The sequence below is a fragment of the Malania oleifera genome, chromosome 8 (assembly GCF_029873635.1).
Source record: "Malania oleifera isolate guangnan ecotype guangnan chromosome 8, ASM2987363v1, whole genome shotgun sequence".
Classification (NCBI taxonomy): Eukaryota; Viridiplantae; Streptophyta; class Magnoliopsida; order Santalales; family Ximeniaceae; genus Malania; species Malania oleifera.
Window position 1 is genome coordinate 52,515,627 of NC_080424.1, and position 144,179 is coordinate 52,659,805.

Below are 144,179 nucleotides of genomic sequence, written 5' to 3' on the forward strand. Positions count from 1 at the left end.
AAAAATGGGACATTTATAAATCAATCAAAATATATAAGAGATATGCTTAAAAAGTTTGACATGAAAGGAATTAAACCCATATGAACCCCCATGAGTACCTCTATAAGCCTTGACAAGGATGAAAAAGGGAAATTGGTAGACATTAAATACTATAGAGGAATGACAGCAAGTTTATTGTATTTAACAGTAGGCCGGACATATTGTTTAGTGTATGCATGTGTGTACGGCTTCAGTTAACCCATAAAGAATCTCATCTAATAGCTATTAAAAGAATTCTAAGATATTAAATAGGAATAATTGATTTAGGACTTTGGTATCCTAAGGACACCAAATTTGAAATGATTAGTTATTCAAATTCCGATTACGCAGGTTGTAAAATTGATAGAAAAAGTACAAGTGGTACATGTCATTTTCTAGGGCGATCTATAGTATCTTGTTTTCCGAAGAAACAAAACATTCTAACTTTATCCACAGCTGAAGCTGACTACGTAACCATAGGAAGTTGTTGTGCACAGACCTTGTATATGAAGGAACAACTAAAAGACTTTAACTTACAATATTCAATCATTCCAATTAAATGTGACAACACAAGTGTTATAAATATTTCTAAAAATCCAATATCACATTCAAGAACAAAACTCATTGACATAAGACATCATTTTCTAAGAGTTCATGTACAAAAAATAATAATAATAAGATATAATACTTCAATTCATAAATACAAATGACCAATGGGCTGACATCTTCACAAAACCCCTTCCAGAAGAAAGATTTATTTTAGTTAGAAGAGAACTCGGTCTATTACACAATAGGGAAATAGTTTAGAAAGAAAACAATAAAAGAAAAGGAGAAAAATTAAAAATTTTAGGGAGTCAGGTGACTGAGTCAGAATTCCTAGTCGACTAAAAACCCTGTATTGTTAATTTTCATTCTTCCTGTTAGTCAGGCGAATGACTTCAAGTGACCCAGTCGACTGGATCATCAGGTTTTATAAATTTTCGTGCAAACCCTAATTTTTGTCTTTCCTGTCAACTGGACTCCTCATCTTTGTTCACCCGAAACCTCTTTCTTCCATTCCCCTTGCTTCTAAACCTAAAAATCTTCCATCAAACCACCAAAAATCATCTTCCCACACTCTTTCCTTCAAATTTCTAGGGTTTCTTCTGAAGCTTCATTCATCAAACATGCCATAAACCAAAAGAGCTGCAAATTGAGGTTCAACCTTCAGCTAACAAGAGGACGATAACCTTGATCAATGGCTAGTTACTCTTGAAGCAAAACAACGATATCATCTTCATCTTCATGCTGCCGATCCTATACTTGGTAAGGTTATTGACACAACCTTCTTTGAGGACAATTTTCCAAATATTCTACCCTTGTCCAGAACAATTGGATGGAAAAATTTTGTAGTCTTTCAAGAAAAGGGTCTATACCCTAATCTTGTCAAGATATTCAACGCTAATATGACCCAAAATCAATTGGTTCTTTCCACCGAAGTCAGAGGTCATAAAATTGTCTTAACTCCTCAAACCTTATCCCTATTCTTCATATTGATTGCGGTGAATTTGAGTGTCCTACATTTTCATGCACTTGGATCATGGATCAAGGATTCACCCCCGAAGAATTTTTACCTTTAATTATGGAAGAAGCTCCAGAAGAATTTAGGACTCCTCCTAAGTATACTTAGCTGACCCTTCAAGCACAAATCCTTTAGAAGATCACTACATATAACATCACACCTTAGGCAGGATCCCATGATTATCTATCATATGTGGACTATTTCATTATGTGGTGTCTTTTAAAAGGCAAGAAGCTTGACTTTTCCAGCTTGATTTTGAAATGGATGTGGACAAGGTTGAAAACACGAAGGGTTACTCTTCCATAAGGTGGAATTCTCAATGCTTTGTTTTCTAATCTAAGTTTAATCAGTCCAACTGAGTTGTTTATCAAAAGGACTCGATATGATATATTCAATTCTACAACTCTCAAATAGATGGTCTATGCAAAGTATGAAAAGGATTGGTTTTTGAGAGGAAGAAGACCACCTAGAACTGCTTTTGAATAAGCTCTTGAACAGCAGCCCGAACCACAGCCTAATGCTCCTACATGGTTTATACCATTTCATCATCAGTTCACCACTTTCAGTATTGATGTACACTTAGGTTTTCAATCTCTTAAGGAAATCCAATCCTCCCTTCAATCTAGTATTTCCTCCATTGATCAACGATTTAGTCGGTTAAAGCAACAACAGGTTAGTTCCTCACGTTATCCTAGTGATGATGCTTCTGATGAGGAATCTGAGGAAGAGAAAGATGAAGGAGATGAAGAAGGCTCTGATGATGATGATGCAGCTGCTACTGATGCTTGCGTGCTTTTTATTATTATGTTATGTATTAATCCATTAGTCATCTTTTTTGGAATTTTCTTTCTATATGTATTTAGTTTATCTATATTTCAAATTGTATTTCAGTTCATTTTTTATGTGTATCTCAAGTTGCACTATGCACACCTATGCTTTTCTACAAATATCATCTTGTGTCTTGTGTCTTTTATTTTCCTTTTTGATTGATGTCAAAAATGGAAGAAAGTTTGAGCAAAATTAAGCATAAAGTTGCAATATAACATTGACATGATTGAAAGTGAACATATATATATGCTGAAATATGGTCACTATATGAAATATGATGAACATAAGTTGTTCAATATGAACTTATATGCTTAGTGTAATGGGGAAACTTTTCAAGGTTCAATCATATTTTGCTCCGTATTTGTCATAATCGAAAATGGGGAGATTGTTGGCTTAACATGACTTACCAATCTTGTTTTGATGATAACAAATAAAAGGTTATTTAACATGTTTTTGTTTTGAGTAATAATCTTCAAGTAACAGGTATTTGCTCATTGCAATATTTCAAAGTGAAATGAATATGAAAGCTCAAAGAAGAAGAATTTATGAAAGCTTAGAGATTTGAAGCTCAAAGACAAAAATGACTCAACAATGAGGGTCTATAGTTAGGGTTGTGTGTCAGCTTTCACAATTTCGGTTGAACATCGTGTGACTAGGACACCCACCAAGTGCAACCTAGTTACTGTTATGTGTTCTCAAGGACCCTTAATTTCTAGACATGGTCGACCAGGGCATGACCATCGAGCTATTTTGGTGCGACCTGTTTGCCCTCCTTTTTTTCATTCTTAGTTGGGGGTTTGCCCCCACAATGGTTTAAATATGGTCTAATTTGTTCTTCGGCTATTTCTGACAGTCCTTTGTGCTTAGTGTACCTTTACCTTTCTTCATATATCTTGGTTTTATGCTGGATACTTACTTGAGTAGGTACACTTGTTTCCTTTATGGTCCCCGTGCAGTGCTTCCTTCCCGTGCTGTCCAAGTGCTTTTTGTCCTTACTTCAGTAGGGACACTGGAGTTTTAAGTTAGGGGTAGAGGGTTAGGAAGCACCACACGACACATTTTGGGCACAAAAATGACATGATTTTTTTTTTAAATTGGTGTGTTCCCAAAAGGGGGGTGAATTGGTTATTTAAAATTTTCTTCCTAAGTCAACTAAGCAGCAGCAGTATAATACAACCTAGGGTCTGCCTAGAACATATACCAATTCAATAGATGAATTACTGAGCAGATAATAATACAAATAAATAATTTTCAATAATTCTCAATCATTCAAAGTGCATGTGTAAAATAGTCAGAGCATTAAACAATAACATATAGGTGCAGAAAATAAATTGCAGAAATGTAAAGTGCACACACGATATGTTATCGAGGTTCGGCCAATACAACCTGCGTCCCCGCCTCAAGCTCACTAGTAATAGGATTCCACAATGACTTGCTTAACGGGTGGAGCGGCACCTAATACAACACCTTACCATGATAGTGCACCTAGTTCTCTTAATCGGATCTGAACCAGTCCGGTGCTCTCCTAACCGAATCTGAGTATGTCCGGGACTTTTCACAGAGCAAGTCTCCCTCTTCCGACAACTCGTCGAGAATACAATAGATAATTAATAATTTTGCTATAAACAAATGCTTCTAATAATGGCTTATGTGTACAATATGAAGTTCAAATACACTCACACATGATATGAAATTTAAGCTCAAGTGAGTATGTGATTTTCTCAAAATACCTTATGTAATCTTTGAGTTAGATGCATATAATATAGCACTTCAAAGATATAACCAAAACAAAACTTTTCTCCCAAAAATATATTTCAAAGAATAATAAGAGAAAATAGGATTTTGTTTCCAAATAAGCCAAGATTTTATATATATATATATATATATATATATATATATATATATATATTATCTATGATGAAAATGAGAAATAACGTATGTGCTTTTCAAAGATCTCAAGAACCCTTAAATGATATCTCCAAAATATATATATTAGAAATAAAGTGCAGGAGATCTAGGGTTCAAGCCTAAAAAGGATTTTGTAATAAAGCCTAGATGAGCTTATGAATTCTTGCAATGAATGTGCAAAAATCACAAGTAAAAATGTTTTACTCCCAAAAATGTTTATCAACTGAGATATGTGGGAGAAACAATAAAACCACTCTCAAAAATATTTTTCAAAATCAAGATCAAAGAGAGAGTAAACGCCTTGAATAATAAATGCCCAAATATGAATGCTCTCTTTTAATAAAGAATTTTTCAAAAGAATAGTGAAAAAGAGTAAAAAATTGAATGAAGAACAAAAATAATTCTGGTAGAATTTTCTCTCTAATCTCATTATTGAAAATGAATAATGGAGGGGATATATATAGAATCAGGATGATTTTTTATTGTTAGGGACATATTAGGGATTTTTAGAAATCTTTAATTCAAAAATTACCCTAATTACCGCAGTTAAAATTTGGCAACCCGAGAGTTTCAGTCACCTAGTCCTTAGGGCTGGTCACCCAAACAAACGCAAAGAGAAAAGATGAATTTTTGAGCTCTGGTGCCCGGGGGTGAGTCTGGTTCGCTAGGCTAGAGCAATTTCCCAATCGTTCAAGGTTCGGTCGCCTAGTGTGATTTTAAACTATAAGTTCAAGCGCCCATGGAAGATGGAAAAAGTCATGACCAGGGTTCAGTCGACCGTGGACGATCGTTCAATTTTGGATTGGTCGCCTGAGCCAAGTCAAAGTATTGACTTTTGGCCCAGTTGGTTGACTGAGGTGTTTATAACGCCCTAAAGTTGGTTTCCTGAAGCCTTTTCAAAACACAAGTTAGGTCCTGATTTCTTTTAAAAGTCACCCCTGTTCATAAAGGTATAATTTTTTAGCTATAGGGGATTTGTCATGAGGTGCTTGGGGACCTAAGATCGGTCTATGACTTAGGCTTCTTAATTGAGCCCAAAAATTCAGCGTCGGTTGACCTTGTCTAAGGTCTTTTGATTTCCTTACAGTCCTTCTATGATCATTACTGAGCTTTCATTCATACCATGCATGACATGCATTATTACAGATCAAAATATAAAGACTAAATGTATTTACATTTAAAATAAGTATTTTCTTCTTCTTCTTTTGCTCCATTGATCATGGAATACGTCAGGCGATATGATCTTTATGTTCCTCAAGCTTCCATCAATCCTCTTTCATGTGTGTGTACTGAATTAATGACCTATTCAAATACTAGGCACACACATTACTTCCAAGTGCTTTGTCAGCATTAAAACAGGGATTGAACTCAAAAAATAAACAATTTTTAAATTTTCAGTGAGCATTGTCTGTTGCATGCCATGTTAAAATTTTTTATGCCTTTTGTATACTTTTATATAGCTTTTATGTTACAATCATAGGTTGTATCTTTTAGATGACTTTATTATGCTCACGAATAATGAAGTGAATTGCATATGCATAGTTTCATGTGGGATAGTCAATTTACCTATTTTACAACTCCATGAGGGTAGCAGTTCATTCATTTTAATGTTGTTGTATAAGTTTGGTATTCACATGGTATATTACAAGGCTAGGATGCAATTTTACAAAATTTGTTTCACTTAGGGTTCCTTGTGAATACTGAAAGAACAACCGTGGCAACTATGACACCTTGTGAGGTTTTGTTGAGCCCTTTTTTTTTTGTGAGAGTCATTTACATATACTCTTGAGTTCACGAAACTCAACGTTCCTTCTCCAAATATCCTTTGTATGCTAGTCTTGGTATTTGCATTTGCTAGCCTAGAGGTGATGTATAATGAAGAGATATAAACCTAGGTCTTGTAGCCTACTTAAGACGTGAGAACTAAGTCACCCCTAGAGATGAACATAATTCATGAACTCCCTTTTTGAGGTTAGTTCCCTATTAGTAGCATGAAGATGATAGAAGTTGTGACAATTGTTTTAGTTGGCCAAGACATAAAAACATGTAAAGAAAAGAATGAGCAAAAGAGAGAGAGAAAAAAAAAAAGAAATGAGAAAAATACATAAAATACCTGCTCCAAATACAAAATGGTCAAGTTAGGGACACAACACACTATATCCCAACATGTTTGAAGCCCTTCTTTGATGCATATGATGTATTCAAGCCTAGTTTGTGAATTATTAGTTTAGGGTGGTCTTGGTAGGATGTAGCGAGTAGATGAGATGGTGCTGGGGTGAAGGACCCGACACCTCATTAATAGCCAGATTCCATTTTTATGAGAATAGTCCACTCCACTTTCATCGTTGGTTCTTAGAAGTATGTGAGATATTTGATCATGATGTTTTTCCTCACATACGAGAGTGACCCCCTCTTCTTGACTATTTTTGAGAGTATACCGGTGAGGCTGAGTCAAAACAACCGTTCTGTAGGTGTCTGAGGATAACCCGAGTGCAATGAATCATTCACTTTACACGTGCCTTGTGATTATGCTTGTTTATGCTTGAATTTATATGATGATTTTAACTCTGAGTTGTAATTGCTTGTTGATTCTCCATGGGTTGTGATTTTCTCAATGGCTATACACTGTATAGACACCCCAATTTTAACCAAACCTTTCTAAGGAGACCCTATATAATAAAAAGCCAACTTTGTATCCCGGAAATTGGAGGAACCTTTTTAGTCCTGAATATTGAGGAATGAGTCACAGTTATTTCAAAATGGAGCCCTTTTTCAAAATGAAGTCCGTGAGTCCCGGTCATGTCGAAATTGAATTTCAATTATTTTTTAAGTGGAGTCCTGGTTACTTTGAGTCTCATTTATTTTGAGTCCCTTTTTTTCTTAAGTGTCGGTTAGTTCAAATTGAGTGTCATTTATTTTAAATTGAGTACTACTTGTTTTTAAATTGAGTCCCAATATTTTTAAACCGAGTTCCGAATATTTTCAAAATTAAGTCCTTTTATTTTTTAAAAAAAATTGAGCTTTTTATTTCTAAAATTGAGTCTTTTAATTTTAAAATTGAGGTCTTTTAATTGAGTATTTTATTTTTAAAAAAAATTAAGTCCTTTTTTTTCCTAAAAAAAAAAAAATCGAGTCCTTTTAATTTTTGAGTCATTTTTATTATTGAGTCCGAGTCCTTTTTATTTCTAGGAGTCAACTTCATTTTTTACCAGGCCTCTTTGTTATAACTTTTGAGGATAAAATTGGACACCTAAATGGGATGCATGGGTCATGCAAACAAAGGCCCACACAAACCCATGCAAAAGGAAGCCACAAGCAACACTTTGTGGTAGAGAGGTCTTGGACTTATAAGTAGTGTTTGGACTCTAACTAAGTAAGACGTCTTTTATGGAACAAACTCGTGAGGTTAGTGGGTCAAAGAGAACACCTCAGTCTAGGACTATTAGACCAAGCCAATCGCCAAGCCTAAATGAGGTTCATCAAACTCATTGCTAGAGTCTTTAGCCCTCCTAACATTATTATTTGTCTAACGTGGTCACCACGCTTGGACAACATTTCTCTCTACATAGGTTCAATTAAATATTTCAATGTTTCTAAATATATATATATATATATATATATATATATATATAATAAAATTCAATAAAAATTCCCAAAAAAAGAAAAAGCAATCATTAAATATGCATTAATATACATATTGGAATTTTTGGGTGCACGTGCAACTTGGAGATCTTCTTGCTCCTAGGGGCCTAGAGGGAGGAGGCTTCTAGGGTCCATGCGTACTTCGATCTCTCTTACGAGAGACGGGAATCATAGGGATGGGGTTTCAATACAAAGAACCAAAAACATCGACCAATCATGTCAAAGGAAGTTTATTATACGCTAACAGGTTTGTTTAATTTGTAAGGGCATGTTTGTTTTGGGGCTTAGATAATTTAGTTTAAGCCTACTCCGGTCTTGCTTTGTATTTGGTGCAATAATGGTGCAGAATAGGACTGATTTAAGAGGGATGTTTAAATATTTATATGATATAAGACAGAAGAATAATTGTGGCTAAACAATAGAGGATTAATAATCTTTTGTATTAAATTATTTGATGACAATCAACATTAGATACAAACAATCCAGTTTAATTTCATAAATCTTAATTACCAAAACAAACATAGCAGAGGCTAAAATAGTTCCTTAATCCATCTATGATTCTTCCCCATTTCCCTATTTACTCATATATATATACATCCTCTTGCTTCAAACTTGTGCCCTTTACAAGCACATTTAACTCTCGTCCAATTTTAGCTTGCATAGATGCACATTAGGTGGTTCTTAAAGTCTAAGAATTCAAAATAGTTCAGCTCATCAAACTGAGTTCAGTCAAAATCCAATGCTCACGTTTAAATCTTTGAGAAAATGAATTTATCAAATTGAGACCACCTGATCAACCCCCTATCAATTGGTATAACTTATTAGCTTCAACTCTCAATTTTTAATTTGAAAGATAGTCGCATTGTCAGTTGTACTACTGTAGTTTTTTTTTTTTTTTTTTTTCTGTCTAATAGTAAAATAGAAGAGCAGTTATAAGGTCATTTTAAATTTTCAAGAAATTATACCAATTTATTTCACAACAAAGTAACTAAAGTTGCATTTAAATTCATAATTTTATAATTATTGTACCTACTACGCCAAAAAATAATTATATCATTTACACTATCAGGATCAATTATATGCCCAATATCACCAACTTTTAAACTCGAGTTAGGAGCATCATCAACTATACAACATTTTAATTAACAAATACATCAACAAGCAGAATGTTAGCTTCACAGAAGGATTAAAAATTCCCCCAAAAAAAAAGACAACAATGAAGCTCTCCTCCTGACATGGACTAGAGCTATCCATGTTCAACTCCAAAATTAATCTACCTTATTTTTTTCTATTTTGTTTTTTTGTTTTGGCTGGGGAGGCTTGGATAGCCTGAAAAGTCGAATAGGCTCTTACCAGCAGCATCAACCAGTTGCCTACCTGCCTTCGTCGAACCTTAGCATAACAGGTAAAGCCCCACAATTCGAGAAAGCTAACAATGTTGTATCTGCGAATGGTGCCAAAAAATCAAGAAAAATCAATCAGCATAATATCATTCACCAAGTACAGTGGTTATATACTTTTAAGCAAGTGAATCAAGGGCTAGTTTATGAAAATTTGGAGGGCATCCTGCAACTAAGCCAGTTGCATCAGAGGCACACGTCCTGAGACCCTAGCAATCAGCATCAGGCAAGCCAGAACTTTTGTACAGCTTCAATGTAGACCAGCACTTGACTCATTTGTAACCAAAATGTTTAAATACTGTTCTTACACCAGTGTGCATGGGAATACATAATACGTCAAAAAACAAGTAGCCCCAACAGTACATGGATTGTTTGGTGTTTGGCATGGTAGTACGGCAGAACATTACAAGTATCATTAAATTATCTAATTGTATCTACTTATGTGAGTTTTTTCCTATTTTAATTTTATTATTTAATAAAATATTAAATAATACTTTGTCTGGGAAAAAAATTCCCGTTTTAAGGCTTACGTAATCTCGCAGGATGGGCCTGCGAGATTTAAACGGCCACGAGACTCCAACCTGTGCTGTGTAAACCAGCCCCTCTTGATTTCAGCCATACATGGCTTCGTTCCAGAGCTCCAGTTTTTTCAGCAGAAAGGTAATTCTTCTTTATCTTCTCTTCTTCCTCTTCACTTGTGTGTTCCTCTGTGCACTTTCAGAAGACTCAGAGTCTCAGAGCAAACCCTCTCTGGGTAAGAGAAGAGCCTTACTAGCAAAGGTGGTGCAAGTGGAAGCCCCCCTGTTCAAGAAGAAATCCAGCAGCCCCCTCCACCAAAAACCAAACCAAACTCCTTAAACCCTCCAGGAAAAAATCAAACTCAACCAAAACCCAGCTCGACTTCGAGTTCAATTAGCCAACAAAACTCTCAAATTCAACCAAAACCAAGCTCAAAAAGCTCAATTCCACTTCCAAAGCTTCAAATTACACCAAACCTACTTCACTCCACCCCAAGAAAAACAGACCCAATCTCAGTACTCCAGCAATTCCAAAAACCCAGATGAGAAAAAACCCAAAACGCAGCCGAAGAAGACTACCCAGAAACCCACTCAGCCCAGTTGGATTGAAGAAGAGGAACAAGACGATTTGGTGGCGGAATTCAGAGATCTCCCCTACAAATTTCATCAAACACTCTTACCAGATATACAGAGCATTTCCACAACTTCAAATGCAAATCTCGCAGGATGGTCCTGCGAGATTTGACTGCCACGCATCAGCACCAGAATTCTTAGGCGTTTAAATCTCGCAAAACCATCCTGCGAGATTACGTCAGCCTTTAAAATGGGAATTTTTTCCCAAACAAAGTATTAGTTAATATTTTATTAAATAATAAAATTAAAATGGGAAAAAACTCCTACTTATGTCCTCTGATATATCGCAAGCACTCTTTTTGAGGTATGACTAACAACATTATTGACTAACCCATCTTATTATGAGCAATTGGTTTCAAAGCCAACAAAAATTAACACATGGCACTGCATACGTGTATCATGCTTAATTGGTTCGCAATTCATTTAACATGTAAAAATATCCTTTCAACTGTTCCTAGCATTTAATGATAAATTTAGCAAGACACTCCAAACAGCCCATTTTAAATGCCAAAAATAAAAAGCAGCAAGAAACATGAAATGAGAAGCAACAAAACTATTACAAACATATATCAATTTATATGCTTAACCCATTTCAATAGGAACATAACATCTAATTTGGGTTCAAGAATTTTTTAGCAATAGCATGAAATTCCGAGGGGGGGGGGGGGGGGGAATAAAACTGCAATCAGGAACTTACAAGTGCAACATAAAAGCCGTGATGACACAACAGCTAAAAAATTACAGGAGTATATGGAGATGCAGCATCCTATTTAAACCTTGAGAAACATTTATTTCATAAGCTTTCTGATTAATGGATTAAACCTTTTATTCCTGTGTTGAGTTAATCTATCGCGATTAACCACCAGTTGCAAGCTTTAACAGCTTACCTTCCTAGGGTCAGGAACTGTTTTATTACAATTTCTACATCATTCTACTGTATAGTTACAGAAAGAAAATTATCCCACAAAGAATAAATAAATAAATGTAAGCAAGGTGCTATATAAAGTAAATATTTTGTGGAAGTAGAGCTAGCTTTTCTAAGCCGTCCCTCAGTACGAGTGTAAAGTTGGACATTGAGTCGTGGTACATATGAGAACCATTGGGAGGTTTCCTTAGGAAAGATGAAATAAAAGTTTCAACAGCTTTCACAGATTAGCTCAATGAAGTAGAAACTGCAATAGTCACCTTCACAATGAAGTAGAAACTAGATTAGCTCTGAGTACCCTTCAGCAAATTCATGCATCTGAAACCGCTCAAGGAGGTCAAAAAGCCTGCCAAAAGAAACCCAAAAAAAAAAAAAAAAAAACATATACAAAAAAAGTCATTGGTCATAGAATATGAAATTAAGAAAGAATAATAGGAAGTATCTCTTGCCTGTGCTAAATGGCCCTACAAGCGTGTTTAGTTGTTAGTGATATCTAGTTTAATGCCCAAATCTTTAATACAACTAAATTATCAGAGTACTGGGTGTTTCTTCGTATCCCAGAGTAAGTTCTACTAAAAGTCCAGAATCTTGGGTTATAAATTGGTGGAATACTAGATAATCTGAAATTTTTGTCAAATGATATTCAAGAAACAAGTATTCTACAAAATTTCATAGTTAGGGGAACTCTTCTTGTTTAAGTGCCTATGCAAAGACATTAGACATGAGTGCTTCAGTCATTTGGAAATTGGAAACAACCGCGTGTCTACGAACTTGTTAAAGGTGCCTTGGGAAACTTCTGAGCTGCCATTTGGCGCCACTTATTCATTAAGTGATTATATCACTTAGGACACCTAAGAAGTTGATGTAGTAAATATGTAGTGCTTGCTTCGGTAAATACTAATCAAAAACCTCTTAAAGAAGTTTTTCTCCAGAACCAAAAGTAGTTGGGGGATGCTAATGGACTATTATAAGATGTTGAACAATATATATACTACATAATAATATGTAAATATGGAATTATAATAATATATTATGCTATAATGAATTATTATATTATATTGTAACATAATAATGCAAAAATATAAGTTATACTATATAATATAGTATTTTACCTTCTAATATAGTATTATCTAACACAATTATGACATTTACAATAATAAACGTTATGTTATTGAAGATGGGAAGTAATATTATTATTATGTTCTAATAATACAATATAATATTTTATTACACTATCATGCAACATAGAGTCTTAGTATTAGATATACAAATTTAAAAATGTAAGAAGAGAAGCAGCATAAATCAACACAAGAGGACTAAATATTGAAGGAAGATAATATAATAAATTTCAAAGATAATGATTGGACATTAGAAGATAAGGTAGAGGCAAATACTGTTTGGAATAAAATGGCAAATTCAATTGGAAGGATAGTGAAAGAGAATTTAGGCGAGTCCAAAGAAAAATACTCTAGTAGTAAGAAAGTTAGAAGGGGGATCAAGAAGTCCAAAAAGTTGATAAAACAAAAAGAAATTGGTATAAAATATTGCAAAATTGTAGAAATATAGAAATTCTTGAAAAATATAAAGAAACAAGAAAAGATGCAAAAAAGACTATTAGTGAAGCTAAGCATAGAGTACAAAAGAAGGAGAAAAAGACATTTATAAACTTCCTAGAGCTAGAGAAAGAAAATAAAAAGATTTAAGTGATGTAAATATATAAAGGACAAGAATAATAATGTCTTAATTAGAGAAGAAGACATAAAAGAGAGGTGGCAGAGATACTTTGACAAGTTGTTTAATAAAAACCAAAAATGAAAGATTGAGCTTGGAAGTGACAAACGAGGAGAAGATAAAAAAAAATGGGAGATTTATTTGCAAAATTAGAGTCTTTGAAGTTAAAATGATATTAAAAAAGATAAAAAGTGAAAAATCTATAGGACCAATTTAGGGAATAAAAGAATTATTTGATTAGCTAATCTATTCGACACTATTATAAAAACCAAGAAAATGTCAGAAAAATGGATAAATAGTAAGTTAGAACCCCTGATGATGAAATTATGAGAACGGGTAAATGAATATAGAATAAGATTAGAAACAAAGATTTCAGAAAATAAATTTGGTTTTATGCCTGGAGATCAACAACAGAAGTTATTTATCTTTTAAGAAGTTAAATGGAAAAGTTTACAAAAAGGAAGAGGGACTTGCATATGATTTTTATTGACCTAGAGAAGGCCTATGATAGAGTACCTAGGTAAGTTCTTTGGTAGGTCTTAGAAAAGTAAGGGGTTTGCAATAGAATTACCTTTATATATATATATATATATATGATAGAGTAGCGACTAAAGTTAGAATTATAAAAGGAGGATCTAAAGCTTTTCCAACCACAATAGGTGTACATCAAGGTTTCACTTTGAGTTCATATATTTTTACTTTAGTAATAGATGAACTTACTAAGAATATCCAAAATGAGATCCCTTGATGTATGTCCTTTGTTGATGATATTGTGTTGATTGATGATAGAAGCAGTGGTGTGGAATCCGAGTTAGAACTTTGGAGAGTCATATTAGAGTCTAAAGGGTTTAAGATAAGTAGGAATAAGACAAAATATATAAAATATAATTTCAGTAATGTAAGGAGTAGCAACAGAGAGAAGATTAAACTTGATAATCAAAAGATTAATAGAACTAATAGAATTAGATATCTTGGATCTATTATGCAAATTGAAGGAGAAATTGAAGAAGGTGTAGTGCATAGAATTAAAAAAAGTTGGGTAAAATGGAGGAGTGCGTTAAGTGTGTTAGTGATTGTAGAATACCCTTAACATTAAACGAAAAAGTTTTATAAGACAGCTATAAAGCCAGCTATGCCTTATGGTTCAGAATGTTGGGCAACTAAGAAACAATGTATACAAAAAGTAGAAGTCACTGAGATGCGAATGTTAAGGTGGATGAGTAGTTTTACATTACAAGATAAAATAAGACACGAACATATACACAATAATTTAGGCATAACACTGGTTGAAAGTAAGATAAAGGAGGGGTGCCTTAGATGGTTTGGGCATTTGAAACGCAGACTTAGTAAAGTACCTGAGAAGAAGACTGAGTTAATTATTATTTCTGACATGAAAAGGGATAAGAGGTAGGCATAAAATAACTTGAAATGAGATAGTGAGGAAGGATTTAATAGCCCTTAATCTAAAAAAGGAAAACGCTCTTTATTGGGTGAATTGGCGAAAATGGATTCATGTAGCCAACCCCACCTAGTAAGACTTAAGGCTTGTCATTGTTGTTGTTGTATATTCATAATATATTTTATGCTATTATATCACAACATGATATAATATTTATAATAATAAAAAAAAATAAGGAAAAGGAAATGTGGAATATATTAGAACAAAGGGAGAACAAGTACATGAAGAACAGCAAAAGCTAAAGAAAACTAGCAACTTCTTGAAGCCAATCCTTTGCAACATGGCATCTAAATTGAGTGAAATGTGACAAAAAATGAGGGAGTCACTAGGTCTCCAAATATCATAAATGTTTGCAGTCCAATTAAGCTTACAATTCACATCAAAACAACTATTCCCCAAATAAGAAAGCCTAGGGTCTGTTTGGTATCATTTCTATTTGTTGTTTTCCATTTCTATTTCTGTACAATGAAGATATGAATTATGACAATTTTCTATTTGTTGTTCATGTTGTCAATTTTCTATTTTTATTGTCAGTTTTAGTTGTTCTTCAAAAAACTAAAAACAAGATTTATGGCTTTCAAATGATTTAGCAACCTATTGAAAGAACATTTTAGTATGCAAAATTAACTTTTGTAAATTAAATAATTCATTTTATACATATTTTTCAATTAAGTTTAAAATAAAACGACCATGAATTTAAAATATAATTAAATTAAAAATATCTACAAAATTTCTAAAAATATAAAAAACAAAAAATAAACAATAATAACAACAAAAAACCAAGCCTCAAGTCCCATTAGGTGGCGATTACACGAATTCTTTTTTCCCAATTTACACAATCATGGGCAATTTCTTCCAAGAAATTTAGGACTATTAAATTCTTACTCACTATCTCATTCCAAGTTATTTTAGGTTTACTCCTACACCTTCTACTACCTTTCATAGTAACTAGGTCACTCTTCAATGGCGTACTATTTAGCCTACATTGTAGATACCTAACCCATTTGATCTATCCATCCCTTATCTTATATAAGAGCTACGCCAAACTTACCATGAATATGCCAATTCCTTAATTTATCTTTTATCGTTATACCACTCATCCACCTTAACATTTCATTTTGGAAACTTTTATTTTTTGAATACATTGTTTCTTAGTCACCAAACATTCTGATCAATATAGGTCTTACAACTATCCTATTGAACTTTCCTTTTAATTTTAAGGGCATTCTATGATCACACAGCACACTCGAAGTACTTCTCCTTTTCACTTAACTTGCTTTAACTCTATGCAATACTGATTCTTCAATTTCTCCTTTGACTCACACAATAGATCTAAGGTTCAAAATCTAAAAATGTCATTGATTTCTTAATCATCAAGTTTAACCTTTTCTCCAACATTCCTCCTGCTATGATTACATTTCATTGATTCTATCTTATTTCTACTTATCCTCAAACCTCTAGATTCTAAAGCTTCTCTTCATAATTCTAACTTAGATTCTACTCCACCTTAGTTTTATCAATCATGACAATATCATCTAGAAACAACATACACCAAGGAACCTCATTTTGGATACTCCAAGTAAGTTCATCCATTACTAGAGCAAAAAGATAAGGGCTCAAAGCAAATCCTTAATGTACACCTATTGTGCCTAAAAAATCCCTAGCCTCTCCACTTGTAGTCCTAACACTATTCATTACTTACTCCATTGTACATATCCTTAATAACATCAATATACCTATTCACCTTTTTTTCTAAAACCAACCATAGAACTTCCCTAAGTATTCTATCTCAATTGAAACTTGTCTCTCAAAGTCAATTTTGGGAACACTGGGTGATTTATCTTCTGAACAAATGATCTAAATATAATAGTTTAGTTCCTATGCAAAAGAAAGAATTTTGCAACCCTTACAGTATTGCCTCCCGATTATGGCGTAATTTGCGCTGATTGTTCTCCATAGCATCCAACATATCAGCAGTTTCTGGTCCAGCTGCTCCACCAGCCACAATGGATGGGACAGAAGCACTTGGAGTCCAAATCTAATAATCATGTTCTATTAGTAATCATCTACATACACTCAATGGCAGCATTCAATTAAATTCCTTTTCAACTTACCTTAATTGTGCTATCAATTCCACTGGTTGCAACAGTACAATCAAATGGGTGGCACTGCACACAGTTCACGACTGCAGATGATATGAAGGGGAAATCTTAAGACAGTAACATGGACTAGAAGATATCATTAATATATATGACAAGCATTTAAATAGAATGAAAAAAGTTACCATTTTCATCTCCCATAAGCATTTTTATCAGCCTACCAGTTCTCTTCTCCCAGATAAACCACCTACCATCATCACTTCCACTTGCTATATATTCACCTGCAGATCAATAGAGATACAAAAGACTTGTCACCCTATTGGAGTTGCCTAAAGAGTTCTGCTAAAGCTTGATATACATTATTGGCCCACAACCTAACAGCTTAATCTTTTAGGTAAAGTGGTTGTCTAACATGGTGTCATAACTAGTTAGTAGGAGGCACAGAATTCTAGTCTTGTTGCTCACTTTATTGTGTGGTGTTTAAAAATTATTATATTCCCTATAATAGGTGTTCTTGTTTGTTTATATCTCCACATGCTCTCAGGCTACACGTGCAGGGGAGTCTTAAAGCTTGATATACATTGTTGCCCACGACCTAACAGCTTAAGCCTTTATGTATAGTAATCTAACAAGTTCAACAAAACATCTAGTATTAAACCTGACTACTCATTTGAACACATGTGGCATTATCCTAATGTCCAGAAACTATAGAAGTCAGAAGGACAATAATAAATTACAGACCTCTTTGACCAAGAAAACTGGCCTGTTTGATGTCAGTCCCAACATTGCAGTGGCCAACATATCTCTGCTTCATATCAATAACTGCCTCAGGCTGCAAGTCAGCAATCATTGAATGATCGAGTCAGAAAAGCAGGTTTGTCTGTGTGTGTATATAAGCAATAACACAAAATATGGGAAAAGGATTTATTTGTTGCGCAATTCACATGCTTTTTTTTGAAAAATCATAACAGTATATAACAGAAATGCATAATTAGAAAGACAATGCAAACGGAGAACCATATTTATTGCTATATGTAGAAAATTCCAGCCCAATCATTTTAAAATTTCCCTTCATTTTGCAATGTTAATATCCAAAGTCCCAAAAAAAAAAAACCACACTGCTAGTATTTATTGGTTTTGTGGGCAAACAGCCTGCAAACCAAAACTAATACCCTGAACTAGAGAACAACAAATTAGGCATGAGTTTTGAGAATTTAACCAAGGGGCTTTTCATATCAATTCTTTTTCCACCATTCTTTTTTCAAAAGATGGCATAACTGTATATGCCCAAGAGAACTCCATCACATGAAATGCCTTCATTTTCTTTGCAAAATCAAGAAAATCAATTTTCAATAAAGATTACTTAGAAGATGACATTTTTTTTTTTAAAAAAAATTTTGACGTGTTTCTTTCCTCGACTTACTTTCCAGGATGGGCCAGTCTAACAACTTGATAGTGAATGCAGCTTGGCATATTCAAATATCTTGAAACAACCTAAAATTTTATAAGGACATGCAACAAAGTGTTTTCAAGTGGGAGATATACTTAATACGTGCAAACACACAAATTACCCAATAAAAAAATGAGCGAATGATGGGATCTCTCGTTTCCCAAATATGAAATACTTTCTATCACCCCAGAGAACTCAAATTTCCCTTTATGTTCTCTCCTTAAACCCCCACCCCTCCCCACCCCCCCCCCCCCCCAAACACTTGGATATGTAGAGAATGGACCATGCATGGTAAAGGGAAATGGGGGTTGGTAATTTAGAAATTTAAATTCAAAATTTCGACCACCGTAACCACCAACTGCCAACAAACAATAACCCACGTTACCTGACACATGGCAACAATTAGTACAATTGGCACACTCAAGTTCACCAACCAATAAAATTTGAAAATAAACTGAACTGATCCACTGCTTCATGGGGTTGTTCCACTGCCATATGGGTGGCACCAAAAAGATTCACACATGCACAAAAAAAAAAAGACAAGTGGAAAGAGGGTCTGTCGACCGCCATTAAGTGGCTTGTTGAGTGCCTTGAACAAAATTTCTTCATTCTTTGTTTTTAGCTTGTTTTTAACTTAAGTTTCAAATATTAAGCTAGGTTATGAATATGTTTGGGCAAAAAATGACTATCGATAACTTACTAGCTATTATTTTATTCACTTAATTTTGATAAAAACAAACTCTTTGGACTAATGTTTTTGAGTTTTAAAGTAACAAGTTTTCTAGTAATCAAAGTTGGAAGTTAAATAAAGCTTGAAGAAAGTTCTAGTTGTTATTTTGTATTTGGAAATTTCTTATTTGTATTGCTATGTGCTAAAATTACATATATTTTATCACTTTGTGAAACAAGCAATAAAAAAAAGTAGAGTAATCAAAGCTGGTATGCCAAGGTGGTAAACTACCTCTTGAGGGGCGGTTGACTGGCCTTGGCAGTGTACCTAGATTGCTACAAGTCCATTTCGGTATGGTCTAGATAGATTACATTTATGGTTGAAAATATAATAGCTAGTTGACAGGTCAACCATCTTAGGAACCAACTGGGTGAACAACTAACATATTCCAACAGGTGAAAATGTACTTTGACTGTAAAATCTATATATAAGAGGAAGACTAAAGAAACTAGTCAACATATTTCTCTAAGCTTCCTACTCTTAATCTCTCTTGAATCTCTAAATTTGCTTACCTTTAAAGATTAAAATCCAAAACTTTTGTACCATATCTTGACCTTCTTTGAGTTACATATCATTCCTTATGCATATCAATTTTATTAATTATATTATGTTCTTACCTCTGCCAAAGTAAAGGGTGTATTTGACGTCTTCACCCTTGTAAAAAGTAATGGGTTCTAGCCCCATTGGTGATGGTGGATCTTAAAGTGGTTGCAGTCTAGGCTTTAGATATCTAAACCATTATAAAGAGTTTGGATCTCTCTCTCTTATTTCTTTATTGTTTTCATTTGTGTAATCTTACATGTGTTTATTTTTATTCACTTTAAATTATTGATGTTGATAGTCATCTTTTACCTCACAAAACAATGATTAAATTGAATGTATGAAAGCTATGGCAAAGAGGTAGTGGAACACCTAAGGCAGCCAACTGGCCGGCGGTCAATCATCCTTCCCTCCAATTTCAATGCTTAGCGCCACCTATAGGTGGTCAACCAACCTCTGTAGGTGGTTGACTGGCCCCATCAAAATTCAAAATTTTGGGTCGTTTTCCTCTGATTGGTCAAGGATTTTAGGGTAGTCATGTGCCCGTTTGATGCCACCTGTCAACTTCAAACAATGGCAATTGGTAGTTGGTTAGTTTTGGTAGTTATTTTTGAATTTGAATTTTCGAAACTCAAATTCAAAGTGGTTTCCGTCCATTCATGGGAGGTCTATAGAACGATCTCTTATGGGAGACTTTGAGGCACATCTAAGGGAGGGCAAGATTGTTTTTTTCTAAGGAAAAGGGGTATTTAAAGTGGTTTTACTTTGGAAGAAAGAAAATAAAGAAATCTCTTTCCTTAAAGAAAAGAAAGAAATCTCGTTCCTTCGCAAAAGTTTCTGGGGTGTGATTTCAAAAAGAGAGGGGGTTCTCACTTGATCTAAAGAATCATTTTTTTCTTCATAACGTCAGTGCCTAACCCTTCAAAAAGAGGGGGTCCTCACTTCAAAAAGAGATGGGCCAGTCTAACAACCCGATAGTGAATGCAGGTTGACATTCAAAAATCTTGAAAAAATCAAAAATTTTATAAGGACACATCCAGAACGGTAAGCAGGAAATAGGTCTTCTGAAAACTACACGCAAGGTTTTCTATTTTTATTGAACATGACAAGAGTTGAATCTGTAAATAATATGTATCTAAAACCAAACCTGGTAATTTGAGATGTCTTTTAGTGATGAAGATGTAGGTGAATCACATGAACCATTCACACCGCCAGTTTCTCTATCTGAATCACTTCTTCGGCGAATTTTCAAATTTAAACTTCCATGAAAAATATTAGATTCCAAATCGTTCCCTTCATCACCTGATGCTGTCGTTTCAAAGTCCAACTCCAATTCTTCATCATAATCAGAATCTTCTCTTTCAGACCTTGGACCATCTTGTGAAATATCACTATTCACCTCTGTCCTAAATAGGATGTCACTCAATGATAGTATTTTTCTAGCTCGAGATTTAGACTTGGATACTCCATCATTTGCCTTTTTACTTTTGTCAGCTTCAGCTAAAAAGAAACATGCCAACAAACGTTAACTTATGGAGATCAGGAGAAATATGCTATGAATGCCAACTCATTAAACCACCCCCAAGAGGAAAAGAGAAAAAACCAATACAAAAAATAAAACAGAATAAAAATAAAAATCCAAGCACATGCCAGTAACCGCAGAAACTGCCGACTACAAACAATTCAAAAATACAGTGAAATAAGAAATATAATAAGTTCTACACGAATCTTCAAGATAATACGAGGAAGGCGGCCTCTATTAACTTGATAAGCTCTCAACAAAACTTGGTGGGTTATGCCTAGAAGATTGAAAGCATTAATCAGTAGCAATATATGATAGTTAAAATATCAAGAGATTACCAATCAAGTAACACAGCGACTACAGAGACTACAGACACGCAAAGAAGGATTGACACCAAAGCTCCCGGTAATTTTTTTTTAATACACACACACAGCTATGTAGTGGTCATATATATATACAGGAAAAAATAAATTGCCCTTACATTCACATCTCTCAAATTCATGCCCATTGTGGTGCCCAGCCACAGCAACAAACCCATCCACCTCCTCCCCGCCCCCCAATTTTTTTCCCCTCACTTGTTTCACCTCAACCACTAATATATATAGTTAAGATGATTTTTGGGAATTTATTAAAATATCCCAAAATAAATGTCAATATCATATACCATAGTTGATTACTTGTCGAGTTGTATGCAAGGAAAATACAATCAACCTAGTGCATTAGATTTTTATTGAACTGCCAAGTAGAATGGTGGTGGCCTAAAGGTCCTTTTGATCTGGTTCTTGATGGAGAGCACATCAATCTCCTCAGAAGCCAGGACAATCTCCATTTTCCTGGAGGTGGAAAAGGGATTATGGTTCCTTGCTGCATTCAAGATTTCTGGATCTGCCGAAAAAAGGGACCTGTATCTCCTTGGTTCATCACATGAGGAACAAGGATAAAACCTGGCTGCTTCAAATTAAGGTAAACAGGTTGGGAAATTTTCTTGCCCTAGAAGAGATTAATGTTGGAGGTTGGCAGAATAGAGCCTTCCCGGAGGGCTTCAACCCAAAGGATTGGCACAAAATCTCCTTGTCATATGTGGGTCTGGGGAATTGAGCAATCTCGAACTCAAAATGGAAGCCCAAGGGCTATGAGAAGAATAAGGACACTTCACACGATTTGTGACAGGTGGTTGGGAAGCCATCTCCCTCTCTCAAAGTTGCCTCAATGTTGACTTTGTCTTTGGCTGCAGTTCCTCCATCAGTTGAGTGTTCTTGCTCCCACTGTGGCAACACTTACAAGCTCACATTCAAGGATTTCAAGTAGGCTGACAAGAAAAAATGAGGAAAGTGAGGGAGTTCATGTGCTCCTTTGCGAGAATAGAAAAGAAAGTTGGTGGTGGGATAAAGATGTCAAAAAATCCGTAAAGACAAAAAGAATTTGGTATAAAATGTGGCAAAAATGTAGAAACATGGATAACTTTGAAAAGTATAAAGAGGCGAAAAAGGATGCAAAAAAAAGCCGTTAGTGAAGCTAATCACAAATCATTTAATAGTTTGTATGATAGATTAGATACAAAAGAAGGGGAGAGAGACATATAAACTTGCTAAAGCTAGAGGAAGGAAGAGTAAGGACTTACGAAATGCAAAATGTATAAAAAGTGAGGATGATATTGCCTTGGCTAAGGACGAAGACATAAAAGAAAGATGGGGAAGTTACTTTAATAAGAATTGTTTAATGAAAACCAAATAGAAGGCTTAAACTTAGAATTGACAAATGAAGAAAAGACTACAAATATGAGATTTATTTGCAAAATTAGAGTTAACGAAGTTAAGTTTGCACTAAAAAATATGAAAAATGGAAAAGCTGTAAGACCTGATAACATCACAATTGAAGTTTGGAAACGCTTAGGTGATAAGGGAATTATATGGTTAACTAATTTATTTAACACAATTATAAAAACTAAGAAAATGTCATATGAATGGAGGAAAATCACTTTAATATCGATATAAAAAAATAAAGGAAATATTCAAAATTGTAATAACTATCGTGGAATTAAACTTATGCATCATACGATGAAACTATGGGAAGGGCTAGTTGAACCAAGATTAACGCCAGAAATGAAGGTCTCAAAAAGTCAATTTGGTTTTATGCCTAGGAGAGCTACCATAGAAGTATAAGCTATATCTTTTAAGAAGATTAACGGAAAATTTTAGGGAAAAGAAGAGGGACTTGCATATAGTATTTATTGACTTCAAGAAAGCATATGATAGGGTACCCAGAGAAGTTCTATGGTGGATTTTAGAAAGAAAAATTGTGTGTAGTAGGTATACTGATGTCATTAAGGATATGAACGATGGAGTAATGACTAGTGTAAAGATTATAGATTGAGAGAAACAAGAGAATTTCCAATCACCATAGGTGTACATTAAGTATCTGCTTTAAGCCCTTACCTTTTTGCTGTAGTGATGGACCAACAAACTAAGAGCATTCAAAATGATGTTCCATTGTGTTGTTTGCAAATGATATCGTATTGATTGATGAAACTAGGGGTGGAGTAGAGGCTGAGTTAGAATTATGGAGGGAAACTTTGGAATCTAGAGGCTTTAAGACAAGTAGAAATAAGACAGAATATATGAAATGTAATTTCAGTAATGGTAGGAGAAATATTGGAGACAAAGTTAAACTTGATGATGAATAAATAACTAGCACTTGTAGATTTCAATACTTTAGATCCATTATGCAAGCTAAGGGAGAAATTGAAGATGATGTAATGCATAGAGTTAAAGCAGGTTGGGTAAAATGGAGAAGTACTTCAAGTGTACTTTGTGATCATAGAATACCCTTAAAATTAAAAGGGAAGTTTTATAGGACGACCATAAGACCAGCTATGCTATATGAATTAGAATGTTGGGTGACAAAGAAAAAGAATATCCAAAAAGTAAAAGTTGTTGAGATGAGAATGTTTATGAGTGGTATAACACTGAAAGATAAATTAAGAAATAAACATATTTGCGATAAGTTAAGTGTAGCTCCTATAAAGATAAGATAAAGGAGGGATGACTCAGATGGTTTGGACACTTGCAACATAGGCCACAAAGTGCGCCAATGAGGAAGAGTGAGTTAGTTATGTGGGGGGCAATAGAAAGGGTGGGGGTAGACCTAAAATAACTTAGAATGAGATGCTGAGTAGGGATTTAATAGCCCTTAATTTTTCAAAAGAAATGGTCCATGATCACATAAATTGACAAAAAATTATTCATATAGCTGACCCCACCTACTGGGACATGAGGTTTGGTTTTGTTGTTATTTTTTTTTAGGCTACTTCCCCTAGTCCCCTTCGTCAGCTCAATTATTTCATTTCCTTTCCAATTTGTGAAGTCCCAAGTGGTGTCATTCCTCTCAAGGCCCCGATCAAATTTGGGACTCTTTTCAAGCAAACATGGAGGTCCCATCATTGCAAAAGCAGCTCACATGCAAGCTAAGAATGCTAATTAGAAGTCCAATCGGGAGTCTTTGAAATCTCAAGAGGAAGAATATTGCGTAGTTTTGGTTCAATCCCCCAGTTCAACTCTTGATAATTTGCAAGGCAGTCCCCTCTCCTCCGGTTTTGAGGTGCTTAAAGGACTGAACATGAAGCGATTGCTCCAAGTTTCTGATTTGGAGCTTTGGAAAATTAGGATGGTTAGAAAAAAAAAACTGGCATTTATTTCAAAGGATTTGAAGATAGGGCCATCAATCTATTTGAAGGAATAGGGAATAAAAAAAAAAAATAGGAGTTAAGAAAGGAAATTAACCTTCTTCTTGATGCTATTGGCTTCACAAGGCTTAGAATCTTATTTTGATGATAACAAATCAAAGGGACTTAACATATTTGGTTAAGTGAAGTTTCAGGACTCAAGTGTGTTGATAAAAGATCAAGATCAAGTGCTTGAAAAGTCTATTGAAAGCTTGTACTTAAAGCTAGAAGAACTTGATGAAGTATGTACTTAAGTAAATGAGCTATGAAGGAAGTCCAAGCAAATACATGAAAACATTGAATGCAAAGCAAATACATGAAGACTTAGTGGTTAGAAAGTCATAGTCCTTAAGAAGTCTCATGTAAGTACTTCAAACAATTGAATATTGATTCATGAAGCTCTTAGGAATTAATATTGACTTAGAGACCTATGTTTGAAAATCTCGGAAAATATTTTCAAAAGCCTCAAATCAATATGACAAGTATAAAAGCTAAAAAGAGTTTTGAAAACAAAGTTTTTAAAAGCATATGTTTTGCATGATCAAGCGACTGATGCTTCACCATCAGGCGACTGACATTTTATGCTGATGAAAATTAAATAGAAAAAATAGAATCAGGCGACTGACCCCATTCTGTGTTTGAATATACGCTGTACTTAAAAGGCACAGGCGACTGACCCCAATATTTCAGTCAACTGACTTTCGTGATTTTAAATTTATAACAGCAAAGGAAAGTCTCCAAATTTGATTGCTTGATCCCCAAACTTTCAAAAAACTTGGGAAATAATCCAAATAACTTGGGCAACATGAAAATTTATTATTCACATGAATTAATCACAACTAGCAAGCACATACGAATTCAAAATTCAAAATACTACTGCTGAAATTCTGCTAAAGCATTGTTGTGCTATTGCTGACAAAGCCACGATTTTTCTGATTTGTTTGTCCTGAGAATTTCAAAATTAAATCAGAATTTTGGTAACAATCATCTGAGCTTCATTTTTCTATATTGATTATTGATTGAAGTATATTGTTCTTCAATTGTACAAATCTGCTCTTGTTGAGAGTTTTACTTGTACGCAAGTTGCTTCTTATTTCTCTTATTGTTTGACGATTCAGGATTGTTAAATCGTTGCCTAACGAGATGGGGTATAGTTGATATCTGCAAGAATGGAACAGAGAGTGAATGGGTCCTCTTAGCCCGTTCGTCTCTATCCTATCATCTATCTAATGGGGTTCGTATATTTGTAAAGCGGCTTTTGTAAGAGAGAGATTTATTTTTGTTTGACGATTCGGGGTTATTGAATCGTTGGCTAACGAGAAGGGGAATTCTTGTTAGAGAGGGATCTCCACCTAATAAGGGAAGGTTGTAACTTTACCTTGTAAGAAAGTTGGAAAGAAAAATCCTAACAGCGGTTGCTTGGGGCAAGGATGTAGGCCACTAGCCAAACCTTGTAAAAATACGGTCTTCAGCTCTTCTCACTACTCTCTTTAATTTACTGCAAGCATATAACCTGCGTGTATGATTATTTAACACTTTCTAAACATTGGGAGTCACTGAATTTTTTGATCCATATTTGATATCAGCAAAACTATTTTGTTTGGTTGTTGATTGGATATTGAGGGCTTACCAAAATCCTAATCTTAATTGGTATTTAAATCAAGGAATCAATTGATTGGTAATATTCTGAATATTGAAGTTCTTGAATTATAACTAAGATATATCTTGAGAAATTAAATATCTCATTGAAGTAATATTACAGGGAAATTGAGATCAATCTTAATTTAATACGCAGCTGATAGAAATCTTATGTGATTACTTCATCTATTTTACAAGACACTTCAAATTGGTTTATTGGGACTATTCATTGAAATTATTATTATTGTTGAGAAGAAAAATTGTGTTGGGCTTACAAGACTTAATATCCTGTTTTGATGCTAACAAACAAGTGAAACTTAACATATTTGGTTGAGTCATGATATTTCAAGACTTACAAGGATCAAGCATGTAAATGCAAGGACAAGGATCCATTGCAAGCTTATACTTCAAAGAAAGTCATATGAAGCTTAAATGACATGGATTCAAAGAATAAAACTTGAAGATCATGAGAGCATGGATATTAAAGAGAACTCGATGAAAAGCTTAAAGTATTTTAAAGTTTGAAGACAAGTAGCAGACCAAAGCATGAAGAATGACAAATGGCTTAGAAGTCTTTCTGTAAGTGCTTCATATTTTAAATATCTTCTGAAATATTGTTGAAACTCTTTAGGGGATATTTATGGACTTGGAGACCTACTTTAAAAAACCCGGAAAATGTTTTATGAAAGATCAAAGCAAGAGAGCAAAACTAATTTTGAAAATGAAAAATGAAAAATGAAAGATTTTCAGAAAGTGGACTGGTCAGCCAACTAACCAGAAAACACTGAGATTGGCCAGCCGACTGACAAAAACACTAGAGTGGATAAACTGCCCAGCCAACTGACATTTTTGAACTGTGTCGAGCCAGCCGACTGACAATTTATTGAATTTATTTTCTAGCAAACAGAAGAGTCTTAGCTGACTGTCTAGCCGACTGACCCTCTGAAAAACATTATCCAATCACCTGTCCAGCCAACTGACTCCACGGGATTTCAAATTTTTGAACTTAATGGGAAATTTTTGAAAATTAGTTTTTCAAATGTGGACGTTATAAAAACTTGGTGTACACTCCAAGTAACTTGGGGAACAAGGAAACTAATCCTAAAAAGCCTATAAATACAACCTTAATCCCAAAAAATTATTAACCAAGCAATTACACAACACACTTGCATTAAAACTCTCAATCTCTCTCAAAGTTCTCTATTGCTCATACTCTTGCTGGAGGAAATCATCTGAATTGCTGCTGAAACATCAACCTACGGTTCTATTACTGAGTTTTCCCAATCATAAAAGAACCCTTGGTGATCTCTATACTTGAGCTTTAATTCTATTTCATATTGGTATTTGAATTGTTGAAGTACATAGTGCTAAATTTGTACTAATCTACTCTATTTGAGAGTGTTTTTGTACGCAGCTACTCTTTTGTAATCTTGCAATGTTCATGGACGATTCAAGGTATTTGGATCATTGGCTAAGCGTGGGGTATCGCTTAAGAGAGGCGGGCTCTAGCCTCCTAAAGGAGTGTGTAAACAGTATTGTTCCACCCGACAAAGGAACTAGTTTTAGTGAATCCTTTGGTGGTTTGCCAAAGGCGAGGACGTAAGCTGGGGATAAGCCAAACCTCGTAAAAACCGTGGTCTCACTCTCTCTTTCCCTTGCTCTTTATTTTCAGCACATATAAACTGCGTTGATGATTTAATTTCTTGATCATATATACTACATAAATTTAGAAATTAAGTAAACTTAAAGTCTAATTTTGATTTGGGTTGCGGAAACTGAAAGGGAGTACGTTGGTTAATCCATATTTTGCGGAAACCGTAAGGGAGTACGTTAATTGGTTAACACTTAAAGATAAATTAATTAAGAGTTTATTTGAATTCTGAATTTTGGGAAGAATATGGATGTTTTGTTGGAAATTATTTTGAGAAAACAAATTCATTACCACAGAGCTTGAATCAAACTTTCATATTTACAGGGCTGCAAACAAACCAAAGCTGAATCTTATATCTTTGGATATTTTGGTTGATTGGAAAATTGATTGGTTTGGTTGATTGATTGGTTACTTGATTGTTTAAATACTTATATTGTGGATGTGAGTTGAATTTTGTTTTAAGTATTCATTGTGTATTTGATAACTCAACAAGAAGTCAAGAATTCGTTAAAAAGAATTAAAGAAGGTTTAAGGATTCTTGAAAAGAATTAAAAGAAATTTTTTAAATCCAATTCACCCCCCCTCTTGGGACTACACCTTAGTTTTCAAATTGATTCTGAAATTTGGTTATGTATTGAAGTATTGGATTTAAATACTAAATTGCTGAGTATCATAACTAAGTTTAATCTTGTGAAATAACCTATTCTGTTAAAGCAAATTTGCAGAGTTCATAAGAAAAAATTCCAAAACTAATATTGTCTTTGATATATATTAAAAGGAAAATCTGATCTGAAATTGTTATCCATTGAAGCACTAAAAGTTGTATAAGCAACATCATCTTTTGTTGGTTAATATAAATAAAGTGGTTGATAAGCATTCAATTGTTGATTTGAAAGTGTGATTGCAATTAACTTAAACTGAAAAAGGGTCATACTTAAAGAGTTTATAAAAAAATTTTAAAAACCCAATTCACCCCCTCCCCCCGTCTTGGGAGTACACCGTACTTTTCAGATGCTAACAAGGAACTCAAAAATATTGGAGTTTTCAGTAAATTATGACAAGGTTGGAGGGTTCTCGGACTTGGTGGAGGCTGCCGACTTGGTGGAGGCTGGCAGCAGCAAGGGATTTTCGGTGAACCCATGTTGAGGTAACTGATTTCATGGAGTGTGAGGGGTCTTAATGACAATTCAAAAAGTGCTTTGATTAAATATTTTCTTAGAGATTGGAGAGGAGAAATGGGGAAAAAAAAAGAAAAAGAATTTTATAAATAAAATTATAATAACAGCCTTTGATGACATGAAAATTTGGAGGCAGATTTTCCTTCAAGCAGCTGGAAATGCAGGAGGTATTCTTATTTTATGGAAGGATGAAGAGGTGGGGATGCTAGATCATTCTATAAATTCCATTCTATAAATTCCCTTTGTCTCCTACCCAAGGTCCTAAATTTTGATTTCAACTCAATTTTTGAAGCTCCAAAAGTATGGAAATTTCAACAAAAATTTCGATTTCGAAGTCAATTTCAATTTTGATTTGAAAAAATAACGGAAATTAGTAGTAAAGACTTTAGAAATGGTTAACAAAAATAATAATGTAAGTTTTACGACTAATATGTTACAAGTTAATTACATCTATATTGTGTATGAGGTCGAAAAGTTGTAATATAGTATGTGTATCAAACATATTTGTAAGATTATGTACAGTAAACATATTCAGCTCATACAAATGAAATTCATAAATCATTTAAATATTATTTATTACACAAATAATGATAATTTAGACATAGATGGTTAAATAAAATGCTGCTGTAAGTTTATTTTTTCATATAATTTCAAAAGCATTTGTAATAATATTTTGTTTCGATAAAAAATAAATAAAATAAATTAAAAGATAAATTTCACTTTTGAATTCGAAGGAAATTTCATTGTTTAGTTAAAATTTCGACACATTTCTCTAAAATTTCGAGATTTTGATAAATTTCTGGATGATTTGTTGATATTTTGATGGAAATTATGCAAGATAGAAATCGACTGCTATTTCGATTTCGAGGGTGACGTAAACCAGAAATTTCAACTGAAATTTCGACAATTTCGTGGAAATTTAAGACCATGCTCCTACCTATTCAAAAACCTGGAAAATTTTAACGTGGATTCTCACCAGTCTATAATCTAGGTGAAGGACCGTCTACACAGCTCATATGGAATGAACTCCTGGAGGTTATAGATAATTGGGATGCTACTTGGATCATTGGGGGGAGAATTCAATATGGTTCTGCATCCTCATGAGAGAAATGGAAAGCACTTTTGAGACTGCTAGCATGAAAGGGTTCCCGATTTCAAAGAAGTTAATGCCCTTACTGATCTTCACCCCATTGGTGGCTCTTTCACATGGTCAAACTCCAGGAAGATCCCCACATTTTTTAGGATCAGTAGGTTCTTAATCTTTACAGATTGGGAAAAACAGTTCCCTGCAGTTACTCAGTGTCTTCTAAGGCCCAGTGCAAACCATTTTTATATCCTCCTTGATATGGGAGGTATTAAGCGCGGGCCGACTCCCTTCTGGTTTGAAACCATATTTCTCAAGCCTATTGCCTTTGGCAATCTGGATAAGCAATGGTAGTCTACTCTTCATTTTGGGAAAAATAAAGTTTTGTAGTTGCCTCAAAATTAAAGGGGCTAAGGGAAAAATTGAAATGGTTGAACAAGAGTATATACAGGAATATTCATTGAAGAAGACTATTACTTAATGGCACAAAGGAGCTGGATGAGGAGGAACTAAGTCAAGGCTTCAATGCTGAGAGCAAGGCAAGAAAACTCATTCTTAGAAAAGAGCTTTCCGACGTTAACATGGAAGGAATCACTTGGAGACAGAAATTCAGGGCTTTATTGCTTAAAAAGGGGGAATTGGAGCACTAAATTCTTCCACCAAACAGCAAATGCTTACTGCAGGTTCAACTTTTTGACTAGAATTGAAATTGAGAGGGAGTCAATGGTGGATGATGAGGATATTAAAAATGGCGTTAGCAGGTTCTACAAGAAGTTTCACACTGAACCATTGGAGACCAGCAGCAGATGGCATCACTTGCAGCACTCTGAACCCTTCCAAAGTGTGGCTTAAAAGGCCTTCCGATGAGGAGAAAATTTATCAATCAATGAAAGTAATGGAGATAAAGCACCAGGCCCTGACATCTTTTCTTTGGCTTTCTTTACAATCTAGGCAGATTTATGAGCAGTCTGAACTCCACGTTTGTACCCCTGGTTCCCAACTGCCAAGAAAATCGTGGCTTGCAACATTAAGACTCTCACCCTATCAGCTTTCTGGGTAGTATCTATAAGATCCAATAAAAAATCCTTAATACAGGCTAAAAAAGAAATTTTGGAGGTTATTGGCCAACACTAACATGCTTTATTAGAAGACAGGCAAATCACGGATGCAGCTTTTATAGTCAATGGATTTGTGACATCAAACTTCACATGATGGCTTTTGATCATGCGAATTGGCATTTCCTCCTTCAAATTCCTACAGGAATGGCTTCTGGGGAGTTGTAGCTTATGTGGAGATCCAACAATGCATTACAACCACACTTTTTTCAGGCTAGTTGATGGCCGCCTATCAATTTTTTTCCCTCTTCTAGAGGTCTGGGGCAAGTTCATCCCCACTTCGCCCTTACAGTTAACCTTGGTAATAGAAGTATTGGATCTTGTTGGAAAAAGCTTTCGACCAAAGGTCTTATTACTGAAATGAATGCGAAGGTAATGAAAGTTCCTCTCCTTTTTGTGATTGATACAATTATTTTCTCTTAAGAGGACCCTCAGCAAATCCTCCACCTTAGGTGCAATCTTCTTGGGTATGAAGCAGTCTATATTTGAAGGTAAACTTGGGAAAAAGTGAACTCATTCCACTTGGGGGCAGCACTGAGGGGCCTCTCCATGGTTCTAGATCGCGGTTGCAAGTAAAATCATGTAACGGTCGCGGGTAACGTCATGTAACGGTCATGGGTGTCGCGAGATGTGAGAGGCATGTTGGCCTAACAAGGCTTGATCTCATTTTGATAACAAAAAACCATGGCATCTAATTGTGCTATCAAGTATATTTACAGGTTTTATAGATTTCAAGAATAATGAACAATGTTTAAATGTAAAGCCATGAGGAACACAAGTAAATGAAGAATGGCTACTGAAGAAAAGCTTGGATGAAGATCAAGCTTAAAGACATGAAGACTTAGATAGTATTCCATGTGTATTGTAAAATAAGTCTCATGTAAATACTTCTCAATTTAGTGTTTGTTATGAAAGATAATCACTTGGACTTGGATACCTTTTCCAAATCTTAGAAAATATTTTTACAAAGTCCAAATATCATTTCAAGAGGATACAAATAAGTTTTGGAATCAAAAAGAAAAAGAACATTGAATTTCAAGGTGTTCGGGCGCCTGAGCAAACTAGTCTGGCATCAGAGATTTTGAGTGACCAAACCTATGGTTCAGTCGACCGAATGACTACTGCCATTATAAAGTTCCAGACAGTGTTGGTTCAGGCGATCGAGCTTAGGAACCACTTGGATCATGGAACACAAATTCACTCCCCAAGCATTTTTGCCGCTTGTTCTAGCTGAGCCAAACAACAATTATGGGCATACTCCGTCATACCAAAATCTCACTCTGGAAGCCAAAATTACACCTGATCATCACTTACAACATCCTTCCCAGGACCAGATCTAGGGATCACATGTCATATTTGGATTGTTTCATGATGTGGTGCTTGTACGCTGGAAAACGTTTAGATTTACCCTCTCATTATCAAGTGGATGACAGCCAAAGAGGAGACCCGTAGAGTCATTCTTCCTTATGGAGGGGGGGCTCTCAACCTAATCTTTGAACATCTTGGCCTAGCGCGTCCTTCCACTTTATTCATTAAAATAAAAACCTCAGAAAAATTCTCATCAACCATGGTCAAACTAATGGGTTATGAACTGGATAAAGCACTTGGTTGGATCCCCAAACACCGTCAACCTCCGAGAGATGATTTAAATGTATGCATGGAGGAACATGAGTATGCACGTCACGATGATCCACACCATGAGGAACCATCTGCCTCATCTGGTCCAGCTACTGCTCCTCCTAATTATTCCACCATCCTAGGAACTCTTCATGACTTTCGCCAGCATATGAACTTCAGGTTTGATGCTATGCAGCGAAATATGCATTCAAACTTCCATTCAATAAATCAACGCCTCACCGCAATTGAAAGGCACACAAGTAGTGCTTCCTCATCTAAAGGGAAAGCACCCATGGAGGAAAAGTCGAGCAAAGAAGAGGACGACAAGGATGATGAGGAGGATGAGAGCTCATCTGGTGGTGATCCTCTCTGATGAGGATTAGATGAGAGTTTTTGTTAGTTATTGAGAGAGAGAACTTTGAAAATCTTTGTATCTGGTTGTAATTTAATGGTACTTGTTTTGTTTTTGTATTATAATTCAGTTGAAAACAGCTATGTTATGCAATGATTTCTAATATTGATATATGCTTTATTTTCAACCCTTACGAATTCTATTTTGGAAATACTGACTATGTATGCATGTTGAACTGCTGAATATTGATTGTGACCTTCTGCTGATAGTCATGTCTTTGTGAACTGCATGCTGGTTGTTGGCAAACATATTTTTGCTTCTGCTGTCTATTTACAAGGTTGTGCTATACTACTTTATCTTTGTTGAAATTCTTTTTGCTAATGTCCAAAGGGGGAGAATAAGCAAAATGAATAATATTTTGTATTTTCCAGAGGGGGAAAAATAATAGGAAAAATGTATTTTATAAATGGAAAAATAATACTTTTGATGTCTATGTCAAAAGGGAGAACTTTTTGAGCTAAATGCAAAAACAAATTATTATTTAATACCTTTTAAATTCTAAGTAAAAAGGGGGAGAAATTTTTTTGAAAATGAGAGAATTTGATCACAATTGAGCTTGAACAAATATTTTCACATTGATTATTTTTATGTTTATGCTTATTGATCAAACTCTGCCGCAGCTACAAATTTAAGCTTGACATAATCTGCTGGAATTGTATTGTATTGGTTCATCATTCATTCAAGTTATTGTATAAATTATTTGGTGGCCAAGCATACTCTTGTTAACATTGATCTATTGCAAGCATTGTCCATAGTGTGTGATTGATTACATATTGATATATAAGTTTAAGCTTTCTCATATTTAGGAATATTGATATTGGTATAGTTGTTTGCTGAAAAAACTCTCTAGTGATTAAAATATTTAGAGCACGTGTTAAATAAGTTTTAAAATTGATTAAACTTCCGCACATAAAATTTTAAAGTACCCAATTCACCCCACTCTTGGGATTACACCGTAACAGTTGTGAATTTGTTTTGCGCATGCACAACCATGCCAAAATTGAAGAATAAGCATGAAACCTGTTAATACATGATTGCTTTTATTCAACTTACAAATGCTTTTGAATAGGCATTATGATTTCCATATTAATTTTAGTGCGTTGTTTACAAAAAAAAAAAAAGAAGTTATATTGTCTTTACAGTTTGCACTACTTTAATGGGTAAAAAATGTAGAAATGTAATTAAAATAAACAATCACTTAATTATAGACAAGATTACTAAAAATGAGCCAATACTCAGCATACACATGCATGAATTTGAAATATGACAGGTATCAATAGTCGAATACATGAAAACAATATTACAATATAGCACATGTCATCACCAAAAAGAATGACATTGAGGGTCTTCATAATCTACATCTCTATCTTGAGATCGGGATTGGGAATTATCTCCCCACTTTTGTGGAAACACATTGCTGAATATGCCCAGGTTCACTTTATTTCGTTGTTGCTCCAGAAAATCTACTAGTGGTGAAAATACAACTGATATAGGAGGTGCATAATCTCCTCGACCATTTCCTGAATAATACCCATAAGTTGGGGCTGGGGTTGTCTCTAGGTAATGTGTAGAAGAAAACTCACTAGATAGGACCCACTAGGATAAGGATGACATGCATAATATGGATCATAGTGTTGAGGTGGTGGCACGGTATTAAATAACGTCCGTTACGTAACCGAAAATGACGCCTTTGATACCGCTACAAGCCACTAATGTGATGAGCAGAAAATTCAAAGCCATTACGGAGCCGTAATGGCCCGCAAACAGCGTTACACTTACGTTACGGTCTGAGCTGCCGTTACACCAAATTACGATTGCCAACACTTTATCTCCTCAAATCTGCTTCATTTTTTCTGCTTCTCTTCGCACATTGCTGCTTCTTCCCCTCTCGTCTCCTTCGTCCGGCATAGATCTACTGATCTAAAGCTTCAAAACCCCAAAATCAGCTTTGATTTTTTGTTTGAAGTTGCGCTCCACAGGTCAGCTGAGTCGGCTCTTCAATCTGTGGAGATTTTAACAATTTCTTGGCAAAATTGCTGTCATTTAGGAAAGTTTAGGGTAGATTCTACAAGGAAATCTTGATATCAAGAAGATATTTGAGGATTTGGAAGCTTGCAGCTCAAACTCACTCCATTCGATAGGTTCGACTACTATTAGGGGACTCGGGTGTGCCTTCTTCCAGATTCCAGTAGTCCAGTCTTCCTTCTTTTTTTTTTAATTACTTCTTTTAATTTGAGGCAGCAAAGGCTACCTCCAGCCTACTACAGAGTACTACACAGCCTACACTGTAGCCTACTAAATTACTAATTTAGTTTATTTTATAATTTTAAGTTTATATTTATTATTTAATTACTTTTATTTTGTTTTATGCATGTAAATTTGTAAATAATTAATTATATAAGTAAAATTTATTAATTAATATAAAAAATTAGCATAAAGTATAGAATCTAGTGTATACATTTTTAATTAATATAAAAGTAAAAATTTATTAATTAATATAAAATTTCTGCAAATTATAAATCTACAAAATTATTTTTTAAATACCTTGACAATTAATAATTTAATATTAGATCTACAGTTTATAATATTTCTAATTTCTACACACTTAGTCAACTGACTCAACTACACCATCTTTTAAATAATTAAATTGTAAGATCTACAATTCTATATTTATTTTCTTAAATTGTATTATATATGCATAAATCAACTAAAATTTTTAATAGTTAGCATAAGTCTTAAATTTAATCCATCATTTATGTTTGTAATTAGCTAATTATGTACCATTTTATTCTTAATTTCTAGTATAAGGACCATAACTTTTTATTTTTACTTGTGTAAAAGTCATCTAATCAAGCATCAAGATGTCATGTGATAAAAAGGAAGTGAAGAGCTACCTAGTGAAGACATTGGTTGGCATTAGCTACTCCAGTGGAAGGTAGCAGACATGTTGTCTTATGTAAATTATGTGAAAAGACAATTAAAGGAGGAATTACATGATTGAAACAGCATTTCACACATAAAAAAGGTCAGGTGTCTTCGTGTCCAAATGTAACCACGTAGGTTAGAGAAGAAATGATAAAACATCTACAACAATATGTAGAGAAGAAGAAACATAAACAAAAAAGAGAAGAGGAACTAGAAGCTCAAATTAGAGGAGATCTTGAAAATTTAAGCGATGAAGAAAATTCAGATGATGAAAGAATGAGATTTGCTCAACAAGAGAGTATACGAGCACAACAAGAATGGGAAGAGAGACACAGATTTTTAGGGCAAGAACTAGTGGAAGTGGTAATTATTATGAATGCGGCTCGGGTAGTGGCAATGCTAGTGATTTTGGTAAAGCTTGGTCACAAAGCGTTTGAGAAGCTAGAGGTAGTGGACGACAATGGATTAACCCTAATGCCCCTGAAGCTAGATTAAGGACGATGGATTCTACTCTAGAAAGAAGTAGGAGTGCCAAGAAACCAAAAATAAATACCAAAATTCTAAAGGGTTTAAGAAATAAATTAGGAAAAGAAGCGGGAAAATTCCTAATTTATAATTGAATTCCAGCGAATGTAGCTGACTCTCCATTTATGCAACCGATGCTTGATGTTGCAGCTGAGGTTGAAAGGTGGAACCCTATGAGATCTCTAAAATATATTTGGAGCAAGAGTATCAGAATATGAAAAATTATATATCTTATTTTGTTGGCAGTTGGAAGGAGAGAGGCGTAACCATTATGTGTGATGGTTGGTCAGGACCCACTAGAAAACACATGATAAACTTTTTAGTTTATTGCAATAGAGGCACTATTTTATAAGTGTCAGTTGATGCCTCTGATGTGCCGAGCCAAACAGCTGAGTATTATTTCAGGTAATTTTCTAATTTTGATTGACTTGAGTCACTTGATGACTTGTATATGTTAAATTAAGTAGTAGTATTAATAAATCTATAATTTCATTTCAAATTAATGGACAAGGTGGTTGAAGAAATTGCAGAGACTTTTGTCCAAGTAGTGATTGATAATGAAGTTGCAATGAAGGCAGCAACGAAATTATTAATGCAAAAGAGGTCCCATCTCTACTGCACAACATGTGCGGCTCATTGCATAAATCTTATTCTTGAAGACATTGATAAGGAAAGTAATTTGAAGAAAGTCTTAGAAGATGCAAAAATAATAACCTATTTTATTTACCACCACACATGGATAGTGAATTTCATGAAGAAATTCACAAATAATAGAGAATTGTTTCATCCTTCCATTATTTGAATTGCCACCAACTTTATTGCCTTGGAGACCATTGTTAGGCATAAACAAGAATTGAGGGAAATGTTCACATCTAATACTTGGAAAAACTCAAGGTTTGGGATGGCAAAATCAGGCCCAACATATAATGTGAAGAAGATTATCATAGGGAAAGAGTTTTGGCAAAAGGCTTCCAATATAATTAAAGTACAGAAACCCTTAGTGAAAATTCATAATTTGGTTGATGGTGATGAAAAACCAACCATGGGTTTCATATATGAGGAAATTGATAGGGCGAAGTTGGCCATTCCAAAAGATTGCTGATTCTACAAAGATTATTGGAAAATTATTGATAACGGGTGGAATTTTCAATTGCACCAAGACTTGCACACAGCTAGTAAGTGTAAATAAAATAAAATTTTTTAGTATTTCAACTTTTAAATTATGCATAGTTGTACTAAAGCACTATGATTTATTAATATGTTCGTAAATTTAATTTTAGGATACTTTTTGAACCCCCAATTACTTTAAGGTGTCCCACCCTCTCCTGAAGTTGTTAGAGAAGTCATGGATGGGGTTAAAAAAGTAATAACCAAGTTTGCACCTGGTATAGATACTCAAATTTAGGTTATTAGTCAAGTATTAGTTCTATTGGATAATAAATTATTTTAGTATGATGTAATACTTCCTATAATATATCTAATTAATTAATTATCACAATCCTCTTTTTTTAGTTGTTGCTATATCAAGATAAGTAGGAGACATTTGGAACCCCTTTGGCTTAGAGGGCAGTGAAATAAACAAATCCGGATAAATTTAACTAAATAATGGGTGAATGGATCTATCTTGCCATTTTTATGTTCAATTTGACTTTTCAAAAATACACTATATTGACATATGTTTTTCTTCAATTATTTATGCAACTGAATAGTGGATTTATTATGGCATGTGTGCTTTTGACCTCCAAAAAATAACAATTAGAGTTCTTAGCCAGACTACATCTGCTTCAAACTGTGAGCATAATTGGAGCACCTTTAACCTTATCCATACCTAAGAAATAGACTAAAGTACATGAGACTGCAAAAACTTGTTTTCGTGCACTACAACTTGAGGTTAAAGTTAAGACATACAATAAGAAGAACCCAACCAGACATCGAAGGTAGTTTCAACCCTAACAATTTGGACTATAGTTTCAAAGAAGATGATCCTTTGAGTCCATGGTTAGAGGAGAGAGGCACCATTACTCGACGGCCAGGACAACTCAAATTAGTTGGATGAAGAGGTTTGTGGCATTGCAAAAGGAGGTAATCAACCACCAATAAATGTGCATGATTCAAGTTCAAGTCCTAAACGTACACAAAGTGATAATAATCTTGGTTTGAGCCCATCAAGTAATGATGATGGTGGTAGTGGTACCACTATCACCTCCTTCTGTAGTACCACCAACTTCTTCATCTAACCAATTTGAGTTGTCCTGACCGTCAAGTAATGGTGTCTCTCTCTCCTCTAACCATGGACTCAAAGGATCATCTTCTTCGAAAATATAGTCCAAATTGATAGGGTTGAAACTATCTTCGATGCCCTGTTGGCTACTTCTCATTGTATGTCTTAACTTTAACCTCTTCTTGTGATGCACAAAAATAAGTTTGTCTCATGTACTTTTTTAGTCTACTTCTTGTTTTCATATGGATAAGGCTAAAGGTGCTCCAATTACGCTCACTGTTCGAAACTGATGTGATCTGGCTAAGAACTCTTATTGCTATTTTTTGGAGTTTAGAAGCACACATGCCATAATAAATCCACCATTCGGAAACATCAATAAATGAAGAAAAACAAGTGTCAATATAGTGTATTTTTTAAAAGTCAACTTGAACATAAAAATGACAAAATAGATCCATTCAACCATTTTTTAGCTAAGTTTACCAGGATTTGTTTGTTTCACTACCCTTTAAGCCAACTGGGTTCCAAATGTCTCCTACCTATCCCAATATAGCAACAACTAAAAAAGGAGGATTGTGAAGTATAATTAATTAATTACATGTATTACAGGAAGTATTACAAAATATTAAAATAATTTACTATATAATAGAATCAATACTTACTTGATTAATCACCTGAAATTTTCTAGAAGTGGAGAAGGATTGAAATAGTATTTCTTATTATTTAAAAATAAGGTACAATTTGAATGTCTTATAACTACCAGAATAATCTAAACGGAAAGAATAATAAAGGAAAGAATAACAAAAGGAAAGAATGACAATTGCTAACAAATCTCCTAGAATATCTCCTAAGAATATATCCTAGAATATCTCTTACGAATATTTACATAATTACAGAAATTTCTCCTATAATCAGGGAGATTTGAGTGGAAAAATTTGGAAACTTTCCAACACTCCCCCCCAAGCTAGTTTGAAGATGTCTTCCATAGCCAGCTTGCCGATCAAATTTTCAAATTGCTTCTTTGATAGCACTTTTGTAAGTATATCTGCTATTTATTCAATAGCAAAGACACAAGGTAAATAAATCAGTCCACTGTCCAGCTTCCCCTTTACAAAATGCTTGTCAACCTCAACATGTTTTGTTCTATCATGAAGCACTGGATTGTGAGGCTATACTAGATTTGTTATCGCAATACAGTCTCATAGGTAGTGGATTAGTGACCTTCAATTCTTCCAATAATTTTTTAATCCACAACACTTCACAAATTCCATGAGCAACTACTGTAAATTCTGCCTCTGCACTACTCCTAGCTACCACATTTTGTTTTTTGCTTCACCATATAACCAAATTTCCACCAACAAAGGCACGATAACCAGAAGTTGATCTTCTATCGGTCATGCTCCTAGCCCAATCTGCATCAATGTATACCTCAAGTTGTAGATGTCTATGGTCTTCAAACAAGAGACCTTTTCCTAGAGTTCCCTTTAAATATCTCGGGATTCTATAAACTGCATCAAAGTGGTCAGGCCCTGGTGAGTGCATGAATTGGCTTACCATACTGACAGCAAAGGCTATGTCAGGACGTGTATATGATAAATAAAGTAGCCTTCCAACCAATCTTTGGTATTGGTCTCTATTGGTTACTTCTTCAGGCTTGGCAGGTTGTAGTTTAAGATTAGGCTTTATAGGCGTCTCAGCTGCTTTACACCCTAGTGAACCTGTTTCTCCAAGCAAGTCAAGCACATATTTTCTTTGTGAAACAAAAATACCTTATCTTGACCTTGCAAATTTCATACCGAGAAAATACTTCAAGTCACCCAAGTCTTTAATCTCAAATTCATTAGCAAGCATCTGTTTTAATTTCTCAAGTTCCTTGTTGTCATTACCTGTCAAAATAATATCGCCAACATAAATAATTAGAATAGCAACCGTCCTTTCACTTGAGTGCTTATGGCGTGATCAGCTTGACCTTGGCTGTAACCATGACCCTTTACAACCTTCCCAAAGCGTTCAAACCAAGCTCTCGGAGATTGTTTGAGCCCATACAATGATTTTTTTCAATTCACACACGTTATCTCTGCCAAGATTACCTTCAAAACCTAGTGGTAATTCCATAAACACTTCATCCTCTAGATCTCCATTTAAAAAAAGCATTCTTTACATCCAACTCGTGTAAGGGAAGTTAGAATGTACAGCTAAGGAGAGTAATACTCAGATTGAGTTTATATTGGCCACTGGAGCAAAATTTTTTTGATAGTCAATTTCGTATGTTTGTAAATCCTTTTGCAACAAGTCTCACCTTATCTCTCTCTATATTGCCATCTACGGTGCATTTAACTGTAAACACCCACTTGCAACCTACAATTTTCTTTTCCTTTGGTAAATCAACAATTTCCCAAGTACTGTTGTTCCGTAGAGCATTCATCTCTTCAAGAACTGCTAACTTCCAATCCACATGGTCCATAGCTTCCTGAATGGTCCTTGGAACAAATAGGTGAGAAATATTGGATGTAAAGGCCTTATAATTATGAGAGAACCTATGGTATGATAAATATTTGGCAATGGGATGTGTGGTACAAGTTCTAACTCCTTTCCTAATGGGTATAGGTACATCAAGTTCAGTAGATTGATCAAGGATTACCTAGGATTTCCAAATGATCAGTTTTTGGAGGTGATGATTGATTCTGCTCTGAAATTGTGGAATGATCCTTAGAATTAAAACGATACGTGCCTCTAGTATAAACACGAAGCTCAAAAGAGGGATTATTCTGTAGCAATTCTCCCCCTGTTTGTGATTCCCTTCTGCTTTGTATAGGCAAATTACGATTTCCATTTTTTTCACTATTTAAAATTTTAGTTTCTTGAATGTTTTGTAGAGGGATGTCAAGTCAAGGAAAACATTAGGCATTGGCATAGAAATTTGCAAAACTGATCTTCACTACTCTCTTTCTTCTCCTGAAAGATAAGTTTGGTTAAAGGAAGACTGATTTTCAACAAAAACGAAATCCATACTGATGTGTTTTTTCTTTTTCGTTTTTGGATTCAAACATTTGTACCCTCTCTATTGGGAGCATATCCAAGAAAGACACATTTTTCAGCTCTAGGATCAAGTTTAGATCTACAATGAGCTGGAATATGAACAAAAACAGTGCATCCAAATATTTTTCGAGGCAGATCAGAAATTATCCAATTACCAAGAAAGGATTGTTTTAAGATGCCAAAGGAGTGATATACTACAGCACACGGGTAGGCATTCTATTAATAAGATAACAAGAAGTTAGAATAGCATCCCCCCACAAATGTTTTGGAATATGCATAGAAAACATTATAGCCCGTGCAACCTCAAGTAAATGACGATTTTTTCTTTCTGCGATACCATTTTGTTGTGGGGTGTCACGACACGTGGATTGATGTTGAATCCCTCTTTCTTTCAAAAAATTTCCCAAAACTTGGTTGGAATATTTTGTACCATTATTTGTACAAAGTATGCTTTATTTTGTGTGAAATTGATTTTTGATCATACTATAAAAATTCTTGAATAATATTTCAACTTCAAATATTCCATTCATCAAATATACCCAACAAATCTAAGAATGATCATCTATAAAAGTCATAAACCATTTTTTCCCGGATAAGGTAATAACTTTAGAGGGACCCTAAACATCACTATGAATCAAATAAAAAGGTTTTGATGCATGGTAGCCTTTTGAATTATAAGGAACTCAATGACTTTTTGATAAATGACAAACGTCACAATGAAGAGAAGTACAATCCAAATTTTTAAACAGACTAAGCAACAAATATTTTAAATAGGAAAAACTAGGATGCCCTAATCTAAGATGCCAAAGCATTATTTGAGCACGCACAGGGATTAAACTAGTACTACCAATCAAGCCCTGAGCTTGTTTATTGCTGAATAGGGTATCATCAAAATAATAAAGGCCATCAATCATCCTAGCAGTGCCAATCATCGCCCCCGCGTTCTGGCCCTGAAATTCACAGTGAGAATCAAAGAATATGATACGACAGTTAGAATCACGGGATAATCTACTAACAGATAGAAGATTGCAAGTAAGTTTAGGAACATGAAGGACAGATTTTAATTCTATTTTACCGGAAATTCTAATTGAACTTGCTCCTACAATGGATGAAAGACTCCCATTTGCAATCCTAACCTTTTTATTACCCAGGCAAGGATAATAAGGTTGCAACAATTGAGATATACTGATCACATGGTCGGATGCACCTGAATCAATAATCCATGGTGCAAAGGCTAAAGAACTGGAATAGGCACTTGGCATATTACCTGTTTGGGCCAAGGAACCAATAGAAGTTACCGAATATCGGATTGGATTTCAGCAGTTGAAGAAGTTGATCCATCTACTTTGAACTTAGAACATTGGTCTAGGCTTCATTTGCTCTAGGAATCACTTCATTGTTTCCAAGTCCAGGTTTTCCGCTCTTCCAATTTGCTAGTTTTCCGTGTAGTTTCTAACAGGTTTCTCAAGTATGGCGTGGCTTATTACAATAGTCACGCCATACTCAAGATTTTTGATTGTGATATAACCACTATACAAAGGCACTAATAGCAACCAAAACAGTAGGATTAGCAGCAACCACAGCAGAGTTCTCCACTGTTCCAGACATAATGAAAACTGAACAAGGTTAAGGCAATAAGGCCTAGGTTTTAGAGGCTATGACTGCCGAAAGGAAAAGAAAACCAAGCTCTAATGCCATCTAGAAGTGGAGAAGGATTGAAATAGTATTTCTTATTATTTAAAAAAAAAAGTACAATCTGAATGTCTTATAGACTACAAGGATAATCTCAAAGGAAAGAATAATAAAGAAAAGAATAACAAAAGGAAAGAATAACAATTGCTAACAAATCTCCTAGAATATCTCCTAAGAATATATCGTAGAATATCTCTTAAGAATATTTACATAATTACAGAAATTTCTCCTATAATCAAGGAGAGTTGACTGGATAAATTTGGAAACTTTCCAACAATTTGAGTACCTATATCGGGTACCATCTTGGTTATCACTTTTTTGATCCCATCCATGACTTCTCTAACAACTTCAGGAGATGGTGGAACACCTTAAAGTAATTGGGGGTTCAAAAAATATTCTAAAAAATAATAAACAAGAGTGTTTTAATGCAACTATGCATAATTTTAAATTTGAAATATTAATAAATTGTATTTTATTTACACTAACCAGCTGCATGCAAGCCTTAGCGCAATTGAAAATTCCAGTAGTTATCAATAATTTTCCAATAATCTTCGTAGAACCGACAGTTTTTTGCAATGGCCAACTTCGCCCTATCAAATGCCTAGTATACGAAACCCATGGTTGTTTTTTCATCACCATCAACCAATTTAAGAACTTTATCTAAGGGTTCCTATACTTTAATTATATCAGAAGCCTTTTGCCAAAACTCTTTCCCCAAGATAATCTTCTTCACATCATATGTTAGGCCTGATTTTGTCATCCCAAACCTTGAGTTTTTCCAAGCATCAGATGTCAACATTTCCCTCTATTCTTGTTCATGCCTAACAATAGTCTCCAAGGCAACAAAGTTGGTGGCAAATTGAGTAATGGCAGGAGGAAGCAATTCTCTATTATTTGTGAATTTCTCCATGAAATTCATTATCCATGTGTCATGGTAAATAAAATAGGTTATTATTTTTACATCTTCTAAGACCTTCTTCACAATACTTTTCTTACCAATGTCTTCAAGAATAATATCTATGCAATGAGTTGCACATGTTATCCAGTAGAGATTTGGCCTCTTTTGAATTAATAATTTCCCTCCCGCCTCCATTGCAGCTTCATTATCAATCACTACTTGAACAAATCTCCACAGATTGAAGAGCCAACTCAGCTGACCTGCGGAGCATAGCTTCAAACAACAAATCGAAGCTTATTTTTGGGGTTTCTAAGCTTCAGATCAATAGATATAAGCTGGATGAAGGAGACGAGAGGGGAAGAAGCAGCAAAACGCAAAGAGAACCATAAAAAATGAAGCAGATTCGAGGAGATAAGGAGTCGACAGCTGTAACGTGGTACTGCAACGTGGTGTAACAGCCGTTACAGACCGTAATGCAAGTGTAACGCCTGTTATGGGCCGTTACGATTATGAATTTTCTGCTTGCCGCATTAGCAGCCTATAACAGTATCGGAGGCCTCATTTTTCTTTACTTAATGGCTGTTATTTAATACCCTCTCTTTGCAGGCCTTTTGGGATGCAGGCTAGGGTTTTTCCAATTACATATCTTGACCTCCCTCTTGGTGTTAAATTTAAAGAAAAATGTATTTGGACCTCATCGTTGAATGATTAAGAGAAATCTGGCTGGTTAGAAAAGGAATTATTTGTCTGCAGGAGGCTTATCCTTATAAAGAGCACATCAAATCTACCGGTTTATTATATGTACCTCTTCCCTATCCCATGCTCATTTTCCAAAAGGTTAAAAAGAATTCAAAGGAGATTCGTCGGGGGAGTTTGGAGAGGAATTCAAGTATCATCTTGTCAGATGGGCGTTGTGAAACAAACTCTACAATATGGCTAGGATTCAAATCCCTCTCTTAATTCAACAAAGCCCTCCTTGGAAAATGGCTTTGGGCATGCATGAAGGATAATCTTTGGAATGGAGTCATTGCTTCAATATATGGTCTCTTATATAAAGGTTGGACCACTGAACCTGGAGAAGAATGTATGGTGTCAGATTTTAGAAAATTCATCAGGATATTGACCGTCTTATTGATTTTTATGGTTGCTTGTACAATATCCTTTATCAAAACACTACTGATGATCCCAAATAGGTCCTGCTAAGATGGCATGTTTATGGTCAGATCCTTTATAGGAAACTCACAGAAGGAACTAGCAACAGGTTTCCCTTGAAGCTCATCTCAAAAAAGCAGCCCCCACAAAAGTTGCTTTCTTTGCATGGAAGGCAACTCTAGAAAAATTATTGCCGTGGATAACTTGCAGAAAGGGGGCTGCCCCTTGTCAATAGGTGCTTCTGTGTTTGGAAAGTGCTGAAACTAATTGATCACAACCTCTTGCACTGCTCCTGGACAGGAATCCTTTGGGACTTGCCACTTCTTTATATCAGGCAGCAGTGGGTTACTGCTAGAAAAATGTAAAGAGAGTTATGGGATTGAAAAGCTATCCACTCTAGCAAGGAGAGGAAGAAAGCTTTGTCCCTCATTCCCCTTGCCATCTTTTGATTGCACGGAGAAGAAGAAATAAGAAAGGTTTCAAAGGATTGACCATGCCTTTACATGTTATTAAAACCATTTACTACTACTACTACTACTAAATGGCATAGTGGTTTGCTTTTGGTTGATTCACTGGTGATTTTTTATTGTTTTGACACCCTGCAGTTCAGATGATTCCCTTGTTTGTACTTGGGTGACATCCACTTAATGCCTTTAATGAAACTTTCTTTGCTGAGAGAAGTAAATACTGTCAAAACAACTAGAAAATTTATGCATTGAAAAATAAAATAGTACCAATTTGATGCTGGTATTAAAATAAAAAAAAAAAAAAAAGGTCACTATTAACACCATATTACTTTTCCCAAGAAAGTTAAGATTTTCTAATACATGTGTAAAAGCTTTATATACATTGTTGGCCCACAACCTAACAGTTTAAGCTTTTAGCTAAAGTGGTAATTTAACATGGTATCAGAACTAGTTACAAGGAGGTCCTGGTTTCTAGTCTCGTTGCCTGCATTTATTATGAGTTGTTTAAAAAATTATGTATTCCTTATAATGCATGTGATCTGTCATGTGTTTATCTCTTAACCTGCAGGGGAGTGTTAAAGCTTGATATATACTGTTGGCCCACAACCTAACAGCGTAAGATTTTAGGTAAAGTAGTAATATAACAATAGTTAGGTGGTCGGGGTGGTGGTGGTTACTGTTGTTGTTATTACTGCTACAACTGTTGTTACTGCTAAATTTAGTTATGCATCAGTTTAGATCACTTAACCAAATTTATCCATGAAAAAACAAGAGTCCTAAAATTCTGGAAATCACAAGCTACTTGCTCATATTTCAATTCCAATTCTACGTCAAACCAAATGTGAGGGGGAATCTGCCATTGTGTTTCTGATTCCAATTCCAATTCCAGTCCTGAAAACCGAAAGCCAACTAAAAGAATCCCTGTTATGTTTTTAGTCAAACTTAAAATTTCAATGAAAAACTGCATTTGCCTAGAGTCTCCATCATCTTTCAATTGAACATCACAAAGTTGGTTAAACTACTCAAAGTAGTGAGAGATATTATGGTCTCATGAGCCAATAAAATGATATTTTAAATCCAGAATGCACTTATCTTTTATTCTATATCCACAAAAACTTCTATTCTTTACATTTCATTTATTTCTTGGAGTTGCTAGAGTTTTAAGTTTCCTATATCGCATGGTAACCCCTCATTGTTCATAAGAACTAAAAAAATAAAAAATAATGAAGTTTACCAGTACAGTGAAACTGCAAAGCTACAATACACCCCATGACATCATTATCTTACGTGCACAATTGTGTGTTAGCGTGCAAAACCCTATCCAAAAACACAAATTTGAACACAAAGAAGAAAGTCGAAGTAAAATCAAATTTGGCACCATGCTGCATGTCATGATTGCAACTGAAATTGCATGAACTTAACAGTCAATGAATTGCATGTCTTCTCATCTAGAGGCAAGAAAGAATGAAAAGGACATTAATGGTTCACCGTAACAAACCTGCAGCAAGATGCTTTTTTATATTCTCCACTTTTTCTGCTACTTCAGAATCGGATGGGGCCAAACAATCAGCTGCAACAGCAAACTCTTGAGCTTCTTTATGTTTTCCCAACTGCAAGACAATAAATATTAGGAAACAACAAGAATTACAAGAACCACCAAAGAGACAGGTTCACTTCCATTTAAGAGAAATGAAATCATGACTACATTCTTTTTTAAAATAAACTTGTGCGCCAAGAGGCCTGCAACTTCAGTTTCCAACATTATTCTGGACAGTGTCTTAACCAGAAGGAATACAAGGAAACTGTGTTCCAAACAAAACCCAATGATTCAATTTAAAATCTGAATTAACAATCTTTTCGACATGTCCCACACAACATGCTCATCCTCTGTACAAGACCTGCTTGGCCACTTTAGAAGTTTCATTTACTTGGAAAATGTCCGAAATTACAAGGATATTAACCCTTTTCCATAGACAAATTATGATGTGGTAATTGTCCCCTTCATGGTCCCAAAGACGAGGAACACATGCTGCTTTTTCTCCCCCAAGATTATGCAGGGTGTTTGCTACACGAAGGTTCTAAGTCCATACCAAAACCTGACTATCATACCACAGATCATGGAGTCAAAGTACAGAGGTTATGACAGAAACTAGAATTTCATATTCCCAGTCCTTAAGCAGCATAAAATCACCACATAGTGACTAAACCTTCCCTCAAAGCATAATATAAGAACAAGCCAATCATTTATATAGGCTATAAATAGGAAAAGTCTTACTCAACCTAAACATTTTCTACAGTCAACAGTCAAGTTTGATAATTCTAGAAAAAATAGAGTTCCTAATTGAGACCATTAATGTTCTCCAATCCACTTGAGAAAAATTTATTCACATCTTCAAGCAAAAAGTAAGAAAGCTACTTTTACACTCACAGAAAAAACATCCATAAACACAATGTGTATCACTTTTTATTTCCAGTCCGGAGCACCAACATAACCACAAGGGTAATCAGCCAGATATCTCATACTATATTGGATTAAAAACTGCAACAAAATCTAATGGATCATCATAGATGTCAATGTTCTCAAATAAATTACAGCTATTGAACTTACCTGCAATAAAGCTTCAGCCATGTGATAGAGTGCCTTAAATGAATAAGTATTGATTCTTCGAGCTCTGTTGCAATCTCGAATAGCCATATGAACATCATTTTTCCACTTTCTCTGAAAAAGAAAAAGCTCCAGTATATTGGTATCATTAAAATATAGGATACAAATAAAAATTGAACTTTGAACTTTGTAACATGACAAAGTTCTCTAAGAACCTTCAGGAACAAGGCAGCACGTAGACAGAGACAGTCATGCCTTAGTGTAGGTCCGATCTCATTACCATGCCCATCCAAAACTTCATTGCATGCCTCAATTCCATAGAAATAATTTGTTTGCTCTTTCAAAGATTTCTCTGCAGTTTGAACCAATTTCCTGCACTTGTTCAGCTGTAAAAAACAGCATTAGAATATTCAAATGGTACACAAAAAAAATCAAGAGCCATAGAAATTCTACCAAAAATAAGTGAAAAACTTCAAAAAAAAAAAACAAAATACAAAACACGCACACACACACACACACACACAGAGATGCACACCCTGGCAGCGACATTGCTTTTTATGGGAAAACCATTATAGGGAGCACCAGACACAGATGATTGCAATTCTACTACATTTTGTATATGAGTAAGGCTCATTAGTTTTGACACATCCCCTGAAGTATATTGCATAGCACTTCCAGCAGCTGCACATAACAAAAATAACTTGAGTCCAGTACAAGATCAACTTTTACCATCACATAACCAAAAAACAAGAGATGTAACAGAGCATAACCAAAAAACAAGAGATGCATCAGAGCATCAAGTACAAGCAAATAAAACACTTCATTATTTTTTCCTTTTTTTTAATGAGTAAGAAAACTCCATCAGTATATATTTGGACTGACACTATTAGCTTCATCTGATCAAATTTTATGAAAATTATGCAACCGAATAACAAGATATCCAACAAGGCATAAAGTTTAAGCAAATAAAAGCTTGTTTTTAAAATAAAACTAAGAAAAAAAAAACAGCAAGTAGATATCTGACAACATTTATTTGGACCAACTTATGAAGCACTAACACATCAATTAGTGGGCAAGTTTGTCAGATGCAATTGAGACAGGGACACCCCCATCAAAATATATATATATATATATATATATATATATATATATTTATATATCATTCTAAGGTATGAAATGGCTACAACACCTTGACAAACTGTTCAAGTGATCATGGTCTTCTGAGAATAAAGAAATGCTTATTAAAAAAAATGATATTATATTACATAAAAATAAAATAAAAATAAAAACCTATATGGTAAGGGCTTCTCCAGGAAGCTTCCCCATGATTCCTCCACTCAAGGAAGGCTTCTGCACAAAGCTTTTACTTCTCATCCAGGGAGAAATGTTGATTGTAAGTTCATTTTGGGCTTGCACTTTAAATTTTAGATGTTAATTTTTTTTTTCATAAGCATATTTATAGTACTAACTTATATACCTTTAGTTGATATACATTTAGTGGAAACAGCCTCTTGCAAAAATGCAAGTTAAGTTAATTTTAGTGTTAATTTTAGTTGATACATTTTGGGCTTGCACTTTAAATTTTAGATGTTAATTTTTTTTTCATAAGCATATTTATATTACTAACTTATAGACATTTAGTTGATATACATGGCCTGCATCTTAACATTCCTCGGAATGAGAGATTCCCATAAAACATGGGTATCCCATTCCAAACCTCCCCATGGGTAAGTTTCAAGGGGATGAGATTCCCATGGGAATCCTACTTCTAGAACCAAATTACCCTCACATATAACATGGTATAGTTAGATGTTTATTGTATTTAAATAATAAATTATCAATAAAATGAAACTTATATTATTATTGTGTTGTAATAATATAATATAATGGTTAATATTTTGACAGCAATAATTATTGTATTACAATAATACAATATAATGGATGCTTTAGAGACCATATTGTCCTCAATTATTGTTAATTGGGTTATTTAAATGTTGAATTTTTAAAATTATATGACAACAACAAACCAAGCCTTAAGTTACTCACTATCTCATTCCAAGTTACTTTAAGTCTACTCCTACCCCTTTTACTACCCCTCACAGTATCTAGCTTGTTCCTCCTCACTGCAAACTATTTAGCCTATTTTGTAAGTGCCCAAACCATTTAAGTTGTCCCTCCCTTACCTTATCTTCTACAGGAGCTATGCCTAACTTAATGTTCGTTCCTTAATTTGTCTTTTAATGTTATGCCACTCATCCACCTTAACATTCTCATCTCGGCAACTTTTACCTTTTGGATATGTTGTTCCTTGATCACCTAACATTCTGATTCATACAGCATAATTGGTCTTATAGTTGTCCTATAGAACTACCCATTAAATTTTAAGGGTATTCTACGATCCCACAGCTCACTCAAAGCACTTCTCCATTTTATCTAACCAGCTTCAAATCTATACATTACATCTTCTTTAATTTATCCTCCAGCTCGCATAATAGGTCCAAGGTATCGAAATCTACTAGTGAAATTGATTTCTCAACCATCAAGTTTAACCTTTTCTCCAATATTCCTCCTACTATGTCTTAAATTACGTTTCATAAATTATGTCTTATTTCTACATATCCAAAAACCTCTAGATTTTGAAGCTTCTTTCATAGTTTTAATTTAGATCCTACTCCACCCCTAGTCTCATCAATCAAGACAATGTCATCTGCGAACAACATACACCATGGAACCTCATTTTGGATACTCCTAGTAAGTTCATCCATTGCTACCGCAAAAATATAAGGGCTCAAAGCATATCCTTGATGCATACCCATTATGATTTAAATTTCATATCTACTCTACCTACATTCCTAATTCTAGTCATTACTCCATTGTACATATCCTTACTGAACTGAATATACCTACTACACGCGCTCTGTACCCTATCATTCGCTTTCTCTAAGTCAATAAAGATTATACGCCAGTCCCTCTTCTTTTTCCTAAATGTTTCAATTAATCTTCTGAAAATATATATAGCTTTTGTAGTAGATCTCCCAATCATAAAACCAAATTGATTTTCTAAGACTCGTTTCTAACCTTAATCTTTGTTCAACTACCCTTTCCCATAGTGTTATTGTATGACCCATAATTTTAATTCCACAATAATTATTACAATTTTGAATATCTCCTTAATTTTTGCATATAGTTATTTAAGTGTTCCTCCATTCAACTGGCATTTTCTTAGTATTTATAATTGTGTTAAATAATTTAATTAACCATATAATTTTGTTATCACCTAGGTATTTCCAAAATTCAATTGGGATGTTATCCAATCCTATAACTTTTCCATTTTTCATATTTCCTAATGCAAACTTAACTTCATTAACTCTATTTTTGCAAATAAATCTCATATTTTTAGCCTCTTTCCTCATTTGTTAGTTCTAAGCTGAAGCCATTATGCTTGGTGTCACGGACCCCCAATTTCAACCCAATTAACGGGCCGCACGGCAATCATCGAGGCTCACCCTCGACAGAGTCGGCCAATAACACACATTCAATCCGGCTGTCATGAACACGCGAGTGGTTTTTGAAAGCCATCATAGGCATGAAATATCAATTCCAACAATAATGAATTCATGAAGACAAGCGACCTTCATACTCAATGACATGTCGAACTAGTTGTTATTTTCAATCACCGAGACAACCACACAAACAATCATCCGAGTTATTCAACATCCAATATAAAAATCCCTGGCGAGGGCAAGTGAAGACATCTCTCCTCCCCATTTAACAGAGATCACACTATCAACCCCTAACATTCTCCCCCACTCACTCTATCGACTACCTCGTCGATGTATTTGTAAGAAGATTTCCCACTCTAGTTGTTGATGACCTTCGTGATTGACTACATGTCTACCAGGTTAATACCCTATATATTTTATCTTGACTTTGTACAACTCATCCACAGTATAAAAAAAAAATACAAGCCCCGACTTGTAAAGAACTAAAAAGGGATATAACTCAACCCACTATGCGAAGTAACTACTACAATTGACTGGTAAAGAACTGAAAAAGGGTAGGACTCATTGATTGTGTAAGATAACTACGACAACAAATAGTTAAGATATGAAAAAGGGTACGACTCATCAACTACGTGAGGTATCTACGACTACAGACTAGTAAAGAAATGAAAAGGGTATACGACTCATTCATTCCAGTTGGTTGTCTTTTGAGTATTGAAATCTACCGAATCTCACATCAAATCATCGTTCAAGTCATTAGAGGCATGAAATTATCTATCTTAACTTGGTCAAAGCGTACAGCGTTCACCCTGCCTACCCCTTTTCGCGCATATGGCATGTCACCCTGCCTACTTTCCTAGGTACTTGGCGGGAACCATTATCCTATCTTTGCCATACCAACCGAAGCATGCATCATTTACCCTACCAACCTTTTTGCGCTTGGTGTGACACCCTACCTACTTTCTCGGGCGCTTGGTGTGAACCATTACCCTTTCTCTTCCATGTTGACTTACAGAGCGCGCAGCATTCACATTGCCTTCCCTCTGGCACTTTTGGGTGGCACCTTGCCTACTTTCCTGCGTGCTTGGTGTGAACCATTAACTTCTCTCTGTAGTCTTATTGGAGGTCCTACTACTCACTTAGCCATCAAATTGTAAGGGATTCTCTTCCCATACTCCATACGCGCAATATAGCAACGAACTCAATTAACTTTCGTGGGGCGGCCTCAATCTTTATTGGCACAAACCCATGGGATTCTAGATTGCATTCGACCTTGATTTATTTCAGCCTATTCAAGGCTTCCGACAGCTCAATATTATCAGACAGACCTCAAGCTCTATTGGTCTATTTCTCGTAGGGAGGCCTCAAGCTCTATTAGCACTACCCTTTGGAACCATGGATGGCATCACGCCAATGATATAATTCAGCCTATTCAAGGTGACAACTCAATACTCTTTGGCAGACCTCTAGCTCTATTGGTCTACTTCCCGTAGGGAGGCCTCAATCTCTATTGGCACTACCCCTTTGGGACAATGAATGGCATCACGCCCACGATATGTTTCAGCCTACTCAAGGCTTCCAATAACTCAATATTTTATGGCAAACCTCAAGCTCTATTGGTCTGCTTCCCTTAAGGAGGCCTCAAGCTCTATTGGCACTACCCCCAAGGATTATGTATGTCATCGCACCCTTGCTAAGTTTCCCACTGCCCAATCCTCCTTTGAATACCGCAAGCTCCATTTGTCTTTCTCCTTCACAAGATGGGAGATGGCATCATGCCCTCAATGTATTTCAATCTATTCTCGAGGCTTACAACTACTCCCTACCAGGGATTTTCATACATGGAGTGACTTATTCCAGTTCCACAAATGTATTTTCAAAATCAATTTTCTCTTAATTCACCCCTTGCCTTACATGCCTCCAAATTGCCCTGTTTTACAAAATTTTAAATTCACATTTTCCAACTCACAATGTTCACGCCCACCGGGCTCACGCAAACCATGCTCTGATACCAACTGTCACGGACCGCCAATTTCAACCCAATTAACAGGCCGCACAGTAGTCATCGAGGCTCACCCTCGACAGAGTCAGCCAATAACACATTCAATCCAGCTATCATGAACACGCAAGAGGTTTTCGAAAGCCATCATAGGCATGAAATATCAATTCCAACAATAATGAATTCATGAAGACAAGCAACCTTCATACTCAATGACATGTCGAACTAGTTGTTATATTCAATCACCAAGACAATTACACAAACCATCATCTGAGTTATTCAACATCCAGTATAAAAATCCCTGGCGAGGGCAAGTGAAGACATCACTCCTCCCCATTTAACCAAGGTCACACTATCAACCCCTAACACTTGGCTTTCATCAAATAGCTTACTAAAGTAAGTTCGCCATCTTTCTATTTATGTCTTCTTAACCAAGACAATATGATCCTCACTTCTTATGCATTTTACTTACCTATAACCGAAGTCCTTGCTCTTTCATTCTCTAGCTCTGGCAAGTTTAAATGTCTCTTTCCCCATCTTTTGTATCTAATCTATCATATAAATTATTAAATGATCTACATTTTGCTTAACTAACGGCCTTTTCCGCATCTTTTCTTGCCTTTTATACTTTCTCTATCTTTCAACATTTTTTCTATTTTATACCGAATTTTTTTATCTTTACAACTTTTTGAACATCTTGATTCTGCCACCAACTTTCTTTGCTATCCGAGAATCTTCTTTTTGATTCACCTAAAATATTTTTTGTTGTCTTCTTTTAAAGCTAGCTATTCTGCTCCAAAAAAGTGTTAGTGTCTACACCATCCTTTATTGTCCAATCACCATCTTTGATCATTTTGTCTTTAAAATTTAGGGTAAAGACACTGGCCTCCCCTGAGGTTTGACAAAAAGACAGAGACTTCCACTAAGCATTCAAAAATCCTAGAGACCTCCCTTAAGTTCTCAAAAATTCCACATAGTGCCTTTAAGATTTGCTAAAAAGACACAAACCTCCCGTCATATTTGGCAAAAAGACAAATTTTTTAGGGGTGTAAATGCCCCAGAAATGAAATGTCAACGAAGGTATGTTGGATTTTCAAAATCCCCTGGAGAGGTTTGTGAAATTTTTGAAACCTACGAGAAGTTCCTTGTCTTTTTACCAAACCTCAAGGGAGGTTAGTGTCTTTTGCCCTCAATTTTATTATATTTTCTCCCTTTAAGTTCCACCACCCAATTCTCTTGCATTGATTTATATTATCCTTTTTCTTCTATTTTTTAATACATATATCTAACACTAAAACTATGTTGAGCAGTTAAGCTTTCACCTAGGATAACTTCACTATTTTTACATGATAAACAATCTATCTCCTAGTTAAGAAAAAATCTATTTGATTTTTATTTTGTCCACTCTTGAAAGTCATTAAATGCTCCTCTTTTCTTAAAGCAAGTTTGAATTGTAATAAAATCATGACATGGCGAAGTCTAAAGATTATATCCCCAGACTCATTTTTATCTCCATATCCACGTGCTCCATATATCCTTTCATTACCTTTATTATCCTTTCCAGTGCGTCCATTCAAATCTACTCCTATGAATATTTTCACCATCCTTATCCCTAATATCCCTGGTATAATACTACTCACATCTTCCCAAAATTCTCTCTTAAGGTTTTTTGCTAATAACCCTATTTGGGGAGCATAAGCACTGATGACATTTATCATTTCTTGATTTTTATGATCCTATCCCCTACTCTTTTGACATCTACAATACTATCTTTTAAGTCTTTTTTTACAATGATTCCTACACCAGTCTTATGTTTTACTTTTCCAGTGTACCAAAGTTTGAATCCTGACTTTTTAATTTCTCTAGCTTTCTCTCCTACCCTCTTAGTTTCTCGAGGGAAAATTACATTTTTTCTTCTAATCATTGTCTTGTCCACTATCTCCATGCTTTTACCCATAATTGTACCTATATTCCAAGTTGTTTATTATAATCCTAGTCTCCTAAACTAACTTCTTTACCCACCCATGTCCAAAAATGTACAAACCCTCGCATATTTGACACCGTACTCGATCACAGACACAACACATCGCTTCGGGGCAACAACCTAGCCCACCCTCGCCCACTTTTCACTAAAACCAAGTAGTATAAGTACAACGTGCCACTCATAGGGGACAACCCATCAAAAAATTAGTAAGGTTTCATATCATAGTGATTTGACAAGTTTACGCCAGCTGTCGGCTAACTAAAACACCCTCCTCCTTAACCTTAGCTTGGGACCGACTATGTGTGTAAAGATCAAGACACTGAGTACATCACATGCGGAATTAAGTTTTTTTTTAATAATTGGTAAGAATTTTTTTTAAGTATCACTGAAAATTTTGGGACATTAATTTAGTTATGTACACTTAGTAGGTTTTGTGTTGAAAGTATAATTATTCTTCGGGCTATATAGGGGTCATCTTCTTGAATGCTTACGAGAAATCCCATGTTGAACCTCATATTGACATGTGAATCCTTCCTACATTACTAGGAATCACAAAACACAAACCAAACAAAAATATTCCCATCAAGCATCCCACTCATAGGAATGATATTCTTGGGAATGTCATTACAAGGTATATTTTTATGCTAAGAACCAAAGCCCTTAAGCTCCACTAGGTTGGGTCGACTACAAGAATCCTCTTCCACCATTCCGCATGATCTAGAGCGATATCCTCTAACAAATGGACGGTTGTTGAATCCTTAATGTCTCGGTCGTAGTTATTCTAGGTCTACCCCACCTCCAACTATCACTATAACATTAACTAGCTCACTTCTCCTCCCTAGTGTGTTATTTGGTCAATATTGCAAGTGCCCAAGCCATCTAGGCACAAACCAATTCAAACTTATGATAAAATTGCGGGATCAACTAACTTCATCCAAAAGCCTAACAAACAGCCTTGAAGTTTAAGATCCATCAATGACTACTTACGCGTTTAGGTGATTGTAAATGCCAACACCTCATGAAAGCAAACAGTAAATTAAAACAACTGCAAGATTCAGGTATCGAGCCCAAAGATCCAATTCATAACAAATCAAAGCAACTTGAAATATTCCATTCAAGCAACAAAGAATATCTTTCAAGAGATGAGAATCAAGCATGATATTATGTATATTATATATTTCTTCTAAAAAATTCCAGACTGCAGAAAATATCATCACTACTGATAGCAAAAGAAACTCAGGTCTCAAGGAGAAAAAACGTGCCACAATTTACATCCATTAGGTATACATGCTCGCCGCTATAACTGAGAAGCACCTCTTCTCCACTTGGACTAAATGTAACATGAGTCAAGTGCAAGCATGACATTCCCTGGGAAAAATAAAAAAATTAATAAGGATAACATTATAACTTCTAATGGCACTTTCAGTTTGAAGAAATATAAATGAAAAATGACACCCAAAAAAAAAAAAAAAATCTCTCTTAACAGATTCAAATATGAATGGCAAATAATGAAATTAAAAATAAACGAGGATCACCATATAAATTTATTTTAGTAGAAATAGGATAGCCATATAATTATCCATATTCCATCAAGAAAAAGACATCACTTAAATTTGAGAAACAACCTGCAGAATCTGTCCCTTGGCAAGTAAATAAAAAAAAAAAAAAACATGGGATCACACCAAGAATCTAATTTCTAACACTGAACTTTTTCAATTTGCAAAAATTCAGAAAATTACAATCTTATCACTGCTATAATAAAAGTTAAAACTTATGGTTGCATAAGAGTAGAAACAATGTTACCTAAAATGCAGAATGTTCCAATTTGTGGAAAGATCGCAATACAGAACACTCTTTGTGGTATGTTAGACGTACACTTAATTACTTATATAAATACAATTGTTCTTAATTACTTATATAAATACAATTGTGCATAATATGTTATCACACTTGTACATTTTTAAGAGAGAATGTTCAGAAGTTTCTAAATCTAAAAGACATTTTCTTTGGTGGAGTAGATTAATTATGATAGAAAATAAAAGTATGATGTGATGACTGATAATGCTCCACTTTACCAATAAAAAAATGACCTATGTAAAATATTCATTTAAAACTTCGCATCACTAGATCTAGTGTCCTAGAACAAAAATGTACTAGATTTAGTTTTTGGAACACTCAAACCAAATCATCATATGCCAGGGTGTTTTGTTTTCTAGTAACAGAGTGGAAAACAGTGCAAAAGCAAAGCAGGCCCTACCAGTTGTTTCGCATGATTCTAGATTTGAAACATATGATTCGTATCAAGGCTCAAGTCAATTTGAATCTCATGGGTGAATCGCAGAACTTGGTGAATCATAGAACCCAATCAAATCATTCGATTAGCTTTTCCTTGATCTAGTCGAATCCGACTGCTTCAAACCTACCCAAAAGCCTTCTGAACCCTTTTTTTTGGGTTGCAAATGACATTCCATTTGTGGTTTATGTGAGTTCAGATGAGAAGAAATTCAGCATCATTTTCTGCCAAGACTCCCATTGAGAACAAAAGCTAAATCTGGAGAAGAAACTCCTTTCAAAACTCTGGGTTACCCCAGAAAAAGTTAAAAGGGAAAATCAAACACACTAGAAATGACCCAAAATAATCAGCATGCCCTATCAATTCATGAAAAGTTTGCATTACTCAAAGAAACATCCCTCAAGCCACTCTCCCCAATAAATAAATCGAATTTCTGCATTGTTGGAGTAACCCTGCCTCCTTGTTAATGTTTGTTATTTACCTTTTCTTCTTGCTTTAGTCGTTAGAGAAAACTCGGGATTTAAAATTTATTTTTCTTATTAAACACCATAAAGTTCAATTTCTTATTTTTTTTTTTTGATTCCTTCCTTTATTTTTTTTTTTTATTTTTTTTTTTAAAAAACACATGATTTTTTATTTTACCATTAAAGAAATATTACACGTGCACCATAAACATAAAGCTTAATTTTTTCAAAAGTTTTCTTGAATCCTAATCTTATTTTTTAGTTCATCACAAACTCTTAGACTTGGTGCTTAAGTTTTGACTCTTACGCTTTTAGTATATTAATCCATAATTTCGATCTATTTTACTATTTTGGTTGTTGTACACATGGATGTCATTTGGAACTGATTTTTCAAATTTTGTATTGCATCTTAAAAATTCAATTTGATTCTTAATTCTCGATTCTCAATTCATGAAATTGAGATTTTGATTCACAATTTGAATTGATTTGACTACTATGAGCTCTAACATAAAAATATTAAATTTATCCCCACCAAAAAAAAAAAAAAACAGAATAGCAACATCAAATTAACATAAAATGACAAACAACAAACCAAGCCTTAAGCCCCACTAGGTGGGACCAGCAATCATTCTTTGTTGACTTATGCATGAGGATTTTCCTGTATTTATTTTTGTGCCTTTTGGTTTTTCCTTTTTGATTTCTCTGGGGCATCCTAGAGTTTGTTAAGGAGATGTACTTTCTCCTGATTGTACATTCTAGTATGAATTAATTTCTTTTACTATCAAGAAAAAAAATAATCTTTCAACACTATAATACTCATCCACTAATCCATATGGTATTTATCAAACTAAAATATGCAAGTTATTAATATAAATTGCGCAACGCAGGGCATGATCTTCAGAAGTCCTCCTCACTATTGCTCATTAAGAGATGTTTATCCTCCATCTCCAAAAAATTTTCATTGATGTGTAATGTGTAGACTACCATGGGTTGAACTATTGAAACCTAGGATATGATTACCATCTATAAAGGAAAAAATCTCCAAACTTCCAAAATGTCATTTAGAAAAACCTTGTCACAAATTACTAAATATAATCCTAATGTATTTCCACACCATTGCGCCATGTGGTCCTCTGCCAACCCAAAGATCCACTCATTGTATTCAATCGTCCATATTTCATGGCAATGATTTTTCGCCAAAGGTGATCTTTCACAATTATGAAGGGCATCCATTTATGAGCACTAAGAAACTTGGAGTTTCTATGCAGTGGGACTGCACCATCGCTACTAGAAACCCATCTTTCTGAGAAGATAAAGAAGAAAGTTCTGATTGATGTGATCAAAAGCTTTCTTCGTGTCTAGCTTAAAGACTACACCACTTTTCCTTTCTCTCTGATAGGTATTCGCCACCTCAGTAGCAATGAGGGCTGCATCCATGGTTTGTCTTCCGGCCATATAAACATGTTGGTGATGCCCGATAACTTACATAATGGCTCTTGTTATCCTTTTAGCAAGTACTTTAGCAAGAATCTTATATATACTCCCCACTAGGCTGATTGGATGAAAGTCTTTCATATTAAAGGCGCCATATTTCTTCAAAATTAGAGTAAGGAAAGTGGCATGGATGTTGCACACAAATCTACCGGATATAAAGAAATCCTTAAATGCACTTATAAGGTCCTGTTTGAGAGTGTCGCAATTAGACTAAAAAGGGGGATATTGACCCCTAAGTTTGGTGATTAGCATTTACAAAACCTTGACCAAAGTTTTCTCTCAGAAAGTGGCTAAAGTATTGATGTATACAATTTCCCATACTTAAGACTTTTATTGGAAATCTTGATATTTTAAATGCAGATTTGGGGGCAAATGAGGTTGTGGAAGATGCAATTAGAGAAGAAAAAAATATACTTATTGAAATTCCATTCTAAAAAATCTTATAATTGTGTATGGGTTTTTGGATAAAGTCATGGATAGAAAGATTTTGGGATTAGAGGGTGTCTCTTTTGTTCTTCTCAATGTACATGAATCAGCAGAACCAGCCACGATGAGGTGTTAGACAAGAGGATCCATTGCCCATTTTTTGTTCACTATTGTGACAAATGCTTTTTGATTCAGCAAGGAGATGACAAAGATTTAGTAAAAGTGGGTCATGAGGATTTGTCCATATCACATTTACAATTTGTGATTGATACCATTCTCTTTCCATTGGATGATGTGCATAGCTTATACAATATGCTAACCATGTTATACATTGGTGAGAATGTTTTGGGGTTCAGAATTTACTTTTTCCAAAGGTTATCGTAGTAATTGGCATTGAATCAAGTACCCATTCTTCTTTGACTTACGCTAGGAGGTTGTGCTATCTTTTTTTAATTTGGCCCATTACTTATGTAGGCGTTCCCCTTGGGCAGTAATCCTTCTGCATCATCTTTTGGAATTCAATTTATGAGAGAGTTTCTAGGAGGTTTGATGGGTGGAATTGCCTTTCTTTACTTTAAGGCGACATATTACTCTTTTGAAAGCATATCTCTCTTTTGTTTTGTTCTATTGTTTCTCTCTTTTTAACATTTGTGTGGGCAGCACATAGAATAGAGAAGTTAATGAGTCTTTAAGATCATAAGTGGCTGAGAGAGGGTGGAGTTGCAGAGATCACCTTGTACGTTGGGTGACAGTGAGTTGACCTAAGGAGGGGTAGGGTCTAGGTAATTTGGTATCCAAAAACACTCCTTGTTGTGGAAATGGTTATAGTGTTTTCCCTTAGAGCCTTTCTTTTGGCATTAGGTCATTCGAAGTAAGTTCAAAATCCAAAAAAATGATTGAGAAGTTAAAGTTGGAGCTAATATTACCATAGTAGATTTTCATATATCTATTACCTCTTTTCCATATTAGGTTTGATACAAGGTTTAATGATGGAAAGAGAGACTATTATTGGGAAAATCATTGGATTGAGGAGGCTGCTTTGTCTCAAGTGTATGTCGTCTTCTTCAATTATGTACCCATCATGATACTCCAATCTCTACTTTCCTTTCTATGTAGGAGGTGCTTGCCTTTGGACTTTCACTTCACGAGAAATTTAATGAGGGAGATGAATGATTTTGTTCTTTTGTTGAAAATAAAAATAAATAATTTGGTTTCTTAATTCCTCTTTGGAATTTTCTTGCAAATCTTACTTTCTTCACTTGATTCATGTTCCTAATGCTTATCTTTTCTTCTTATACTCTTTTCTTCTTGCATATTTAATTGGGAAGGACATGTTTCTTAAAAATAAAGGTTTTTACTTGGCCTACGACCCAAATGACAAGATTTAGAAGGGAAACCAAATTAGGCCCTATCACCAAATGTATGTGTCCTATGTTTCAGGGGTGAGACTTGTTTCCTTTTGCATGGATTATTTGGAATAACATATTTGTAGTTCTTGGTGAGAATCGGATTTTCCCATCTCTAGATGTGTCCCTAATTTAGAAGATCTCGAAAAGGCAGAAAGAGGAAAGCTTTGTGATGACGGCATGATTCTTGCTGATCATTTGGTGTATTTTGTTAAAGAGTAATGCCACAATTTTAAAGGGTTTTGTTACATCTCATACCTGTCTTGGAGCAAACTAGTTTTTCTTGCTTCTCTTTGTTTCTCTATGAATGGAATTTCTAGAAATGTTTCTTTAGAAGACTTGCAAAGAGACTAGATTGCTTTGCTTCACTAAAGATGCATAGATTTTTTCTTTTCTTTTCTTTTCTTTTCTTTTCTTTTCCTTGGGTGTATCTGTTGACTTATTCAAGGATTCCTTGTTATAATACGATCTTTGTTTTCTTTTGTTGCACTTATTTCCTCTTCTCTTTCAAATAAAATTCTTCATTCATCTCAGGAAAACAATTTAATGTACATGCCTTCTGACCCATCTGACTCAAAGGAATGTGAGGAAGAGGATACCAGTGCTCGTCTTAATGGCACAAGGTGTATAGTGGCCACTACAATAGATTCTAAGGCATGGATGTGCACCAATATCCCATGTACTTGTGTTAAATCTAGAGATAAAATTCCACAAACTTGTTATAAATGGGCGTAGTTCTACTAATGTAGTATTGAAGCCAGCCTTCAAGAGATTGGTTCTCAAGCCATTGCCTCACCCACGTCCTTAAAGAGTTGGCTGGGTAGATAAAACCTCTCTGCTAGTTTTAGAGTGTTCTAGGATACCAACTTTTAACAAGTTACTTTTTTACCGAAATATTTTGTGATGTCTTGCCCATGGAGATGGTGAATAACCTACTAGGTTGCCATAGGATCTACAACGTTCATGCTCAAAACTTGAAGTCAGAGAACAGTTGCATGCTCAAACTCAGTGATGGGAAAATAATTTTGCAACCAGCTACCCCACCAAGAAAATTGTTGACTCAAGAAGTACCTCCTCGGTGTCTAGAACAAAAGAGTTCTATTGAGATTTCGATTAAATGAATGACCTAGCTTGAAGATAGGTCTCTCCCTCAATTTATAATACAAATCAAATACATGATAATGACAATCTTACTAACTCTCACTAATTAACAAACTAACAAATTTAATAATAATACTAAAAGACATAAATAACCTCTAACACTCCCAATTAAGCTGGAGCATAAATATCATATGCTCCTAGCTTGTTACAAATAAATTTACCACGAGCAACCCCCCCCACCCCCCCCCCCCCCCCCCAAAAAAAAAAAAAAAAAAGCTTTGGTAAACATATCAACAAACTAAATGTCAAACTTCACATAAATGGTAGTAATGAACCTCTACACAAGTTTCTCCCAAAAAAATAGCAATCAACTTCAATGTGTTTCGTCTACTCATGAAATATCGGGTTGGATGCAATATGAAGAGCATCTTGATTATTACACACCAACTTCATAGGCAGGGAATGTGAGAAACCCAATTCTTCCAACATTTTCTTCAACCAGACAAGTTCACAAGTAGTGTGAGCCATAACTCTATATTATGATTTAGCACTTGACCTAGCAGCAGGGTTCGTTTCTTACTCTTCCAAGAAACCAAATTACCACCAACCAAGATACAATACCCAGTTGTGGATCTTTGGTCAGAAGGCAACCCAGCCCAATCTGCATATGTATATCCATGAATATAAAGTGTAACCATGATCACGATATAAAAAACCTCTCCCAAGTGCACCTTTGGGATATCTCAAGATGCAATTACTCTGTCCCAATGACTTGTCTTCGGAATATCTAGAAATTGACTCACAACACTTGTTGCAAAAGATATATCCGGTCGAGTGACTATGAGATAATTCAAATTTCCAACAAGTTTACAGCATTGTCCAAGATTAGGCAACAATCACCCATTTCGGCACTTACTGTCAAGATCCACGGGTGTATCAACCGGTTTGAATCAAACAATCCAACTTCATCCAACAGATTAAGAACATACTTTGTGACAAAACAATTCTCATACAAGATCTAGATACTTCTACACCCAAGAGGTATTTCAATGGTCCCAAATATTTGGTTTGAAGCTTAATCTGCAAAAAAAGTTTGAGACTCTGAATACCTTTATCATTATGCCCCGTAATAACAATATCATCCACATACACAACAGAAGGATCCTACCTGATGAAGTATGACGATAAAACACAAAATGATCAACTGCACACCGTTGAAGACCAAACTCCCTTAAGAACAAACCCAAGTGAATGCTCCATATAGACCTCCTCCTCAAGATCATGTAAGAAAGAATTCTTCACATCTAACTAATGCAAAGGCCAGTGACAAGCAGTAGCCAAGGAGATGAACAAACGTACTTATGTAAGTTTGGCAACAGAAGAAAAAGTATCAAAATGATCCAAACTATACACCTAAGTATGCCCCTTAGCAACAAGATGGGCCTTCAAACGAGCCACAAAACCATTAGGGTTGAGTTTCAATGTAAACCCAATGAAAAAAAACCACACACTTGTCAGGAGGAAGAGATACCAAGTCCCAAGTGCCATTGTCCTATAAAGCATTCATCTCTTCAACCATAGCATTCCCCTCTACCGAGTGGGCTAAGGCATCTGAAACAAATTTAGGAAGGGCAGTAGATGATAGAGCAATAACAAAACAATAATAGGAGGATGATAAGAAATCATAAAATGGGATGTTGGGTACATGTGTGTTTACCTTTCCGAACAGCAATAGGAGGATCAACGTCATGAGAAATATGATCATCAAACAACGAAACCAAATGCGTGGTAGTAGAAGCTAGAGGGGACTCTCTTCCTTGGAGCCGCCATCATGAATACACTTGCAAATTAGGATGATCAAGACAATGAGAAGTACTCAAACTATAATGAGACAAAAGTGGTTGATTGGGTGAGGACAGCAAATTAGAGTCTAGAAGATTAGACAAAGGAACAGACTCAAAGAGATCAAAATCAAACAGAGACTAAGTATAGTACGGTGTAGACTCAAAGAAGGTAGCATTTGCAAAAACAAAGAAGCAATGGAAAGTAAGACTATAACAACAATATCCTTTTTGAATATATGAGTAACCTAGAAAGACACATTTTATAGCACAAGGATCCAACTTATCCACCTCGAAATTAGTTGATGAAGAAAGGACACACACATGAATGTATGAGGAGGTAAAGAGAATAGAGGTAGAAAAGAGAACGAAGGAGGGAATTTTACCTCAAAGAACATAGGACGGCATCGATAACAAGCAGTAAGTACAACATCACTCCAAAACTCTTTTCTAGGGGTAACATAAAATTATGTTTGTTAGATTTTATTCTGTAATTTGTAGTTGTTAAGGCTTGACATACATTCTTGGCCAGCAACCTATCAAATTAAGCTTTTAGGTAAAGAGGTTGCTTAAAATGGTATCAAAGCGATAGTTAACAGGCCTTACAATCTATTCCATAGTGTAAAAAGAGTATATTTAAAGCTCACACACAAACTAAAGAATGTAAGGGAAACACAGAACTTTATAAGAGAGTTAAAAATGATTAAGTAAACCAAATGAAATACACTACAATGAACGAAAAATTCAAAAGGCAAAGCCAAATTAACTGCTCTCAAAGATAATGAGACATCATTGTGCATAATCAAAGTTTTAAATTTTAATTTAGATTAAAGTACGGAAATTCGAGATTCCACCAAATTTTGGATGATTCATGAAAAGTTTAACGGAAATTTTGTAAGACAAAAACTTAATGGCAATTTGATGGTGTGGGAAAGCAGAAAATTTCAACAATTATGAAGAAATTTAAGAAACACTACAACCATACTTCCAAAAAAGGTCTTAAATTTCTACGAAATCATAGAAATTTCCATCGAAATTTCCGCTTTTAAACAACCTTTCAAATGGAAATTACAGTCTTTCCATTTTGTAAAATTTCCACCGAAATTTACACAAATCATCTGAAATTTATTGAAATATCATTTTTTTTTTATTTAACTATAAAACAAAAAGCATAAAACTCATGAAATTAAAATTTACGATTCAAACCCAAATCTAAATCCCTCTCTCAATTAATCTTCTTTTTTGTTAATTGAAACTAATGATTATTATAAGATGGATAAGAATGATTGCTTCCACACTATAGAAATTTTACAGAAAATTAAATTTAGATATTAGCAACAACATTTTGTTAGACCATTTATGTCTAAATATCTCTATTTGTGTAATAAATAATATTAAATTATTTTATGAATTTCATTTATATTAACTAAACATGTTTAATATGATTACTATATTACAGTTATTGCACGGTTTGCACCTTATACCACATATGTGCCGTTGATGTATTTCATTTGTAACATTTTGGTTTTGAATCTTGCATTATTATGCTTGCTAACAAATTTTTAAGCTTGATAAAAGAATTCCATGCTTTACTACCAATTTCCATCAATTTTAAAAGAGAATTCAAAATTGATATCAACATCGAAATATTTGTGCTTTTAAATTTTAGTCGAAATTGAAATTAAGACCTTACTTCCATACTTGCAATCTAAGTCTAAGTAAAGAGCATGATGTTCAAAATAATGGAAATGCCATAATAAAATCAAAAAGAAGCAATGAAAATCAGGTGGGGTTAGCAGTGGTTGGAGCACACATTTCTGGCAAACTTAAATGATAGTCAACACTGGAACTACTACGGGAATGATAGTTCAGTATAAATTAACGTGATTCTGTACTAACACGGTCAGAAAGATGCATCGGGCAGAAATAGGTAACACAAGGAGGTGGGGACATCATTTTTTGACAGGATGTCAGGGGAGGCAGCATTCTTCGATCATATAAGCGAGCAAATGCATCACTGCAAATAGTAGAGATCAAAAGATCAGTGCGACCAGAAACAGAAAAATCCCACCAGATGGCATAAACCACAAATAACTACCTCCCACCAATGAGGAGCAAATGAGGCCTAGTGGAGCTGATGTCACAAGATTTCAAAGCAAGGGACTGTTTAGGAGGATCAGCTAATGACTTCTTTGATCCACACCGCAAATCAAGCTGTCATCAAGAAGTAAATGTTAAAAAAAAAATCAAATATTCAAGAATTTAAGATTGAAAATATGTAGGCATATTTTAGATACAAGTACAGGAAAAATATTCATGAAAAGTTTATATAAATGTATATACAAAACCATTCAGCTTGAACTTAATCTTAGATTCATTAACCTAAGGTCAAAATTAACCACAAATGTAAAAACTGTCGAACAATCTCGACCAATCATAAATGCAATTGAACTCAAAATTGTTTCAAGGAGCACATTTTTTTTTACAACAAACTATTTTTGGAAAAATTGAAAACATCTAAATTGCCAACCAAAACATTAGAGGAACATTACAGCCAAAGTACCTAAAAGAGGAGTGCCCCTATGTTCTTTTCCCCATTCAATAATTATACATTTTCCATGGTTAAGGAAACAGAAGTGTGAAATTATTAGCAAGCATCACTTGGGGTTTCTTGTTTTCTTTTCCATGCCTGAAACTCATCTATTTCATTTCAAATCTTCAGTTATATAATAATGCAGCCACTTGGGAGGGGTGGCATGACATTTAAAATGCAATTTAAAGCGCATTTAACACTATACTCTCCTAGCACATTTAATTGTCTACTGATATCACGATAAGTTTCTAAATACCATCTTCCAAGAGCATCTTCAAATATGTTAGAGCTTCTAATGCATGATCTTTTAAATTTAGCAGTATATAAGAGAATAAGGGTTCGCGTATGCTGTGCTAGAACAGAGAGAATTTTCAGGACAGCACTAAGGCCTGTGACCAGCTAAGTTTGAAAGAGAAAGGAACGAAGGGAAAAAAACAGACTTCAGGTGGAAGGGTATAAGAAGAGAACAATGAAGAAAGGGGGAGAAAGAAGATGAAACAAGAATTTGGAAGATCAAATTCTAGCAACGAAGTTGAAAATCTCATAAACCTGAGATATCCAACTTGACTATCCAGTAATATTTAAGTTACAATCCAAGTTAACTAAAAATGCAAATATTATATTTTCATTATGCTGAACAACACTTTCAACAGCAAGAAAACCAAATTTTGATTGAAGCATGTATTCATTCATTCTAAAGAATAAACATAAACAAACTCCATGCCACCTACGATTATAGATAGAGGAAGAAACAGTTAGAATTTAGAACTTACTAGAACATTGCGACATTCTTGATGAGAAGAACCAGCCGGTGGACAAGAAGCACCCTCCCGAAAGTCATGCTGCCTCAGTGTCCCATCTTCACTTGCACTCCATACTACATTGGGATTTCCAGCTTCAACCTGCAAAAAATACCAGAACAAAAGCAAGCAAGTGAAATTTGATAATCATCAAAAACTTTTCATGATATACTTAGGTTTCCATTTTGCCGTATTTGTGTAACACCACTAAAATAACTGGATTCTAAAAAACTAGTTCTCACAGAAATGCCAACTTACAGCTAATTTTTTCACTCTCCTAGTATGACACTGAAACAATGATGATGGAGCAATTGCATTCTCTTCTGGCCCCCTCCCACTTGAGCGAGACAAATTAAATAGTCGAACCTGCCAAAAGAAAATCAATGAGTATATTTTACCCCAAATATTTAATAAAGTGGACAAAGCATCTCAATGCAGAGAAGTTTCAACCGTCAGAACATTACTTCTGCATCTCCAGCTCCAGACACCACAAGCTCGTCAGAAGTTTCAGGGACAAATTTTGTACAGAATATGTTGGCAGAATGACCAGTCTCCATACTGTGCAAAAGCTCACAGCTTGGATAGCTCCAAATGTTAACCTGCACTAATTTAAAGCGTCAATATTTACACGCGTGCAACCCCACCCTCACCTACCCACTACACATAAAAACACATCCACATAAGAAGCTGCACACATGCACATTTATCCGACATATTTTGGTTAAGTATTTAAGCGGCAGTGAAATACAAAGAATCCTGTCAAGCAAAAAATACAATAAAAAGCTAGGTCAAATATTGGTGTTTTAAGACGTGAAATCACCAAATCAATGAAGCATTGGTGTTTTGTGAAATGAAGTCACCAAATAAATGATTCAAATCAGATAAAAGGAGTCATAGATTAAGCCTACTAAGCCCCTTTCTTCCTAGTTACCTAATTACTTCAAAATACTATTTAATTCGATTAAGTCCAACCTTGTATTCTCCGAAAAATAGCATACTGCATACTCTTTTATTACTGAAAAGAAGCAGAGGAATGAAAAGGCAAGATAGAGAAATAGTATATATTGGAAATGTTGCAACTTAATAAGTAAGAAGCACATTTACGTCTAACTTTTAATCACACCATGTGTGAGGCAAAGCTACATCCAAAAGTAGTTTATCTAGGTATTAGGTATGCGTGAGAATAGGTTATTTTTATCTCTTTCTTCAAGATTGACACCAAGTTCTCTCTTGCCCGCTCATAGGGGAGGCAAAATATTGGAAAAACAATCAAAAGGGTGTAAATCAGAGGAACTTGCATAGCAGCAACCGCACTCTCTCTCTGACTTGCTAACAAAAGAAGCTCATTGAGAGAGGGAAAAAAAGTATTAAAATCTAGGGGTGGACTCAGGAAAATGAAATAAATAAAATAAAGAAAAAGAAATGAGAGGAAATATAGCCCATTTCAATCAAAATCCCCCTGTTTAACTCTCTTCTGTCATAATTATTCAAACACTTCAAACTAGCTAGCTCATTCAGCACTTTTTCCCCACACTCTTACCTAAATATATCCAAATTTCTAAGACCCCCCAAAATCAGACAACAAGAAGCCCATCTAATCCAACAACTGTTTAGCTCCAATATCCTTCCCATTAATCACCTTCACACAAGAGACAAGGTTGGGCAAAGTACCATCCCTTTTGTGATCAGTTGCCAGCTACTACCCATCCCATCAGCCTCAAGAATAGGCCTACCTTTTCTAACCCTTCTAACAGAATCATTTACACATAGGAAATATCACCAAGGAATCAAAACATCCCCATAGTGTTCCCAAAATTCATCTAGTAATAAACCATCATAACATGCAAGCTCATAATCAAAATCACTCTTGTCATCAGAATCATCACCCTATTTCTTATTTGCCCTCAATTGATCTCCACCAACCTTCTCACCTGATCCATCTCTAGATTAGTCGGGCTCTCAAAAAGAGAAAAGCTTCCATCATTATTGCTCTTTGATGTTTTTTCTCATCTCAGATAAGGATTAAGTTGTTTTCACTGAAAAACTTTCCACATCTCAACACCTGCCTGCATTGCTTTCAATGCATATAAACCTTACTCGACCCAGCCTGATTGGATTGCTTTCCAGTGGTAAAAAAAACTTATTTCCACTGCTATTTTTTACATTAAGTACCACTGAACCCTGGATAGGAACATCCAAGCAGCTGCTGTTGTTCCCATAACATCGTGATCACACAGCCCTTTATAATGAACAAAATTAACCAGAACGCTTCCACCAAGACCCTTAATTCTGACTTGCCTGGCCCTCAGAGTTCCCAAGGTTTGAAAACCTTGCAGCTGCAAAACTATCATTCAATGGAGAGAGAATTGAGGATGATCCCACACTCTCTTGCCTTTCCAATTCATGTTGCAGATCTGTCAACCACCTTATCTATCAGTCGCAGACCTATCTGCCCTAAAACCAGATTTTCATCCTAGGCTTTTAAACCCACTGATTGCTGATTTTCCACTCCCTTTTGTCAACGCTTTTAGGTTTCAAAAGATCCTATTGGCCCCTAACCTCCAGATAGGCATTTGAAATATCCAACTGATTTCATTACAAAACTGAGCTTGGGTGAGAAACAGGACCACATTAAAGGGAAAAGAAATAACACCCATCACATGCCACCAAACCCCAGCTTCCATCCCAGAACAGTAAGAATCATCTCCTACCTTCACTGTGACAGGAGGAAACCCTCGTTGTCAATAGGGCTGCAAACAAACCAAGCTATTCATGAGCAACTCGGGAGCTCAAACCAGTAAGACCTTGTTCAGACTCGTTTATTATCTCAATGAGTGATTCCTGAGCCCAAACTTCAGGCTCGTTTACTAAACAAGCTGATCCTGAGCACAAACGAGCTCAGCTCATTTCAGCTCATGAACACCTCAACTAGGCTTGGTAATGAGCTCAATTCCACTTTCGATTCCCCTACCCTCACAAAGTGGGGAGCCTTGTGGCCCGGGGATGCCCTTTTTTATTAATTTAGCTATTGCTTCATTCACAAATCAACAATAATCTGTTCACATTATATTAATAAATTTTCTAATATTTTTTATCTATAATTCCCCTTTTATATTGAATTTTTACACTATTAATTTGTCAGCTTTATGAGAACTGAAATTGGAAATGAGTGGAAGAACAGAGGAGGGGGTGGGATTTTATAGAATGGGGAGGCTCTCGCCCTGAAGAAGTTCCAATCTGGGACAAGTTGCTCAAGGCAGGTTGCAAGTGTTCTCCAGTCTCCACATCCCATTCCTTGTCCCACATTGGAAACCCCTTAAAGTTTCAGCATATAAATGCAGGTTTCTCCCATTCAATTCCCCATCCCCATGGCTGAGCTCTCACTTGTACATGCTTCTGGCCCACAGAGAGGGGTCTTTTGATTTTTGAATGAAGAGTCAATAAGTTTAGGCTAAAACTGAGTTGAGCTCGAGTCAATAACTTAGGCTCAGAGCCAAGCTCGAGCCCAACTTTAAAACTCACATCAAACTGATCCCAAGCCTGAGCCCTAGCCTAGATCTTCCTATTCCGAGCCAAGCTTGAACATGCTGAAGCTCGGCTCAGCTCGTTTGCAGTCCTAGCTGTCAACTCTCTTCTTTCATCACTTATTATTTCTCACACTGATCAGCCATCAAACAACCACAATTGAAGCATCAGCCACCATTTTTATTGGATGATGTTGCATCAATTTCTCTCATGCATCACTCCAACCAATTTATATTCTCACATTTGATACACCCATGGTCTTAAATTTCCACGAAATTGTCAAAATTTCCATCAAAATTTCTGATTTCCGTCACCCTCGAAATCGAAATGGCTGTCAATTTCCGTTTTGCATAATTTCTGTCAAAAACTCAACAAATTCATCCGAAATTTATCAAAATCTCAAAATTTTAGCGAAACTTGTCGAAATTTGAACTATGTAATGAAATTTCCTCAAAATTCAAATTAGGGATTTAGGAGTAAAATGAAATTTCTCTTTTAATTTATTTTTATCATAACAAATGATTATTACACGTGCTTTTAAAATTATATGAATAAATAAACTTACAACAACATTTTATTTAACAATTCATTTCTAAATTATCATTATTTGTATAATAAATAATATTTAAATGATTTATGAATTTCATTTGTATTAACTGATTCACTAAATATGTTTAATGTACATTATCTTACAAATATGTTTGACGCACATTATATTACAACTTCTCCACCCTCTACGCAGCATAGATGTATTTACTTGTAACATATTAGTCCTAAAACATAAATTGTTATGTCCATTAATCATTTCTAAAGCTTCATAAAAGAATTCCATGTTCTCCTACTGGTCTCCATTATTTTTTCAAATCGAAATCGAAATTGACATCGAAATCAAGAATTCCGTTAAAATTTCGTACTTTTGGAGCTTCGAAATTTGAGTCGAAATCGAAATTTAAGACCTTGGATACACCCTTGCACACAAGAACATTCAATTCCTCTTCATCCACCAACAAGCAACACTTCAAAAATTCGTTTCCATTTGAAAACCCTTCAGACCCCGAGGCACATAAATGGAATGCCTTCTCTCCTTCAAGCTCCCCCTAATACTAAAAATCTTCCACTCCTCGTTGACTGGCAAACCACCCAATAACATAATTTTTCTCTAGCTCTTCCAATAATAGATCGGCTCAAAATTGTCAAAAGGAAGATGAAACACACTGATACAGCCCAAGAAGCAACAAGCATCGATCAAAAAAAACCTAATCCATTGATTAGCACAAGTATTTTGTTCCAACACACCAAGAAAAAAAAAATCCACTCCCAATCTTATCAAAGGACTTGCCTCCGATTTGTTCTCGCAGCTGATGGAGACCCTCCTCCGTTCTAGCCAAAAAAAAGTCCAACATAATCTTTTGCACCAAAGGTGATACCAAGCAAGGGGAAGAGATCCCTTCCATGCTTTTTCTTTTTTTATAATAAAAGAAGGTATATTAGATTGAGAAAGAAAAGTTACAACCTAAGGGGACAAGATGTCCACCGAAAAATAAAAAACAGAAAAAAAAAAAAAACAAATAAATAAATAATAAATAATAAAACAAAAATTTTTTAAAAAAAATTAAAATAAAATTAAAAATTAAAAAAAAAAATAAACGAGTGGTACACCTAGCCAAGAAAACCCCCTTTTCAATTCCTTTCCATCGTAATTCACCAAGCACTTTAAATTTGCTAGCTCCCTCTGACCTTTCTTCGCTTTGTGCTTACCCCCATCAAACCACAGTTCAATTCCACCAGAATCAGACATTTTTAAATCCAGCGTATCCATTATTTCTTGGGCTACTAAGTCCTTCCTAGAAATCACCTCCACTGGTGTAGGTAAAATTCCATCATTGCACTACAACATATCATCCAACCCATTGTTCTCAAAAATAGGAACCCCCTACAATCCTTCCGACGGGGCAGGATATCAATATGATAGGTCCCTTGAACAATGTGGGAATTAAAAACATATCCATATTGTTCCTGAATCTCATCCAACAACAAACCACCAACAAAGTTAAACTCACTGATGTCATCACTATCATTATCTAAAAAATCTCCCCATTTCTTAGACTCCTTTCCTTTGCTAACTCCATCACCTGCTATATTCTTCACCTAAGCAAGTGTACCTTCACAATGCTCAACTCTCCTTCAGAATCTCTCCCTATAATTTTTTGCCTCATCAGCTCATCTCACAAAAAAGTTCTCTCTTTGCTTCATATAATTTCCTTATATATGCACCCATCACAACAGCCTTTCGATGAGCATACACCTTAGGACCCTTAGATTTTTCAAAATTAAATCCTAAAACATCAGATTTCCTACCCAATCTAGCTTCGTATTTTTTATTAATCCTAGATATTCCAGCCCCAAACCCCTTTGCAAAACCCAAGCCAACAGCCAATCTAGCTTTAGAACCTATTTGGTATCGTTGATGTTTCCTGTTTATGTTTCTCCCCAGTGAAAAAACATATTTCAAAAATGCCTTTGTTTATGTCGTCAATTTTTTGTTTTTGTTGTTGGTTTTCAGTTGTTTGTCAACTAAAAATCAAATTTTATGGTTTTCAGTTGTTTTGGCAACGTGTTGCCAAAAATTTTAATATCCATGAATTGGTTTTTTTTGGACTAAATTATTCATTTTACACTGTTTTAAAATTAAAATTAAAATTAAATGATCATATAAATTTAAATATAATTAAAATTAAAATATACATAAATTTAAAAAAAAACAATAATAAAGCCAATTACAAAATACTTTTACTATTTTTCAATTGTCATGTCTAATAAAATTTTTATTGTAACGTAAATTTTGAAAGTAGAACAATTCAGTAAAAATAATTATAATAAATTTTATTTTTTGTAGTAATTTTTTAATGTGTATTATTTGTAATTTCATTATTTTAATCATATTTTTATAATATTTTGATTTAACAACGAAAATGAGCATTTTTTTTAATTAAATTTTTAATTTAATTAGTTTTATAAATGTTAACCAAGCAGGTTGCTAGTATTTAGTTTTTAGTTTTTAGTTTTTAGTTTTAGTTCTGGTTTTCGTTTCTCTAATTTTTAACAGTGATAACAAACAACCCCTCATATTATTATCATCATTTTCGTCACGAACTATTTTCGAAACCAAACTAGAATCATCTTGATTATGCTCTGAATGTTGATTGGTTATATGCTTATTTTGGAGAGCTAGAGAGAGATTTTGTATTTCGTTAACATCTTGCTAATATTCACCTCTCCCATATGTAAATTTTGGCTAGGATAGTGGTCCTGTTCAATAACAGGGTTCTACAAGAAAAGGACCTGATGACCCATATCCTTGTGCTGGGCCTTTTTATATACAAGGCCCATCTTTGAAAGACCCTGTTTAAAAGAGCCTTCTTTTGAATCTGGAGAAAGGCCCATAGCATTCTTGCCAAAACATTGGGCTTGTTCTATTAAATGGCCCAACTTAGTTAAAAAAGAAGCACCACCTTTCTCACAACCCTAGCCCAAATCCAAGTTGAGTGTCAGACGACCAAGCCCAAACTTCATAGCCTCGTCATCCCTTGTCACAACACTAGCCACCTTTGCAAGATTTGCAACAACCACCGAAACCCTAGTTCCTTGCACCTTGTGGGCATTCACCTCCGATCAAGCGGTGCAGTAATCTGGTAATAGAACCCCCCACTCACCAATGAGCATGAGTTTAGATTTTAGTATATCAGGTCAACGCAACCAACCCCCAAGGTCCAGGCGAGTCAGAGTTCGATTCCACTAGCCGATGACCATGCGTTTATATTTTACTAAATGTTGGGTCAACTCAGCCAACCCCAAGGTCCAAGCAAGTTAATCTGGGTCGCCCAAGTTTGGCTGAGTCAACCCTGATTCATGTTATTGCAAGTTTTATTATGTTATCCACATCAGCTGTGTAACAAGGTCTAGGCAAGCCACCTAGTCTAGGTTTTAAAATTATGGTGATGCAGGAACTTTCAAATTTAGCAGTTAAACAAGTTGACAATTGGAAGTTCAAACTTTGATATGGTTTATTGTAGTAATGGTCATAAACTTAGGGGCTTCCATGGCAAAAGTTGAAGAGGCCAAAGAGTATAGAAAGGAGGGAAAAACAGAGGCAATCAAAGATTTTATATCTCTAGCTACAGTCTGAAAGGGCCAATTTATAAGAGCCCTAATACTAGCTTAGGAAATGATTTGGGTCTAGGAAAGCTTATTTTAAAAGTCTTGTGGTTTGTGGTTGTGTTTGCAATGGATTATTAATAGGCAGCCAGCTAAAAGACCTCCTGAAACTAGTCCTAAGCCATCTAGGCAATGTCAAACAAGAACTTGGACTATTAAAATTTGAATCAAGGTCCTTGCGCCTTCTTTTATTAACTTTTTTCAGCTGCCATTGTCCCAATCATTTGGTTTCTTATAATCTAATGCTTAAGATAATTTCCCTACATTTACATTTTCCATAACCATCTTTATACCATCTACTAATTAGTCACTGTTATAGGTTATTTTAGTCTTTTAGTACTATTAAGTGTGTTAGTATGTTAATTAGTAAGAGTTAGTAAGGATATTATGGTCATTAGAATGTATTTGATTTGTATTATAAATACAGGGAGAAACCTATCTTCAAGTTAGGTCATTCAGATAATCAAAACCTCAACATATCAAAGTGTGATCCAACCTAAACCCTATAACACTCGGTCGTTGCCAGAAAACACTGTCGCTGCCCTTCTCACAACCACCTCAACCCTTCATTATTTCACAAAACCAAGCCTCTGAAACCTAGCCCTACAAAATCCCATCACCGGAAAGTTCCCCAAGCACCACCATGCGTCGGCTTACTGCCGGCAGTCCCAAACCCTTGTGCTGGCACGTGAGAGAGATTCCAGCCACCTTTTTCCTGAGTTTTTCCTCCATAATGTTCTGATTCCTTCCCTAGACCATATTATCAAGCTGTTGGGCATGTTTTTTGCTCAAAGATCCAACCTTTTTCAATGTTGCACTCATGATAATCTGTTAATTGTAGTTCGGTGCTTGTAAATCAAAGATCCAACCTTTTTCAATGTTGCACTCATGATAATCTGTTAATTGTAGTTCGGTGCTTGTAAAGATTTTTTATGAGTTTCTTGGAGCAGTGGCAGTGTTCATAAGTTTGTGAGGTTGTGGCAGTGCTATATCAGTTTGTAGGTGGTTGACCTAATCCATAGTTGTTTCGGTGCTTCACACCATTGGTGGTTGTCCTTATTAGTTTTGAATCTTTTGATTGTTCTTCTTGTTTGACATCGGTGTGGCTACTGGTTTGTGAGTGTTAAAATGGAGTCTATAAATCCCAAAAACATGTTTCCTTCATCACTGCCACAGATAACAACTAAAAAGTTGGATGGAAAGACTTATGTTAAATGGTCTAAGGTTGTTCAGGTTTATTTAGCAAGGATTAAGAAAATCTGACCACTTGCTCCAATCTGATCCTTTTGATGAGAAGAGAAAAGAAGTGTGGATTCAGGAAGATGCCTTGATTGTTTCCCTCTTGTGGGACGAGAAAAAAAGTGTGGACTCAGGAAGATGCCTTGATTGTTTCCCTTTTGTGAAATTCGATGGAGCCCAACATTGCCCGGATGTGCATGCATCTAGATACATGCAAGGACATTTAGAATTATGCCAAGCTTTTGTACTCTAGGTAACATTACACATATATATGATTTATCCCAAGAATACTTTCAATTGCAGCAGGGAGACAGAACCATTGCAAATTATTTTGGAGAAATGAAACGTATTAATGAGAAGCTTACCATCGTGCAACCTATAACCACTGGCGTTTGTGAGATGTAGAAGTATAGGAAGCACATGATAGTTCTTCGGGTTCTAGCAGGCTTGAAAACCAAGCTTGAGGTAGTTCGGTCCCAGATACTTAGTAGTGCAAAGTTGTCATCATTTACCGATGTTTATTCTCAAGTCCTTCGTTCCTGCCCTTCGTGTTTTCTTTAGCACACATTCTCGTACTCTTGCATCTGGCTCTAAAAGGACAGCCTTTGCCACACATGGTGACTCTAGTTCTCTACCAAACAATTGCAAAAGTTATCGAGGTGGTTCAAGTGGTCATGGTGGTAGAGATGGATGAGGTAGAGGGACGAGGAAATCATACTATTGAGCAGTGTTGGGATCTCCTGGTAGACCTTCACGTGTTGCCAACGCAGCCACCATTGACTCCACACCTTTGGGGGCAGCCAATGTAGCCACCACTGACTCCACACCTTTGGGGCCAAGCAGGGGGCATCATATTGTATCTATGTCAAAGGAAGATTCCAGCAGTATCAAGCGTCACAAAAAGCTTCTCTTCCCATTGCATCTCTAGCTCAAATAGGCAATCCCATAGCATGCTTGTCATCTAGTACTTCTCGTCCTAGTCCTTGGGTTATAGACTCTGCTGCCAATAATCATATCACAAATATACCTAATTCTTATCTACTCTTCCATATCCTGCAAATTTACCTTGTGTTACTCTTGCTGATGGATCCACCATTGCCGTTAAGGGGATTGGGACTATAAATACCACTTCTTCTATTTCTCTTCCATCGATTTTGTATATTCCCAAGTTCCCGTTCAATCTTCTCTGTTAGAAAGACTACCAAATGCATGAATTGTTCAGTAACATTCTTCCCTAATTATGTGGTTATTCAGGATTTGAATACAAGGAAGATAATTAGCGAAGGGCGTGACGCTAATGCACTTATCACTTTGAGCTGCTATCTCCTTCTACCACCTGCACTACTGCTGCCCCACCTCTCCAAATTCATTGTCACCTTGGTCATCCTTCATTGGAAAAGTTGAAACATCTAGTTCCTAATTTGAGTTCTATGATTAATCTTGATTGGAAGTCTTGTCAGTTGGGAAAGCATCATCACATCCCTTTTGCTTCCTAAGTCAATAAGGGGCTGCAAGTCCTTTCATATTAGTCCATTTTGATGTTTGGGGTCCTAGTAGAATTGTGTCCAAGCTGAGTTTCCGATACTTCGTAACCTTTGTGGATGATTATTCAAGGATGACTTGGCTATATTTAATAAAAGATCGTTCTATGTTATTTCATATATTTTGTGCTTTTTGTTAAGAAATAGAGACTCAATTTGGTTTTCTAGTTCAAATACTTTGGAGTGATAATGCTAAAGAGTATTTTAATACTCAATTCACTACTTATATGACTTAGTTTATTGTCCATCAACCATCTTGTGCCCACACTCCTCACCAAAATGAGGTTCCGGAGGAAAAATAGACATATTCTTAAAATCACTCACACCTTACTTCATCAAATGCATGCACCTAAAGTGTTTTGAAGTGATGTTGTACTTACTACTTGCTATCTTATCAACAAGATGTCATTCTCTACTCTCGGTGGTAAAATTCCCTACTCCATCCTCTTTCCTAATTCACCTCTATTCTCTCTACCTCCTCACATATTCTACTACCGCGCCTTTGGCTTCCTCATCTAATTATCACATTTCCCACGATGTTGATCCTACAATTACTGTCCAGAAAAGTAAATGCTACTATCGTTTTGTCATTGCTCTATCATCTACTACCCTTCCTAAATCTGTTTCAGAAGCCTTAGCCCACTCTGAGTGGAGGAATGCCTTTACTGAAGAGATAAATGCTTTACAGGACAATAATACTAGGAGCTTGGTATCCCTTCCTCCTAACAAGTCTGTGGTTGGTTGTTGCTGAGTATACACTATGAAAGTCAACCCTGATGGTCTACGGCTCATTTAAAGGCATGTCTTGTTGCTAAGGAGTATATTCAGGTGTATGATTTGGATTATTCCGACACTTTTTCTTCAGTTGCCAAACTTACATCAGTACGTTTGTTCATCTCTTTGGCTACTACTTGTCACTGGCCTCTACATCAGTTAGACGTGAAAAATGTCTTCTTTCATGGTGATCTTGAGGAGGAGGTCTATATGGAGCAACCACCTAGTTTGTTGCTCAGGAGGAGTCAAGGTTAGTGTGTCGGCTCAAGAAGACACTATATGATTTAAAACAATCTCCTAGAGCATGGTTTGGTCAATTTAGTGTTGTAGTACTTGAGTTTGGTCTTCGACAGTGTGCAGTGGATCACTCTGTGTTTTATCATGATACTTCATCGGGTAGGATCGTTCTTATTGTGTATGTGGATGATATTGCTATTATAAGTGATGATGACAAAGGTATTAAGAATCTTAAACATTTTCTACAAACTAAGTTTCAAACCAAAGATTTTGGGGCCGTTGAAACACTTATTGGGTATAGAAGTATCTAGATCTCATATAGGAAATTATTTTGTTACTGAGGAAGTATGTTCCTAATCCGTTGAATGAGACTTGACTATTGGGATCCAAACCGATCTATGGATCCAAACAAGAAGTTAGTGTCGTATATGGGTGATTTGTTGCCTATTCCTGGACGATACCAAAGACTTGTTGGAAAGTTGAATTATCTCAAAGTCACTCAGCCAAATATATCTTTTGCAACAAGTGTTGTTATTCAATACTAGATTCTCCAAGTAAGTCACTGGGACACAATAATTCGCACTTGAGATATCTCAAAGGTGCACCTAGGAGAGGTCTTTTATAGATCAAGGTCACACTTATATTCAGGGATATGCAAATGCACATTGGGTCAGGTTGCCTTCCGAACGAAGATCCACAATCGGGTATCATATCTTCATTGGTGGTAATTTGGTTTCTTGGAAAAGTAAGAAACAAATTGCGATAGCCAAGTCAAGTGCTGAGTCAAAGTATAGAGCTATGGCTCATACTACTTGTTAAGTTGTTTGGTTGAAGAACATGTTGGAAGAATTGGGTTTTCCACATTCTCAGTCTATAGAGTTAATGTGATAATCAAGCTGCTCTTCATATTGCCTCCAACCCGATCTTTCATGAGTGAACAAAACATATTGAAGTTGATTGCCATTTTATTCAAGAGAAACTTGTGCAAAAGCTCATTGCTACCACTATATAAATTCCATTATGTAGCTTGGTAATTAGTTTACCAAAGCTTTGGGGGGTGCTTGTGTTAAATTTATTTGTAACAAGTTAGGAGCATATGGTATATATGCTCCAGCCTGAGGGGGAGTGTTAAAGGTTATTTAAGTCTTTAAGTATTATTAAGTCTGTTAGTATGTCAATTAGTGAAAGTTAGCAATGCTACCATGGTCATAAAAATGTATTTGATTTGTATTATAAATAGAGGGAGCGACCTATCTTCAAGTTAGGCCATTCATTAATCAAAATCTCAACAGTTACCAACACTAATTGTCATTTTTATGCCCATCTGGTGTGGACTCGCAACAAGTTCCAAGATCCAAGACACTAAATATGCTGAATGCAGTAACCAAAAGAAAAAAAATTGTAAACATCATACTCTTGTGTCGTCTGATCCCGATACCAAAAGTGAACCTTTTGAATTCCAAGCCACAGCATTGACACAACCCTCATGCCCCTGTTCCAAAAAAGAAAATCAATAGATGAAAACATTAAGAATCCAGAAGCTTAAAGCATAGATATAAAGTTTGTGTGTATGTGTGTGTGCAAGCTACACATACACAAGAAACAGCACCGCCCTAATGCTGAGGTTGCTATACCCAAACCAGGAGGTGACAAGCTCAAATCACATTTACAGCCTCTCCAGTCTCCAGAACACAAAGGCAAAGGCTGCATATATCATGCCTCGGACCCCTGATGTGGTGTCTTATGCACTGGGCAATATATTTTGTGTTTCAAACTCACACTGGAAAATTGCTATCAGCGGAAAAAAAATCACAGAGACACAAGAAACAGCACAGCCCAAATGCCGAGGTTACTATACCCAAACCAGGAGGTGACAAGCTCAAATCACATATACAGCCTCTCCAGTCTCCAGAACACAAAGGCAAAGGCAAAGGCAAAGGCTGCATATATCATGGCCCGTCCCCTGATGTGATGTCTTATGCACTGGGCAGTATATTTTGTGTTTCAAACTCACACCGAAAAATTGCTATCAGGGGGAAAAAAAATCACACTGGAAAATGAATTCCTTTCGTATTGGTAAAAAAAAAAGGTACACAGGCCCTTCTACGGCCCCATATGGCAGGCAGGAAGGCAGGCCTATCCCCAAATCCTCTTTTTTTGTTCTCCACGTACTCAAGCCCCCATCTCTCCGATATGAAGACAGGAGAGTTAAAAAAATTAAAAAAATTAAAAAAAAAAAAAAATTTAATGATGCTATATCTGTAAAGTGAGCCAAGAATAAGCTTATAATTTTCTCTTCAAAATTGCAGTTTTAGATTCTCATAGTTCATAGATGCAAATTGGATATTACAAAAGTCCATGTTGTTCTTCCAATCTCATGCTTCTTTGATTAAAGACATAAGCATGAACAGCCCCCCCCCCCCCCCCCCCCCCAAAAAAAGAAACAAAACATAACAAAACACTGGAAAAACAAAAAAAAAAAAAAAAGGTTTCCCTCTTGTGGTTGCTTTTTCTATTTTCTAAAATGAAAATCTAAAAGTTCATCTAACAATAAAGCGAGACAATTAAGAAGAATGGAAGATAAGACAGAAAACAATAACAATAAAGCCCCTGTCTAGTGCCTCTGAAGATCAGACAGCAAAACTCCCCAAAAGAACCCCAAAGAGTGTGCCCAAAAGGAAGCAAGGAAAACAACTTTGTCCCATAATAAATTTGAAGGACTTGTTTTGTCATCAAAAATCCCCACATTCATTTTGATCCACAAAGTCCAAAAACAAAAACAAAAATAGTGCATCTCCACAAGACCATCCCTTTCTTGCTCAGAATCCCTACACCAACCAACAAAAAAGGATCGACAGTTTGCAGCAGTGCCATTCCCTCATCAAAAACTGATAACAGATTGACCCAAAGCTGCTTAGCCACACGACTGTGGAGAAACAGATGTTCAGTAATTTGAGCTGACTCTAAACAATTAAACATAAAATGTATATATCTGAACTGATAGTTTTATAGCTTTATAGGGGCCCCTCACCCAACATATCATTAGTATTAAGCTTATTGAGAGCCAAAGCTCACTTGAAAGCCTGGATCTTAAAAGGAACCTTAGCCTTCTAAATAAAATTATTCAAGAGGAAAGAGAGAAAATTCAGGGTTTTCGATGCATAACATCCCCAATCCAAATCCTCAAATCATTCCTCACTTGAGGAGCAAAAAGGGTCCAAAAATCTCAACAAAAAGATTCCTAAAAAAGTGAAAATCCCAAGAATACAAGCCCCACCTCAAAGAATAAAATGCATTAATCGAGGCATTATGAGTGGAAAACAGCAGATCAATAACTCCCACGAGATCTCGCCCACCCAATTATATCCTCCTAAAGCCAAATGAGATCCCAGTTTCCAACTCAGAACGGAATAAGAGGGCAAATAAATGAGCAACATGTGAGATAAATTGCCAAGGGCTTGCATGAGAAGCATTACCACAACTTCTAGTATCCCAACCATTCCAAACCATATTTGCTTATAATAACCTTTTTTCATAAGGAGTGAACTTCCAAAGCAAACCTCCATAACCATTTCCCAACAAAAGGAACTCTTTCTAAGAAGGGTTAAAAGCTTAAAACATGCAAATACACTAATATGCACAAGGTCGTGCATGCTTGGAAAAAATTCACGACCATTACACCCGCTTCCTGTTATGTGACACCCGCTATTCCCACGTCCCGTTACACCCGTTACCGTTATGTTACCCTACCTGCTACCTCAATTTAAAACCATGATGGAGAACCTAATTCATGGTTTAGGGCTTCGAAAAGTGTTAGGCAAGGGTATCTTCTATCTCCTTTCGAGTTTGCTCTTGTTGTCATGTCTTAAGTAAATTGTTAGCAAGGCTGCAAATAAAGGACTTGTGAAGGGAATTGTGGTGGATACTAAGGGGGTAGTAGTGTCTCATCTTCAGTTTATAGATGATACGATTAATTTCTTAGATGATCATAGAGAGTCTTTCTCAAAAGTTCTAAAATCTTTCAGTTTTTTTTAAGCAGATTTTGGTTTAGAAATAACTTTGGGGAAGAGTGAGATTGCTGCAATTAATCTTAGTTCTAATAAATCTTTGGAGTTGGCTTATTTGGTTGCACGTAGTATTTTAGAGTGGCCCTCGACTCCTTTAGGGGTTTCTTTGGGTGTTAACTAGGTATGTAGGTTTTTACAATCTAGTGGTGGATAAGGTGACTAAGCATCTTGATGGTTTGAAGGGTGCTTTATTTTCTCTAGGTGGTCACATCACCACATTTAGGCAGGTCTTCATAGTTTCCCTCTTTGTAATGGGTAAATGGCTATGGCTCATTTCCCTTATAGGTGAACTCTCTTTCGCTCAAAAGAAGTAAATTTGGCGTGTAGGTAAATATGTGGGATGCAAATTTAGGAACAAGATGTTTTCTGAGAGTCCTTGGAGGTTTATTTTGTGGATTTAGTTCCCATTCATCCCTCATACAGTTATATCAAATTTGCTTTGGGTAATGGTTCTCAAATTCACCTTTGGAAACACATTTGGTTGGGTTATAATGTGTTTTTCATCACTTTTCCTCACCTCTCTTCTTTCCTCGGTGTATAATAAAGTCATTTCTTCCTTTTTGAGCTCTAATAGTACCTCCTGGAAATGACAGTTTTGTAGTTTTTTTAATGATAAGAGTGTTTGAGGAGATCTCTTCTTTGTCGCTGTTCGTGGAGGGTCGTTGCCTTTCAAATAGTAGGGATGTACGGTCGTGGCATTAAGATTCTTCAGGGGTTTTTTCTCGTAAATATTTTTTGATATTTTGATGACAGTTAACATGTCTTTTAATGCATTGTATATTCAGAAGGCCAAAATCCCCTCTAAGATAAAGCATTTATTTGGTTGGTTGTTCTTAATGGAATTGGTTGTTCATTTGTAGGCTATTTTCTTTACAGGATTTAATAGAAGTAACCATGCCCCCAGCTTCGTGGAGACATGTAGCTTTTGCAGTGCCGTGAGGAACTTAGTTGCAAAAGAATGCACGCATCTTTACATGGAAAAAGATGATGTGTTCCTTGCTCTAGGATAGGATTCATTATATGGCCTGACTTTGGTCTCTTGCATCTGGGAGTGTGTTTTTCATATCTATAACGGGATTAGCATGCCCTGTTATTTTGATTGTGTTTTTTTTTTTTTTTTGTAGTTATCTTTACTTTCAATGAGGATCTCTTTTCTTTTCTTTTTTTTTTTTTGTACATTCGAAGAAGAAGAAGAAGAAGATTTTTCCTGCTTCAGACAAGGGGAAATCATGCCAGGATGTGTAACAAAGAAAGGAGTGGCCCAGCTTCCAAACATTACAACATTTTATTTGACCATTTACGTCTAAGGTATCTGTATTTGAACAATAAAAATATTTATTTTATGAATTTCATTTATATTGACTAAATATGGTTTAATATGACTATTATATTCTTATACACCACATATGCATCATTCATGTATTTCATTTATAACATTTCAGCTATAAATCTTGCATTATTATGTTTATTAACAATTTATAAAGTTTCACTAAAGAATCCATGCTTTACTACTAATTTTTCCATCAATCTTAAAATTGAATTTGAAATTAACCTTGACATCAAAATTTCCATCAAATTTCAGTACTTTTGCAGTACCAAAATTTTTGTGAAAATCAAAATTTAATACCTCAGTGGTATGTACAGAAACATTAAGATGTTACTCTGAAACCCCTTTCTAGTAGGTGCTCTATATATTTTCTCTTTTCTTTGAGGTGCAGTTTTTTATATGTGATTCCTTTTTGTATATTGTTTTGAGCAGCTGCTTTTGGGTCAGGAAACCCCTTAATACCACTTCTTAAATATATATATGGACCTGGTCAGACATTTAAGTGTCACCAGATTCAAATATAGAATGACAGAAAATTATTATAAACAGTATGCTGAATTATTAAGGTCAGTATCCTCTTTGAACCTCTTCAAAAAGATAAGTTGCAATGAATTTTATTTATCAAATGTAAAGGAAGAATTAAGAAGACTCTTCAGGAGGACTCATGCTAAGAGTCTAAGGATTTTAAGTAGTCTAAACCAGCACATCAAGAATACTGCCTGGGAAAGAAAAAAATCCATCCATGCAAAGTGCTGCAAACCAAGATGTGGATCATAACCATTTCCAATCATATTATATAAACAACAATCAATTCATAATCCAGACCATGAAGGGGAAAAATAATCCTTGTTGGAAGAGATAAGCACAAGCAGTGTGAAGTGAGCATCTCTAGCAAACATCTTGACAGTATCATTCAACCAGATTTTCGAACCACTCCAATGTACTTATACATTAATAATTCACCTAGATATCTTCAACTCTCTCAGTGAGCTTGAACTAATAAGTAGTTTTCAAACAAAATGATTCCTTTTAGGATTTTTATTTTTATGTTTTCTTCGGGGGGAGGGTAGGGGGTGGAGCTGAAGGTGCATGAAGAAGTAGAAGGCACTTTGGCTATTCTAGCACCCAAAAAGGTAAAACTGAAAACTTAAATATTCAGTTAAATTCAACTTGCAATTTTACTTCATGAGTTCTCTCACAAAGAAAACAAATATCCAGAAAAATTAATAAATATGTTGTCGGCATATGCAACCCCTCAATTCATTTTGGTGCACCATCTCTCATAATTTAATGGGAATAAGTGGGGTGTGTGTGTGTGTTTTTTTTTTTGGGGGGGGGGGGGGGGTGGTAAGAAGAAGCCAAACAACATTATTTGACATTTTTAGATTACAAAAATGAAATAAAAGGACTGCAGAAGCTGCATAATGGAGTAATAATAGATGCATCTACATCGAGCCATGCAGAAAAGTCCACAATCAAATGCGTATATTAGTGCTTAAAATCAAACGAACCTCCAATTCTGCTTCCTGGGAAAGCCTTCTTACCAATGAAGAGTGCATTTGCAAACTCTGATTAATATCCTATGCAACCACAAATGAAAAGAAAATTCTCAGATTAAAATTATGCGACAAATAATTTAGCATCGAACCAATGCAAAATTCGAGTCAAAAACAGTCATTCACTCAGAAACCATAGTATTACCATCACACAACATCAATAAATGAAATAAAAGGAACAAAAAAGAGGGCATGAGACTGAATAAAAATCAGGAATTTCTATGTCAAAAATAAGCCAAAAATTACAATTAAAATTCAAACACCTGAGATGGGCAAGTATGCACTTAACCGCACCAGACAACTTTATCCATTAGCTTATTTTCCTATGATTCAATCTGTCTATCAACATTTCCCTTACATTTTCTTTAATAAATTTCTTATTTTATTGCTCAGCACACATCCTGACACCAGCAATTTCAGCTTAGAAAAAGTTGGTGAGTTATATTGATCCAATATGTTCTGATGGAGGATCATGCCCATAATTTTACACAACCAAATCTATGCTAAAATCAATTTATATATTTCATCCAAGGTGTAGTAGTAATGATGAAATCTTCTTCGAGAATAAATTTTAAATGAGAAGGGAATTATTAGATGAGAAGATAACTGTGGTTGAGCACTCAGCAATAAAGATATATGAAAGAGATAAGGGCAGACAAGAAGAAAAATAAAATTATCATGTAATCCCCAAATCCCATTCGGAAGCTTCATTTAGATAGTAAGTGATATTTTGAAGTCCAGTTCCAACGCTTGATTTCTTCGTATACCAGCAGGCATGCCATGAATTTAATTCAATTGAACCCAAATGCTAAAATATTGCTGTGAAGAAAAATATATATATAAGGGCATTTTATGTCTAACATTCTCCCCTTTTTCTTTCACCAATTTGCATTGCGTGGAGTCTTCTACATGGTTCAACCCATCCCCCCTCCCAAAAAAATAAAAACTGTACAGGGTCAGTCATTAGACAGAAAAAATAGGTGTTGCAAAGGAAATGACTTAAAGAACATTCTAGCATAGGTCATTTTTACAGTGCACGTAGACTACCCAACCATTTAACCACCTATCACATTCATACTGATCCTTGGCCATCTCTCTCCAACTTAACACCACATGAAACTATTTTTAGCCTTGACTCACACCCTTCTTCCATCCCCTCTAATTTGAAATCATCAAACGGGATCAGAGGCTCCAGCAAGCAGATAGGTGATAGGTCTTTCTTAAGCAGACAAATATTTTAGTGATTTGATGTAGAAGATGCCGTCTTTTCTTCTCCTCCGCCTCCTCTTATCTCCAGCTCTGCACAATGACAGAGCTATGGACCAATCTATCTATTATCATTCAACCAAGGTAAGATCAATAATTTATTGCAAAATTATGAAAAAATCAACTTCTCAGGAATGGAGGCATATCTTGTTCACACCATGAGGTGGAAAATGCTAAAACTTCATCAAATCAGAAACAAATTCTTCGATACCCATCAACATTTTTGCCTTCTTTAAGAGTTCTCTTTGTGCACAAATAAACCACTGATTGAATTTATTGGAGACCTGTCCTTCAGAAGAGAAACATCTCCCTGAAAATGTAAGTTTAAGGTTTGATTAATACAAGACGCAGTGCTCCTGAATATCACAAAACTCTGTCCCAGGTAGTTTTGAAGATGCATATTATCAGAGGTTATCACAAAACTCTGTCCCGGGTAGTTTTGAAGATGCATATTATCAGAGGTTTAATGGACCCTCTCCCCTGGGTAAAACAAAGCCCCTTCTTCTGAGTCAGAATCTGACAGAAAATTGGTTGAGGACAAAAATTGACGACAAAAAGAGCCTAAGGACAAAGTTATCAAATTTTCCATAATCAAGATTCCAAGTCCAATTCCAATAGTGCACAAAGCACAACTAAAGTTTCATTAACCAATCAATGCAGTGTGAAATGGCTATCCGCAACACTTCAGGAATTTAGAATATAGATACAAATTTGCTAGCCCTCCAGTTTAGGCAGCTCATTACAGCATGGAGAAAACCTTTCGCAAGTTGCTCTAGTTTGAGCGCTATACAGCTAATTAAAGTCATAGGTTCTGTTTGGCTCTGAAACAGTGAATTGGAAGGCAAATAAAATGCTAAAAATACACTTCACACAAGGATTTACGAAACACTGCATTTCAATTCGAACCATTCCAAAAAAATTATGAGCGTCTTCCAGTTTACAAAAAACTTATCTAATAAATAATTGCTCGGGACCATGTCAACACGATAACCTAAATGCTCCACGTCCATCTATTCTATGTATCAAAAGATGAATCGCAATTTTCAGATGTTCATAAGCAACACGTGACAATATAGACTAAATCTAATCAATAGCAAAAATAATCAGATGATTGTATATACTAGCTTGATTCAGTGAAAACAGGGGGAAAAGAAAAAGAAAATCGAATTACATAGCGAGAATCGATGCTTCTGCTCTCGCGAAAATTGTAAATGTTGCCATCGTGAAAACTCATCGTCTTCATTGACGAAGCTCGCGAAGCTATTTCGATCGATCGACTGGGAAGTTCTGTGATGATCTCTGACTGATATCAGCGCTTGTGTAAATTCGGTTCAATCCCGTAGATGTCCCTCGGCACCTTTGTCTCTGTGTATACAGATTGAGGCATGTTTTTGTAGTTTCGGTATTTTCATTTATATTAAACGAAATTGCGCGAAGATAATTTCTTAAGAAAATTTCCACATCATTCTAGTATATCTTACAAGGGACACGGAGTAGAAAAAGAAAATAATAATAATAATAATAATAATAATAATTAAATCATACACATTAAATTCGGCCATGGCAACAACCCTATACCACACACATGACCCGACCCGTATTAGGTACCAAGTAAAGAGACATTTTATTTAAATTAACCTAACAGCGGAAGACATAATGTACATACCATTCAGAATATAATACTTAGAGTATCAATAACCATATTCATACAATTCTATCTCATACCCAAAAACAATACAACCCTAGGAAAATCATACATCCCTAGTCCAAAAACTCACCATGTATGTCAAGGTCTCAGCTCCCTACTATCTCGGAGTTCTATCACTTTGTCTGTCTCTGTTCCCTGAAAAGTTTAGATCATTCGGGTGAGACACATTTCAGTAAGACGAAATAAATTATTTACAGTGTGTGGCAATATGAGTTCAGTTATAATACACTTTACTTTTTAAATCATCAATTCGTCTGAGAAGAATATACTAATATATATGTTCATAATCATATAAATATAAAACACAAGTTTTTATAAGTTTTAAAATCATTGCTCAAATTCATTTTTACACAACCCATATTTACTAGCGAAATTTCTGAGGATAGGGGAGATTGCACGCCCATACATGCAGCTCCCCTCTGCCCTGATATTGTTTGAAACCTTACTCGATTAACTCGGGTTCGACTACAATTGATACTCATCAGGGCACTCACCTTACTCAGTAAGCCCTCAAGCAGAGAGTTTTACTTCGCCCTAATTATTTATATTATAAAACACACACCCTTCCATTTCTCATATTCAATTCACATTCTAACTCATTAAATATCTATGTATACATAAATTTACATATATGTACTTTACTTAATACGACAGATCACATAATTTCAATTCTCAACACATTCGCGATTTCCATACTGAGCATACCTCCCCAACGGCATTAGTAGAAACTTCACAACACAATTCCCATACTAAGCATACCTCCCCAATGATATTAGTAGGAACTTCACATACATAATTTCCATACTGAGCATACCTCCCTAACAACATCAATAGGAACTTCACACACACAATTTCCATATTGAGCATACCTCCCCAACAACATTAATAGGAAAGGAATACCACTTACCCGCAATCATTATGCGGTATTGGCATTTCATCAATCTCATTTTAATGATCTCATTGCAGCTTTCGCACTTTACAATGTTCACATTTCTCAGAATTTACAATCAGTATTTTCAATACAATCATCACATTTCAATTTTTATATTACAGTATTCACGTTGCATTATTCACATTTATTTGTTCACATTTCAGTATTCACATTACGATATTCACATTTTACTATTCTCATCTCAATACTCACAATTAGCCTCATATAGTATATTTTAATTCATCTCAATAAAAATATTCTCATCATTTTCTGTGCACATTTCATCATCTCATAATAGATATCATGTTTCACGTGTTTCAACATTTCTCAATAAAATATATCTTCATTTCATAATCATTTTTCCTGTAAACATATCAATGTTTTACAAATCAGTATTTCTCAGAAAATACTCATTAATATTTATTACTTTTCATCACCTCTTGTATTTCAAAAATCAAAACACCACAATTCAATATAAATCATATGTCACACAACTTTATCTGATATTCATATCATAATAATTTCAGGCAAAATATCATATACTCATTTTCACGTATTAACTAAATCAGTAGTTCTCAAAATAGCTGTAATAATTTATTCCCCTTACATGGTTTCCTGAACTACGTCTACAGGGATCCCAAAATTATACCCACAACGCTTACTCGAACCTTGAATTCAATAACCCTAGTTCAACGTCAAAATGTCCAATATTCTAACATTTCAAAATCTATATTAATTAAATAACAATTAATCTCTAAATAACCCCTTTATCCTAATTTTGGGGCTATGCCTGCGATGACCCCATGAGAAATCCACTCCGCTAGACTTGTAGAGAATCATCCCTAGATTCTTGTGGTGGTGTCTGATCGTCAATTTGGTTTAGGATTTAAGAAAATTTGAGGTAAGAGTGAGAATTTACCCTTTCTTAGGAGATATGTCTGCATCACTTCTACGACAATTCCGCTCCAATAGAAATGTCGGTGGCGAAAAATGGAGCTCAACGGTATTTTCCGTACTCTGATCGGCCGAGTACTCACTATGAAATTGAGGAGAGAGAGAGAAGGAGAGAGTGAGAGAGAGAGAGAGAGAGAGAGAGAGAGAGAGAGAGAGAGAGAGAGTTGAGCACAGAGAGATCCTGAGAGAGGCGCAAAGAGAAATCTAGAGGGGGGTTTCAGAAGAAAATAGATTTCAATTGAAATCCTTGATAGATTGCATTTAATGCAATCTCATATATATGTATACCTTCCTAAAGTTTTAGAAATTGTTGGAACTTTTCCTAAAACAAAAACCTTTTCCTAACATTTCAAGAATTTTTGAGACCTTTCGGTCCTTTCCTAAAGCTTACTTAAAAGATACAAATATTTCCTTATATTTTATAAAAATACATATTATTTAAAAGAATGTTTGTATCTTTTTGGTAAATCTCAAGGAAAATTTGTGTTATTTTTGAAATCTGAGGGAAGGTCTCTATCTTTTTGTCAAACCTTAAGGAGGTGACTATCTTTCATCAAAAAAATTTATTCTGAAAAATAAAGATTAGATAAAAAAATTATAAATAAATAAAATGTATATGTGAACACTTAATTGGCCTTCTAAAATGCAAACCATTCAATTTAAGGGGAATCCACCCTCAAAACATGTTAATCAAGTGTGACACCTACGCTTATTGAATAGAAGGGGTTGTAAATCCTCTAAAGCATCGTGAGTGCACAATTAGTATTTAATTTCTTAGACCATTGAATCATTAATTTTAGAAATATTTTATTTCATGCGATTCTTATATTATTATATCTAATAGCTTTTTTTATATTCCTAATCCCCCCCTTCATAAAATGCATATTAAAAACATTGTGTGCACCATCATATCTTGCCCTTGTTGCCTTGGCTATTTTATCCTTCCATTTTCTAAGTTTTCTGATTATCTTATTGTTTATGTTATTGTGTGGGTATACTTGTAAAAAGTGCATATTGCTATAATTAGAATGTTGCTTCAACCATTCCTCAACTGATACAACCCTTCTATGATCACGAACGGTAAGCTTGATATGGAAGCCACGAGGAACCTAAAGTACATATCATTTGGCTCAATTCATGGAACTAGAAGAATAAAAGGATGAAAAAACAACCTTCAAGTTCAAGATCTTCAATGGGAATGGTTATTTATAATTGAATGTATTTACATATTTCATATGATTTAATTCGAAGCTGAAATATACCTTAGATAGACCTTAGGACTCATGCATTTCATGAAAGATTCATTTACATTAATTCTACGTTGAATAAATTTTTTGAAGAAAAACTTAAAGGCCTCGTCGGCGAACCCCTTGGCCTTGTTGACGAACGTATGAAGGCCACTCAGCGATGAACAATGTTGTCTCGTCGATGAAAAAATACCGAGAGCCCAAAAAGTTCAAACAGTGCTCTCGTCGACGAACTCATGGCCTCATCGACGAACAAGTGTTGTACACTCGTCAACAAACGTACCCATTCGTCGACAAATATCGCGGCACTGAATGACGTTTTAGCGCGGACACGGACGTAAAACCTTTATTTTTAAATGATCTGACGACCAAGATTTAATCTGAGAGTGAGAACACTATTTAAACACACCCCAAACCCTAGAGACACAAGTAGAACACTTTAGAGAGACTAATCTTGTGATCTTGTACTAAGTGTGCCTCCACTCAAAAGAATTTGCCAATACTCTACTGCATCTATACTCTTTGGGCAAATCATCTTAGCTTTTCAAAGGAATTTCATCTACACATCTTGCAAGCATTCCTTGGTGATTGAGGTTTGATAAATAAGTAGTTGGGTTGTGATTCCAATATATATAAACCTCATAGTTGTTTTCCATACATATATATCTACTATTTTTATTGAGAAGAAAAATCCGTGTGTTATAACTTGAAAATTTTATTTGAGAAAGGATTTTGCTAAAGTTGAATATTTATGATATTCAAGTTTTTATTTTCATTCAAAGACTCAATATTTTGTTACTGCAAAAACTATTTGATTAAATTTTTAGAACTTCTAAATACATATTTTTTTAGGAGTATCTTTTAAGTAGTTTGTTTAAATCTCTATAAGATTCAAAGCTATATTTTGATTCAAAGATTTAAGTCTACTAATTATTTGATATCAAGAACATAGATCTGCGTATTATTCAAGATTATTTTTAAAAAGGATCTTAGTTTATATTCTTGCATATAGTACTTTAAAATCAAACCCTAAGTTTCTCCATAGCATTTATTTATAAAATCATTTTTGGGAGATATTAATTTAAGGGTAGATTTGTGAAGCATCTTATTCTTCATATAAAGATCATATTGATACATACATATTGAGCTTCAAGCTTTTATCATATGAGTATGTATTAGGTTTTTATTGTACTCACTAGATTTGTGTAGAAGCATTTGAGCTTTTGCAAAAAATGTAATTTACTATTGTATTCACGGTTTGGTCTGTGAACCGGGGTTGAGGAGGAAGTTACGCCTCTTGTAAGCAGCAGATTGTAAGGGAAGTTCCGTCCTAGTTAAAGGAGCAAATTGTTTAGTGGAATCCTTGAGTGGGTAGCTCAAGGTGAGGACGTAGACTAGGGTAGGCCGAACCTCGTAAAAATTGTGTTTGTCTTCTCTCTTCCCTTAACTCTTTTTAAGCTTGCATTTAAATTATCTATTTATTGTGTATGAGTTGAACATTTGATAAGTTTGTGGGTAATTGGGTAAATTTGTATACTTAATAAAGGCACACATTAAATTGATTAATTTTGAAATATTAAGTTAGATATTAAGTAGATTGCAAGTTTGTAATTGATAGTGTTCAAAATTAGAACTTAAAGGACTTAATTTTTGAAAATACCCAATTCACCCCCACTTTAGGGATAACACCGAAAATCACACTTTCCCTCCAAACCCCAACCAAATTAATGTCCCTATTCAAAATTTGAAATATGTGTTGGGACATTGCTCCAAATTGTCAATGGTTAGAGGGCAACCGTTGACGATTTCCCTGCTACATATTGATTTTCTTCATGCTTTCCCTTCGTTCATGCTTTCCACTCAGTATGTTTGCCATATATCACAACAATCTCTACCTTGGCGAACATACGCCCCTTAGGAGAAATTGAAAACATAAACCCGCTACTTCACCTTGACCTTGGGACATTAAGTTAAGACTGTCTCCCTTCTAACAACTAGAGACAAAAACCAAGTCCAAGTAATGCTAGAACTTGTTCATGGTAGCTTCAGCTTTTGCCATGAACCTCGATTCAGTTATAGATGTTAGACCCGAAAATTGTACCCTGAACTTCTAACAAGTAGGCCTTCACACAATAGTAAACATAAACCTTGTTGTAAACCTTTTGTCATCAAAGCCCCCTGCATAATCTACAACAACAAATCTCATAACTGATGAACCACTCTGTTGTTTGCCAAAACACCCTATTGCACCAGTATAGGGGACCTTTGACATATTTCGGACATCACTATCCATCCTTGGGTACCGAGTAATAGACAATTTACTGTGATTCTCTAAAGGTATACTTACTGGTTTTGCATTAATCATGCTAAACCTTTCCAATTCCTTCTCTGTAATGATCCCAAAAATAGTTATACTTGATTAGGGTTATGATCCATAAAAAAAATTAAATTAAATAATTAATTAAATAATAATTATAAATTAAATAATATAATATAGTATTAATATTAATATTATATATATATATATATATATCTGTGTGTGTGTGTGTGTGTGTATACACACTCAGGAAGTCTAGACTTCTTGAGATTGATTTCATCAATTTGAAATAACCCACCCCCCATGCATTTGACGAAATGCTCTCTCTCTTTCTCCTTAACTCACTTTCTCTCTCCTCGATTTTTTGACGAAACGTGCGCTGATTGAACCGCCGTTCTACACCAAGAGCTCGTCGACGAGTGTTCAACACTCGTTCATCGACGTGAACATGAGTTCGTCGACGAGAGCACTATTTAAAATTTTTGAGCTCTCAGTATTTCCTCGTTGACGAGAACAAACTGTTCGTCACCGAGTGGCCTTCATGCGTTCATCGATGAGGCCATGGGGTTCGTCGACGAGTCCTCTAAAATTTTCCTCTGAAATTCATTCAACCTAGAACTAATGTAAATGAATCTTTCATGAAATGCATGAGTCCTAAATTTAGTCTATGGTATATTTGAGCTTCCAACTATATCTTATGAAATATGTAAATACAAGTAAGACTAAACACACATTACAACCGAAAATCTGAGGTGTCTTCATCCTTTTACTCTTTTAATTTCATGAAGTATGGTAGGTCGTATGCGCTTCAAATTCCTTATGGCTTCCATAGCATTTGTATCATCCGTGCGTGCTAAATAATGATCATGCTAAAAGGCTCAATGCACAGATGAGATAATTGTGTTTTGTCATTATCAAAACGAGATCGAACTCAAAAAGTCAACAATTACATTTAAAATGCATTTTTTGGGGTTTTCAAAGTAAGGTCTCTAAGTCCATATTAACCCCTAATGAGCTTCAAAGCATTCAAAATGATATTTAAAGTGAAGTACTTACATAAGACTTCCTAAAGTTTTTAAAACTCTCTTAAACTTGAAGTCTTCATGTATTTCTTTGCTTTGAGTCATCTTTGATTTGAGCTTGAGTATTCTTTAAGCTTCATATGTCTTCACCATCTTTGATCTCTTTAAGCTTTCATTTGATCACCTTGTGAATGAAGTATAATTTTATGGTACTTGTGATCTTTGGACTTTCAATTCTTTCACTTTTTGAACTTCTTATATTAGGTTTCCTGAAATATCATCAGTACTTAAACCATAACATGTTAACTTATCCTTTGTTTGTTATCATCAAGACAAGATTTTAAGCCTTGTAAGGCCAACAATCTCTCCCTTTTTGATGATGACAAATAAGGAACAAAAAATTGAGTAAGCCTTAAAAAGGCTCCCCCTTACAATAAGCATCAACTTAACAATATTTGCAATATCAAAATCAAAATCAATTTCAATATCATGCTCATATATATCATTTCATAGTTGAGCCAATATTCAGCAATTTATATCAATTCATTGTTAGCCATATACATGCTTAAGTATGTAGAGTCATGCTCAATTTTTGCCCAAAAATTCTCTCCCTTTTGACATCAATCAAAAAGAGTAAGATATCAAGAAAAATATATAAATACCAAGGCAATGAGCAATCGTAAGTAAAAGTATATATCTAGTGAAGATACAAAATAGATCATCATGCATAAAAAGATAGACAATAAGTCTCAAAGTAGTATGAGAAAATACGAAAGATTGTATATCAAAGTTTTCGATAATTTTCAGTAATGAACATAAATCATGACAAGTAAAACAACTCCTAAATGAAATGTATTTCATATTCAATAGATTTAGAATTTCATTCTTGAAGTACAAACTATGTTTCCATTTATAATATGAATATAAATATCATGAGAAGTTATCATCATTATTAGCCATCATTAGCAATCATCAATGCAGTCATGCTTTTAAACTTATCATGTTATGCTCATCCTCAGTTTGCTCACATTCAGTTTTACTAAATTTTCTCCCCCTTTTTATATTAAGAAAAGGATAGGCCGAAAGAAATATTACGTAAAAGTATTGAGGACAAAAAATAAATCACATTTTGATCACAATAACAAGGTTCATAAGCAATCATATATTTCAATCAAAACATGATCATCAATCATTCAGTAAAAGAAAATTTAACATAATCCATTATTAATATCATATCATGCTCATGGATACAAATATGCTGTCATGCTCAAATATCAATTAACATGCTCATGGATACCAATAAATTTCATAGATACCAATACTAATATCATGTCATGCTCATGGATAGAAATATGCTGTCATGCTCAAATATCAATTAACATGCTCATGGATACCAATAAATTTCATAGATACCAATTTATTGCATACAATTTATATACCAATTAATTTCATACTTAATTTTTCAACTCAAATTTCTCTCCCCCTTTTTGACATTAATAAAAGCAAGAAGGTTATCAATAAGCATATGCATTCTAATGCAAGGAGCAACACAAGACAAATAAGTCTTGTATAATTCATCCATTGATTATGGCCAACAATGCTTTGTTTTATATTCATGATTTTCACACTAATGTCATCAATATTAATATTCAAGAAAGATATATTCCATTTTAACTTTGTTCAATTTCTATCTTATTGGCTTCTTCTAACATGATCAAGGAGTTAAGACTTTCATCTTGGTACCCAAACTTCCTTGGGTCCTAATGGTTTAACAAGAGTTGTTTCTTTTATTCTCCAAACTTGTTTGATTTTTGCACCCCCTTCTTTTTAATGGACATTCAAACTTAATGTGTCCTTTCTTCTTACATAGAAAACATGTGGTATGTGTGTAAGCATTTGAGGTGGTGCTCGCATAATCTTTGGAGGCTTTTGCAAAGTACCCCATATAGAGGTTCTTTTTCCTTGTATTCTCAACTCTATTAAATCCTATGTCTTCTTTAGGCAAGGGCATTCTTTGTGCGCTAATCATTTTATCAAGATTTTCTTTTCCTTTCTTGAAGTTGTAGATGATTTTGGCTTGATCCTAAATTTTTCTCTTAAGATCACAGATTTCTAAGTTTTGTATATTTTTACCCTTTTCTTGCAGCTTTACTTGATTTTGAGGCATCTTGCTGATTTTGTTTTCTAGTTCAGAAATATATAGATTTTTCTCATTATCAACGGAAGTTTGGGATCTTAGATCTTCTAATTCTTTTATTACCTTTTCATTGTTGCTTTTTAATCTCTTAATTTTCAAATCTTTTTCTCTTTCAACGAGTTTTTGAGATTCTAATTCTTTCATTACACTTTCATTCTTATTTTTCAATGATGTGTACCGTTTAGTCATATTAACTAGAATCTTATGAACCTTGAATTTTTCTTTTTGTAGTTCTTCATAAGATGACGTACTCTCATCATTGGATTCATTAGATGTATCATCACCATAATCATTAAATGATTTGGATGAGGAACTTTGTTCTTCATCATCGTCCCATGTCATAAAGCAAGCAACCTCTTGGTCACTTGATTCACTATCTGAACTACTTGTACTAATATTATCCCATGTAATGGATTTCATTGCCCTTTTCTTTTTCTTTTTGGAATCTTTCATAAGTTGTGGACAATCAGGTTTTATGTGTCCAACTTTCTTACAATTATAACATGTTGGAAGTTCAGCTTTTGTTTTCTTCTTACTGATTTCTTTTACTTCATCTTCATCTGATTTTAAGTTCTAGATTTTTCTTGTAAATTTATTCTTCTTTATAAGTATTTTTGCAAGTTTCTTGGTTATGAAAGCTATTTCATTTACATCCATCTCTTCTTCATCTTCTTCACTAGAGCTTTCGTTTGAGGTTTTAAATGCAATGGATTCCTAGGCTTTAGATTTTCTCTTCTTTCATTTATTGCCATCTCATAGGTAAGAAGAGATCCAATTAGTTCGTCTAATGAGGTATTATTAAGGTTTCTTCCTTCTGTTATAGTTGTGGCTTTAGGTTCCCAAATGGGTGGACTAAGGATTTTTCGGATCATCTCATAAGTAGAGTAGGTTTTCCCTTAGGCATTAAGGGAGTTTGTGATATGAGTGAATCCAGTGTACATATTTGTAATACTTTAAAGTAAATATCAAATAAGAATGAATTTGAAGCTCAAGAATGTCATCGGGTTTCTTCCTTTTGATTTGTATCAAACCTCAAAAGTTTGTTTTCAGATCAGTGATCAAAGACTCAGTTTATCTCAAAAAATTCTCAACAAGAATATGTCTGCAAGAGGGCTTAGATAAAGAGTGAGCAATATAGCTTGAAAACTGATTTTCAATTCTTGGTGATTAATTTGATTTCAGAAACCATGTATTTATAGGCTCAAAAAGCATTAAATTCATGCTGTCCAAGTTACTTGGAGTATTTCCCAGGTATTTAGAAAGTTTAGGGCACAAGAAACTCGAATTCTTAATTTAAAACCTTTTAAAAAACTAATCGTTAATGAGGGTCAGTCACTTGAACCCTTCGTGGTCAGTCACTTGAACCCTTCGTGGTCAGTCACCTGACCTTTGAACACAATGTAATTTTTCATTTCAAAACAGGGTCAGCCACATAAGGTGCCAGGGGTCAGTCGTCTGATCCTTCACTGCCTGTTCAAAATTAATTCAAGTAAAATGTCAATCGCCTGACCAAACATAGGTCAGTCTCTTGAACAGTTATAAATACTATTTTTTAGGTTAGTTTCCAAAACTCTTAGCCATCTTACTTTGTTACATTTAAAATGCATTTTCTGGGATTTTCAAAGTAAGGTATCTAAATCTATATTAACCCCTAATGAGTTTCAAAGCATTCAAAATGATATTTAGAGTGAAGTACTTACATTAGACTTCCTAAAGACTTTAAAACTCTCTTAAACTTGAAGTCTTCATGTATTTCTTTGCTTTGAGTCATTTTGCTTTGAGCTTGAGTATTCTTTAAGTTTCATATGTCGTCACCATCTTGGATCTCTTTGATTTTTCATTTGATCACCTTGTGAATGAAGTATAGCTTTATGGTACTCGTGATCTTTGGTCTTTCAATTCTTGCACTTTTTAAACTTCTTATATTAGGTTTCTTGAAATATCATCACTTAAACCATAACATGTTAAATTATCCTTTATTTGTTATCATCATAAGGCCAACAATATTCATATGCATTTGACCTAGGATGGATTTGGTTGGAAATCGGGGCATTCGTCGGCTGGTCCCTTTACCTCGTCAATGAATGCATGAAGGCCACTCGTCAATTAATGCTCAGTCTTGTCGATGAGAAAATACTGAGATCATATAAATCTCATATATCCCAATCATCGACGAATCCTTTAGTCTTGTCAATGAACGAATGAAGGACACTCGGCGACGAATGTATCCACTTGTTGACGAGTTTGTAGTGCAAAACAGCGCACCAGCACAGAAACAGACGAATTTATTTTAATTAAATGGTCCCACGGTTGAAAATTGATCAAAGACCGAGAATGCTTATTTAAACCAACCCTACACCCAAAAGAAACACTAAGAAACATCAAGAAGAAAGAAGGGACACATTAGAGAGATTGTTTGCATAGCTTTTGTTAGAATTGGTGTATTCCCAAGAGGGGGGGGGTGAATTGGAATTTTAAACTTTTCTCTTAAGTTGAACTAGATGTTAACAGAATATTACAACCTATGGTCTTTCTATACAGTTCCAATACGCCGATAAATATAATATACGAAAATTTACATCAAGTGCATCGTTCACATAATAACATACACGTGCGGTAAATATAAAATGCAGAAATATAAACAAACACACGATATGTTATCGGGGTTCAGCCAACTGTGCCTATGTCCCCGCCTCAAGCTCGTAAGCCCGAGGATTCCACTAAAGCTCACTTAACGGGTGGAGCAGCACTTAATACAATCAGGTCAATTAGCCCAGGGCTGACCTCAACCTTTACAAACTCTACTTGCGGGGCGGAGAAGGCCCTAGGTCAAATTCACAGGGCTGACCCCAACCTGATCCTTTCGGGCTAGATCAAACTCCCTCAAGCCACGCTTGGAAATACAACAGTATTTTTCACAAAGTAACAGGTACAGTAATTATGCTTCTCAAGTAAAGCAGATATGTACCCAAATACGCGTAGTATAATCAATCAACCACACACCAACAATGTAGGTAAATGTAAGTTCAGTGATGTGTATTTTTGTGCAAGCTACACTCAACAGGATACGATCGCTAATATGCTCAAAAGTGTTCACAACAAGCAGTATCTTGGAATCAAAACTATTTCAATAGCACATCAATATTCCAAGTATACAAATCAAATAATCAAACTAGTTCAAAAAGATTTTCCTCAATGAAATAAGCATAATACTAGTTTGAAAATAGTTTGTTTCTTTAAAAATATTTGCACAACAAAAATCCAAGCTATAGGAATCTTTGCAATGACAATGCAAAGATCCTTAAGCTACTAGGCTTTTCCCAACACAAGATTTATCGAATGAAATCTGTGGGAAAACCTTGCTCAACTCCCCAAAATCAATATCAATCAACCGAGTAAAGCAATGGGAGTATGAGTAATACTAAGCAATAAATAAACACTCACAAAGTAAGATTTCTTAAGGGAATGAAGGTGTTTGAGTGTTATGGGGTTGGAATAAACAAATAGGGTTTAGGAAATTTGAGAGAGTCTTTGGCTAATCCTATTTGCTAATCACCACAAATTTTTGCAAATGAACCCCTATATATAGAGAATGGGTAAATTATGACCGTTGGGGGACACATAGGGTATTCTCAAATTTTTTAAAGAAGTTTAGTAAAAATTAACCCTATTTAATTAAAATTTATCCCTGACAAAAATAATTTAACCCGCGAGATTTGGGTGCTTGGTCTGAGGTTTGGGTGCCCGAATAGACTCGGTTAGAAAATCAATTTTTAAAGGTTCGGGTGCCCGAAGAAAGGTTTGGGTGGCTGAACCAAAGACAGAAACTTTCTGTCCGTGGTTCGGGTGCTTGAAGCTAAGTTCAGTTAACCGAACCAGCAAGTTTAGTCACCCGAGGCCTTTTTGAACGCGAAGGTTCGAGTGCCCGGGTTGGTGAAAAAGCTCTTTGACATGGGTTCAGTCGTCCGAGGGTGATACGTTCATTATAGCTTCGATCGCCCAAAACCTGGTCAAACTGCTGACTTTCCAGCAGTTAGGACGCCCAAGGAGTTTTGAACTCTAGGGGTTCGGTCGCCCGACCTCTCACATATTTTCCTATTAAGTCTAATTTTTAATTCAATTCTTTCCCCTGATAATGTAAGTGATTATGTGGACTTTGTGCACAATGTGTAAGAACCTAGAGTCTTTTCAAGTACACCCAAAAACCTGGCATCGGTAGATTGAAGGGTGCCCTAAGGTCATTCGGTCTCTATGGTCAATCTATGACATTTCTGAGTTTATAGAAACCTACATGCATGACATGCAGAGATTATTACAGACCATATCCTAATAACTATTACTGACCCAATAAAATTACAACAATTAATAAACATTCCGGGTCTTCAATTTCTTCAAGTTGCCATGTGCCATCAATATGATCTTCTAATTATATACTTGCACACAAACTCGAAAGTCATCAAATACCAAGAGTATTTGTCATTATCAAAACTGGGTGTGACCTATATGGTCAACAGCTTTTGCCAACTTTGCCTACATTCCAAAGCATTCACATCAAGTTTGGGCATTCATCAATATCAACTTCAAGATCCAAGTGCTTACACTCATATCATCTTATGAAAAACTGGTTTGGTCTTGAGGTTTGATTAAGTTTATTGTTGAGCATTCAATCCTATTTTTATAAGTTCATCTACTCTCGGATTCTTTTATTTAAAATAGTTTTGGGATCAAGAACCCTAGTATTCCATATACCTATTTGAAAAATCTTTTGGAAAAAATTTTCTAGGGCTTATATCTTTGTGATATTCAAGCGTCTTATTTTATTCAAAGATTTAACTTTATATCTACAAAAGATATTTGAAAGCAAGAACTTAGATCTGTGTGATATTCAAGAATATTTTTTATTATTAAAAAGATCTTATATTTAATTCTTGCAAAAGTTATTTGAAAACAAACCCTAGGATCTACAAAGCATATATTTTTAAGAAATCATTTTTGGGAGATATTGAAAAAAGTGTAGATCTTTGAAACATCTCATATGCATATATTTTTCATATAAAGATCATATTTTTACATATATCATTGAGAAAAATATATTCTCTCTTGAGCTTCATATTATACCTTGTGAGAGTTCTTAGGGCTGATTGTACTCATTAGCTTATTAAGAAGTGTCTGAGTGTTCAGAAATTTATTATTCATTATTTGTATTAACAGTTCGGTCAGTGAATTGTGAGGAGGAAGCTATGCCTCTTGTAAGCATCGGGTTGTAAAGAGGAAGTTGTGCCTTGTTTAAGCAGCGAATTGTAATAGGAAGCTTCACCCAGGTTTAAAGAAACAGATTAGTGGAATCCTTGGGTGGTTTGCTCAAGGCGAGGACGTAGGCCGGATTTTAGCCGAACCTCGTAAAAACTGTGTTTGCATCTCTCTTCCCTTAACTTTAATTTCCATTTGTGTTTACTTATTTGATTATTTTTTTTGACCAGAAAGGTAAATGTATTGATCAAAGTATGTATATACATTGGGCATCCCCAGGATTACACAAGTGGAAAACATTCCCCATCCAAAGAAGTAACAAACATCAAGGACTTCCAAGCTAAAACAACAATTTAACCAAATTGAACAGAGAGCTGAAAGCATTTAAATATCATTGTACATATCAAATTTATCATTTACTACTCTATAAGTGTACCTTTGAATCACCCGGAGTAGGTCCAAAGGAGAGATCCTCTTTCCTTCAAATTTCCACATGTTCCTAAAGTGCCAGATGAAATAAACTGTAGCAGCCACACACACTTTCTTCCCTACTAATTGAATCCTAGTGCCCTTTGCTTCTTTATGGAGCCATTTCAGAGAAGCCTTCAGTGTAGACATTGATCTATTAATGCCTAGCCATTTCTTTACACGATCCCACACTTCCTTTGTAAATTTGTATTTGAAGAATAAGTGTTCATTTGTTTCGATCTCTGCTTTATACAACACATAATTCTGGTCTATTTCCTCTCCTTGGATTTTATCATTTGTAAGTAACTTTCCTTTGACTCCCATCCACAAGGTAAATGTATGTTTCAGAATACTTCCACATTTCCATACCTCTTTGTGCCAGGGTACTGTTCTCCCTTTGTTTCTCCAAAAATTATAAGCATGTTGAGATGACATTGTTCCATTTACCACTCACGGATTTAATAAAGCTTCAATGTCCCTACAATTTCCACAATTTCGTACTATTTAGTTCTTTAGCTCCACCAATTTTTTTTGAATAAAGGTGAGTCTTCATGCTTTTGATCTACTTCCCAAAAGTTTGAATCCTTTAAGTAGATTTGATGCATCCTTTTTGCTTTGGATATTCCATAGGGCCTGAGTGAGTAGTGCTTTTGTAACGACTTGCTTAATTTCCATGTTTTTTTATTTATTTTTTATAGTATAACAATTAAAATGCTCTGATACCAAATTGTATCAACAACTTAAGCAGCGAGAAGTAGAAATCACATAGACATAACCATATGTAAATATATATACAATACACGAGTACTAACATGTTCCTCAAAATATACACATATATCTGTTTCCCAAAATACCCTAAACTATATTGGGATATACAAAAATCCACCACAAACATACTCACTATCTACTGACACGGTAGTATTGGATTCCCTCTATCTGCGAGCCTGGTCTGCTCGCCTACCTGGATCACCTGAAAAATGAATCAACACTAGGATAAGCCAACGCTCAATAAGACGAAATATGCTATTACTAGTATGTGGCAAATGAGCTACAATATTATACAAATCTATTTCCATATAATCGTGTATAACTGGATACGTAAGTACAGTACAAGTAATAAAATACACCACCCTTTCCATGTAACTTAACATAACAGTATTGTAGGTTACTATTCAGAATACTTCTAGTGTACATAAGTATGTTCCTCATTTCTATAAAACTATATATATGTAATAGTAACTGAAAATTTTCCCTATGGATAATTGTGTGTCATGATTTAACCCCTCGTGACAGGGTTGTGCGGTTCGCAGGCAGGATCTACCCTGGTTGGCCGATCAGGATAACCAATTATACTCCATCGGTCTGATCTGCCCACCTCAACCCATATCTGATGGGGAGCCTGTCCACGTCAAGGGCCTAGGTGATCCATCTACTACCACGTATTATCTAAATAGGTGGTTGCACTCATAACATAAATATCTGTAGCTACGATACTGTGCTCTGTTGTATGGTCCAACAGGGTCTAATACTATATAATATATTTCTATATACACTATCTGATTTACCATGATTCTGAAATAACCGTAATAACCATGATACTAAATAAACTGTAACTGTAATCCATATGTTATAGTACTAGGAACTTTATAACCATAACACTGAAAACTGTATAATCATAGTACTGAAATTCGTATAATCATGGTACTGAGAGTCGTATAATTATGGTACTAAAATTCATAAAACATATCTCCGTACTATATTCATATTCTTAAGCCACACCATACTTTAATACATAATATTCACAATTTAATAAACTGCATAATATTTTAAATTGCCTAGCATAGCATATTTCCTTTACCTGACTACTGGAAAGCCCATATGGTATACTGGCCTAACACCCGCAGGGCCTTCTACATAACACCCTGAAAATAACATTCGCCATAACAAAATATCAGTATTTCTGCGCCTACATAATTTCCTATAACTGTCAAAAGGCCAAAAATGGACTAAAAGACCTTACCATGAATTTGGGATGAAATCCAACTTCGTTTCACCAACGATCTGCTCTAGAAAACTTACAAAGAACTTTGCCAGGAGCATCGTGGTGGCTTCGGATCGTCGATCTAGCGACTGGCGGGGCCGAAATCGAAGAGAGAAGGGAGAGAAACCGTAGGAGAGAGAAAGGAGAGAGCACTGAAAATGTGATAAAAATCCGAGTTTGCACTATTTATAGGGCTAGATTCGTCGACGAGACACGTCACCTTGTCGACGAGTCCTTCAGTAAATTCGTCGACGAACCTTACCCTTCGTCGACGAAATTTAGAGTAGCCCAAATCCTTCTCTCAATATTTTATTGTCGATGAGACGGGACCTCGTCAACGAGGTTCTTAAGACCTTCGTCGACGAATCCTGGAAATTCCTTGAAATTATTATCTCCAAAATGCAACGTCATCGAAGAATGCGAAGCATTTTCGACAAAGCCTACTTCCTCCTTATGTTTCTGTTTCCATTTCTCTCCCTCATTATTATTTAAATACTATTATTCTTCAGGTCACTACAGCTTTATTCCAAGCATTTAAGTCAAAAACCCCCAAGCCTCCCTCATATTTTGGAAGACATAGTTCTTTCCAAGCAACCAGGGGCTTCTTTCCCCCACCCCAAAGAAGTGATCTGCAATGTCTCACCACATGATCCACCATAGATTTAGGTATCGAAAAAATTGCTAGTTAGAAGTATTCTACCCCTTTGAATAACAAAGTTTATGAGTTTCAGTTTCCCTACACAGGATATTGTATGGTTTGGCCAACCACATAGGAGATTAAAGATTCTGTCAATCAAAGGTGCATAGTGCATTTTGTTGATAAGGTCTTATTTGATTATTGTGTATATATTGAATATTCACTACATTTATAAGTGATTGGGTAATATTGATTTGTTGATAAGGTCATATTTTGAAATTGCTAGGTTGTGTAATACTGAACTGCTTGTCACCTAGCTTGTGCGTGTGTGGTTGTAAGTTTTCAAAATTAGAATCTAAAGGCCAAGATTTTTAAATACCCAAGTCACCCTCTATTGGGATTACACATAAATTCACACCATTTGCTCCAAGTGCATATCACAGTGAATCACTAATCCCAACACTACCCTGATGGAAGTGTGCCTGAACATAGGTGAGAAGATTTCATTATAATTAACTCCTTTCATCTGTGACTACCCCTTTGCTACTGTCATGCCTTGAATTTCTTTCATTTGTTTTTTGAAATTGCTTCCTTCTTCCTATATACCCACTTGCAACCTATTGCCCTCTTCCTATATGGAAGCTCCACCAAATCTCAAGTTTGGTTCTTATGGAACGACTCCATTTCCTCCATTATAGCACCCATCCATATAATTTTCTCTTGGCCATGCACTGCCTTTTGAAAAGTAGTTGAATCTTTGCAATTGGTAATGAAATCATAAGATACCAGATCATCAAATCCTTACATGGGCGGTGGTCTGATAGTGCGTCTGGATCTTCATATAGGAAGACTGTCAACTTGCTGGTCTCCTAAGCTAGAACTCCCTATAATATGAGGACCATGATCATTGCCCTAAGTCTCTAACTCTACCTGCACAACATGCTCATCTCTGCTCCAGTTTTTTGGCCTCTGTTTCTTTTCATCATCTTCTTTAGTATGCTTCACCATAACTCTCTCATCGAAAACTACATCTCTACTAATCACCACCTTACTTGCCATTGGATCCCACAGCTTGAACCTTTTCACACCTTTCTGATACCCTAGAAAAATGCAATCAAGCTTCGATGCACATATGCTAGACATTCGAATACTCTAAAACTGGAGTAGTCTACCATATTACATGTCAAAACCTCCTCTGCAAGTTTCCCCTCTAGTGATGCCCTTGGTGATCGGTTAACCAAGAAAAACGTCATACTCACAGCCTCATCTAGAAGTTCTTTGCTAGCCCTGCCAAACTCTTTTAGTTAGAGTTTGGTTCATCCTTTTTGCTACACCATTTTGTTGTGCTATTTGGCAAACTATGAAATTTCTCCCAATGCCCTGCTGCTCACAAAACTCCATGAACCTCGAATCAACCTACTTAGTTCCATTGTCTGACATAGGGCATTTAATTCTCCTTCCAGTCTAGTTTTTCACCTCAGATTTCCATAACTTAAACCTGACAAACGTTTTTGACTTGTGCCGCATGAAGTATACCCAAACCTTCTGTGAGTAATCATCAATGAAACTCACCAAATACATATGTCCACCCCGTGATGCTACCCTCATCGGTCCCCAAACATCCGAGTGAATGTAGTTAAGAATACCCTTCGTCTTGTGAATGATTGTTTTGAACTGCACCCAGTTCTATTTCCTAAGAACACAAAACTTACAGAAATTTAGTTTACATGTTTTCATGCCCTTCAAGAGTTTCCTCTTATGAAATTCTTTCATCCTATGCTCACCCATATGTGGTAGGCTCGCCATGGCTTGGGTCCTTAACTACCAAAAATAATATTTATAAAACCTAACTACCCTCAAGTTTCGTAGAAAGTAGTGAAAGTCGGGTATTAATCCACAGGAACTCAAGTGTAGTTATCAACCACTTCCAATCTAGTTTATTATAGTTTTGTGTAACAAGAGAGTATAAAGGTGGGGTTTTTCTAACAATCTAATGAAAGCATGTAAAGTATAAATTACCTCTACTCATACAAAGTAGTGCTCAGTTCATAAATCAGACTTAGGATGTTGTGTGCGTAAACTCCGTTCGATTAGCTATCCAATTAGGCTAAATGGTGAAAGGAACCATTCGAGGGCATAGAGTAGCAAGGGTGCACTAATTGTTCAGAGCACGATTGGGAATAGGAGTATACCCTATGTCAACAACCATGCAAAACCTTTTAGTATCTATAGCCTACTACAAATATCTGACTGAATCGGTCATAGTACTATTCTATATCTAAGACTTCATCACAATCAAAGTAGTAAAGGAAAGCAATTAAATCAAAGCATGTAAATCAAAGCATGTAAATCAAAGCAAGTAAATGGAAAGCATGTAACAAATCATTCTATTGTAATTAGAACGTCTGTCACTAATGCTAGAAAATACAATGGAAGACCAGGAAAGTAGTAAATCTAATATAAGTCTAATATACTTTGACTAATGAAGTGTTAAGTCTATCACTAACCTAAGAGTGACCAAAGAGGAACCTAAGAACATCTTTGAAGCTAATACTTATACCCAAAAGGGTTTACAAGGTTTGAAATTCAAAATAGGAAAGTTTAGCACAAAATCTCGCATAGAAGATCATCCTTGGTGACTAGGTCGCACCCTATTTTTCCCTAGTCGCGCCCTTGTTAAGGCTGCTAGTCGAGATCTAGACCTAATTGCCTCTATGGGTCTTGCTGGTCAAGCTGCTGGTCGAGATCTAGACTAGGTTGCCCCTATGGGTCTTGCTGGTCGAGAACTTGGTCAAACCTTACAGCATTCTTCTCTTAATGTGAACCTCAGAATCTGTAGCTTGAGACCTGGTCGACCATTGTCTTGCTAGTCGCACCACATAGTTGAACAGAGTCTTTTCTCCTTTGATATGTGTTGAGGCTATAGGAGCTTGGTTGAACGTCTGATTGAGGCTTTATGTATCCCAAATACTCCATTGACTTCTCGTAATGCTTAACTCCTCAGTTTTAACTTGTATTTCCTGAAACACGAAAAAACCTTACGTAATTCTAAACTATGTTAACAAAGGGTAAATACAAGATAAAAGAAGACAAAACAAAGGTAAGTGATGGCCTAAAATAATGCATTTTAGGGACTCATCACAACCCCCAACTTACACATTGCTAGTCCTTGGGCAAAGAAAAAACTAAGAAAACTAAGAAATCCTATTTACCTCATATTTCGTGGGAAACATGGTTGCGTTTACCATATGCAACAAGGTTTTAAACCCCTAGGTTGATCCTAGTGAACGAGTTGTAGTATTGTGAGGGTTTCCAGGGGAATACCCACAAACACCAATATCAGTGCACATCAGATAGGATCACATGTAACACAATTATACCATTTTACATATAGAAACATAACCTAATTATAGATAAGCTCATTCATACATAACTCCACTATATACACAACTCTGCAACAAACCACTCATGCAAGTCTCACAGTGTATAGCCATCATGAAAAGCATAACTCATAGAAAATCAACCAACAATTGCAATTCAGAGTTAATATAGTTAAATAATTTCTACTTAGTCCATTTGTATGCTCAAACCTAATTTTTCCTATGTCGAATGTTTTAAATTCCAATATTTTACGGGTCTTGTGTAACACTTAAATTGAAATGGTTTATGACTATGTCTGGTCTGATCATGCTTAACATGTCATTTCATATATATATATATATATATATATATATATATATATATATATAGCTAGTTATATTGTTTTGTGTGAATAAATACCATAAGGGGGAGAGTTTTCCAAGAAAAATAAAAATTATTTTAAAAAGGGGGAGTTTCTCTGTTATGCTAAGTTCCATTTTAAATGATCAAAGTGTTTTCTACTTAACTTAACCCTTTTAGCTGATGCCAAAAGGGAGAGAGGCTTATGAGCAAAATGGTAATGACCAAAAAGGGAAAATTTTTAGGGCAAATAAGATAGGGGGAGATTATCTTAGCTTTACAGTGCCTCAATGCTAAAACTAAATGCATGTTAAATTGTTAATGTCTTCTTTCGAGAATATGCTTGAGCTGTATTATTTATTTTTACATTATGCACATTGTTAGGGGGAGCCTTTTCAGGCTTAACCCATTTTGTTCTGATGTATTTGTCATCATCAAAAAGGGGGAGATTGTTGACTTTTTGAGTCCGATCCTTGTTTTGATGTTGACAAAGCACAAGGTTCTTATTCGTGTTTTTAAGTGCTTGAACAGGTTAACTATTCAACACACACATAAGGCAAAAAGAAAATGGAAGCTAGAATGACTTAAAGCATATTCACCTGGTGTATTCCACAAAGTTTGAAGAGCAAAAGAAGAAGAAGAAGACTTTTGATTTTATTTGTATTGTATTTTAGTTTTACATTCGGTCTGTAATAATCCATGCTTCTACATGATATGATTGCTAAACTCAGAATGACCATAGACTAACCTTAGGGGACCCAACACTTGCACCATAAACCTTTCTCATAAAAGTTAAAATCTAACAAAGGTTTTTGAAATAGCTTTAGGGTCAAAATTAGAGCATAAACTAAGGTATTCAAGGACCTCGGTCGACCGAACCCTTCCGGTTCAAATCTGCTCAGTTGACTGACCAAGACCAGAAGTCAAACCTTGACAAGGCTTAGTTGACCAACCATTTTTGAAAGTAGTGTCCTCAGTCGACCGACCTCAGGACTTTGCCTTTCTACCTTCCTTAGCTGACCGACCATTATAGTTCAAAATAACCTCAGTCGATTGGCCTTCAAGGCTCGGTTGACTGGTCATTTGGCTAGCCAACCAAACTCACGAAGAAAGGAAAATTGCCCTACATCAGCCGACCAACCCCTTGCTCGGCTAATTGAACCCCTAAATAAAATTCAAATCTCTGTGTGAGGTTAGCCGATCGACCCTTTGGTCAATCGACCGAGCCTCTCGGGTTAGAAATTTTCTAAGCGCTAAAATGTAATGAATTTTGTAATTAAACATTTCCAAAATACTGAGCGTGTCCTTTAACAGTCAAATTTTCTAAAAATCTATAAATACCCCTCTCATAACTCCATTTAGCAACTTTGATTAGACAAAATTTTCTTTCAAATTTATTTGGGCTATTTTTGATCAAAGTTCCCCAAACTCATTTTTATTACAAAAATTCTTTTATTGGGGAAAATTTTTTAATACTCTCTCCAAATCTCTTTCCTGTTATTTATTTCAAAAATTATTTTGGAAGAGAGCATTTTATCTAGGCATTTATTTTTGAACACTTACTCTCTCAAGCCTTTATTTTTGAAAATCATCTTTGAGAGTAAGATTAAAGGTTCTCCACACATTTCTTTGATAAATATTTTTGTGGAGAAATTGGTCATGGCTTTATGAATCTTTGCACATTCACTGAAAGATTCATAAGCTCACTTGTGTTTATTGATAAAAATATTTTTGAGCTAAATTCCTAAGTTCTCCTACATTTTTATTGAAATATATTTTTGGAGATATTTTTATTAGGGTTTAAAACTTTGAGTATTTATCATATACATCCTTTTCAAAGATTTAAAATATTATTTTGAAAAGCACCCATACTGTACTGAGCACATATTTCATATCATTAGATAGTGCATTTTCGGAGCTTTAATGTTGTACATCTATGCTTGTATTTAGAAGCATTCTTATATGTACAAAAATTGTTTTATGTATGGTTGGGTGCATCCCGTAAATTGAACTGGGGAGTCTCTGCTCCGTAAGGGAGACCAGTTTGGTTCAGCCTGGTAAATTGAACTGGGGAGTCTACGCGTAAGGGAGACCAGTTGGGCTTAGTCTGGTAATTAAGCTGGGTTTTGGCACTGCCCATAAAGGGTTGCTAGGCTGTGGCTCCGCTCGGTAAGTGTAGCTGGGAGTTTCCTAGCCCTGTAAGGAAAGGTTGTATGGTTGTGGCTCAGCCCTATAATTGAGTTGGGGTTTACCTTACCCCGTTAAGAAATGTTGTAACGACTCCTACTCCGTCTGTTTAAGTGAGTAGAGGTAGTGGAATTCTTGGGGAGTATGCCCAAGGTGGGGACGTAGGCTGGTTTGGCCAAACCTCGATAACAAATTGTGTGTGTGTCTCTCTCTTTAGCTCATTTATATTTTCGCACTTTAATTTCTACATGTGTATGCTGGTCTATTTATTGTTATAATTATTTGCATGCACACATTAAATTAATTGAGATATACTGCACACGTGTATGTTCGCATTCATTGCCTAACTATTTTATATACACCCTTTTAATTCTTAATAGGATATGATGAGATATTTGTATGCAAATATTTAAATTGTGAGAATGTCATATTTGTTTTAAATATTTGCATACTTAATTAATTGGGGGAATTGTGATTGCTTAGAAAGACCCTAGGTTGCGAAATACTATCTGAGATCTTAAATTGACCTAGAAAGTTTTAAATCTTCAATTCACCCCCTTTGGGATCACAAAAATTACATCAATTGGTATAAGAGGGAGGTTGCAATAAGTTTAATCGTTATTGGCATAAAGATTGCAATGACTCATATTAAGTGTATCCCTGTTTTGAGGGTCAAACCTTTGAAAATCCTCCACTATTTTCAGTGCGTAGATTTTATTGTTTGAAAATTGAAAATAATTTTTGTAAAATCAATTGTTTGGAGGATCTGGAAATTGTTTGTCATAGAAAATTTATTTCCCATTGAAAATGCTTTCAAAATGCAAAGTTTCCCAAACTTGAAAATGATTTGAATGAGCATGACATGATCTTAATGCATATCATTTGAGTGTCATGCATATGTTTATATTTTGCCTCAGTAACTAATGTCTTTAAAATATCATATTTAACACTAGTTCTAAGGATTTTGGGAACCATATGAAGTATGGAGAAATTAAGAGAGGAGAAGACGCCACTTCGACCTAAAATGATTAAGAAGGAGTAAAATATATTGGTATATCTCCGTCTCCTTCTATTTTATGGAATATTTCATGCCATTATTCTTGTGATATATATTGTGTTAAATCCTTAGTTGAATCATGTGTTATAGCATATTATCTTATGAGATGCTTTAAAAGAAATTTCATTAATACTCATAAGATGTTAAGATTTAGTATGAAAAAGGGAAGTTGATGCTTTAAATGTCTAACTAGTGTTTTGCGCTTAAATTCTTAAATTTTAGTATACACTATTATTATTCTAAGATTACTAGAAAAGCAAGCCAATGTGAAAATCTTAAATGATTATATCCAATCTATTTGCTTAATATATATATATATATATATATATATATATATATTTCATTATGATTGGTAAATATGTGAATATATTGACTATCCCCTGTTTATTAGACAATGTTATATTTATTTGCTAAAAGATTTTTAATGCTATATATATATATATATATATATGATTTTATATTAATATTTTTGAATATAGCATATCTTTGTCCATCACATGGAATTGAACTTTAGGGAATAAATTTTATACTATAACTCATACAACCCTAAACTCATAATGGAGCTTAAATGGTCAAACATATTCAAATACATTTGAAACTCATTCCCCCATTAGAAATTATTAAGTTCAATTTAATCATAAAATAGCCAAAGTAAAGTCTATTGAAAATTTAAAACATTTGGCTAAAAATTTAATGCATAAGCTGCATAATTGAGGGGGAGCAGAAATTTTAAAAATTCATCTAATATGCATTTTATTGTAATATGTTCATTTTAAATACTTTATCATTTCATTTATATTGGATGCTGTGTATAAGCTGAATGCCAATATCCATCATTTGCTTAAAATTTAATTATATTTGATGGATAATTTTATTTGAACTGAATGCTTAATGTCCATTCTTCGCTTAATAGTAATTTCATTTAATGGACAAATATTTTTTTTGATTAGCTATTCTGATCTGCATGCTTAAACTAAATGTCACCTGTATGGCTGATGCAGTGATGTGAATTGCAAGCATGGTCCCAAGTATTTATTGATAATCATAAGGGGATGTATATTTATTTATATACATTATTTTAAAGCAAGAAATGAATTTATATGAAATATATCTTATCTCTTGCATTTACGTGCTTAAACTCTTTCATGACATGTGCTAATGCTTTAAACTCAAATTTTGTGTCATGAAATTTTATCTTTCATTATTTATGAAATTTCTAAAGGGTGTTGCATGACTGGGCCATTGATTATAAATAAAAATGCATGCTAGCTAATTAGACCATTTGTATGCTCAAACCTATTTTTTCCTATGCCGCATGTTTTAAATTCAAATCTTTTGTGGGTCTTGTGCAATACTTAAATTGAAATGGTTTGCAACTATGTCTGGTTTGATCATGCTTAACATGTCATTTCATATATATATATATGGCCAGTTATATTATTTTGCATGAATAAATACCAAAAGGGGGGAGAGTTTTCTAAGAAAAATAAAAATTATTTTAAAAAGGGGGTGTTTCTCTTTTAAGCTAAGTTTTAAAAGATCAAAGTGTTTTCTACTTAGCTACCCTTTTTGCTGATGCCAAAATAGGGAGAGACTTATGAGCAAAATGATAATGACCAAAAATGGAAAATTTTTAGGGCAAATAAGATAGGGGGGATTATTTGAGCTTTACAACCCCTCAATGCTAAAACTAAATGCATGTTAAATTGTTAATGTCTTCTTTCGTGAATATGCTTGAGCTGTATTGTTTATTTTTAGGGGGAGCCTTTTTAGGCTTAACCCATTTTGCTCTGGTGCGTTTGTTAATATAAAAAAGGGGGAGATTGTTGACTTTCTGAGTCCGATCCTTGTTTTGATGTTGACAAAACACAAGGTTCTTATGCGTGTTTTTAAGTGCTTGAACAGATTTACTATTCAACACACACATAAGGCAAAAAGGAAATGGAAGCCAAAAGGACTTAAAGCATATTCACTTGGTGTATTCCATGAAGTTTGAAGAGGAAAAGAAGAAGAAGAAGACTTTTGATTTGATTTGTATTGCATTTTAGTTTTACATTCGGTCTGTAATAATGCATGCATCTGCATGATATGATTGCTAAGCTCAAAATAACTATAGGCTGACCTTATGGGACCCAACACTTGCACCATAAACCTTTCTCATAAAAGTTAAAATCTAACAAAGCTTTTCGAAATAGCTTTAGGGTCAAAATCAGAGCATAAACTGAGGTATTCAAGGACCTCGGTCGACCAAACCCTTCCAGTTCAAATCTTCTTAGTCGACTGACCAAGGCCAGAAGTCAAACCTTGACAAGGCTCAGTCGACCGACTATTTTTGAACATAGTGTTGTCAGTCGACGGACCTTTGGACTTTGCTTTTCTACATTCCTCAGCCGACCAAACACTATAGTTCAAAATGACCTTAGCCGAGTGGCATTCAAGGCTCAGCCGACCGGTCATTTGGCCAACCGACTGAACTCATGAAGAAAGAAAAATTGCCCTAAGTTAGGCGACCGACCCCTTGTTCGGCCAACCAAACTCCTAAATAAAATTCAAATCTTTGTGTGAGGTCAGCATCCAACCCTTTGGTTAGTGGACCGAACCTCTCGGGTTAAAAATTTTCTAAGTGCTAATGTAATTTTTTTTGCAATTAAACATTTCCAAAATACCGAGCATGTACCTTAACAGTCAAATTTTCTAAAAATCTATAAATACCCTTCTCATAACTCCAATTAATTTTGAAAAGCACCCACACTCTATTGAGCACATATTTCATATCATTAGAGAGTGGAATCCTAGGGGGGTATGCCCAAGGCGAGGACGTAGGTTGGTTTGGCCGAATCTCGATAACAAAAGGTATGTCTCTCTCTCTTTATCTCATTGATATTTCCGCACTCTAATTTCTAAATGTGTATGTTGGTCTATTTATTGTTATAATTATTTACATGCACACATTAAATTAAATGAGATATGCTGCACACGTGTATGAGATATGATCAGATATTTGTATGCAAATATTTAAATTGTGAGAATGCCATATTTGTTATAAATATTTGCATACTTAATTAATTGGGGGAATTGTGACTGCTTAGAAAGAACCTAGGTTGCGAAATACTATCTAAGATCTTAAATTGACTTAGAAAGTTTTAAATCTCCAATTCACCCCCCTCTTGGGATCACACCAATTACATTACTTTCATTTATTTCCATTTCATACATGATGAGCGATTCGATAAGCTCATCCAGCATCATTGCCTTTAAGTTCCTTCCTTCAGCTATGGCAGTAGCTTTTGCTTCCTAGATAGGAGGTAGACCTCTAAGAACTTTCCTGATCATTTCATACGTGGGGTAAGTCTTACCAGGAGCATGCAAAGAATTAGTGATGTGGGTGAACCTGGTGTACATGGCCTGAATTGAATCATTAGGAGTCATCCTAAATGCTTTATACTCACTAGTCAACATATCTATATAATTATCTTTTACTTCCTTTGTGCCCTCATACATAATCTCTAAGTTATCCCATATTTTTTTAGCAGACCTATGTGCCATGACTCTTTTAAATTCATTTACATCGTTGTACTCTTTTTATATCATCATTAGTAAATTCATCTTTTGTCTTCGGTACACTCTTTTCTTTTAGAGTTTTCATAGGGACATAATCTCCTATGGAGACAACCCTCAACACCTTTCGATCAATATTTTGAAGAAAAATGCACATCCTTTGTTTCCAAAAGGTGTAGTTAACACCATAAAAAATTGGAGGACGTGTGGAAGATTGTACCTCACCGAAAAGGGTTACATCAACATGAGCCATTGCGATCTTTTACAAAAATGGTTAAGTCTAATGCAACGAGGATCTGATACCAAATGTGATTTTTGGTGTAATCCCAAGAGGGGAGGGTGAATTGGATATTAAAAATTTTCTAGGTCAAGTGTGTCTTATTTTTATAGCCACAAATAGTATAACACAACCTAGGGTCTTTTCTAATCAATCACAAATCCAGTAGATATATGAGTGTGCAATAAATTAAACAAGTATAGTAGTTTCAATATACTCTTAACCAATCACAAATCTATATCCAAACATATAAGCAGTAATATCAACAAGTAAATATAAACATGCAAGTATAGAATTGTAAAGAGTGTAGGGAAAGAATAACACAAGATTTTTATGAGGTTCGGCACACCGGTCTATGTCCTCACCTCAAGCCAACCCGTTTGAGGATTCCATTACCTTGCTCACTTAATCGAGTGGAGCAACACCATTTACAAACTCTCTATATAGGGTGGAGTCTCCCTCTTTAGGCGATACCCCACGTCTGGAACACGACTCACTACTCGAATTGCCGAGATAGAAAGATATGAAATAAACTTTTTGTGTACAACAAGATGCTTCTCAAAATAAGCTAGTGTGTATAATATAAAACCAAAGCACTTTTATATGATGGGATTTATGCTCAATAGATATTTTTTAGTTTTTCTCTCAAAAGTATATTTATGAAATAACATGAGAGAAGATGTAAGTATATGATCTTTGATTTCAAAAAAAAATATGAAATATTTGTTTTCAAAGATCTTAAACCCCCAAGAGATTTTCCCAAAAATGATATTCAAAAATATAGTTCAAGGAAAGCTAGGGTTTTTGCTCAAAAATATTTTTGCAATGAAGACAAGTGAACTTTTGAATCTTACAATAGATGTGCACAAAGATTCACAAGCTAGAATAAGTTTCTCCAAAAATATTTATCAAGAAAAATATGTGGGAGAAACTTTTTGCTTACTCTTAAAAAGATGATTTTGAAAATAAAAGATGAGTGAGAGTAAATTCTTTTGACGATAAAATAAATGCCACAAAAGAATGATTCTTCAATAGCCCTCAAGTGCAATAAATTTGCGAGTGAAGGGAGTAAAAGAAAATCAAAGCTCACTTAAAAAAAATTTTCAAATGAGAGTAAGAGATTATATGTAGAGACCTGTAGAATTATTGTAATTAAATAATAAAAGAAAGGAGAGAAAAAAATTTTATAAGAGGGTTCAGCAGGGCCTCGTCAACAAGTGTAGAAGTGCTCGTTGATGAGCAAACTATTGGGCTCGTCGACGGGGACATTCGTCTCGTCGATGAGAAGTTACCGAGAGGACCATTTTTAGGGTTTGAATCTCGTCGACGAGAAGTAGGCGTTCATCGATGAGACTACTGCTTGGACTCGTCGACAAGGAGACGTGGACGAGGCCACGTGGAAGACACTCTATATAAAGCTTAAAACGGATTTTCAAAAGAATTTCTCTCTCTCTCTCTCTTTCTCTCTCTCACATTTTATCTCTCTAGAAATGGGTTTCTCTCACTTCTCTTTAAGTGTTCGGCTCCGTCTCTCCCTGGTTCGACGATCAGAAGCTACCACGGTGATCCTGGGGAGATTCTCTACAACATAGTCGGAGCGAAATGATGATTTGAGAAGTTTGGGAACTATCCCAAAACTAGGGTAAGTGGATTATTTGGGTATTTCCAATATTATCAAGTTCATTTGAGCCTAGATTTTGTATTATATGAGAATATACTGGAGTTTTGGGAAGTAAAATCAGGGTATTATATTTTCAGGAATAAGGTGTTTTGGGGACCCCAATGGGTGCTATTTTAGGAACCCAGGTAAAATAATGTATGGTGTATAGTCTAGAAATTGTGCATATGTGGATTTGGGCAAATATGTATATGATAATTATTTAGGCGAATTCCATCTCAGGATGTTGAAATGATAAATGCTGCACACGTGAGAGTGTAAATAGCAATTAATGCTCAGATAGTCAAGTAAGGGAAATATGCTATGCTAGGACTTTTTAGTATGGTTATCAGTAAAAATTATATGTTTTACCAGATTATTATTCAGATCATAAAATATTAGTATAACAGAAAATACAGATTTCAGAGCATGTGAATCTAATTATTTAATTGTGTGGCATGAGCTTGTAACAGATTAGTACGATATTTATACAGTTTACAAGTACCATGGTTTACAGTATATTAGTAGAAAATATCATGGAATTTACATGTTCTATAGAATGATGAATTTTTCAATGTACATGCAGATAGAAATTTTACAGAATATTCAGAAACATGATTTATAGTATTTCCAATATACCATGATTTATAGTATACGTATAGAAACATATATTTTCAGCATTTTCAGAATACCATGATTTCAGAACCATAACACCCAGATACTCAGATATTTAGACAGATATTTAGATATATAGATATTAAATATTCAGTCAGTTATTCTGATTTTCAGATTATTCAGATTAGTTTTACAGTGTTATGGTTATTTCAAAATTATGGCAAAACAGTAATATAGAAATATTAGTTACATATATAGTATCAGACCCTGATGGACCAGATTTAGTAAGTAGAGCATGGTACCATAGCTATTTTCAGTTCAGAGTGTAACCACATAACTCAGATAATATGTGGATTTTCAGTAATCGATCGTGCCTATATTGTGGACAAGCTCCTCATCAGTTAGGGTTAAGGAGGTTGATCTGACTTTCAGTGTTCAGTTGACTTATCCTAGTCGGCCAGCCAGTGATAGGTCCCACGTACGGGCTGTACAACCTTGTCATGAGGGGTTAAATCATGACTTTTAGTTATCTATCCAGGGAAATTTTCTCAGTTATTTTATATATATATATATATATATCCATATTTTTACGAAAACCATAGATATACCTATGAATATTAGAAGTATTATGAATAGAATAATCAGAAAAAAAGTTTATGTCAAGCAACATAGGTATGAGCTATACTGTGTATTAATTATGTGGTTTCTCAGACTCAGTTATCGACGATACTTCTAAATCAGATTTTACAATTTATGTAAACTCATCTGCCACACACTAGCAATAACATATTTCGTCTTATCGAGCATTGTCTCATCCCAGTGATTTAACATTTTTCAGGTGATCCAAGTAGGTGAGCAGATCAGGCTCGCAGATAGAGGGGACTGCAGTCCGGCCCTGTCTGTAGGGTGAGTGTTTTTGAGAAGTCATTTTTAAGTAGTCTCTAGGTCCAGATGAGGGTATTTTGAGAATGGTTGTGTATGCATATTTTGGGAAAAATTCCGAAACTTTGGTATTATATATATTGACATGGTTGTATGTATTTTGCTTTCTGCTGCATAGGTAGTTTATTGTGTCTTAGATTCCACGGTTCCTATCTAGATCGTGATGATGGTATGATTTATATTAAAAGGTATCAGAGTAGTGATAATTTACAGTTATATATATATAAGAAAAAAAAATGGCAAGAAAAATTAGGTCGTTACAATTTGGTATCAGAGCCTAGGTTGCTAGGTTCTGTAGACTTTAAAGCGCAGCGAAAGCAATACCAGAGTACAGGAAAGGATTTGAGGTTTTGTTTAGTGGTCTAGGTACAGGATTTCTGTGGTGGCTTCTGTGTCTTTCCTAGGGTAACAATTTTAGGAAAGCCATAGTAAACTATTGTCGGGTTGTGTGTCTAGGTTGTAGGATTGAATTTTGAAGTAAGATTAGGGAGGGTAGTTAATAGTGAATATGGGATTTCAGTTGAATGAAATAAATTAGATCTGTACTAGAGATAGGGTCTTTAAAATGTATTCTTTGTTTTTTTAGGATGGATCTAGGGAGCAGTGGTACGAATGCTAGGGTTGATGGAGCAGGACCTTCTAGTTAGGGAGGTGGAGATACCAATGCGGTATTGCGCAGCGTCACTTAGTAGGTGATGACTGAGATAGCCAGACGCTCAGGGGAGAGTAGTTGCACAATTTAGCAATTTACGTGGATGAAGCCCCCATCTTTTGCAGTAGGAGTTAACCTGATTATGGTTGAAAATTGGGTTTAGGACATGGAGGAAACGTTGGTAGTGCTTCCATGTACATATGAACAAAAGGTAGTATTCGCGATGTTCAAACTGACAGGAGAGGCAAAACGCTGGTGGAGATCAGCGAGTGACGTGGAGTCGATTCAAGGAACTATTCTTTGAGTGATATTTTCCTACTATAGTTTGGAGTGCAAAGGCAGCATAATTCATGCACTTAGTTCAGGGGCAGATGACAGTATCACAGTACGCAACTCGATTTATTAAGTCATCTTAGTTTACCCCACATCTGGCGTCGGATGAGGAGAAAAAGGCGAGGAAGTTTGAAGAAGGTCTGAGGCAGAATTGATTTGAGCAGGTTATTGGTTTTCGGGTTCAGACATTCACGAAGGTTGTGGATAGGGCTGCGGTTATTGAGAGTGGCATGCAGAGAGGAGTCACAGCTTAGAGTTAGAGAAAGAGGCTCATGCCTCAGGGTTTCTAGGTGGGTTCCAGCTGGGGTCCATGGAGAGGAGACCATTATAGTGGTCGTCAAAGGCAGATGACAGGACCTCATGAGAATCAGGGTGTGTAGACCTACCCTATGTGCCAGACGTGCGGGAGGAGACACCTGGGAGAGTGTCGGGTAGGGAGAGACATTTGCTTTCATTTTGGGAGACCCGACCACATGGCACAAGTATGTCTAGGACCACTGATCTAGGTCCCAACTCCCAAACCCTGCCGGGGAGGTTACCAGGCACCTCGTGGAGGCCAGCAGAGGAATGTAGCCCCAACGAGGGTATATGGATTGACACCAAGAGACGTTGAGGCAGTTGGAGACGTCGTTACAGGTATCTTTACTACTTTTCTATATCAAGTTGTTGCTTTATTTGACATAGGTGCTACCTATTCTTTTGTCTCATCGGGGTATGCTAAGTTAGCTGGGATTGAAGCATGGTTGTTAAATGTTGAGTTGGGTGTAGCCATGCTGAGTGGATCAACTGTGAGATGTAGAAAGGTACTTAGGAATTTTCTAGTGGCCATTTAAGGGAAAGTATTACCAGTTGATCCTGTGATATTAGACATGCAGGGGTTTGATGTAATACTGGGTATAGATTGGCTGACAGCTAATCACACTAGTATTGATTGCCATTAGAAAGAAGTAATTTTTAGACCCCTTGGTGAGCAAGAATACATATTTGTTGGTTCACGTGTGCATGCCTCGCCATAGTTAGTGTCAGCCATGCAGGCGAGTAGACCGCTCTTGGACAGATGTCAAGGATTTATGGCCTTTGTAAAGGAGGTGTTAGAAAATAAATCGAAACTTTACTATACACTAGTGGTAAGGGAATTTTCAGATGTTTTTCCAGAAGAGCTACATGTGTTGCCTCCCGATTGGAAGGTAGATTTTGCTATAGATTTACCTTCAGGGACAGCACCGATCTCTAGGGCTCCTTATTATATTGCTAAAGCCGAATTTGGAGAAATAAAAGACCAGTTGCAAGATCTACTAAATAACGAGTTTATCAAACCCAGCGTATCACCCTGGGGAGCACCAGTGCTGTTCGTTAAGAAGAAAGACGGGTCTATGATGATGTACATAGATTATAGAGAAATAAACAAGGTAACCATTAAGAACAGATATCCTCTACCTCGTATAGATGATTTATTTGATCAGCTTCAAGGTATACGAGTCTATTCCAAGATTGATCTTAAATTAGGTTATCACCAGGTAAAAGTTAAGGCAGATGACGTGTCAAAGACAACTTTCAGAACTAGATACAGGCACTACGAGTTTTTTGTGATGCCATTTGGGTTGACTAATGCACCTGTAGTATTTATGGATTTAATGAATCGATTGTTTCATCAATATCTAGACCAGTGTGTTGTGGTTTTCATTGATGATATACTAGTCTACTCGAGGAGTTTTGAGGAGCATGAGGCACATTTACGACTGGTACTTCAGATGCTCAGGGAAAAAAAATTATATGCCAAGTTTAGTAAATGTAAATTCTGGTTAGAGAAAGTTGCATTTTTGGGACATGTTATATCAAGGGATGGAATTTCAGTGGATCCCAGTAAGATAGAGGTAGTGGTAAATTAGGAAAGGCCGAGGAATGTTCAAGAGATTAGGAGTTTCTTGGGACTGGCGGGATATTACCGTCGGTTTGTAGAGGGATTCTCAGGACTGTCAGGGCCTTTGACGCGGCTGACCAGAAAGAATGCCGGATTTGTATGGGATGATGAATGTGAGTAGAGCTTCCAAGAATTAAAACAACGACTCGTCACTGCACCAGTACTGACAATTCCATTTGGAGGTGATGGCTATGTAATTTATAGTGACGCGTCTTTGAAAGGGCTGGGTTGTGTGTTGATGCAACATGGTTGGGTTGTAGCTTATGCCTCTTGACAATTGAAAGAATATGAAAAGAACTACCTACCCACAATCTGGAATTGGCTGCAGTGGCACACGCACTAAAGATTGGAGGCATTACTTGTACAGTGAGAGATGCGAAATATTCTCTAATCACAAAATTTTAAAGTACTACTTCATGCAAAAAGAGTTGAATATACAGTAAAGGAGATGGTTAGAGCTCATTAAGGATTATGATTGCACCATCAGCTACGACTCGGGTAAAGAAAATGTGGTGGGTGATGCACTAAATTGTAAATCGGAAGGTACAACGCAGTTAGCAGTAGTAATTCAGCACCCAATTTAGATGCACTTGGAAAGGCTTGGTGCAGAGTTAGTGGAGGATGGTCACTAGGCATTTATTGCAAGCCAGGTTGTGCAGACTACGCTATATGAAAAGATTAAAGCTGCTCAGAAGGAGGACCCAGAATTAACAGAGGTAATAATCAAAGTACAGGGGGGTCAAGGAGAGGAGTTTAATATTTCAGATGACGGAGCTTTGAGATTTCACACCAGATTGTGTGTGCCTGCAGATGATGATATTAGGAGAACAATTTTAGAGGATGCTCACAGATCTCTATACACGGTTCATCCTGGTAGTACTAAAATGTATAAGGATTTGAGAGAATATTTCTGGTGGAGTTGCATGAGGAGGGAGATTGCCGAATTTGTGCAGTAGTGTTTGACGTGCTAGTAAGTTAAGATTGAGCACCAGAGGCCGGTAAGGCAGTTGCAGCCACTTTACATCCCTGAGTGGAAGTGGGACCACATATCCATGGATTTCTTTACTAGGCTACCGCCGGCGCCGCGTGGTCAGAATGTCATTTGGGTAGTTGTTGATTGGATGATGAAAACAACCCATTTTCTACCTATTAAAGTTAGCTACCCTATGATTAGATTGACATAGATCTACATTTAGGAAATTGTTTGACCCCATAGAGTGCTAGTATCTATAGTCTTGGACCGTGACCCACGCTTTACATCACGGTTTTGGAAGAGCTTGTAGGAGGCTTTGGGGTCTCAGTTAGCATTCAACCCACTTTTCATTTTATACAAATGGTCAGATAGAGAGGACAATATAGATACTTGAGGATATGCTACGAGCGTGTGCAATGGATTTCGATGGCTGGACCCGGTATTTGCCGTTGGTTAAATTTGTTTACAATAATATTTATCAGGCTAGCATCAGCATGACACCTTATGAGGCGCTTTATGGTAGGAAGTGTCGTTCTCCTTTATACTCGGATGAGTTAGGTGAAAGGCCAGTTTTGGGACCAGAAATAGTGCAGCAGGCGTACGATAAAGTCCGACTTATTTGAGATAGAATTAGTGCAGCTCAAAGTTGGCAAAAAAAGCTACACAGATACTCATCATCAGGAATTGGAATTTAAAGTGGGTGGCCATGTTTTTTTGAAAATAGGACCATTGAAGGGAGTCATGAGGTTTGAGAAGAAGGATAAGTTGAGCCCTAGTTTTATTGGCCCGTTTGAGATACTTGATAAGGTTGGGTCAGTTGCCTATCGGCTAACTTTACCACCAGCTTTGTTCAGAATACAAGGCGTATTTCATGTTTCTATGTTAAGGAAATACATCTTAGATCCTTCCCATGTCATCAGTTATGTAGAATTAGAATTCATATGAGGAAGCTCCTATACAGATTTTAGATAGGAAGGGACATCAATTGTGCAGTAAGAAAATACCACTAGTAAAAGTCCTATGGAGGAATCACGTGGTGGAAGAAGCTTCTTGGGAGCTTGAGGAGGAAATCAGATAGAAATACCCACACCTGTTTAGTGGGGTACAGTAGTGATTTGTAAAGTTCAAGTAATGATAGTTTTATTTTATTTAGTACAGAGTGACGAATGTGTAATTGTAATTTAGAATATAGGATAGGTAGTATTTTGGTTTTGGGTGAATTTTCTTTTATGAATATATTTGTAATCTCGCAGAACTACTTATGTAACCATGGTATTCCTCGGCCATAAGTAAGGGTTAGTAATAAAATAAGTAGCCCTTTTTATGCTAAGAATGGTGTTCAATACAGATAGTAAATTTCGAGGATGAAATTTTATAAGGAGGGGAGAATGTAGAGACCCGTAGAATTATGGTAATTAAATAATAAAAGAAAGGAGAGAAAAAGGAATTTTATAAGAGGGTTCAGCAGGGCCTCGTCAATGAGTGTAGAAGTGCTCGTCGACGAGCAGACTATTGGGCTCGTCGACGGGGACATTCGTCTCGTTAACAAGAAGTTACCAAGAGGACCATTTTTAGGGTCTGAAACTCATCGACGAGGAGTAGGCGTTTGTTGACGAGACTAGTGCTTGGACTCGTCGACGAGGAGACGTGGCTCATCAATAAGGCCACGTGGACAACATTCTATATAAAGCCCAAAATGGATTTTCTGCAAAAGAACTTCTCTCTCTTTCTCTCTCTCATTTTCTCTCTCTAAAAATGGGTTTCTCTCACTTCTCTCTAGGTTTCCAGCTCCGTCTCTCCTCGATTCGATGAGTAGAAGCTACCACAGTGATCCGGGGGAGATTCTCTACAACATAGCCAGAGCGATATGTTAATTTGAGAAGTTTGGGAACCATCCCAAAATCAGGGTAAGTGGATTATTTGGGTATTTCCAATATTACCAAGTTCATTTGGGCCTACATTTTGCATTATATGAGAATATACTGGTGTTTTGTGAAGTAAAATTAGGGTAATATATTTTCAAGAATAGGGTATTTTGGGAACCCAAGTGGGTGGTATTTTAGGAACCCAAGTAAAATGATGCGTGGTGTATAGTCCAGAAATTGTGCATATGTGGATTTGGGAAAATATGTATGTGATAATTATTTAGGTGAATTCAATTGTTTGATTGAGAAATTATATGTGTATTATCTCAGGATGTTGAAATGATAAATGCCACACATGTGAGAGTGTAAATAACAATTAGTGCTCAGATAGTTAAGTAAGGGAAATATGCTATGCTAGGACTTTTTAGTATGGTTATTAGTAAAAATTATATGTTTTACCAGATTATTATTCAGATAATAAAATATTAGTATAACATAAAATACAGATTTTAGAGCATGTGAATCTAATTATTTAATTGTGTGACATAAGCTTGTAAGAGATTAGTACGGTATTTATACAGTTTACAATACCATGTTTTACAGTATGTTAGTAGAAAATATCATGGAATTTACATGTTATATAGAATGATGAATTTTTCAGTGTATCTACAGATAGAAATTTTACAGAATATTCAGAAACATGATTTATAGTATTTCCAAGATACCATGTTTTATAGTATATGTACAAAAATATATATTTTCAGCATTTTCAAAATACCATGATTTCAGAACCATAACACCTAGATACTCAGATATTCAAATATACAGATATGAAATATTCAGTTAGTTATTCTGATTTTCAAATTATTCAGATTAGTTTTACAATTTTAGGGTTATTTCAAAATTATGGTAAAACAATAATATAGAAATATTAGTTACATATATAGTATCAAACCCTGATGGACCAGATTCAGTCAGTAGAGCACGACACCGTAGCTATTATCAGTTTAGAGTGCAACCACATAACTCAGATAGTATGTGGATTTTCAGCAGTTGATCATGCCTATGTTGTGAATAGGCACCCCGTCAGTTAGGGTTGAGGAGCCCGATCTGACTTTCGGAGTTCAGTTGACTTATCCTGGTCGGCTAGCCAGTGATAGGTCCTTCCTACGGGCTGCACAACTCTATCATAAGGGGTTAAATCATGACTTTCAGTTATCCATCCATGGAAATTTTCTTAGTTATTACATATATATATATATATATATATATCCATATTTTTACAGAAACCATAGATATGCCTATGAATATTAGAAGTATTATGAATAGAATAATCAGGAAAATAGTTTATGTTAAGCAACATATGTATGAGCTATACTGTGAAATAATTATATGTGTTTTCTCAGACTCAGTTATCTACAATACTCCTAAATCAAATTTTACAATTTATGTAAACTTATATGCCACACACAAGCAATAGCATATTTCGTTTTACTGAGCATTGTCTTATCCCAGTGATTTAACATTTTTCAGGTGATCCAGTTAGGTAAGCAGATCAGGCTCACAGATAGAGGGGACTACAGTACTGTCCTGTCTATAGGGTGAGTGTTTTTAGGAAGTCATTTTTGAGTAGTTCCTAGGTCCAAATGAGGGTATTTTAAGAATGGTTGTGTATGCATATTTTGGGAAAAATTCTGACACTCCGGTATTGTATATATTGACATGGTTGTATGTATTATACTTTCTGCTGCATAGATAGTTTATTGTGTCTCGGATTCCACGGTTCCTATCTGGACCGTGATAATGGTATGATTTATATTAAAAGGTATCAGAGCAGTGATAATTTACAGTTATATATATGTGTAAGAAAAAAAAAGCAAGAAAATCAGGACGTTATAGTATATGCTTGGTTGAATATATAGGAGTAGAGTAGTAAAACACAAATAATTTTAGAGAATTTTCAAGATAATCAAAAGTGCTCAAATGAGCTTTGAGTGGGCTATTTGTAGACTTATTCAAAATTTGACTGTTAAGAGACATGTTTGGGCATTTTTAGAGTTGTTTAATTAAAAATTAATAATTGTTTTGCACTTAAAAATTGCCCAACCCGAGAGGTTCGGTCGACTAGGGACTCGCTGGTTGGTTGGCCTTAGGCAATTTTTCAAATTCCCAAGAGGTTCAGTGGCAAAGCGCCAATTAGTTGGACCAAGGCAATTTCACAATCACCGAGAGAAACGGTTGGTTAAGGCTCAAGATTCGGTTTGTCGAATCATGAGGCCGGTTGTGTGACGACCTGCTTAATTTTCATATTTTTGTTCTATAAGACCAATATATCATATATCCAGTAGATCATAATCCACCTGGACCCGTGGGTACTAGTGATACACTAGAATACATAACGGAAGCCTAAGCAGCAGGAAACATAAAATCATCATATCATAAACACAAAACCATCTATCGCAATATCAAAGTTACTACATCCACTGTATTTAAGTATATACATCCAAAAGAAAAATCTAGGGACATTTCTACAAAATCCAACCGTCCCTACCAAAACTTACCCTTCAGAGAGGGCAGATCAACAATACTAAGTCAACGGAGGTTTACCCGCTCTCCTATTAGGGGCTCCTGAAATGTTTATAAAATTTGGGGTGAGACACCTCTTAGTAAGGGAAATAAACTAATACTAGTGTGTGACAACATGAGCATTTCTGTGGTATATATATAATCATGAACATAACCAGTAAAACTGTAAATATATATATATTTCTGGGAAAAACATGTATAATCATAACATGACAGAACATACTGTATTCTCATAGTATAACTCATCTCATATAATAATATATAAAAACATTCTTGGTAGGTTAGTTGGCTGTTGTCATGTATAATCTCCACATGATTGGGTTGTGTGTCCTAAAGGCGGGACCTGACAATGATTGGCCGACCACTGCCAACTCAAAAGTACAATCTTTAAGTCTGATGGGTCTGCCATACTGAGTCCGTACACTAGGGGCGCTCACACACTTCTTAAAACCACATCGACCATCCAATCTCACACCTTTCCATACAGCGGCGTTAACACAAATATCATGATAAATCATGAACACATAGCATCGGTACCATGCAAGTGCTAGCTTAGTCCAAGCCAACTAGGTTCTGCTAACATATATCATATACTGAAACTGTGATACATAGATATTTCATACCATTAATTATCAAATCAATCATATCATTTTGCATATATATGTATATCATGAAAATCATCGGTCCATATGCCGGTATTTTACATTTTACCGTAGCTCGGCCCGTACGCCACCAAATCATATCCATAGCTCAGCTCGTACACTGGAAAATCACATCCATAGCTCAGCCCGTACGCCGGAAAATCATATACATAGCTCATCCCGTACGCTGGTAAATCACATTCATAGCTCGGCCTGTATGCCGACAAACATATACATAACGCGGCCCGTATGCCGGCAAATCATATACATAGCTCAGCCCGTACGCTGGCAAAATATATAAAAATCTCGGTCCGTATGCTGGTTTTCTATTATAAAAATCCATATCTTTATCATGTTCCCAAAAAACAATATTTCATATTAATTTCAACTTATGCCACACGAAATGGGTATTTTGTATAATCAGAACATAGTATCATTTTCAACAGTATTTCCTAACATAATGCATATATATATATAACATAGTATCGTTTTCAATAGTATTTCCCAACATAATGCATATATATATATATATATATATATTTTCTCTGAAATCAAATGCTATAAAATCATACTTATAATTTTCATAAAATATCTAACTTAGTTTATCCCCTTACTTGATTCCTGGAAAGCCCTTAAGAGAAATACTCCTGCACCCGCAGGGGTTCCCCGCTCAACACCCTGAAAACAACATTTTCCAAAACTAAGGTCTAGTATTTGTACGTGTACTACGCTTCCTACAACTGTCAAATAGCCAAATACTAAGTAGGAAGCCTTACCCTGAATCTAGGATGGTTTCCAACTTAGCCCCATCGACGATCCACTCTAGCAGATTTGAAAAAAAACTCTCCTAGGAGTGTTGTGGTGGCTTCAGATTGTCGATCTGGAAAAAATTCGGCCCAGAAATTGAGAGAGAAGAGAGGGAAATTGAAGAGGAGAGAGAAGGAGGGTTCTACGCAGAAAAATTCGGCCAAAAATGAATTTTAACCCTTCTTATACACTAACCTTCATCGATAAGCCAAGTCACCTCGTTGATGTGGTCATGAAGACAACTCGTTGATGAACCACCTCCTGGTCAACGAAATTCAGAATCTCTTGAAACCCCTTCTCGGTAATTTCTCGTCGACGAGACACGTCACCTCGTCGACAAGCCCCATTGTAACTTCATCGACGAACGCGAAGCCTCTTTCCTTTCCCATTTTTATTTTCTCGCTCTAATATTATCATAATTTCTCCTGGGTCACTACATTCTCCCCTCCTTATAAAATTTCATCCTTGAAATTTGCTACTCATATGATTCATCATCCTCTTAAAAGAAAAAAAAAAGTCTACTTATTTTATTACTTACCCTCACTTATGGCGGAGGAATACCGTGGTTACATTCCGAGTCCTGGGACGTTACATATACAAAAGAAAATTCTCCCAAAACTAAAATACCACTTACTAATTAAACCTTTACATATACCTGCAAAAGAAATACTACCTAACTACTTACATTTTACCCTATCAAACTTCTTGGAATAAGTGCGGATACTTTTGTTTCATCTGCTCCTCGGATTCCCAAGAAGCCTCTTCTACCGCATGGTTCCTCTACAAGACTTTTACCAGAGGAATCTCTTTGTTACGTAACCCCTGTACTTTCCTATCCAGAATCTGCACTGGTACCTCCTTATACATCAGTGAATCACTGAGCTCTAATTCATCATAATTGATAATATGAGAAGGATCTAGGACGTATTTTCTCAACATACACACATGGAATACATTTTGAATTTTGGATAACACAGGTGGCAAAGCTAGTCTGTTGGCCACCGGCCCCATTTTCTCTAGAATCTCAAATGGACTGATAAACTTAGGACTAAGTTTACCCTTTTTGCCGAACTTCATAACCCCTTTCAACGGAGTTATCTTCAAAAACACATAGTTACCCACATCGAATTCTAGATTCCTGCGGCGATTATCAGCATAACTTCTTTGTCGACTCTAAGCTGCACTGATTCTATCTCTGATAAGTCAAACTTTATCACACGCTTGCTGTACTAGCTCTGATCCCACAACTCGCCGCTCACCCATCTCATCCCAAAACAAAGGAGAACGACATCTCCTACCATATAGAGCCTCAAATGGTGCCATGCCAATGCTGGTCTGATAACTATTATTATACGTAAACTCTACCAACGGCATGAACTAAGTCCAACTACCCCCAAAATCCAATACGCACGCTTAGAGCATATCCTCCAATAACTGTATCATCCTCTCAGTCTGCCCATCTGAATAAGGATGGAATGTCATGTTAATTAATAACTGATACCCTAAAGCTTACTGCAAGCTTCTCCAAAAACGTGATGTAAAATGTGGGTCTCGATCTGACACAATCGATACTGGCACCCCATAAGAACGAACTATCTCTTGAATGTAAATCTCTGCTAAACGGTTAAGGGAGTAGCTGATCTTGATAGGTAAAAAGTAGGCGGTCTTAGTCAAACGGTCAACTATTACCTAATTTGCATTCAGGCCGTGTAACACCATCGGCAGACCTGAACCGAAGTCTATGGATATATGATCCCACTTCCATTTTGAGATAAATAACGGCTGCAACTGACCTGCCGGCCTCTGGTGCTCAGCTTTTACCTACTGGCACGTCAAACATTGTGCTACATGTTCGGTAATCTCTTTCTTCATACCACTCCACCAAAATGACTCTCACAGATCCCTATACATCTTCATACTACCAAGATGAATTGTATACAAAGATCTGTGAGCCTCCTCCAAAATAGTCTTCCTGATCTCAGTATCGGCAGGAATGCATAACTGGAATGGAATCGCAAAGCTCCGTCGTCTGCAATACTGAATTCCTCCCCCTACCCACTCTGCACTCTATTCATCACCTCTGCTAATTATGGGTCTTCCTTTTGAGTAGCTTTTATCTTCTCCTGCAGAGTAGGTTGCACTACTAAACTGGCGATGCACCTTTGAGGATCACTTCCAACTAATTCAATGCCAAGTCTCTCCAGATCCATCATGGTCGGATCTGGATCTCCATAGCTGCCAACGTTGATTGCCTGGACTTCCTACTCAATGCATCAGCTACCACGTTTGCTTTCCCTGGGTGATAGCTGATAGTGTAGTCAAAGTCTTTAATAAGTTCCAACCATGTTCTTTGCCTCATATTTAATTCCTTCAATGTGAAAAAGTACTTCAAACTCTTGTGGTCAGAAAAGATTTATCACCGCTCGCCATATAGATAATGCCTCCAAATATTCAATGCGTGTACTACTGTAGCCAATTCAAGATTATGGGTAGGATAGTTCTTTTCATATTCTTTCAACTGCCTGGAAGCATACGCTACCACCCTACCATGCTACATCAATACACAGCCAAGTCCCTTCAAGGACGCATCACTATAGATAGTATGACCCTCACCCTCTAATGGGATGATTAGCACCGACGCTGTAACTAACCTTTGCTTCAACTTTTGAAAACTCTGCTTGCAACTGTTGTCCTATACAAATTTGACATTCTTCCTCGTCAGTCGTGTCAGAGGTCTTGATAAAGCTGATACCCTTAACGAAACGACGGTAATACCCAGCTAGCCTTAAGAAACTTCTGATCTCCTGGACGTTCGTCGGTCTAGCCCAATTCACTACAACCTCAACCTTACTAGGATCCATAGAAATACCGTCTCCAGATACAACATGCCCCAAAAACACGACCTTCTCAAGCCAGAATTCACATTTACTAAACTTGGCGTACAACTTCTTTTCCTGAAGCGTCTGCAGAACCTGCCTCAAGTGCGTCTCATGCTCCTCATGGCTCCTCGAATAGATAAGTACATTATCAATAAAAACAATAATGAACTGGTCTACGTATTGGTGGAAGACTCTGTTCATCAAGTCCATAAATACTGTAGGAGCATTGGTTAAACCAAATGGCATAACAAGAAACTCGTAATGCCCATACCTGGTCCTGAAGGCCGTCTTCAAGACGTCTTCTGCTTTCACTTTCACTTGATGATAGCCGGATCTGAGGTCAATCTTCGAATACACCTATGTACCCTGGAGCTGGTCAAACAAATCATCTATATGGGGTAGAGGATATTTATTCTTGATTGTCACTTTGTTAATTTCCCTATAATCTATACACATCCTCATAGACCTGTCTTTCTTCTTCATAAACAGTACTGGAGCTCCCCACGGGGATACACTGGGTCGTATAAAGCCCTTATCGAGCAAATCTTACAACTGATCCTTCAATTCTACCAATTCTGCTGGAGCCATTCGATAAGGTACTTTGGAAATCGGCGCTGTACCTGGAAGTAGATCAATAGAGAAATCTACCTCATAATCGGGTGGCAAGCCTAGTAACTCATCTGGGAAAACATCTGTAAATTCTTTTACTATAGGCGTGCTAGCAAGTTTCATTTCATTCTCTGACATCTCCTTTACAACAGCCACAAACCCCTGGAAACCATTCATTAGTAGCTCATCGCCTTAATAGCTGAAAGTAGCTAAGTCAAGGATTGCACTCGCAACCCTACGAACTTGAATTATGCTCGTCCCGAAGGTCTGAATATCACTTCTCGTGAGTGGAAATTTACGCTGGCAAAATTAGTTGCTAGCCAATCCATGCCAAATATTACATCGAATCCATGCATATCTAGCACTATCAAGTCAGCAGATAGAATTTTCCCCTAAATATCAACTGAGCAACCCTGGAGCACCCTACTACACCTCATTACCGACCTAGTCGGTGTAGATACCAACAGTTCAGTATTCAACAATTGTGTTTCTGCTCCACATAGTCTAGTGCATCCTAAGGACACAAATGAGCTTGTAGCTCCTGAATCAAACAATGTAATAACTTTAAAAGAAAGCATAATAACCATACCTGTCACCACGTCACCTGCTGTCTCAGCCTCACCTGGCGTCAGAGTAAACACCCTGGCTGGAGCCATATTCCTTTGCTGGCCCCCATGTGGCGCCTAATAACCTCCCCGATATGGTTTGGGAGCTGGAACTTCATCTGGTGGGGTAGGGCAGTGTCACACCATCTGCCCCGATTTATCACAGCGGTAGTAGACAACTCTACCTGCTCGACACTCTCCTCAGTGTCTCCTACCACAAGTCTGACAGACTGGAGGACCCTGCACTGCCTGAAACTCACGTCCTCTAGTCTCCTGTCTCCGCCCTCTACCATGGTTTCCTCTCCTCCACTGACCTGGTCTAAGACCTTGCTGATAGCCTGTAGATGCAGATCTCTTCCTTTGTCCCTGCTCCTCTGCATCCAGCCGCTCACCAACCTCCGCCAAGGCTGCTCTATCGATTAACTTAGAAAAATTATAGATCCGTAGCACCACCACCTGCTTGAATATACTCTGCCTTAAGCCTCTCTCAAACTGCCTCGCTTTCTTCACCTCATCAGAGACAATGTACGGGGTGAAATGAGAGAGCTCGATGAAACGACCGCATACTGCTGGATGGATAACTATCCCTGCTTCAGACTCAGGAACTCTTCCACTTTAGCTTCCCTAATAGTAGTTGGAAAATATCTATCGAAGAACAACTCTTTAAACCGGTCCCATGTTATGGCTATCGGAGTTGCCCTCTATTGCTCTAGTAGTCTCACCGCAGTCCACCACCTCTCGGCCTCTCCTGTCAGTCTATAGGTGGCAAAGAGGACCCTCTGTTCCTCAGTACATTATAACACAGCCAAAACTTTCTCGGTCTCCTGCATCCAGTTCTCAGCGGCTGCAGGATCAACTCCCCTTGAGAATGCCGGAGGATTCATTTTTGTAAACGTTTCTATAGTGCACCCATGGCTTGCCGGTGGATCACCCTGTTCTCTAGAGCTCCTAGCGATCTCAGCCATAACTTGTTGAGCCATGCTACGTAATACCGAGTCAGAGTCGGTCCCAGCTACACCTGATGGCCCTACTCCATCACTGCCACTTGCATGGGTACTACTTCCTCCTAGATCCATCCTGAAAAATGACAATTTTCAACTTAGTATTCCTATCCTTATAATTTACCTGCTTAACCTAGCCTCTTATCTCAATACTCAACTTATTTCTAATCCCCAGTCCTACATTCTAGGAACACAACCTGACAATAGCTTACTATGGTTTTCCTGAAATCGTCACCCTAGGAAAAACACAAAAACTACCACGGAAGACCTGCCTCTAGACTGTAGAACAACCTTAAATCATTTCCTATACTCTAATGTTGTTTATGCTGCATTCTGAAGTCTACAGAACCTAGAAACCTAGGCTCTGATACCAAACTGTGACGACCTGCTTAATTTTCATATTTTTTTTTTCCATAATACCAATATAACATATATCCAGTAGATCATAATCCACCTAGACCTGTGGGTGCTAGGGATACACTAGAACACATAACGGAAGCCGAAGCAGCAGGAAACATAAAATCATCATATCATAAACACAAAACCATCCATCACAATACCAGAGTTACTACATCCACTGTATTTAAGTATATACATCCAAAATAAAAATATAAGGACATTTCCACAAAATCCAACCGTCCCTACCAAATCTTACCCTTCAGAGAGGGCAGATCAACAATACTAAGTCAACGGAGCTTTACCCACTCTCTTATCAGGGGCTTCTGAAATGTTTATAAAATTTGGGGTGAGACACCTCTTAGTAAGGGAAATAAACTAATACTAGTGTGTGGCAACATGAGCATTTCTGTGGTATATATATAATCATGAACATAACCAGTAAAACTGTAAATATATATATATATATATTTGGGAAAAACATGTATAATCATAACATGATAGAACATACTGTATTCTCATAGTATAACTCATCTCATATAAAAATAATACAAAAACATTCTCGATAGGTTAGCTGGTTGTTGTCATGTATTACCCCCACATGACTGGGTAGTGTGGCTCGAAGGCGAGACCTGACAATGGTTGGCCGATCACTGGCAAGTCAAAAGTACAGTCTGTAAGTCCGATGGGTCTGCCAGACCTGGTCCGTACACTAGGGGCGCCCACACACTTCTTAAAATCACATCGACCATCCAATCTCACACCACTCCATACAGTGGCGTTAACATAAATATCATGATAAATTATGAACACATAGCATTGGTACCGTGCAAATGCTAGCCTAGACCAAGCCAACCAGGTTCTGATAATATATAGCATATGCTGAAATTGTAATACATGGATATTTCATACCATTAATTATCAAATCAATCATATCATTTTGCATATATACGTATATTAAGAAAATCATCGGCCCGTACGTCGGTATTTCACTTTTTACCATAGCTCGGCCCGTACGCCGGCAAATCATATCCATAGCTTAGCTTGTACACTAGAAAATCACATCTATAGCTTGGCCAGTACGCCGGCAAATCATATACATAGCTCAGCCCGTACATTAGAAAATCACATCCATAGCTCATCCTGTACGCCGGAAAATCATATACAAAGCATGACCCGTACGCTGGCAAATCATATACATAGCTCATCCCATACGCTGGAAAAACATATAAAAATCTCGGCCCATATGCCAGCTTTCAGTTATAAAAATCCATATCTTGATCATATTCCTAGAAAACAATATTTCATATTAATTTCAACTCATGCCACACGAAATGGGTATTTTGTATAATCAGAACATAGTATTGTTTTCAAAGTATTTCCCAACATAATGCATATATATATATTTCTCTGAAATAAAATGATATAAAATCTTACTCATAATTTTCATAAAAATATCTAGCTTAGTTTATCCCTTTACCTGATTCCTGAAAAGCCCCTAACAGAAATACTCCTGCACCTGCAAGGTTCCCTGCTTAACACCCTGAAAACAACATTTCTCAGAACTAAAGTCCAGTATTTCTACTGTACTACGCTTCCTACAACTGTCAAATAGAAAAATATTGAGTAGGAAGCCTTACCCTGAATCTGGGATGGTTTCCAACTCAACCCCACCGACGATCCACTCCAGCAGATTTGAAGAGAACTCTCCCAGGAGTGTCGTGGTGGCTTTATATCATTGATCCGGCAAAAATTCAGCCCAGAAATTGAGAGAGAGGAGAGGGAAACCGAAGAGGAGAGAGAAGGAGGGTTCTGTGCAGAAAAATTTGGCCAAAAATGAATTTAACCCTTCTTATATACTAGCCTTCGTCGACGAGCCATGTCACCTCGTTGACTAGGTCATGAAGACAACTCGTCGACGAACCACCTCCTCGTCGATGAAATTCAAAATCTCTTAAAACCCCCTCTCAGTAATTTCTCATCGACGAGACACGTCACCTCGTCGACGATCCCCATTGTAACTTCGTCGATGAATGCTTCGCGTTCATCGAGGAGGCCTGCTGCCGCTTTCCTTTCCCATTTCTATTTTCTCCCTCTAATATTATCATAATTTTTCCTAGGTCATTACAGGTTGACTGGGCTTTTCACATATAGTTTGGCTCGGTCGGATGGGCTTTTGATTTTGGGAAAAAATATGGTTCGGTCAACTGGGGTGTATAGTGCATGCAAGGCTCGGTCGACTGGGCTTGTTTAAAAACATTGATTTCTAGCCTAAGGGTAGGGTCGATCAACTGGGGCTTATAGATTATATAAGGGCCAATCGAATGGGCTTAGATAAATTATGATTTTTGCCCTATTTTTGACTTTAAAATTTTTTCAAATTTCTTGTATATGATTGTGGCCTTTTATGAAAAGTTTTTCTAGAAAATTTTTGGTTCCGTGAGGTCAGTCTATGGTCTATGTTGAGCATTTAATCACATCATGCAAGATATGCAATATTATAGAGAAAACTTAATGCATTACAATTCAAATTAAAAATTCTTCATTCCTTGCTATTCACTTTGCTGTGCTGCAAGCCAGGTGATGTAAGATTTTAGTTCCTTATGGCTCCATTGTACCTCGACTCTACATGCCTTCCAAAAGAAATGAAGCACTAGATGCCCAAGTGTGATACTTTGTATTTTTCATAACCAAAACTCGATAGGACTCATGAAGTCAATAATATGGTTTCCGAACTTGGAGAAAACGGTAAGATTTCTTCCTAAACTATATAAGGATTACTATATTCGCACAAGGGAACCAATATAAACCAATACACACACATATATTGACTTTATGAGTCCTATCCCATTTTGATTATGAAAAATCCAAGGTATCTCACTTGTTCAATCTAGTAGTTGAATAGATAACTCTCTTGAAGGCACGTAGAGTTGAGGTACGACCAAAGCCATGAGGAACTAAAAGATAACTTCATCTAGCGTATGGCTTAGCAAAATGAAGAGCAAGAGTTGAAGACATTTCTATTCTTGTATTGTAATTTGCAATAAAGATTGGTATGTAATAATGTATTCATGCATGATGAGATTGACAGCTCAACAAAGGCCATAGACCGACCTCAGGTCCCAAAACCTTTCATGAAAAATCCCCTAACTAAAAAGCCATACTTATACGTATAGGGGTGAAATATTTAAAGTCAAAATTTGGGCAAAAACTTGGTTTTTCATAGACCTCAGTTGACCGAACCTTTCAGGTTTAGAATAGCTTAGTCGACTGACCATGCCTTGAGGGCAAAATTGTAACTTTGTTCATGGTCAGCCAGCTAGCCCAAAAATAAACATAAATGGATAGTAGACCGACCATAAAAATCTTGACAAATCGAATGCTCAGTTGACCAGGCTAACTGAACTAAATTTAGCCTCAGTCGATCGACCTTCATGCTCAGCCGACCATTCATAAGGCTCAGTCAACCAAAGTATTGTAACTTTGGAATTCGCCTATGGTCAGCCGACCAACCTCTTTCTCAGTCGACCAAACCCTAAGAAAATTCAAAATTTGACCTAGCTCAGTAGACCAACATTTTGCATAGTTGATCGACCCTCTCGGGTTGCCCAACATTTTCAACGCAAAACGTGTTTAGTTTTGTAATTTGTTGGAATTGGTGTAGTCCCAAGAGGGGGGGAGGTGAATTGGGTTTTAAAAATTTATTCTTAGGTTTATCCAAATCAGTAGCAATAATACATAACCTAGGGTCTATCTATATAATCATAAAACCAATCAACATGTGTACAACATATAATGAATCAACCATACAACATACATATGCAATGAAAGTGTAGAAAATAAATTACAGAAATATAAAGTACACACATGATATGTTATCGGGGTTTGGCTAATACTGCCTATGTGCTCGCCTGAGCTCGCAAGCCCGAGGATTACCACTATTTCTTACTTAACAGGTGGAGCGGTATCGGTTACAACTTATTCAAATTCCCAGGGCTAACCTCAACCTTTACAAACTCTCCTTAAAGGGTGGAGAAGGCCTTACCGATCCTTACGGGCTAGATCAAACCTCCTCAAGCTACGCCTAGAATACAACCAATTCAAAATACAATTCTGTGCACAAAGTATGTGCTTCACCAACAAGCAGATTTGTACCAATATCAATCAATGTACATCAACAATACAAGAACTATAAGCTCAGTGCAATACGCGCGATAACACTCAATCTAATATCAATATTCAATCAAGAGCAAAAGTGTATTCCCAATCAATCTTTGAAATAGTATGTCAATATCAAACAACCACAATAAGGGTTTCAAATATTTTCAACAAGAGTAATCAAAATATCTCTAAAAAGATTTTCTCAAAATTCTAGCACAAGAGATATTTGAAAAATAAGCTTGAAAAAAAAAGGGATTTTTGCACAATCACAATACAAGCTTACAAGTCTTGCAATACAAGTGCCAATACTCACAAGTTACAAAGTTTTCCCCACACAACGATTATTAATTAAACCGGGGGGAAAAACCTTGGCTAAACTCTCAATAGAAAAACAATCAAGCAATCACTACAATGAGACTTTGAGCAATAGGGAATAATGCAGAATCACTCAAGGGCACTATCACTAGGCTGGATTTATCAAAAGAATAACAAATGAGTGAGTGTATGGGATTGGTATTTGAAAAATATGCTCTCAAAAATTTAGAGAACTTAACTCTTAATCAAGTTGCTAATCCCATATTAATCTAAGAAAATGAGGCCATATATATAAACATGCCACAAATTATGACCGTTGGGGACACCAGGGGAATTACTAAATTTGTTTTAAATGTGTTTAATAAAATTAATCCTGTTTTACCCCAATTAACAGTGGTAAAAATTAGGCCAACTTGAGAGTTTTGGTTGACAGAGCCATAGGTTCGGTTGCCCGAACAGACACATGAGAAAAAGTGATTTTTCCATGTTTGGGTGCCTGAAAAAAAGTTCGGTTTGCTGACCAAGGCGATTTTCCAAAATGTCTGAGGTTCAGTCGTGTGGACTCAAGTTCGGTCTACCAAACTTGAATGTTCGGTCGCTCGAGGGTATTTTTAATGTGAAGTTTGGGCACCCGTGGATGGTCAAAAAGTCCGCATTCAAGGTTCGGTTAATTGTGAACATTCAATTCATTTCGGTTCGGTCGCCTGACCCAAGTCAAACTTTTGACTAGTCAACAGTTTGGTTGATCGAGGCATTTTTAACATGCTTGGTTTGGTCGCCCGAAGATCTTTCACTTTTTACACCCAAGTCATATTTTCACCCCTGATTGCATAGATGATAGTGGGGATTATCTTAAGTGTTCTTGCAAGGACCTAGGGTCAATTTATGGCCAAGGCTTTTTAACTTAGCCTTAAAAACCTGGCGTCGGTCGACCGAAGTCTTGTCTAAGGTCATTTGAGCTTATAATTCCTACTATGCATGACATGAATTAATTTTTACATACCTTGACATATTAAATATTACAGACCTAAATGAATGAATTATAAATTAAAAACAATAAAAATTCGGTTTTCATTTTTTTTTGAGTTTCCATATACACCATATGATATTGCCAATTCATGCAAGACTCAACCCGCACATAAACTCAAGGCATAGGTTAGATACTTTGTATTTTTCATAATCGAAACGAGATAGGACTCAAAATGTCAACATAATTAAACTTTTCCAAAATTCCCACTATGTCCCTAACAATTATAATTTTTGGGAACTCTGTATATACCCCATTACAAAGCTTGATTAGGATATTGATTAGCTTGAAAAATTCTCTTAACATATTTTTGTGTCATTCTTGTTATACTATCACATACAAGCATTCATTTCACTCTCTTTCTCATACTTGTTTGCAAAATCCATTTTGAAAAAGAGCTTTGAACTCATCTCCTTCACTTGCATATTGATTGCAACTTGAAGAGAGGTTGAGTACTCATTCATGAGAGCATTTCACATTCATTTCAAAGCTTGTACTCTTGCTCATACATTCATCTTTGAATTATTTTTTAGAGAGTAAGCTTGAGTTCTTCCTATATTATTTGATTCATAAATATTTTTGGGAAGACTCACTATGGCTTGTGAATCTTTGGATTCTTATTGCAAGATTCAAAGGCTTGTATTGTGTTCTATTGGAACAATATTTTTGGCAAGATAAACCCTAATATTTCTCACACTTTTTATATGAAAAATATTTTGAGATATTATTTAAGTTCTTGAGATCTTTTGATAATACACTTAGTGAGCATTATATATATATATATATATATATATATAGAGAGAGAGAGAGAGAGAGAGAGGGAGATTTCATATAAACTTTATTGATCTTAAACTCCTATCATACAAGAGTGTATTGAGCATCATTTTGTACATCATTTGCTTGTTGTAGAAGCATTATAGTTGTACACAAAACTTTCATCTTTGTATTCCCGACATGTGGTCGGAAGAGGAAGTCACTAACCTATAAGGTGCACTGGTTTGGCTCTAGCCTGATTAGGTGAGCTAGCAAGCACCGTCCTATAAGGTGTAGGTTTTGCTTTTCCTGTAAGTAAGCTGAGGAGACTCCACCTCATAAGGAGTAATGTAAGTGGCGTTGCTCCGCCCGGTTAAGTGAGCATTTAGTGAATCCTCAAGTGCGTTGGCTTGAGGCGGGGATGTAGGCACGTTTGCCCAACCTCGATAAAAACCTAGTGTCACTCTTTCCTTATACTCTTTACATTCCTGCACTTGCTTGTTTATTTTATTTGTTGATATTATTTAACTGTTAATTTGAGTTTGATTGGGAAATATTGACACTGTTATATTTGCTTAGATTATTTTGAAATTTATATAACTGTTGGTTTTGTGATTGGATTAGAAATACTTTAGGTTGGGAAATACTAATCTTGATCTTAGTTTGACCTAGAATTTTTAAAATCTCCAATTCACCCCCTCTTAGGATTACACCAAAAATGACATTTGGTATCAGAGCCTCGTTGTATAGATTTAAACGTTTTTGGTAAAAGATAGCAATGACTTATATTGGTGTAACCCCTTTTGGTGAGGGACAGTCTTCCATGAGTCCTCCAATTTTTATTGGTGTTAACTACACCTTCTGGAAATAAAGGATGCACATTTTTCTTCAAAATATTGATTGGAAGGTATAGAGGGTTGTCTCCAAAGGAGATTTTGTCCCAATGAAAACTGTAGTGGGTAAGAGTGAACCTAAAATGAAAGATGAATATACTGATAATTATATGAAGGGAGTTAATGTAAATGCTACTGCAATGAATGCCCTATACTGTGCTCTAGATGTTAATGAATTTAATAGGGATATGGCGTGTACATCTGTGAAAGAAATATGGGATAAACTATAGGTTACGTATGAAGGCACTAGAGATGTTAAGGATAATTGAATTGACATATTAACTAGTGAATATGAGGCATTTAAGATGAACTCTAGTGAATCCATACAAAGCATGTACACTCGGTTAACACATATCACCAACTCTATGCATGCACTTGGTAAGACTTACATAATTTATTAAATGATTAAGAAAATACTTAGGCGT

The 144,179-nt window shown here is 35.7% G+C and overlaps 1 protein-coding gene across 3 annotated transcripts; it reads right to left on the reverse strand.

The window, feature by feature from the left end:
* Positions 1–9,037: 9,037 nt before the first annotated feature.
* LOC131162289 (protein ALTERED SEED GERMINATION 2) lies at positions 9,038–89,991 on the reverse strand. Of its 3 annotated transcripts, none has more exons than XM_058118602.1 (20): positions 89,724–89,991; positions 87,242–87,310; positions 81,751–81,828; positions 69,270–69,404; positions 69,064–69,171; positions 68,779–68,907; positions 67,511–67,626; positions 67,312–67,429; positions 57,653–57,755; positions 49,437–49,582; positions 49,117–49,287; positions 48,905–49,015; positions 47,795–47,906; positions 20,590–20,942; positions 17,464–17,554; positions 16,908–17,003; positions 16,738–16,808; positions 16,534–16,661; positions 11,694–11,779; positions 9,038–9,401 (listed from the first exon to the last, which is right to left on the reverse strand). In XM_058118602.1, exons 1-19 carry the CDS (start codon positions 89,793–89,795, stop codon positions 11,713–11,715), a joined length of 2,274 nt encoding a protein of 757 aa, XP_057974585.1. In that variant the 5' UTR covers positions 89,796–89,991; the 3' UTR covers positions 9,038–9,401; positions 11,694–11,712. The 3 variants fall into 3 exon arrangements, with proteins under 3 accessions (XP_057974585.1, XP_057974583.1, XP_057974584.1); XM_058118600.1 differs by having other exon boundaries at positions 57,650–57,755; XM_058118601.1 differs by lacking the exon at positions 9,038–9,401 and having other exon boundaries at positions 11,276–11,779; positions 57,650–57,755; positions 89,724–89,940.
* Positions 89,992–144,179: the final 54,188 nt, after the last annotated feature.

Coding starts and splice junctions, on each gene's coding strand:
- LOC131162289 (XM_058118600.1), bottom strand. CDS start 89,795: ATGAAGACGATGAGTTTTCACGATGGCAACATTTACAATTTTCGCGAG. Junction 69,172..69,269: donor CTGGAGCTGGAGATGCAGAA/GTAATGTTCTGA, acceptor TTCTTTTGGCAG/GTTCGACTATTTAATTTGTC. Junction 16,809..16,907: donor GCTTATGGGAGATGAAAATG/GTAACTTTTTTC, acceptor TATCATCTGCAG/TCGTGAACTGTGTGCAGTGC.